We start from the raw sequence: 144,179 nt of genomic DNA, 5'->3' as shown, positions 1-144,179 counted from the left end.
GTCTCAGCACTCATAGGTAAATTTGAAAATGCCATGCTTGATTTAGGAGCTTCTATAAATGTCATGCCTTTGTCCATTTTTAAATCTCTGTCTCTTGGTCCTATGCAGCCTACGGGTGTGGTGAAACAGTTGGCAAATAGAAGTGTCGCCCACCCTACAGGTTTCATTGAGGATGTCTTAGTTCGGGTTGGTGAACTAATTTTTCCTGCTAATTTTTATGTGCTTGACATGGAGGAGGGATTCTCCCATGGTTCCGCCCCAATCATTTTAGGCAGACCATTTTTGAAAACAGCCCGAACTAAGATTGACGTGTATGCTGGTTCATTGTCCATGGAGTTTGGTGATAGTGTTGTCCATTTTAATATTCTTGATGCCATGAAACATCCATCTGAGGACCATTCTATTTTTCGTGCAGAGATACTTGATGATGTTGTTGATCAGTATGCTTCTGATTTTTATTCTTTGCATGATAAGAAACATTGTTTTCTATTTGATCTATATACTTCTCTTGCATGCACTGAATCTGATTATTTTTCTGAATCTGTTTCTGAGTTTGATTTTGAATCTGATTTCATATCTGATGATTTGGGTGCTGTACCTCTGGATATTAATTCTTTGGAGTCAGAATGCACTAACCATGTTTCAGGAAGTACACAAGAATCTGACTTGCAGGTTGAGGTACAGGCTGCGGAACCCCTTCTCCCTTCTTTGGTTCCTTCTGATGTTCAGCCAACACCCACACCAAAGTTAAAGCCTCTTCTAGAGAACCTCAAGTATGCTTACTTGGAGGATGATGAGAAGTTGCCAGTGATCATTTCCACCTCCCTTGATGCTGTTCAAGAGGAGAAATTGTTGCAGGTTCTGAAAAAGCATAAGAAAGCCATCGGTTGGACCCTAGCAGACATTCCTGGTATCAGTCCATCCACTTGCATGCACAAGATATTATTGGAGGATGGAGCTAAACCAGTGAGACAGCCCAAGAGGCGACTCAACCCTATCATTTTGGATGTAGTGAAGAAGGAGGTGACCAAGATTCTTCAAGCTGGGATCATCTATCCTATATCAGATAGTCAGTGGGTGAGTTCGGTCCAGGTGGTCCCCAAGAAGACAGGCCTCACTGTTGTGAAAAATGAGAGGGATGAGCTCATTCCCACTAGAGTGCAAAACAGTTGGAGGGTCTGTATCGACTATCGAAGGCTGAATCAAGCAACCAGGAAGAATCATTTCCCTCTGCCCTTTATTGATCAGATGCTTGAGCGTCTGGCAGGTAAATCTCATTACTATTTTCTTGATGGGTTCTCTGGTTATTTTCAGATTCATATTGCTCCTAAGGATCAGGAAAAGACCACATTCACCTGCCCTTTTGGTACTTTTGCCTATAGGAGGATGCCTTTTGGCCTATGCAATGCCCCTGGTACCTTCTAGCGGTGCATGCTTAGTATCTTTTATGACTTTCTTGAAAATTGCATAGAGGTGTTTATGGATGATTTTACTGTATATGGATCCTATTTTGACACATGCTTGGATAGTTTGGATAGAGTGCTTAATAGATGCATTGAAACTAATCTTGTTCTAAATTTTGAAAAATGTCATTTCATGGTTGAACAGGGTATAGTTTTAGAGCATATCATTTCTAGTCGGGGCATTGAGGTTGACCCTGCCAAGATATCTGTTATTTCACAGTTGCCTTACCCCTCTTGCGTGCGAGAGGTTCGATCTTTTCTTGGCCATGCAGGTTTCTACAGGCGCTTTGTCAAAGAATTCAACAAGAAGGCCCTTCTGCTATCCAATCTGCTGCAAAAAGATGTTGATTTTGTTTTTGATGACAGGTGTAAACAGGCTTTTGACTGCCTCAAGGAAGCACTCACCACCACTCCAATCATTCAGGCACCTGATTGGACAATCCCATTTGAGCTCATGTGTGATGCGTCCAATTATGCATTGGGAGCTGTCCTGGCACAGAGAGTTGACAAGTTGCCTCGAGTGATATATTATGCTTCCAGGACTTTGGACGTTGCCCAAGCGAACTACACTACCATAGAGAAAGAGCTTCTTGCCATTGTTTTTGCTCTTGATAAATTTAGATCTTATTTGCTTGGTTCTCGTGTTATTGTCTATACTGACCATGCAGCTCTGAAGTACCTGCTGAAAAAGGCTGAGTCAAAGCCCAGATTGATCAGGTGGATGCTCTGGCTGCAGGAGTTTGATTTGGACATCCGGGACAGGAGTGGAACTTAGAATTTAGTGGCAGACCATCTCAGCAGAATTGAAAGGGCTGAGGAGAGTGATGACGTCTTGCCCATCCAGGATAATTTTCCTGATAAAAATTTGTTGATTATTTCTTCTATTTCTGTTTCTACCACCCCTTGGTTTGCAAACATTGTTAATTTTTTAGTTGCTTCTGTTTTTCCTCCCTTAGCATCACGAGCTCAAACTGATAAAATTAAGAGTGATGCTAAGCATTATATTTGGGATGAACCCTATTTGTGGAAGTTGTGCAGTGACCAGGTGATTAGGAGATGCATACCAAATCATGAGATCGATTCGGTCCTGCAATTTTGTCACTCTTCCGCACCAGGTGGCCATCTAGGCATTCAGAGGACAGCTCGCAAGGTGCTTGACTGTGGTTTTTACTGGCCCACCATCTTCAACGATGCGTGGCAGATTTGTAGTACTTGTGAGCAGTGTCAGCGAGTAGGAGGATCCCTTACATGGAGACAGCAAATGCCTCAACAGCCCATGCTATTCTGTGAGGTGTTTGATGTCTGGGGTATTGATTTCATGGGTCCCTTTCCTGTTTCTTTTGGTTTTTCCTATATTCTTTTAGCTGTTGATTATGTTTCAAAATGGGTGGAAGCCAAACCCACCAGAACTAATGATGCTTGGGTTGTTGTGGATTTTGTTAGATCTCACCTATTCTGCAGGTTTGGAGTACCCAGAGCTATTGTTAGTGATCAGGACACCCATTTTTGTAACATATCTATGCAGGCCTTGCTCAAGAAGTATGGGGTAGCGCACAAAATTTCTACACCCTACCACCCCCAAACCAATGGGCAAGCTGAAATTTCAAACAGGGAGATCAAGAGAATCTTAGAAAAGATTGTCCAGCACAACAGAAAAGATTGGAGGATGCTCTTTGGGCGCATAGGACTGCTTACAAAGCACCCATAGGGATGTCTCCTTATCGGGTTGTCTTTGGCAAGGCATGTCATTTACCTGTTGAGATTGAGCACCGGGCCTACTGGGCTGTGAAGACCTGCAACTTCTCCATTGATCAGGCTGGTGAGGAAAGAAAGTTGCAACTGAGTGAGCTTGATGAGATCCGCCTTGAAGCCTATGAGAACTCTAAGTTCTACAAGGAGAAAACCAAGAAGTTCCATGATAGCTTGATAGCTAAGAAGGAGTTCGTGGTTGGCCAGCAAGTTCTCTTGTACAATTCTCGGCTCGGACTCATGGGTGGTAAGTTACGATCTAAGTGGATTGGACCTTTTGTTGTTACTAATGTTTATCCTTATGGTACAGTTGAGATCAAAAGTGAATCCACAGATAAGAGCTTTAAAGTTAATGGGCACCGTCTAAAGCCTTTCCTCAGCAATCCTTCCCTGTTGAATGCAGTGGTAGAGGAGATGTCTCTGCTTGACCCTGCTTCTCTCCTGCTGCCATGACTTAGGGAGTTTTCTTTCCCTCTCTCCTTCTTTACTTTTATTGCACATGTCCAATTCTGTTGATTGTTCTCATTGCTCTGATCTTCTGTTTGTGCCACATTGAGACAATGTGTGATTTAAGTATGGGGGGAACTGTTTTGGTTACATGGTTTTAGGGTTTATTTGTTATTTTAGGTTTTATGTTTAGGTGTTCTGTGCAGTTTTGCATGTTTCTCTTTGAGTTCTGGGTATTGATAGTTTGTAGGCACTTACTTCATTCTTGGATAGGAGTTTCTTGATACTATATGGTTTGAAATCCCTGTCTTTCTCTGCTTGGAAAGATGATTTTGAGGTTTGAGAGGTTGTTTTAATTGTGATAGATATACCATGTGTGAGGATTTGAGCCACCCTCTATTCTTTCTTGTGTGTTATGCCTCTTGATTGCTTGCACAGTTGCCTTGTCTTGACTCTGTTTGATACTTCTTGATTCACATGCATGTTTGGATATGATTAAGGCATTTTTGTTCTTATAAGCCTCTAGCCAAATAAGCTTACCCTGAATTAACTCCTCTGATAACCCCTGCTGAGCCTATTTCCCCTTCTTTGTTTGAAGCTCATTACAAGCCTTAAGCGAAAAACCATGATTACCTTAACCTTAGGGAGTTTTGGAGCTTTGGAATTGTTTTGGGAATAAGTTCTTGAATAAGTGTGGGGGTGTGTGTATGTTTCATTGGATGATGTATATTGGCTAGTTGATTCCTTATGCTGTACGTTTTACTTCTCTTCATATTATCTTATCTCATTTCAAATTTTCGTGTGTACTATTCACTATGTACTGTTCATATTAAAAAAAATAAAAAAAATCGAAATAAAAAAAATGAAAAAGAGAAGTTGTTTGAGGCAAGAGAAAGAGGATCGATTATCATAGAGGTCATTAGAGGTTTCTGGGTTTGTTTCTTGTGCGTATTCTTGGCTTATTCCCCATTGCTCCTCTGGTTCCTCTGGTTTGTAGTTACTTATCCCATATATTATCCTCTACCCTGTCCTTGGCCCCGTTACAACCCTAAAAAAGACCTTTTGATCCTTATGTGCATGTTTATTCGGTGTTCATTTTAGAGGCTTGCCAAGTCTATCTGTGCTTGTTTTTCATGAGTGCTCTGAGAGTATACAGTTGCCCAAAAACTTGAGAGATACAGTGATACAGTGCATCTTGTGAGGTTTTGTTGCTTTTGATTCACCTCTTGAGCTGATTGATTGTCTTGCCATGTTTTGAAATGCTTGGATGATTTCCATAAGTATTTGGTTTCTCTGACTCTTTGTGTGTTGGATGTTGCCTACTCCTTATCTTTTCCCAGGATTCATTGAGGATTGTGTAAATCTATTTGTTTTCTTGTGCGTATTCTTGTTTTTGTTTCTTCATGCTGTGTCACTCTCTTTGCTGTCTTTGGAATTGTTCCTTGCTTTGCTTTTTGATTTTGCCCAGGAGTGCAAAAGGCTAAGTGTGGGGCAATTTGATGAGTCATTATTTTCCCCTATTTTCTTACCTTTCTGTACTTATTTTAATCTCTGATTTGTGCTTAATTGTTAATATTCTGCACTGTTTTCTATTTGGGCTTTAATTAGACCGGTAATTCATATTTTAACTAATTTAAATTTTCTGAATCTAATTATTCCAAATTTCATTTTCAGGGCAGTTTAATAATTATCTGGGCTTGGAATTAATTTCTGGACTTCAAGTGGAGCTGCCACGTCATCTTCCACGTCATCTGCCATGTCATCGCTGCACCATTTTCCACCTCAGCATTTATTTTCAATTTTAACTCTATTTTAATGTAACTTGGGTCAGATTTGTATTGATGGGGGCCCAATTTCGTTTTAGGTCAACTGCACCTAGGGTAGGGCTGACTTGGCAGCCATTAAGGAGGAGGCTGATGTGACTACGTAGGGGGCTACCTCTCTTCCACCAAAGCTCATAGTTCTAGATGGTCCAAACAAGTCCATGTGTAAAAGTTTAAGGGTCTAGAGGTTGTGACTATATTCTTTGGCTTAAAAGATACTTTAACTTGTTTTCCCTTTTGGCATGCATCACATAGTTTATTTTTCTCAAATTTAATCTTTGGTAATCCTATTACTAAATCTTTTGAGATTAATTTATTTAAGTGTTCCATGTTTATGTGAGCTATTCTTTTATGCCATAACCATGATTCATCAGTTTTACTCATGAGGCATTGAGAATGATTAGAATTATTTTCTATTTTTATTTTATATACATTCTTAACTCTAAATCCAACTATCTTAACATTTTTATCATTTTTGTGTTCAATTAGACATTTTTGTGAGTCAAATGAAACAGAAAAACCTTTATCACAAAGTTAGCTAACACTTAATAAACTATGTTTAAGACCTTCCACAAGTAAGACATTTTCTATGGAGGTTGAGAAATTTGTACCAATTCTTCCAATACCAAGTATTTTTCCTCGGTTGTTGTCTCCATAGGTTACATGTCCACTTCTCTTAGGAGTGAGGTCAATGAATTTTGAAGCATCTCCTGTCATGTGCTTGGAACATCCACTATCAATGTACCAAGTTTGATTTTTGGAATCCTTCAAGACAAAGAAAGGGTTGATTTAGGTACCCAAGTTTTCTTTGGGTCCTTAATGTTAGTATTAACGGAAGAACCTTTAGGAATCCAAACTATATTCTTGAGATTGCTAAAATTCCTTCTAATATAGCAAGTTGGTGAATTATGACCTTTCTTACCACAATAAAAACATGTTGTGAATGGAAAACTAGCAGCTTGTGTGAGAATAAAGAAGTTTTTGTATTTCTTTTGTTGTTTTTGAGGATTATATCCTAATCCTTCCTTATCAAATACACATTTTTGTTTTCCTAATAATATATCTAAATTATTTCTTCCACTAGTAAATTTTGCAAGAGTGTTTCTTAGGTTACAAATTTCCTCTTTAAATCTATTGCATGTTGAACATAGATGATTTATTTTATTTGCTTCTAACTTATTTTTAATCTCTTGATTTTCTTCTTTAGAACTTATTATCCTAATTTCGGTTTTAAGATCATCTAATTCATTATTTAATTTGGAAATCTCTTTTTCCAAGTTTGAAATTGTTTTCTTATATGATGATACTAATTTTGCAAGTTTAAAAGATTCTTTATGCAAATCATTGAATGCATATTGAAGTTCATCAAATGAAATTGAGATATCATTGTTAGAAGATGTTCTCTTCTTCGCTTTCATAGTCTTTAGCCATTAGTCCCAAATTCACAACTTCATTGTCTGAATCACTTGTAGAGTCCATATCATTTTCTTCCCAAGTGATATATACTTTCTTGCTTTTCTTATCCTTGAAGTTTTTTGTTGTTTTACTTCTCCATCTTATTTTTGTAGATTGGACATTCTAATTTTAAGTGACCCGGTTGATTGCATTCATAGCATCTTGGAGTTGAAGAAGATTATTCTCCTTTCTTCTTTATGTTGAAGTTGAATTTTCTTTTATTTCCTTTAGTCCTTAGGAATTTGTTGAATCTTTTTACAAAGAGACTGAAATCTTCATCATCATCATCATCATCTTCCTCAATGTTGTCATCTTTTCCATTTTTTTCATAAGAGGATTAAGATGCTTTAAGTGCTATACCTTTCTTCTTTTTGTCACTATCTTTATTTTGACTTAGTCTCATCAATTCTATTTCATGCTCTTGAAGTTTTCCAAATAGAGATGCAAAAGAAATGGTTGTTAGATCTTTTGATTCAGAAATTGCAGTCACTTTCGGTTGTTATTCCCTACTCAAACATCTCAAAACTTTGTTAATAAGATCTTCATTAGGAAACACTTTTCCTAGAGATGCAAGATGATTAATTATATGTGCAAATCTCTTTTGCATGTCTTGTATGCTTTCATTTTGATTCATTCTAAATAATTCACATTCATGAGTGAGAGTGTTTCTCCTAGATCATTTAACATCATTAGTGCCTTCATGTGTTACTTTTAATGTATCCCACATTTCTTTTGCACTTGTACAATTTGAAATTCTAAAATATTCATCTATGCCTAATGCAGAAGTGATTATATTTTTGGCTTTCAAATTGTATTGAACTTTTCTTTTGTCATCATCACTCCATTGATCTTTGGGTAGATTTTTAATTTCATTTCCTACTACAATAGTGGGAATGAAAGGACCATTTTCAACATAATCCCATATGTTTAAATCTATGGCTTTTATAAAAATTTGCATCCTAGATTTCCAATAATGATACCCTTCACCATTGAATATTGGAGGTCTATTAATGGATTTTCCTTCGAAAAATAAAAAATTTGTTGAGGCCATTTCAATTCTTGAAGCTTTTCAGCCTTATACAAGAAACTTGCTCTTGATACCACTTGTTAGTCAAATAGCCTCGTATAACTTAAGAGGGGGGTGAATTAAGTTTTCCAAATTTTCCTCTTATAAAACTTTTCCGAATTACTTTCTTACAAATTCAATTCCTTAGATAAATTTATATGTAAAGAATGAATGATGATGCAAACTACTCTATCACAATTAATAACAAGTAATTAGGGAAAGAAGAATTACAAACTCAATTTTATACTGGTTCAACCAATCCTGCCTACGTCCAGTCCTCAAGTCTCCCACTTGAGATTTCCACTATTCTTGTAAACCTTACAAGACTTGAATCCTCCAACACCTTGTCGCAACCCAAAAATTTTGATCTTGCGACCTATGATTTAGACATCCTTTTAAAAGTCTCATTAATTAAGGAATGCCCGGACACCAGACTAATCCTTAATTAATGGTTTTGAAAATAGGTTCATGGAGTCACCACCAATATTTTACTCAAAACATTGGAAAAAGAAAAGGTTTTTAAAGATCCAATAATGGCCTTAATAACAAGAATTGGGTTCGGGGGTCGATTACGTGTAGGGAAGGTATTAAACACCCCTACAGCGCCCTCAATCGGCACCTTATGATGAAGTTAACATGATAAGAATTAATTAATTAAATATTAAATCCCCTTTATTGATATTTATTTACATATTGAAAAATTGAATTATACGACTAACCCTAAAATATCTACATGATTGTGTTTATTATAAATAAAAGATAGAGAATGTGCTTTATGGCAACCTTTCACACTACAATATGCCTCACAAATCTCAGAACGGCCCATTCCAAACTTTGGAACGGCTCGTTCTAACTTTGGAACAGTCCGTTCCGGGCCACTAAAAATAGTTAATTTGGGTTTTTGGGCCCTTTAATGTCCTATCTTGTTGTTTGTATGCCCCAGGACGAAATTGGGTGTCTACAGCTGCCCCTCTTTACTTATCCTTTGGAATAGCTGTGTTGCTTTTCCAAAGGCAAGTAAAGACATAGACATTTTGTCCGGGTCTTCTTCTCGTCTCTGTGTTGATGCTTCTGTGTTGCTTCCCTTGGACAGGTGTATTTGCTCTTATCCTCACCCTTTAGAGCAGTTGAGCATTGATTGCGTACTCTATTGGGTAACAAGGTTGACAAACTGTACACCTAATCTTCAGTCTTCGAGTAGAAGCTCCATTGTTTCTCTTGTGATAATGTGTCCCTTTATTTGTAGCTTCTTTAAGAGGGAGTATATTCTGAGCCCAGCCTCTCCAAGCTAGACTGATATTTAGGGCTTCAGCCGGCCCACAGGTGGGAGCTCGACGACAGTCCCGATTTTGACTTTGAAGAACTCGGCGGTACCCTCATTGTCATTCACTGATTTGGGAGGCTCGACGGCGGCTCTCAATCAAGTTGTGCTAATTTTTAAGGCTTCAGCAGACCTATGGTTGGAGCTCGACGGCAGTCCCGATTTTGACTTCGAGGAACTCGGTGGTACCCTCGTTATCGTTCACTGATTTGAGAGGCTTGACGGTGGCTCTCGATCAAGCTTGGCTGATTTTAAGGCTTCAACCGACCTACGGTGGGAACTCGGCGGTATCCCAGTTTCAACTTCGAGGAACTCGGCGGTACCCTCGTTGTCATTCATTGATTTGAGTGGCTCGATGGCGGCTCTTAATCAAGCTTGGTTGATTTTAAGGCTTCAACCAACCTACGATGGGATCTCGGCGGCATCCCGATTTCAACTTCGAGGAACTCGACGGTACCCTCGTTGTCATTCATTGATTTGAGCAGCTCGATGGCGGCTCTTAATCAATCTTGGTTGATTTTAAGGCTTCAAAAAACCTACGGTGGGAGCTCAGCGACATCCCGGTTTTGACTTCGAGGAACTCGGCAGTACCCTCGTTTCATTCATTGATTTGAGCAGCTCGATGGCGGCTCTTGATCAAGCTTGGCTGATTTTAAGGCTTCGATCGACCTACGGTGGGAGCTTGGTGGCAGTCCCAGTTTTGATTTTGAGGAACTCGGTGGTACCCTCATTGTCATTCATTGATTTGAGCAGCTCGATGGCGGCTCTCAACTTGGATGGTTGTTGATATCCTTTGAAGGAGGACCTTTGAAATCTTGGGTGGATACTTGATGGTGATTCCTTTTCGATTTGAGGTACTCGACGGTACCCTCGTTGTTGACTTGTGATGGAAAATGCCCCAAGGAGGATGGGCAAGATGTACTTGATGTGCCCTTGTGTTGATGGGCGATAGATGGGTGATAGGGATTCTGGTGTTTCCCCTGCCATGTGAGTATTGTGATGCCTCTCCAGGCGTCTGCTTGTGGTAGTTTTTTTTTTTTTTGAATTTTATATTTTTTTAGCTTCGGCTTTTTCATGTTTGAAGCTTGTATTTTTCTGCTATTTTTATTAATGCTTCGACTTTTTCAACATGTATGAAGCTTGCCTTTTTCTGTTTTATCTTTTGTTATCATCATTGGTGGAGGGATCCCATCCCATGATGATGTCATTTGCTTAATATTTATTGATGAGTATTATTTTGTAAGCCACTCCTGGCTTTGATAAGGAAACCATTCCTAGTCTTGACATTCTCTTGAATCATCCTTCATTCAATGGAGGAGTAGGGCGTGATGGCCTCTTCATGCTTGTGGATTTGATTATTCTTCCTCCTCCGATTCTATCCTGTCTTGCTGTTGACATGTCTTTTGTTTCTTGGTGGCTATATGAAACCACTTGTATGGAATGCCCTAGTTGGGGCTATGCTTTTTGACATGATCTTGACTTTAAGACACTGTCTAGTTGCTGATCTTTTTTACGAGTGCTTCGGCCTCTTGATTCCTTCGAAAAGGGATGGATAGACACACACAAAGAATGCAAGAATGCAAAAGAAAATGCAAAGCAGGAATGGATTGGATTTTTTTCAAATTCTTTTGAACTTATACCCTTTTGTGCACACTTGTGCCATATGCATGTTATGCAATGATGCTTATATACTAATGGTTACAATGAAAATTTATTTTTACTTTCAAGAAATTAATCTATGCGCATTGATCAATGACATGGAATGTTAGCCTTTAGCCTTGTCGAATCCAGTGTTGCTTCTTGAACCTAAGGTTTCTGCAGTTCAGCCCTCTCGCTTGTATCAGATATGATATGTTAGCCCTTGTAGACCCCTAAAATTGTCCGGGTCGAAAATAAAACTCGAAGACTCTCGAAGACTGAAGGAAGATCAGCCAGAAGGACTCCTGGAAGGCCCTAGGAGGGTTCTCTGTAGGTCTAGAGGTCTTAGAATAGCTTAAAATAAGGAAGTGGAGGGAATGAAGCCCAATACGGCCGTACTAAACTTAATACGGCCGTATTGAAGCTTCAATATGGCCGCAGTGAACTCAATACGGCGTATTGAAGTTTCTGAAACTTCAATACGGCCGTACTGAAATCAATACGGCCGTATTGAAGCTTCAATACAGCCGCAGTGAACTCAATACGGCCGTATTGAAATTTCTGAGCTTCAATACGGCCGTATTGAACTCAATACGGCCGTATTGAAGTTCAAAAATTTCAATACGGCCGTATTGATTCTGTAGCCCGTATTGGGCCTGTTCCCTATAAATATGACGTCAATTGGACGTCATTCCACACTTTTTCACATAGTTTTAACCCTCTCCTTGAGTATTCTGGGGTTTTTGAGCAGTGTTCTGCCCTAGAAATCACTCGGAGAGTTGGTCCGACGAAGTTCTTGAGCCCCGAGCCATTTTGCTTGAGGATCGAACCTAGTCGAAGGGAAATCCACCGGATTTCCATAGTCAAAATTTTATAGGAGGGAGCGAGCGGGCTTGTAGAGCGAGGGAACGCCAAAAAGCTTCCCAGTTTTACGAAATATATAAAAGCACGCTTCAAAGGTTTCTTCTTAAAGTCCTTCCTTTTACTGCTTTCTGTGTGCATATTTAAATTGTCATCATGTAGATAGTTAATTTATAATTGCTTAGAATAAATAGGGGTAATTTAGTAATTTTACATTGTTATTTATAAAATAATCTGTCATAGGGAACCCGAAAGGGGCGCTGTGGGGTGCTAACACCTTCCCCACGCGTAACCGACTCCCTTACCCAACTCTGGTTGTAATGGCCAAAGTTGATTTATAAAATCAATTGCCTTATCCCTTTTTCCAATGTTTTGAGTAAAACATTGGTGGCGACTCCACGAACCCTCCTTTTACGAAAACCACTAATCCATGGAGGGTCCCGCTTGGGATTAATATGGATTGGTGAGACATTTAATAAATAAATTGGATAAGATCGACAAGGTCTCAGTTTGAGAACAAGTCGTTCTAATAATCCAATACATTTTCAAAACTAAAATAAAAAGCGAGCTCGACCGTCTTCGCGACCGCCGAGGCCCGTTTGGGCCGGTGGCGACAGATGGCGACTCCACTGGGGAAGCCTCGAGAGTCAGTCCCATTTAGTGACAGATTATTTTTAACAAATAATAGTTAAAAATTACTTTATTACCCCTCACTTGTATGATAACATGATTTATTATATGGCTTTAAATAACTGTTGTATGTTTAAATTCCGCAATTGTTTGAAATACAAACTGTACACAAACCTTTGCACACAACAGTTCCCTCTATACCCGGGGGCATGAGTGATTAACCATAGGGAGTGGATGTTAGTACGGCTGGTTGTCGAATGGGTCTATAGGTGCCCGTAGACCGTTGTCGGAAAACATCACTCAAGGTGATAACCATGAACTTGAGTCCGACGGTGCGTTGGAGCTTTCCATCGACCTACGATGAGAGGAATTGGGTCCCTATAATGGGGGCACCTTGGGGGCCTTGGACTGGTGAGAACAGTTAGAACCTACCTTGAATATGCACTTTTCTGCAGGAGACCCCTACCTCGTGATTCGCTCGTGACTGTTCGTGGATGAGTGAATTGTTTGTGCATTGTTTATGTGAAATTGTTTGAGCATACATTGCATTTCTTTAAACATACAACATTCCTATTCTTTTAAAATAAAAATAAATAGGAATAAGAATCTTCCATTGCATGGTGTTAACATCTACCTTCATCACATTCATGTAGGTAGTTTCCCTTTTCACCCAAAAAATACAAAAAATATATATAAAATAAAAAATACCCAAAAAAAAGAAAAAAAAGGGTCATTCATCCAAACCAAGCAATATCATGCATCATCTTAGGGACATCCTAAAAACATGATAATGCTTAGTTGAATAAACACAATGCATGCATATTCATCGCCATCATCTCATATCATGCATTCTTATCAAAGATCATGGAGGGATCTAGGTTTGCATTTCATACATCCCTCCCAATAAATCATTAATAAACATTAATAAAAAGAAAGAAATAATCGATGCGTATGTTCAAGATGGATCGCACGCCATTTGTTATTTAAAGTGTAAGCCAACAACCGCGCCAAGCGAGCGCACATCAACTCCGTTGTTGGTAATCAAGATGAATAAAGGGGAAGGTCCGACACCGTTAAGGATCACAGTTCCAAGGCCTTTCCCTTACAAATCAAATAAGGCTGTGCCGTGGATATACGACATCCACTCTTCTGCCGACAGCGATATCTCCAACATCGCTGGACTTGGGGGCATGACTAGGAGTGGTAGGATCTACACTCCCGATGATTTTCATAACAAAGCCCCCAAGAATAAAGAAAAAGAAGAAAAGAAAACCGAGGAAAAAGAATCCGAGGAGGAGACAGACAAGCTGTTAAAATTTATCCGACAGAGCGAGTACTCCATCGTGGATCAACTTCATAGGACGCCAGCAAAGATTACGCTGTTGTCGTTGATCCTATGCTCCGAACCGCATCGGCAAGCTCTGTTGAAAGTCTTGAACGAGGCATACGTGTCGCACACTATCTCCCAAGACGAGTTTGAGGGGATTGTTAGTCACATCAAGGCTAATGATCACCTCACCTTCATCGATGAAGAAATCCCCGCCGAGGGATCAAACCATAACAAGCCCTTGCACATCTCTGTAAAGTGCAAGGAGTATCACATCGCGAAAGTCTTGGTAGATAATGGATCTTCCTTGAATGTGATGCCAAAAAGAACGCTCAAGCAATTGGCAATCAAGGGAGTCCAAATGCGCCCGAGCAACATGATCGTTCGAGCCTTCGATGGTTCTAAAAGAGAAGTGGTGGGAGAGATCAATCTTCCAATCCAAATTGGACCCACCATCTTCAACGTCGAATTTCAAGTGATGGACATTACTCCCGCATACAGCTGTCTCCTCGGCCGACCTTGGATTCATGATGCAAAAGCTATTCCTTCTACGCTTCACCAGAAAGTCAAATTCATTATGGGTGACAAGCTGGTGACTGTACAAGCTGAAGACAACATACTCATCAGCAAGCCATCCACCATACCTTATGTGGATGCAGTGGAGGAAGCTCTAGAAACCGCCTTCCAAGCATTGGAGATTGCCAATGTTGAAACGTTTCCCCGAGAAATGAAGAAGGTAGCTCATATGCTCACAAAGAACGGATACTTGCCAAGACAAGAATTAGGCAAGGATTCCCAAGGAATCCCGGAGCTACCCATTATCAAGGACAATCCGGGGAAACAAGGGTTAAGATACAACCCTAACAAAGATCAAAGGACGAAGAGGAACCAAGATCCTTCTCGACGTTCTTTAAGCCAGATCTTTAGGAAGGCCGGTTCACAATCGTCAAGGCCGGTTGTCGTCATCAAGTGTCCTTTTCCTTCTAATAGGGATGTGTAAATTCAGTGACTATTAGAGATCACTCCTCGGGGACAGCCCGACCCCCGAGCCTCGATAGGGCACATGTTTCCACTATGATTATAATAAAATCATTCTTCATTATTTCTTATTGCTTCTTTTCTTGCTTGCAATAAATCTCTAGACCACATTATTTAACCCTGTTTGAATAAACATAAGTGAGGTTAAAATCGTCTTAATAATCAATAAACCCGCATCATTTTTATGTGGAAATGTGCATGACAGCTTGGAGCACCTTTTCTTGGCCTCAATAAGTGCCATCATGGATAAAGAAATCCTAAAGATAATAAGCTCGGCAGGAAACCCAAAAAGGGGACTGCGCAAAAATAAGAGCAAAAGACCCGCTAGGAATCCCACAAAAGGGTGACCTAGGCAAAAGTTAGGGTTACAAAATGAAGACAAAAACCCGCTAGGAATCCCACGAAAAGGGTGACCTAGGCAAAAGTTAGGGTTACAAAATGAATACAAAAGCCCGCTAAGACATCACAAAAGGGTGTTTTAAGCAAAAGTAAGGGCCATCAAAAAGAAAAAGAACAAAATAAATCCATGATGGTACCATCAATTGAACAAGGGGCTCAAGAAAAGCTATCCAAGTTGTCAAAGCACAATCATTAATAACAAAGATGTGCTTAACTTCATAAAGTGTTTAATCGAACAAGCCTAAACACATAAGCCTACCTCGGCTAACCATTCTTACAAAAACCATTTTTGAAAAGTAAATCCCCTCTAAAACACAAACTTTTGAAAAATATACCCTTTCCTTCTTTTCTCTCTTGTCCCAACGATTTTTGAATAATCTAGTGGAAACATGGAGATATAGTGGTCAATAGGAGGGTTGACACATCTTCTAAAGAAAGGGAAGGATCATTTGGTTGATGACACCAAATCTCAAATATAATACGCATCATTCCTCGGTTACAGAAATCGGCAGCACACAGCCCGTCTAGAGGAATGGCAAAAATCCAAACAGAGAAACGCATCGGTTAATTCTTTTGAAAAGTGAATCAAATAGAATTAGGTGCATCATACTGCATACATGCATACAGATGATAGGTGTACTGGAAGATCACTTATTCTCTGTTTATTGAAAAAAACAAAAAAAATATATATATATATAAACTTCAGAAAAACAATACGCCCGTATCATGTTCAGTATGCCCATACCAAAATTAGGGTTATGAACAAATTTTCAATTCAATACGGGCATACTGAAATGAATAACGGCCGTATTGGCAATAACAGAAATCCTCCCTCACATCAATGACAAAATTCCTCCAAGAAGAAGAGGATAGGGGGAGCCATTCATTTTTTCCAAAAATAAAATAATTAAACTTGCATTTTGTGCATCGCGCACATTAATTGCACATTCAAAGACCTCGTCATGAGGCAATTGCATAAAATAGAAAAAAAATAGAAAAAATTGCTTGTGTATGACAGCAGCAAACAAAATGCAAAGATTCAGAAAATCAACAGCGTCATACAGAATAACTAAGCCTGGAGAGGCTTGCCGAAAGAATACTCTCAGAATAACTGAGCCTGGAGAGGCTTGCCGAAACAATACTCTCTCAAAATAACTGAGCCTGGAGAGGCTCGCCGAAATAATACTCTCTCAGAATAATTGAGCCTGGAGAGGCTTGCCGAAATAATACTCCTACAAAATAACTGAGCCTGGAGAGGCTTGCCGAAACAATACTCCCACAGAATAATTGAGCCTGGAGAGGCTTGTCGAAATAATACTCCTTCAGAATAATTGAGCCTGGAGAGGCTTGCCGAAATAATACTCCTACAAAATAACTGAGCCTGGAGAGGCTTGCCGAAATAATACTCTCACATAATAACTGAATTTAATTTCTGTACAGCAAAAGCCAAAAACATAAAAAAGGCAAAATACAGAAAAAGCCAAATCAGAAGAAAAGGCAAAATACAGAAAAAGCCGAAAATAAAAAAAGGCAAGGATATAGAAAATCCAACAAACAGTTTGTACAGAATAACTGAGCCTGGAGAGGCTTACCAAAATAATACTCCACATCCTCCACAGTATGCAGAATAATTGAGCCTGGAGAGGCTCGCAGAAATAATACTCCCCAGAGAAAAAGCTCCAATAGAAAATATTGGAAGGGAAAAATACTTCGAAGATGAACCTGTTCCCATGCAATTGTAAGAAATTCTTGACGGTATCGGGCTCTCGGACTCAAAATCCCCAGCGAGAGCTATCAAAGCAAAATCGACGCAATCCCCAATGGAAGTGCGATCATCCAAACAGTATATACAAGTCAAAGGACTTAACACTTCCTCAGTGGAAGATAGCTCTCCGACTCAAGGCGCTGAGCGAGGCTAAGCCTGTAGAGGCTTCCTAAATAATACTCTGGGATACATAAGATCCCTAAATCCCCAGTCGCCTACTCAAGAGGCACTCCTTCAAAAAGAGAAAAAATCAAAAAAGATCAATAACCATTCCCCAAGAGGAATCCGGCACTCAGCCGAACACTGAACATCAAGATAATTCGCCTACTCAGAGGCACTCTTTCAAAAAAGAGAAAAAATCGAAAAATCAATAACAATTCCTCAAGCGGAATTTGGCTTTTCAGCCAATCATTGAACGTCAAGCTGATACGCCTAACAGAAGAGGCCAATCACAACCAATGACAAAATCCCCTAGCGGATAACAGCCTACACAGAGGCAACAAAATCCAAAAATCAAAAAGAGTCACCCGAATAAGGATAACCGGGATACTCCACCAACGTCGAAAGGACGTCAGCCAATCATAAGGCACTGCTCATCTCAGAAAGAGCATCTTCGTGTCTACACCCCAAGGAAACAGAAATTCCTCAATGGGCACCAACTACTCAATGGAAAGTTGGGACACAAGAACCTATGAGTAACTGCACATCCCCTAGACGGATCCCTGCGTTATCCAGCCCTTAGTGGCACAAAAATCAAAAACAATCGTCGAAGCAGCATCGTGGACTGTGGAGACAAAATCAAATCCCCAGCGGATAACAGCCTACACAGAGGCAGTAAAAATCAGAAAATCAAAAAGAGATACCCGAATAAAGATAACCGGGATACTCCACCAACGTCAAAGGACGTCAGCCAAACATAAGGCATCGCTCAATTCAAGAAGAGCATCTGTGTCTACACCCCAAGGAAACAAAAATTCCTCAATGGGTACCAACAATGCAATGCAAGTTGGGACACAGGAACTTATGAATGACTGCACATCCCCTAGACGGATCCCTGCGTTATCCAGCCCTCAGCGGCACAAAATCAGAAAAACCGTCGAAGCAGCATCGTGGTCTGTGGAGACAAAATCATCTCAAAGCCTAAAAGGCAATACTCAGCTACCCAGTTGTCGAGAGCACCGAGGTATGCACAAGTCTGGAGAGACAGTACTCAGAGTCTGGAGAGACAGTACTCAGAGTCTGGAGAGACGATACTCAGAGTCTGGAGAGACAGTACTCAGAGTCTGGAGAGACAGTACTCAGAGTCTGGAGAGACAGTACTCAAAGTCTGGAGAGACAGTACTCAAAGTCTGGAGAGACGGTACTCAAACAAAGTCTGGAGAGACGGTACTCAAACAAAGTCTGGAGAGACGGTACTCAAACAAAGTCTGGAGAGACGGTACTCAAACAAAGTCTGGAGAGACAATACTCAAACAAAGTCTGGAGAGATGATACTCAAACAAAGTCTGGAGAGACGATACTCAAACAAAGTCTGGAGAGACGGTACTCAAACAAAGTCTGGAGAGACGATACTCAAACAAAGTCTGGAGAGACGATACTCAAACAAAGTCTGGAGAGACGATACTCAAACAAAGTCTGGAGAGACGATACTCAAACAAAGTCTGGAGAGACGGTACTCAGACAAAGTCTGGAGAGACAATACTCAAACAAAGTCTGGAGAGACAGTACTCAAGGTCTGGAGAGACAATACTCAAGGTCTGGAGAGACAATACTCAAGGTCTGGAGAGACAATACTCAGCCATCAGCGTCGTCAGAGGCACGTTGGTGTTAAACTCAGCTACCGAGGATGTCAGAAGCGCCGAGGTATGCACCCACCTGGAGAGGCTACTCAACAATTTTCCACCGGAAGACATTACAAGTCAGAAGGTCGGCACATCACCCGGACAATTGGGTCAACTCCTTTACTTGTCAGCCGGTACACCAAAAGGCCGTCCGACTAAGTAAAGGGGGGGCAGCTGTAGACCCCTAAAATTGTCCGGGTCGAAAATAAAACTCGAAGACTCTCGAAGACTGAAGGAAGATCAGCCAGAAGGACTCCTGGAAGGCCCTAGGAGGGTTCTCTGTAGGTCTAGAGGTCTTAGAATAGCTTAAAATAAGGAAGTGGAGGGAATGAAGCCCAATACGGCCGTACTAAACTTAATACGGCCGTATTGAAGCTTCAATATGGCCGCAGTGAACTCAATACGGCGTATTGAAGTTTCTGAAACTTCAATACGGCCGTACTGAAATCAATACGGCCGTATTGAAGCTTCAATACAGCCGCAGTGAACTCAATACGGCCGTATTGAAATTTCTGAGCTTCAATACGGCCGTATTGAACTCAATACGGCCGTATTGAAGTTCAAAAATTTCAATACGGCCGTATTGATTCTGTAGCCCGTATTGGGCCTGTTCCCTATAAATATGACGTCAATTGGACGTCATTCCACACTTTTTCACATAGTTTTAACCCTCTCCTTGAGTATTCTGGGGTTTTTGAGCAGTGTTCTGCCCTAGAAATCACTCGGAGAGTTGGTCCGACGAAGTTCTTGAGCCCCGAGCCATTTTGCTTGAGGATCGAACCTAGTCGAAGGGAAATCCACCGGATTTCCATAGTCAAAATTTTATAGGAGGGAGCGAGCGGGCTTGTAGAGCGAGGGAACGCCAAAAAGCTTCCCAGTTTTACGAAATATATAAAAGCACGCTTCAAAGGTTTCTTCTTAAAGTCCTTCCTTTTACTGCTTTCTGTGTGCATATTTAAACTGTCATCATGTAGATAGTTAATTTATAATTGCTTAGAATAAATAGGGGTAATTTAGTAATTTTACATTGTTATTTATAAAATAATCTGTCATAGGGAACCCGAAAGGGGCGCTGTGGGGTGCTAACACCTTCCCCACGCGTAACCGACTCCCTTACCCAACTCTGGTTGTAATGGCCAAAGTTGATTTATAAAATCAATTGCCTTATCCCTTTTTCCAATGTTTTGAGTAAAACATTGGTGGCGACTCCACGAACCCTCCTTTTACGAAAACCACTAATCCATGGAGGGTCCCGCTTGGGATTAATATGGATTGGTGAGACATTTAATAAATAAATTGGATAAGATCGACAAGGTCTCAGTTTGAGAACAAGTCGTTCTAATAATCCAATACATTTTCAAAACTAAAATAAAAAGCGAGCTCGACCGTCTTCGCGACCGCCGAGGCCCGTTTGGGCCGGTGGCGACAGCCCTTAGATCAGGTGTACCTAGAATCTGTTCTAGGACACCTCCATCTTCTCCTTGTGAGTGTTCACTGTGCATACTCCGTGTATCTCTCAAATTTATCTTAATTCCATATAGGTCAAGAGGAAAGAGAGGAAAAGGATATATACATATATATTTTTTGTAAAAGTTTTGGTAGAAAGATTTTTTTTTCAAAAATGGTTTATAGAAGAATGGTTGGCCGAGGTAGGCTAGTGGTTTAGGCTGATGAACAAGCACATTCAAAGTGAGGAAATCATTTTCCGCGTTAGCTTATTATTTCCTTCAAAGTTAAGTGATGACTTGGGATTGAATATTGATTAAATGATCTTCCCGAGCTGCCATTCAGTTTTCAACCCGGGATTCTGCTTTGTCCTAACTTTTGCCTAGGTTACCCTTTTTGTTTATGGGTCTCCTAGCGGACCTTGCCCTAATCTTTGTGTTGCCCTTTCAATGAGTTTCTTGTGGGGCTTTTGTCTTTGCAACATTTGTGATCATCTTTCATTCCTTCAATAAAGGGGGGTGCCCCTTGCACTGATCTCGCTTGGACTTTTATACACAAATCATGCCAAGTTTGATTAATCTTTATGTGTTCTTTTATTGCATATTAAGCCATTGTTTCTAATGACGTCCTTATTTCAAATGTACTTGTTCATTTAAGGTTTGTTGACGAGGCTTAGAGTAGATAAAAGGGAGAAGAGAAATGAAGTAGAAAAGTGTATGGCATTAAAATAGAATTTTCAATTTACACGTGCCCATTTAATGTAGCTCGAGGGCCCGAGCATGCCCCGAGTTCGTGATTCATACACAGAGAAGTAGAAGGAGGTTGCCCCTTAGAGAGGCCTAGGTCATCGGATTGTAGAGCTAGTCCTCCACTTGCTTGGATGTAGCACTTTAGAAGATCTTGTGTAGAGGGAGGTCCTTTGGATTCTTCTCTCATGAAGGTGTTGTCAACCCATATCTATAGCCTTTCCTAAGTAGGAATGGTTAGAAGCAATGATAGAGCTTTCCATGGAATCTTGCTTTTCAAGAAGAACATTCAAGCTGTCTCTCGATTTTCAGCTCGAATAAATTTTTTTTTTTACTAGAATGCCCTTTGCGGGTTTTCATTCTAGCAGCTTCTTGATAAGCAATGCTTCTCTCTTATTCAAATTATCTTTCAAGAAAGCTCTATTCACTTTGCCTTAGTGTTTGAGGGATTCGCCCTCCTCAGGTTCTCTTTACTAGCGTGCAACTCATTAGGAGTGTGGATCCATCCATTCCTAGTCATCTTTCCATTCCACTTGGATTTCACGGTTGCATGACGCAGCTTTATCTCCTTAGGGCAAGAGTTGGCGTCTTAATGATTGTGGAGTTCTTTACCCTCAACTCTTTATGCATGGCTTGCTTCCACTACTTCCAATTAACGCATATAGATTAATTTCCCTTTTTATTCTCATATATTCTTTTACAAGGAGGGATATGTTCTAAATAAATGTAATGCAAAATGTAGAGAAAGTTGAGAATAATAAATATCAATCTCATTGATTTATTTATTTGTGAATGCTCAAATAGATTTCGACAGTATTAAGCGAGAATCCATATTAGATTCTAAGAAGACTTACTTCAACAAACATATCAAAGCAAGGGCCCAACCATAGTATTTTTTTAAAAACTGATTTGGGCTTCTCTTTAGAGAAGATACTGTCGTATATTAGAGCATTCACTTTTCTTAACTTTCTATACGTACTGCAACCTAACCCTCCTTAGCTAATAAAATAAAATGAATGAAATTAATGAGCTAATCTAGAATGCATGTCATTTTTTGCCTAGTCTTTATCATGTTTCTATTATCTAAAGAGAAATGATGCATGGTAAAGGTGAGAATATTTTTTTTTTATAAATAAAACTATCTATATGATGTTAATGAAATGATGACCTAAGAATGTACAAAGGGGAATAAAAAAATTTTATTATTTTTTTTATTGTTTGCTTATTTTAAAATTCCAATCCATCTTATTAGAACAAAATAATACAAACAAATGCACACACATATGCTCAATCAACATGCACCCACGAATGATCATGATCAAATCCTTGGTCTGTGGTCCCTGTCAAGAAAAATGCGTTGCATAGGACCGTTCTAATCTCACTGGTCTTAAGGCCCCCAAGGTGCCCCCATTATAGGGACCCAATATCTCTGTCACCGTCACCTGGCAAACTTTAAGGTCTGTCGCAGTATTTCAGGCTAGAGTAACTGGTTATCACCTTGAGTGTGATTTCTGACAAGGCTCGCAGGCTCCAAGGCCAAACTTGGGTCGTTCGTACATCAACCACTCCCTATGTTTAATACTCTCATGCCCCCGGGTGTAGGGGGAACTATTGTGTGCAAAGGATTGTGTACAATTTTACTCAAACAGGTGCTGAATTTAAACAGGCAAACAGATATGAAAGCCAAATAAATAAAACAAACAAAATAAAGGGGAAAAATATTTAAATTATAATTTTTATTTCATTAACTTCATCAATTAAATGGGCCTGACCCTCTTTAAACGTCCCCAGTGGAGTCGCCATCTGTCGCAACCCAAAAATTTTCGATCTTGCGACCTATGATTTAGACATCCTTTTAAAAGTCTCATTAATTAAGGAATGCCCGGACACCAGACTAATCCTTAATTAATGGTTTTGAAAATAGGTGCATGGAGTCGCCATCAATATTTTACTCAAAACATTGGAAAAAGAAAAGGTTTTTAAAAATCCAATAATGGCCTTGATAACCAGAATTGGGTTCGGGGGTCAGTTACGTGTAGGGAAGGTATTAAACACCCCTACAGCGCCCTCAATTGGTACCCTATGATGAAGTTAACATGATAAAAATTAATTAATTAAATATTAAATCCCCTTTATTGATATTTATTTACATATTAAAAAATTGAATTATACGATTAACCCTAAAATATCTACATGATTGCGTTTATTATAAATAAAAGATAGAGATAAAGATGATAAATAAAAGATATAGAAGAAGATTGTTTGAAATACCTCTTGAACGAGCTCTATTGAATCTTCAAATATAGAGAAGGTGCTTTATGGCAACCTTTCACACTACAATATGCCTCACAAATCTCAAGAAATACAATAGGAGGGAAAGAGAGAGAAATTTCATGCTCTAAGGAGTCTTGGACGAAATTTTTGGGGTCCCGAGAACTGTGCCCGAGATTTCTATTTATAGGCATCAGATGTGGACTGAAACGGCCCGTTCTGGATTCGGAACGGCCCGTTCTGGATTCGAACGTTAAGTGTTAACTTTGCACCCTAGAATGGTCCGTTCTGAAATCAGAACTGCCCGTTCCGGCGTACAAATTAATACTAAATTTCCTTTCTAGAACGACTCGTTCCAAACTAGATTTGTTAGGCCTTTTTAACCTTTTGGAACGGCTTGTTCTGATTTAGGAACGACCCATTCCAGATCAAGGTTTTAAGGCCCTTTGATTGATTTGGAACGGCCCGTTCTGGTCTGGAACGGCCCGTTCCAACCTATAATTCTTAGGCATTTTAGGAGCCTAAGAACGGCCGGTTCCAATTCAAGAACGGCCCGTTCCAGACTTTGGAACGACCTGTTCTAATTTTGGAACAGCCCGTTCCGGGCCACGAAAAATAGTTAATTTGGGCTTTTGGGCCCTCTGATGTCCTATCTTGTTGTTTGTATGCCCTCGGACGAAATTGGGTGTCTACACACCTCGGAACTCCCTTTCCTTGTGTTGAGATTCAAAAACCAACAAGGAGAAAATCCCTTTCTCCTTCACAGATCCAATGATCAATTGGATATTACAGAATGACTCTCTTTGAAGAGTAGATATTACACTTTCAAAGAACTTGATGAACTATTTAGAGATTTTTGCAAATGTTTTGGCCAAGTATGTTTTGTAAATAGATTTTCACATTAGAGTTCGTAACCTTTTTTTGAAAAATTATAGGTATTTATAGATAATTGTTTCTTAGGTTATGTCTATTCATGAAGAGTTGTAACTCTCTATAGTTTTTCAGAAAAGAGGCTCTGGTAATCAATTACAAGACTTGGTAATTGATTACAACAGTTTAAGTTCAAAATGTTTGAAACGTTGTATCATTTAAATTCAAATTTTGAAGTTTCATCTTCTGGTAATCGATTACTATGATTGGTAATCGATTACCAGAGAACATTTTAACATTTGAACCTTGAACAAAGAAGTTTTCTTTCTCTGGTAATCGATTACATCAAGTGGTAATCGATTACCAGACAAATATCACCGAATTAGCTTATGAAAACTTAAGATATAGAAAAATTCTATTTTCTAGTTAAAAATATTTTTGTTTAATCTTTTGAATACTCTTTTTGCTTTCTTTTCAAACAACTTATTCTTATATTCAAAAAGATTAAGTTTAGGTTTTCTTGAAATCCTTATTTTAATGGCCAAGTGAAATTTGCAAATTCTAAAAGTTCATTTTACATACTAAGCTAAGCAATCAAGACTTATTTAGTTATTACTTGAGATCTTGTTTCTTGATCAACTTGCTTTAACTTGACCTTTATTTTCTTCAATGCTTTGACATCATCAAAACTTTGTGCATATTTTCTTTCACCTTGAGTTTTATCACCAATGATGCTCAAATAAAAAACTAAAATTTAAGTTGCATTATTTCATTTATTTTTATTTTTTAAAATTATTTCACGAGGTTTCTCATGTCTATCTTATATCGGATCTTCCTCATTCTCAAGTTGCTTCTTCTTCTAGTAAATAATTTTCTATAGATTTTTTTCCTTTTTAATCCAAAAAAACCCACCTGAGTTACCCGTAACCCAACTCACCCACCACCAGTCCAATTTGATACAGTTCACGGTCGATTATGGGCCATGTTTTTATTACATAATTTATTTCAAATTAATCTATTTTTGCCCAAACCTACCCGTAACCAATCACTGGCAACCCCTAAGTAAGAGTGATAATGAATATTATCCTAGACAAATGAACCTTCAAACATTATTATTATTATTATTATCATCATCATCATCATTATCATCATCATTATTATGATTATTATTATTATTATTATTATTATTATTATTATTATTATTATTATTATTGGATTAGGTCGGGTAACAGGTTGAAAACACAAAACCCGTTACTCAACCTGTACAGTGTTGAGTTATGATTGAATTGGGTTGAATCTGATCGAAACATTAAAAAAATTTGATTCGAACTCATTAGGTCAATTTGGATCAGTTGGGGTTCGCGAGTTACTTATACCCGCTTACACCCCTACTATAATGTATATGTTTAAAAAGTAAATAGTGTTCGATTGGAAGTGAATTTATTATGTATAATTGTTTTATTCTTCTTATTGTTTATATATATATATATATATATATATATATATATATATATATATATATATATATATATAGTTTAATCTTTAAAATAATTAATTAAAAAATATGATATTATTTGCATTAGAGATTTTACTTATTTTATAGATAAACTTCTACTACTTATTTGTCTAATTGTATAGAGTGTGATAATTTTGTGACATTACAATAATTTATAAATATGAGTGTCATTTGTGTCTAATGTAAAATTTTATATTATATTTATTCTTTCATATATATTTTTTATTTTATTATTTTATTTATTTAATATAAAAATATTTAATCAATACTTATTTCAAAAATAATTAGTAAAAGAAAACTTTCGTATACACATCATAAGTTCCTTATTATTTGTATCTAAAACTCATTAATTGTGTTCTTGTTGTTTAAGTTCATGAATGATCAAAATTACCATTTTTTTTAAATATTTTTCTTGAAAATGTAACGACCCGTCATGGTCGTCACACTACAGAACAACACTACACACTATTGGAATATATATATACTAAAATAGTATAATAAAATAATTACAACCCAAGTTGCTAATCAAGCAACCAACAACAACCGACTATATACAACAAAATATGCTACTATAAGGTAGCCTACAAAAAAAATCCAACTCCAGGCACCTCTTGTGGCCTCTAACAGCTATCTCCAGCCTATTCCTACCCTCCTCCCATACATAGTATGATCATCGCAGTCCAAACCACATGGAAACATGCAAGGGTAAGCTAGAGACAATAAACAACTTATAATAATTAAAAAATGCAACACACCAACTATATAATCATCTTCACATCCAACATAGAAGACAACAACACATATACTATACATCTTAACATCATTTCAACTTGATTCAACATATCACCACTGTATCAACACTTCAACGCAACTACTACACAAACCATTGGAATAGTTATCATATTCATCATAACAACAACCAACACATGTATTGGACACCTTTCAACAATACATGTTTAAAAGTAACTTACAATACAGGTAATCTAGCAACGCTAGCATCATCATCAACTTGTATACAAATAAGCAACTTACAACATAACAGCACTATCATCATCCTCAACAGGGTCAACATACAACACAATCACAGCTTAACAACACAACAACATATATATAACTCATATCAATCAACAAATCAACTCATCAACAACTTATGCGTCGTCACGCATTTCAACTCGGAGATCTCCTACAACATGGGTGAGCAGTTTAAGTGGCTAGGTCCTACTGAACCGACAACAAAGAACCTTTTTGGGCTTGCTAGGTAAACAGAAAATTTGGATGCCAATCCACAGCACAATAACGATTTCTCAGACTTTGCCACTAAAACAAGGAAGTATAGTACTATGTCAGGATAGAACAGCTGGGTTTAGGCCTACCATGACATTAGCTAGCTCAACTAAGCCATCTATGGGATTAGCCTACCGACTATCCTCCAAATACTACAACCTTCCGATACTCGGTTAGGGACTAAGTTCCCAACTTCGTACTTTACTCAAATTGGCCGCTTGTAATCGGTATAGATCGACCTTGTTAGTCAAGTAGCCTCGTGTAACTTAAGAGGGGGGGGTGAATTAAGTTATCTAATTTTTCTTCTCTTTATAAGTTTTTCTAACTTTTTTCTTATAAAAGCAATATCATAAACAAATTGTATGTAATGATGCAAAAACTTCACTACAAAATTAAAAGTATAGGGAAAGAGAATTGCAAACTTGATTTTATACAGGTTCGGCCAACCTTGCCTACATCCAGTCCTCAAGTCTCCCACTTGAGATTTTTCACTATGCTTAACCTTTACAAGACTCAAATTCACCAACACCTAGGAATTCCCTTTCCTCGTGTTGAGAATCACAGACCACCAAGGAGAACAACACTTTCTCCTTTACAAATCAATAGATGAGATGAATGAAATAGAACAACTCTCTTTAAAGAGTTGATTTTACACTTGTTGATCTAGTAGAACTCTTTAGATAATATTTGCAAATGATTTTGGCCAAGTGATTGTAAAGATAATTTTTCACAATTGAGTTCGTAACCTTTTTCTGAAAAATTATTGGTATTTATAGATGATTGTTTCATAGGTCATGACTTTTCATAAAGAGTTGTGTCTTTCTAAAATTTTTCAGAAAATAGGCTCTGGTACGATTACAAGACTTGGTAATCGATTACAACGGTTTAATTTCAAAATGATTGGAACGTTGTAAAGTTTAAATTCAAATTTTGAAATTTTTATCTTCTGGTAATCGATTACAGGGATGGGTAATCGATTACCAGAGCAAGTTTTAATAAAGCAAAATTTGAATATATGAGTGATGAGTCATTATTTTCCCTTACTTTCTTACCTTTCTGTACTTATTTTAATCTCTGATTTGTGCTTAATTGTTTATATTTTGTACTATTTTCTATTTGGGTTTTAATTGGACCGGTAATTCATATTTTAATTAATTTAAATTTTCTGAATCTAATTATTCCAAATTTCATTTTCAGGGAAATTTAATAATTATCTGGGCTTAGAATTAATTTCTGGACTTCAAGTAGAGCTGCCACGTCATCTGCCACGTCATCTGCCACGTCATCTGCCACGTCATCTGCCATGTCACTGCTGCACCATTTTCCACCTCAGCAGTCATTTTTATTTAGGCTATTTTATTGTTATTGGGTCAGACTTGTATTTTTTGGGGCCCAATCTCATTTTAGGTCATTTTTAGGTTTAGGTTAGGGCTGACTTGGCAGCCACTAGAGGAGGGGTCTGATGTGACTACGTGAACAGTAGCCTCCTTCATTATTCCTTCACGTTTTAATTTCTCTGTAGCTACAGTTCACGTTTTGGGCTTCCATTTCTGTTTATTTTACGTTTTGCTTCCCTTTGAACTTCTGAACTCCATTCCATTGTTATTAACGTTTTTGTTGCTCTCTGTTGGGTTATTTTTCGTTTTCTCTTCTCTGCCTTGCATTTTCGTTTTCTCTTCTCTGCCTTGTATTTTCGTTTTCTGTTTTCGTTTTAATATGGAAGGCTAAAAACCCATGGGTTGGCTTCTTGTTGTGGATTGTAATCTCTGTTTGAGGTTGGGTATTTTCATATGTCTCTGTTATGCTTTGTTCTTCTCCATTTAACCTCTGTGTCCATGCTTAATGGGTTGTGCTCCAAAGCCACAGTTGCTTAATCTGTGAAGAGGTTGATGTTGTATACGTTTGCTTAATTCGTGTAGGGAAATCTTGAGTTAATCTTCGCTTAGTTGGTTAACTCGGATGGAACAAGGATTAAGTGGTTAATAGAGTAATCTTTGAGAACCAAGGATAAAAGAGTTACAATCCGAACAAGGAGCCAATCTATTTTACTTGTTGTGTTATCTGTGTTTATTTTGCTATAAACTGAAAATCTGAACCAAAACCCCCCACTTGTGTGTTTAAGCCTTTAGCAGTAAAAGACGGTCCTTGGGAGACGACCTAGGAGTCACTTCCTAGCACTACATTTAATTGTATTTATTTGACCGGATACGGCTTCGATCAATGAGTTTCATCCTCTGGTAATCGATTACATGTAATGGTAATCGATTACATGTAATGGTAATCGATTACCAGACTCTTAAAACAATAATTACCTCATTTAAAACTTAATATAGAAAACTTCTATTTTCAAAACCTTATTTATATATAAAAAATTATATTTGGGTTTTCTTTAAAATTCTTTATTTTAAATGGCCAAGAATCTTATGCAATATTTCTAAGGATTTCTTTTTACATATTAAGCTAGGTTGACAAGACTTATCTAAAACCCTTTGAGATTTTTGTTTCTTGATCACCTTTCTTTAACTTGACCTCTTGTTTTCTACAACTTCTTTGGCATCATCAAAATCCTTTACATACGATCTTCCACATTCTCCCCCTTTTTGATGATGACAATATACTGTAGATGGAAAGAAACATAAAACAATGTATATCGATCACTCCCCCTTAGTCTCCCCCTTAATAAATCATTGTTTGATGTTAATTTTATTTTATAAAAAATTTTGAATTCAAATAGATAGTTGTAGTGATCAGATTAAATTGTTCAAATTAAAATATCCAATTTTTGATCAAGAATAAATTATCCCTTTTTCTTCTTTCCTTTCCTCTCCCCCTTTGGCAACATCAAAAGGAATGAGACAATATATATAAAAAAAATAGAATAAGAGAAACAAACACCAGTCAGAACAAAAGTAAAATATGTCCCAATAGCAAAATAGTCAGAGTCAAGCGAGCAGAATTACCCTAGAACATTACTAATCAAAAGTTCAGAAATTGACTAAAAATAACCCAAAACATAAGATAAGCTAAGAGAACAACTATCAGAAACAGAGTCAACTAGCTAGTCGGAAGGGCGGCGAAGAGATTGTACTTCCTCCTCAAGACGAGTCATGCGAGTGTCAAGAGAATCAAAACGTTCACCAACATAAAAACGGAGATCTCTAATTTCATTGAGAACATCCGAGAGAAATGCTGATGAAGGATCTTGAGGAGGTGGTGACGGAGTTCTATCATCAGTGTCAACTGCTTGAAAATCCCGCTTCCTGACCTAGGTGTTTTCCAGTGTTTTCTTGTACCCAAAAGAAGCAATTGAATTTGCCCCAATCTCAAAGACCCTTTTAACTGGAACCCATGTTTCATCTTTCAGAGGAACATTAAAATGTTCCAAAATAGTAGTTATAAAATGTGGGTATGGAAGAGAAGCATTAACCCGCAAGGCCTTTTTCATTCGACTCCTAATCAGATGAGCCCAGCTAAACTCCCAGCCAGTGATTAGAGCCCAAATCAAGATTAAGTCCCCCTCTGAAGCCTGTGCAAGGTTATTCGTGCAGGGAAGTAGTACCCGAACAATTATATAATGCATGATGCGATAATCAAATTTAATTGATCCAGCCAATAATCGTCCAGTCATGTCAGCATCATCCACACAAATCATACTTTGGGCATTGGGATGGGAATATTCTGGTTTCCATGTATCCGGAATTGTTCCCTCAAACAGAGTACCCTTATCTTTTAATTTTGAAAAATCACGGAACAGAGACTGATTTATCACTATTGGAATTTTTTTAACCTCGCTGTGAAGAACCCCATTCTTGATTTCCAAATTACTGTAAAAGACCCTGACTAATTCTGGATAAACAGGGTTCTTCATAGACATAAAATCCACCAACCCAGAATTTTTAAAAATCGTATAACACTCAAATGATTCACCCTCAAAAAAACAATACTGATATACTTGGGATCAACAATATTTCGCTCAGAAAATAACTGGTAGTACCTATCTCATTTTTCATCTGAGGAGAACAGAGCGAGAGCACGTCCAGTATATGGAATTGGATTCGTAGGAGCAGGGGCGTCGTCGGAGGGAGGCTGTTGATGGCGGCCGGCAGTGGTTGAACGTAAAGAACCCTTACGAAATTTTGATGATTCTGCCATTTGAGTGATTGTTTTGAAAAATACAATCGGTAGAATTGAAGAGAATTGAAAATGAGGAAGAAAGGAACAAACGGGAATCAATTTCGTTAAGAATTGAGGAAGATATGGAGATTTTAAGGTGTTAGGGCGCGGAGGTTTTTTTTGGGGGCTTTTCATGAGGAATAAGACGAAACTGCACGAATATAAGCACAGATGCGTCGTGTAATCGATTACATGTATATGGTAATCGATTACGCGTTTCCAGATTTGTGCATTTTCGCTACTGGTAATCGATTACACTCCATGGTAATCGATTACACTTACCCAGATAAGTGAAACATGCTCTGGTAATCGATTACACAAATTTGTAATCGATTACATGTGTGACAAAACAAGCAAATGCACTCTGGTAATCGATTACATGACCCTGGAAATCGATTACAATTGTTCAAATTCTCAAAAAAATTGATATATTCCCTCTGGTAATCGATTACCTGACCCTGTAATCGATTACAATTCTTAAAATTGTGTCTTTTTACTATAAAGTCAAAAAGTAATGTGAGAATAGTCTAGAATCCCCAATTCTTGTCTAATTGAAAAGAAGTTTTCTTTTGGTAAGGGCTTTGTGAATATATCAGCTAATTGATTCTTTGTTTCAACAAATTCTAGAACACAATCTCCTTTTTGAACATGATCCCTAAGAAAATGATGTCTTATCTCAATATTCTTTGTTCTAGAATGAAGAACTGGATTTTTAGAGAGATTGATAGCACTAGTATTATCACACTTAATTGGAATATGATCTAATGATAAACCATAATCAGATAGTTATTGTTTCATCCATAGTATTTGTGCACAACAACTTCCAGCAACAATATATTCTGCTTTAGCAGTAGATAAAGCAACACTATTTTGCTTTTTACTATGCCATGATACTAAAGTAGATCCAATAAAATGGCATGTTCCACTAGTACTCTTTCTATCAGTTTTACACCCAGCAAAATCAGAATCTGAGTAGCCTACTAGATTGAAAGGCATGTTTTTAGGATACCATAGACCTAGATTTGTGGTTCCTAACAGATATCTCATAATTCTTTTAACAGCACTCAAATGAGATTCTTTAGGGTTAAATTGGTATCTAGCACATAAACAAACACTGAACATAATATCAGGTCTACTTGCAGATAAATATAAGAGAGATCCAATCATACCTTTATATTTATTTATGTCTATGAATTTTCCCACTTCATCTTTGTCAAGGTAGCAAGTAGTGCTCATTGGTGTTGCCATTGATTTAGCATTCTCCATTCCAAATCTTTTGAGCAATTCTTTACAGTATTTGCTTTGATTAATAAAAATTCCATTTTTGGTTTGCCTTATTTGTAGTCCAAGAAAAAAATTTAGTTCTCCCATCATGGACATTTCAAATTCACTTTGCATATCATTTGAAAATTCCTTGCACAAGTAGTCATTAGTAGCTCAAAAAATAATATCATCAACATAGATTTGCACTAAAAAGATGTCATTCATTTTTCTTTTGATAAAGAGTGTAGTATCAATTTTTCCCCTTGTAAATTCTTTCTCCAAAAGAAATTTACTAAGTCTTTCATACCATGCCCTAGGAGCTTGTTTTAATCCATAAAGAGCCTTTTTCAATTTAAAGACATGGTTTGGAAATTCTGAGTTCTCAAAACCGGGGGGTTGTTCTACATAAACTTCTTCTTGAATAAAACCATTTAGAAAATCACTTTTAACATCCATTTGGTATAATTTGAAGTCCATTATTGATGCATAGGCAAGTAACATCCTAATGGCTTCTAGTCTTGCTACTGGTGCATATGTTTCTTCATAATATATACCTTCTTCTTGATTATAACCTTTAGCAACTAGTCTAGCTTTATTTCTTATGACTAAACCATGTTCATCAAGTTTGTTTCTAAAAATCCATTTTGTTCCTATAATGGGATGATTAGTGGGTCTATTTACCAAATCCCATACTTGATTTCTCTCAAATTGATTTAATTCTTCTTGCATAGCATTAATCCAATGTTCATCATTTAAAGCTTCATCAATATTTTTAACTTCTATTTCAGAAACAAAAGACATATTGTTGCATGCTTCTTTTAGAGAGTTTCTAGTAATTACCCCTTTTGTTATATCTCCAATGATATTTTCAAGAGGATGATTTCTTGAAATTCTCCACTCTCTTTGAGAATTGATGATTGTTTGACCTTCTTGGATTGTTGAATCCTCTTTTTCTTTATCTTTGTCATCCTTGTGAGTTTGCTCATTAATATGAGTATCTTCAAAGCTTTCTACAATTTCATCAATAACATCTCTTCTTGTACAAACAAGGTTAGTTTCATCAAATACAACATGTATTGATTCCTCAATAGTCATAGTTCTTTTGTTGTATATTCTAAATGATTTGCTATTTAGAGAGTATCCAAGAAATATCCCCTCATCAGATTTAGCATCAAATTTTCCTAAGTTATCTTTTCCATTATTAAGTACAAAACATTTGCATCCAAAAATATGAAGATGTGAAATATTAGGTTTTCTTCCATTGAATAACTCATAAGGAGTTTTCTTAAGAATAGGTCTAATCAAGGCTCTATTCATAGTATAGCATGCAGTGTTGACAGCTTCAGCCCAAAAATATTTGGGGAGTTTTGAATCATTAAGCATTGTTCTTGCTAATTCTTCTAATGATCTATTCTTTCTTTCTACTACTCCATTTTGTTATGGAGTTCTAGGTGCAGAAAAGTTATGTTCAATTCCATTTTCTTCACAAAATAAATCAAAATCTTTATTTTCAAACTCTTTTCCATGATCACTTCTAATGGAGACAATTTTAAGGTTTTTCTTATTTTGAATTAGTTTAGCAAATTTTCTAAAGACACCAAATGTATCACTTTTATTAGCAAGAAATAAGGTCCAAGTGTACCTAGAGAAATCATCCACTAAGACAAGACCATAGTAACTTCCACCAAAGCTCATAGTTCTAGAAGGTCCAAACAAGTCCCTATGCAAGAGTTCTAAGGGTCTTGTGGTTGTAACTATATTCTTTGGTTTAAAAGATACTTTTACTTGTTTCCCTTTTTGGAAAGCATCACATAATTTATTTTTCTCAAATTTAATTTTTGGTAATCCTATTACTAAATCTTTTGAGATTAATTTATTTAAGTGTTTCATGTTTATGTGAGCAATCCTTTTATGCCATAACCAAGATTCATCATTTTTACTCATAAGGCATTGAGAGTATTTTGGATTATTTTCTATTTTTATTTTATATACATTGTTAATTCTAAATCCCACTATCTTAACTTGTTTATCATTTTTGTGTTCAATTAGACATTTTTGTGAATCAAAGGATACTGAAAAACCTTTATCACAAAGTTGGCTAATACTTAATAGACTATGTTTAAGACCTTCTACAAGTAAAACATTTTCTATGGAGGTTGAGAAATTTGTACCAATTTTTCCAATGCCAAGTATTTTTCCTCTGTTGTTGTCTCCATAGGTTACATGTCCACTTCTCTTAGGAGTGAAGTCAATAAATTTTGAAGCATCTCCTGTCATGTGCTTGGAACATCCACTATCAATGTACCAAGTTTGGTTGCTGGAATCCTCTTCTTCGCTTTTGTAGTCATTGGCCATAAGTCCCAAATTTACAACTTCATTTTCAGAGTCACTTGTAGAATCTGTGTCATTTTCTTCCCAAGTGATATAGGTTTTCTTCCCCTTCTTTTCTTTGAAACTTTTCTTATTAGACTTTTCCATCTTTCTTTTATAGATTGGACATTCTAATATCAAATGTCCTGGTTGATTACATTCATAGCATTTTGGGGTTGAAGAAGAGTCTTCTCCTTTTCTTTTATTGTTGAAGTTGAATCTTTTTCGGTTTCCTTTGTTTCTAAGGAATTTGTTGAATCTCTTTATAAAGAGGCTGAAATCCTCATCATCCTCTAAACCATCTTCCTTCATATTTTCTTCTTTCTCACCTTCTTCTTGAATCGATGATGATGTTTTGAGTGCTATCCCTTTCTTTCTCTTATCACTTTCCTCATTTTGATTTAGTCTCATTAATTCCATTTCATGTTCTTGAAGTTTTCCGAACAATGAGGCAAGAGACATGGTTGTCAGATCTTTTGATTCAGCAATTGCAGTCACTTTCGGTTGTCATTCCCTACTCAAACATCTCAACACTTTGTTAATAAGATCTTCATTAGGAAACACTTTTCCTAGAGATGCAAGATGATTAACTATATGAGTAAATCTCTTTTGCATGTCTTGTATGCTTTCATTTTGATTCATTCTAAATAATTCATATTCATGAGTGAGAGTGTTTATCCTAGATCTTTTCACATCATTAGTACCTTCATGTGTTACTTCAAGTGTATCCCACATTTCTTTAGCACTTTTACAATTTGAAATTCTAAAATATTCATCAATTCCTAAAGCAGAAGTGATTATATTTTTGGCTTTTAAGTTATATTGAACCTTTCTTCTATCATCTTCACTCCATTGATCTTTGGGCAAAATTTTTATTTCATGACCTACTACAATAGTGGGAATGAAAGGACCAATTTCAATAGCATCCCATATGTTTAAGTCTATGGCTTCTATAAAAATTTGCATCCTAGATTTCCAATAATGATACCCTTCCCCATTGAATATAGGAGGTCTATTAATAGAGTTTCCTTCAGGAAATAACAAATTTGATGAGGCCATTTCAAATCTTGAAGCTTTTAAGCCTTATACAAGAAACCTGCTCTAATACCACTTTTTAGTCAAGTAGCCTCGTGTAACTTAAGAGGAGGGGTGAATTAAGTTATCTAATTTTTCTTCTCTTTATAAGTTTTTCTAACTTCTTTCTTATAAAAGCAATATCATAAACAAATTGTATGTAATGATGCAAAAACTTCACTACAAAATTAAAAGTATAGGGAAAGAGAATTGCAAATTTGATTTTATACTGGTTCGGCTAACCTTGCCTACATCCAGTCCTCAAGTCTCCCACTTGAGATTTTTCACTATGCTTGTAACCTTTACAAGACTCAAATTCTCCAACACCTAGGAATTCCCTTTCCTCGTGTTGAGAATCACAGACCACCAAGGAGAACAACACTTTCTCCTTTACAAATCAATAGATGAGATGAATGAAGTAGAACAACTCTCTTTAAAGAGTGGATTTTACACTTGTTGATCTAGTAGAACTCTTTAGATAATATTTGCAAATGATTTTGGCCAAGTGATTGTAAAGATAATTTTTCATAATTGAGTTCGTAACCTTTTTCTGAAAAATTATTGGTATTTATAGATGATTGTTTCATAGGTCATGACTTTTCATGAAGAGTTGTGTCTTTCTAAAATTTTTCAGAAAATAGGCTCTGGTAATCGATTACAAGACTTGGTAATCGATTACAACGGTTTAATTTCAAAATGATTGGAACGTTGTAAAGTTTAAATTCAAATTTTGAAATTTTTATCTTCTGGTAATCGATTACAGGGATGGGTAATCGATTACCAGAGCAAGTTTTAATAAAGAAAAATTTGAATATATGAGTTTCATCTTCTGGTAATCGATTACATGTAATGGTAATCGATTACCAGACTCTTAAAACAATAATTACCTCATTTAAAACTTAATATAGAAAACTTCTATTTTCAAAACCTTATTTATATATAAAAAATTATATTTGGGTTTTCTTTAAAATTCTTTATTTTAAATGGCCAAGAATCTTATGCAATATTTCTAAAGATTTCTTTTTACATATTAAGCTAGGTTGACAAGACTTATCTAAAATCCTTTGAGATTTTTGTTTCTTGATCACCTTTCTTTAACTTGACCTCTTGTTTTCTACAACTTCTTTCGCATCATCAAAATCCTTTACATACGATCTTCCACAGACCTGACCCTTATATCGTGGTTGCTTTGTAATCGGTATAGCTCAACCTTGCCCCTATACCGTGGTCGCTTTATAATCGGTATAACTCGACCTTGCCCCTATACCGTGATCGCTTTATACACATGTGCCTCGACCTTGCCCACACACGGGATCAACTAAGTCCTAGAGGAGAACAACACAACGTCCACTCGAAGGGACAACTTCCCAAGGAGGGTTTTCAACAAATTGGGCTCTCTGTGCACCACAACTTTCTCAATCCACACAATGGGATGAACAACTTTGAAAACATCTCCTCTAGTCCTAGTGATCAACAACTCATCATCACAACTTAATCAGCTTACAACTCAACAACACAGCTCAGCTCAACAACTTAAACAACATGATCAACTCAATAGCACAGCTCAGCTCAACATCTTAAACAGCATGATCAACTCAACAACACAACTCAGCTCAACAACTTAAACAACATGATCAACTCAACAACACAACTCAACTCAACAACTTAAATAGCATGATCAACTCAACAGCTTAACGGCTCAACTCAAAATCTACAACTCAATCATCATAAAATAATATCTTTCAACTACAACATACAACTTTATAGCAATATACAACTTTCCTCTAACAACTTAGCAACACAGTCTACTAATAACTTCTATATAAATCTCAACACATCTACACACTTCACATCATGCTTCTCACAACTCACAATATTATCATCATGCAATTCACAGCTTTCAACTAGATCATTTCATCCTATATCACAACATATAAATGGTCCACACATAACATATAACAACTTTAACAACATATCACATATTCAACACATTTCTATTTAGCACAATAACTCATTTAGCACCTATACACAACTACACAGCTCCACAACTCAACTACAACATGTATCTCATTTATCACAAAAACATCACCAAACAGCATCATTAATCAATATTATCAAAACACAACATTTTCATCACATAACATAACTCATACTACATGTTTACAACCCATCTATCATGCCAACTTACCCACCCAAACAACACCAATCAACCTAAGCACCTAAAACAACTTTCAACTTAACCAAATCACTTCTTATAAAATGGCAACCTTCATATAAAATATCATATCAGGAGTTATACTACTCCTACCATTATCATCCTTATCTCTTATGAAAGATAAGAAGATTTCCTACAACTCTCCTAAAGACACCAAGTCCTAATTCCTTCATCTACCTTGTTAAAAATTCTAAAAACCGCAACAACTATAACCAATGCTGGAAACTTGACCCCCCTACACTAAAATAGCCATATCTGGAGTTCTAGATCTCCTTTTTGGTGATTCCAGCGCCATTGGAAAGCTAACATCCAAGGCTACAACTTTCATGCAGACTTAAAGACCAACATACTCAAACCCGGTGCAAACTCAAACAGAGACTCACAAAGAGTCTCCACGCCTGGCGTGACTAGCCTCGCGCCCGGCGTGATTTGACACTGGTGACCTCAGATGAATGCACGCCTAGTGCCAAGAACGGCGCCTGGGGCATATTCAACCAGAAACCTCGAAAATTCCTTCAAAACCTGAAAATCAATAACTTCAACCACATGCAATCCACGAAATGCAACATATAGAATCCCTATAACTAAAAAACGAGTTCAGATTCAACATGCAACCAATCAATGCATCAAAATTGACAAAAACCCCATTTTTCCTAAAACCCTAAAAATGAGGAAATCACCCAATTCAACCACTTCTTCTCGAATTCCATACATTAATGGAGTTCATAAACTCCCATGCAACCAAACAACATACATTCTAGCTTCCCTTACCTGAAGATTGGCTCCAAACAACCAAGAATTTGGGAAGAAGAGAACGTTCCTCCGAGCTCAACTCCCAAGCTTTAATCCTTCAAAATCAAGCTTCCTAGCCTAGAGTTCTTCTCTCTAAAACTTCTCTCTAGTTTCTTTGAGAATGAACTTATGAAGTTCCTTTCTCAGAGAAACTCTTATATACTCTTCTCTCTCTAGAGTCAACTAAACTCAAAAATCTCCTCACTACGTTATAGAAAACATCATCGATCTCTAGCAAAAATTGTGGGGGGGGGGGGTGCAACTTGAACTTTAAATTGAAGAGCCAATTTTTGTTGTTTAAGTTTCTAAATGATCAAAATCAACACTTTTTTTTAATACGTAAGAGGAGGAGAGGGGATATTTTTCTAGAAAACATCAGCAATCTATAGCCGAAATTATGGAGCGTGCAACTTCAACTTTAAACTAAAGATCCAATCCCAAGAATCTAAAATAAAATTTATGATTAGTGAATTTGTTAAGAAGTTAGTTACATATATGGATGGCCCAATAAAGTATATGGATTAAAGGGATGAAGATGATACTCATAAGAAAGATAGAGAACATATTGATAATGAAGAAACATATTGTATTGATTGGAAAAAAAATTAAATTCTCTCCTTTTTCTAATTGCAATTTTGTCTCTTTTATTTTAAAATAAAAATATTTACTTTTGTATTTTTAAAATTATAAACTTTTAGTTATATCATTTATTTGATATTTGTGAGTAATTAAATTTTAATATTTTTCGATGACCTGCAATCATTCAAGCAACATGATATATAAAAATAAAAATTGAAAAATAATATACAAAACATTTTCATTTCTATCTATTTAAAATATTTATTTTATTAATAAATTTTATTTTCATGTTTATTTTTAAATTTTTAAATGTCATATTACTAAATGTTACATCAGATAAATATGTATAAATGTTAAAACTCGACGATTAATAGATGTTAATTTGATGGGAGAACCAAAATTTTCATATTTTTAAATTATGAATTAACAAAAATAAAGAGAGAAAAAAATATAATTTAACCTTAAAAAAAATGATAAAATGAATTTCAAATAATCTTATTTATAGATTTTATTGGACTAAATTTCATATATGTAATTACTTAACAAACTAACTCATCATATACTAATATTTATGAAAATCTTAAATTAGCTTTTTTCAAACTAGAAGTGAAAATCTAAACAAGGATTTGAATTGACACTTTAGTAAATTCACCTAAACAATCATAATGATTATGGGAAAAATCATTGTCCAATTAACCACACTTGGATCAACCTATCTGCCACTACAATAAAATGAAACATCAAACATGTTCTCCCAAGGGGGTTTGTGGCAGATGAGCATCAAAAATAGTACGCAACATAGAAGAGAAATTATTATTAGTTCAAGAGTATATTAATAACTTATTTAGAATAATTTTTTAAAAAATTAACTAAATTTTTTATATATTTATTTTTAGTAGAAAAGCTTCAAAATTATTTCAAGTTTGTGTCGTTCTTAGCGTTCATGGTCTTTAATCATAACATGACCTATATTTAATTTTTTTTTTAATTTATAAGAAGATAATAATACTTAATTATTGTCATATAAAAATTAAACAAGATTCGCTTTTTTAATGTTATATTTAAATTAAATAATATGCTCACCGCATAAATTAAGGTTTGAGTATAATATCGTCCTATATATAAGGAAAAAGTTAGAGGCAGTTAAGAACTTGCTTTCAATAATTTGTGAAGTTATAAAATATGTAAATATTATTCTTGAAAAAAAAAATGAAAAAACATAGGTAAAGTCTAAGTTCGAATATTGATTATGCAAGTCTGTAAAAATTCGGAAAGAAAACTCAGTCATTTATAATATAATATATACATATACATACATATATATACATATATATATATATATATATATATATATATATAATTTCTGCTATTTAGTGTATGTTTGATTTTATATTTATGATTCTCTTTTGAATAAAATTTACAAAAAAATTAATAAAAGTAATTAATTATTATATCTATTAATTTAGATTTATCCAAAATTAATATGAATGAAACATATATTTGGCTTCATCAAGCAATAAGCTACAAATAATAGAATAATATTTTTCTTCCATTTGATGAGAAAATACAAATGACTTGATCGGACACTTTTAGTCAACTATCGAATACGAGGTCGAGAATTCGTGGTCTTAGAAAGAAAAGAATCTTGTGGAAGAAAATATTAGAAGAGTTACTTAACTTGAAGCTTCATTCAAAATTGTACTGTAGATGAGTCCATGTTAGCTTATAAACCCCACACTAGTAGCTCTTGTGCACTTATTCCCTCCCTCCTCTTTCTTGGGGAAGAAGAAGAAGAAGAAGCAGAGTTTTCTCTCACTCTGTTACATTACATTGCAGTGTAAATCTGTATGAAAACTAGAATGCTCAAATGCCTCTCCTTCAAATCATCCACCTCATCCTCCACAGTCCAAAACCCCTCCCAAGGTAACTAACAAACTATCTCAAAAACATCCCTTTTTATTTGCTCATTCATGCATTTACTAACGAAACGCACCGTTTCGCAGATGAAACACCCAGCATCTCTGGCGAGTACCACCTCGCCGTGCACACCACATCCTACACGGAGATCCGCTCGAGCGTGGAGGCCCAAGCCCACCACCTGAAGCCCACGCGCGAGCGCGTCCACGAGGCCCTCCCATCGACCCCCACGGGCCTCACGCGCCTCCTCTCGACCTTCTTCGACCACACCGAAACCGCCTCCGACCTCTGCCTCCAGCTCCGCGGCTCCCTCCTCCGCGCGCGTGACCTCCACGCGCCCCTCCACACCCTCCTCCAAACCCTAGACCACACCCACCCCACCCCACGCGACTGCGACCGCGCCCTCCAACTCTTCCACCCCTTCCAAACCCTCCAAAACCCTATCCCCGATTCCAACACCTTCTCCGCCGTCCGCGCCTCCCTCTCCGCCCTCAAAACCCTCCTCCACCGCCGCGCCGCCGCCTCCCTCTCCCGCCTCCGCCTCTTCCGCCGCGCCCTCCGCGGCTCCGCAATCTGCCTCGTCGCCGTCGCCGTCGCCGTCATTGCCGCCACCGTCGCAGCCACCGTGCACGCCGCCGTCACGCTAGCTGCCGCCGCCGGTGCTGCTGCTGCGCCGGTTTGTGGCTCTGAGAGGAGAGAACTTGCGAGGCTGAGGCAGCTTGATGCTGCTACGAAATGCGCTTTTGTGTTGAGCAATGACCTCGCCACCATCGACGCCCTGGTGGCGCGGCTTCGCGCCACCGTGGAGGGGAATAGGGTTCTGGTGAGGCTTGGGTTGGAGAGGGAGAATGAGAGGTACCTTGTGCAGGAAGTAATCAAGCAGCTCTGGAAGAGTCACCAGGGGCTTTTGCGCCAGATTGAGGAACTTGAGGAGCATATATTCCTATGCTTTTATAACATTAACAAGGCTAGACTCTTGGTTCTTCAAGAGATATGCAGTGACTCCGATTTGTAGTTATTGTTTCTAACCGATTCATCCAGGTTTTGAATTGTGTTGTTGTGGCCAGTGCTAGGGTTTTAAATTGGCTCGCGCTTGCAATTTTGTTTTCATCTTTGATATCGTCAGAAATTGCAGATAGATGTCGCTGATGCGACTACAATTAGTGTAAATTATGCTGACATCTAGTGAGGTTTGTTGGAATTGTATGCGCACACACTTTTTTTTTAGTTGCTTGAAAAACATTACACTAATATTTCTCAGACACTCCATAAACCTTGCTTAATTGTTTAAAAAGCATTACCTTGTCTTTCCTTATAAAGGAGATTGTTGTAAACATTAGAAAAGTGGAGAATATACTTACAATTTCATGAAATCTCAAGATTGTTGGTATAATTTACTCTTACAATTATGATTGTGATGACTCAATGCAAGTGCTTCAGCATTGAAGCTGCCTTTTTAAAACTTTGGTTTGCCATGGGATTGTTACTGCTATTTGAAACCTTGGCAGTATGGTGTGATTTGATTGTGCCACACTTAGTCCAGGGTTTTAATCTTTACAAATTACAACTGATAATCTTATTTGGTATAGAATCACTGGTAGTTCATGATGTGTGCTACCTGTTTAGACTAGCCAGCTGACTCATTGTTAAAGATATATGTGTTTGGCCAATTTTTGGACATGTTGTCTTGTATTAACAGTTCAATTCATTCATCATATTAGAAAGCACCTTGCTACCTACTGGTCGTTTACTTGCCATGAAATTTTGAAAATTTATTTGTTCAGTTGTTGATGTCTGAGAAAGAAATTAGGGCTCTATTATATGATTAATGTTTGCTGGTCTAATCATTAATTATTGTGGAAACAAGATGTACTTCCTAATGTCAATGTAGACATGTGATGTTATCATTTGTTATTTATTTGTACTGCTCAAGATTTATGTTTAGTTTGGTAGCTTTTGAGTTCCTCTGAATGATTATAGTCATGATATTATATATTATATAATTCTCTTTTGTTTTCTCATTTCAGAGTTTGTTCTGTACTATGATCTTTTGCCATGCATAGATTCCAGGTATTATGCAATTTAAAATATTGCTAGATTCTAACCTAGACTGTTATTTAACAATTAAAATTTGATGTGCCTCCTATAATAAGGGTCATCTTGTACCAATACTGTTTTGAATATCCAAATCAAACATTTTAATATTAAAAAACAAGTTAATCACCTATACACTGTCAGTGTAAAGTTTTTTACACTGGCAACCAATCAGATTTGTTAATAAGATTTGTTAATAGTACCTTTTTTATTTTAATTTAATTAAATGAGCAAATGACATGGCATTATTAATAGATCTGGTTGGTTGTCAGTATAAAAAAAATTTACACTGACAGTGTATAGGTGATTAACTCTTAAAAAAATTGACATCACAATTCACAGGTGAGCAGGCATACTTGGTTTACTATATTTTTTAAATGGATAAATAGATTTATTTTACTAGCAATTAGACATTTTCCAAATCTTTTTGGCTAAAATAGTATTTTGGTCCTTCATTTTTATTTTAGATTCCAGTTTGATCCCTTAAAGTTTAAGTCTTTGTTTGGTGGGGTTGATTTAATAGGGAGGGAGATGAATTATAGTGGATTTGAAAAAAAACACTTGTATTTAGTGGAGAGTATTTCACGAGAATTGTGAGGAATTAGAAGTGGGATCCCACATTATTTTTTATACCCTCTTCATTGAGGGGATTCTTGGGGAGCTTGAGAGATATGTAAAATTACAAGTAAAAAAATAATAATTCAAACTATATTATAAAGAGATGGTAAAATAATAATTCTAAATGTCAATTTCATCCTATTTTTCATCTAATTTCACTATCAAATTACAAATTTCACACTATTCCACTCTATTTCCTATCAAATCAATTCTTACTTATTTTTTCCATTCTCATCTATTTCTCTCTAACTCAAACAAGACATAAAAGGTTTCATTTTGCTTTCTTAAAGTGTCTTCAATAGTCAAATTGGTCTTTCAGTCAATTGTTAAGATTTTTGTTCTGAGACTATTAATTTTGACCGATGTGACATTCTCACAACTTGGAATGAGTAACTAAAGTGATCAAACTGGTCTGATTCATTGAAAGAACCAGTTTGGTTTAACATAGATACTTTAAGGGATCAAAGGGAAGCATTTAAACTCGACCAAATTGAAACCAAAAATAAAAATAAGGGGCTAAAAGATGATCCTTTTTTAAGCTTATCTGCAGATATTATTAAGAAATGCAACCGTGAGATCTTGGAATGGTAGCTGTTGGGTGTTGATCTCGGCTGTAAAACTGACTGTGAGCTGCTGAGCAATGGATGAACAGTGCAAAACATAAATCTTGGTTACCTAGATTCAACATCTGATGAGACCATTGGGGATGTAAGGTAAATCCTATTGCTCCACTGATAATGTAAATAAATTATTCTAATGACAATAGTGAATGAAATTGGCCAAGAATTTTAAATGTGTTTACTAAAGGTTTTACAAACATGCAATGATTAAAAATAATAAAGAATGAGACTGGCACATATGAAATTATGGGACATGATTATTGACAATTATTCCAAAGCACCATTAAGGAGCGATGTTTCCCTGTCTTGCCTTAAGGATAACCTCTTCAGTGGTGGTGCCTATTATCTCGTTTGCCCGTTTCAGTCCAACGCACTGATACCGGCCAATGATATCCTGAATACCAAGGAAAGCTTCTAGTCAACTAAAAATTATTGGTTTTCAGAGCAACATGGATTAGGTATCAACAATAAAAGTTATCTCCAATTAGTTGTATCAGCATCTCTGCTAATTTAGTTTGTAAAATTAGTTCAGTTGTTTGATGCATTTTTATAAAGTGATTTGATTTGATTTTTTGAACTAACTGATTTATTTATGAATATAAAATAGATAATTGTATTAAATCGATTTAATTTTAAAAAACTGGATCCATATTTTTTAATAATTGAATCAATCTACTTTATTAGAAATGGTTTAATTAATCGATCAGCTTTTATAAAATGGATTTATTTGATTTAATTTGGTTTTTTTTAAAATCTGATTCATGAATACTAAAAGGTTTAAAGTTGATAAGCTAATATTGTAAATTAGTTCAATACCATCATTTAATCACAATTTACACAGTTGATAATTTTGTTGATTTTTATAATAATAATAATAATAATCTTAAAATTCATATAAATTACTAATTTTGGACTATGTAAAATTTTTTACGGTAATAATGCATCATTATTAGATCGTATCCTAAAATCTATAGAATTGACATAACTAATGCATCAGAGGAGATACAATGACTCGTCCAATCGGGAAAAAAAGGACTTAAAAATGATATTGAGAAAAGTTACTACTACTTTTCCTAACGCTCCTTGTGATCCATTTATATTAGGTTAAATTCCTGAAGGTCTTAATTTCTATTTAGTGGATCCCATTTCCAAAATTCACTTAAGTTTTAACAAATAGAAGAATGCATTGAAAAGATAAGGTTAAAAAAATGTGTTGCCAGCAATTCTTCAAATCAACAGTATTCCTTAATGCTTTAGAATCAAAACTTACCCAACATAGTAATAACATATAAATATATATTAAATAAGTAATAGAAGTGTTGAATTATTATATATACTTCACCAAAGACAATTAGTTTAGAAGGGAATCTCACCTTGGTGACAATTCCCAACTTCTCTAATTTCTGAACTGCATCATCCACGTCAAAATTGCAGCTTTCCCCAAACTCTTCTCTTAGTAGCTCCTCACACCATTGATCGAGTTCCTGAATCACATTACCATACATTGCTTAGTGCATGTTTGGGAATACATTTGAAACAACGTAAACCACATTTCCCACTTTCCAAAGAAAAAATTAAGAAGCAAGGGAAGAGTTGTTTTAGATTTAACGTGCGTTTATTGGAGTTGAACACCAAATCAAACACACTATTATATGAATAAGTAGATGTGACAAAAACTCTTGTTTACCTAACCATAAATTAGAATTGCAAAATTACAAAGAAAACAAGATTGCTCAATTGATATTGATGTACATACTTGTCTATTAGCTTTTCCCTGCTCCATCAGAATAAAAAATGATAGTATTACCTCTTTAACCTGCACATTAAGAATTTAATATTAGTGTGACTTTTAGATGTTGTGCTGGTGCATATCTATACAGCAAAGTCTCCAAAAACTAAAAACGGGTAGCAGCTGATATTACAACAATATCCTTTGTAGTACAATTACAATAGATCATTGCATACGAATAACATAAAAATTAATTGTTTATTCATGTACGTGTTCGATTACATTTTGGGCATATACAAATACTATTCAACTATAATTCATTTATAAAGTTCTCAATTAATTGTATAATAGGGAGCGTCTGAGAAGTAGCAACCAATATAGTTATGCTAACAAGCCAAAAAAACTGCTGTAAATCAAAGTGTCTTACACGTGTGAATAAATTTTTGTTGAATTAATTTCAGGAAGAGCCACCCATTACATTGAAAGCTTATTCAATGCACATAAAGCTTACAAAATTTCAAAATAATCCATTATTATTTTGTACTCCAATATGATATTTTAAAACTAAAATGATACATACGTTCCAATCAAAATATAAACCATCTAATCAAATACTATGGTATGATTCACTGGTTGGAATATCAAGCATTCAAACCCTACATCTTTTGTTAGGGTCAATTGATCCTAAACCTACGTCTGTTACTTTTCATTTTTTAGTACATTAATATATGTCTGTAATTTATTTTCACAGTATTTTTTTTTCTGAATAACAAACCTTTTTGAACTTTTGAATGTATAACACATTTTTTTTGAAGTTTTTGTCTTTCGAAGTACAAACCTTTATATGGTTACAACTGAAAATATTTTAGAAAAAAAAACACTCTTGTAACGGGCGTGCCTAAGGATGAGTGCACACTTCATGTTCTACTAGTAATAGATATGGCATGCTTAAGCCGGTTTAATGCCATTGCCAAGGTTCTAACTTTGCTAAGTTCGAATCCTGTTGGCTGTTGTAGTCATGGTAATTTTGAATTTTTGATTGATCAATAAAAAAAATTGCCATTTGGCAAGATCATATAAGCTCTGAAAAATTTTACCCAGTTATGGTTATTTATAGTGACATACTGAAAATTTCCAGTTTATTACATTAGATTCCGCTAGCCCTATTGTTTTCATACAATGGCAAAACAAGTTAACAAAATTTATCACTACTAATTTATTGGAAATAATTATAAAGAAATGACACATCAAAGTAACACTTACTTCCTGTTGAATGACATCATCACATAAATGGAGAAGTGTACCCTTTCCACTGTCCAGTTGTTTGTCATACATTGACTGTGTAATCAAATTTTGGTATTGGACCAAGTTTTGTTGGAACCTATGGCAAGTTAAAAATTAGTAACCACATTGAATAAATTGATTCATCAGATGCAGACATACACAAACGTGTGGAATGTTTAACCATAATCCATACCTGTTAGGGACAGATTCGATTGATACTAGGTGTCAAACTTAGTAAAATATATATAAAATTTGGTAGACATGATCATTGGCATAATATAACATGATTCAAATGTTTGATCAATAAAATTTAACGTCTATAAAAAAGTCATTTTTATCAATTTTGACAACTGATATGACCAAGAATCCAAGTTCCAAAAATAGATGATCTGGCTAAGATTTCAATATTATAAAGAGGATCAAATTGTAAAGTTAAGGCAATGCAGGTGAAAATCACAAACTGATAAATGAAAAGCATATATTTCCAAGGAGAGGAAGAATAAGTTAACAAACATGCTTACGTGAAGTATGTCTTAGTAATATATCCAATTACAGTGGAAAGAACGGCACCAATGATATGCAAATCAGCTGTATTAACATCAAGAGAACTAGCTACAGCTACCTGTGAAGAAAAACATATTAAATGCATTAGAACAAGATGGAAAATAACAAGAACACTATGGTAGAAAAACTCAACTTGTGATTAAAAAACTAACCAGCCCAACTATAGCAGATCCAAGAAACTTGACCCAATCCATTGGAGTCAATCCAGGATTTTTCTTTTCTGGCTGTCAGGTAAAAAGTTGTAACCAGGTCATCACTTATGGTCATTGGGGGAAAAGGCTATTTAGGTAATAAAAAAGCCATTGGAATGTTGCTGAAATGTTTCATAAATGAGGTAACTCACAAGAACTATTTCCATATCAGCCATGGGAATGTTCTTGAAATGCTTCACAAAAATTCCTCTTTCTTTTGTTTTCGAATTGTAACTAGCCGGCCTGAAGAAACAACTTCCAACTTGGACTTCAATATAATACAAGCGTTACTTACATGAACCAAAACCCTCTGAAGTTAACTCAAATTCCTTATATTTCATGCATAAACTTGTATGAGATTTTTCGGAGCAGCCTTTTTTCTTTAGAAGATAAACAAACATGTCTATCAGTCTTTTATTAAATAAAAGAAATTTGTGCCGACAAACTAGCATGCAAGTAGAGATCAGAGATAAAATGGAGCACTACCTGTACACAACAATTATCCTATCAAATGTAGGTTCTTGGATTGTGTTCTTGTTCAGCAAACTACCAAATCTGGAATCAGCAACACTTCAATAAGTGACAAGATATTCAAACATTCAAGATTTATTCAGTTTACATGCATGAGCTAAGCAGTTTTGGTGAGATAAAACAGCATGCATTTCTCGGACAAATAAGCAGTTGGATTCCTAGATGGAAGCTCTAATAAATAAGAAATATTTTCTGTCTCTTTGTAAAAATCTATATTCAAACTTCCCACGGGAGGACTACTATTTTGCGAATGTTCATTATTAAAATTTCTCAAGGCCATTCTGCTGTAATTGTGATTATTCCAGAGTGATTAACCTTTATTTCATATTAAGAAAATGGTGATAATTTAAATCATTGATTAAATGGAAACTGCTAGCATTCAGAATGTATCAAAGTGAGTGATTAAAGAAGATGCATCCATAAGCATATAAGGAATAACGTTATGAAAATGAAGTATCAAGAGTCCTAATCCAGAAAAAAATATATATCAACAACAGCAGTTGAAGCTACAACACCACACACACACTGATTCAGCAAGACCTCAATGGCAGTTTTTCAAGACGTATCCGTTCATATATATCATCCTGATAATCTTCTGACTCCGAGGTAAATTCATCGTCCTTCTTGGGATCCTTCCTATCGCGCCTTTTTGGCCTTCTTGATAAAAACTTTTCCAACCTGCAGCACCATGAGTTGAAGTTTTTATGCAGAAGAGCCTAAGAAATGTTAAGACAAGCAATGGGCAGCGGAAGCATAAAACATAAAAAACCATACAAACCATGAAACAGAGAAGAGGAAAGGTTAGGGAACAGAGCAATTTCGTATTTGCTGAACAACCATACTATTCTGTTTGTTTTTCATTCATATATAAGGCAAATACATGAAAAATGACAGCCATACATAGAGCCCATAAATGCTGTCAGTAAAACACATGTTCCCATCATCATTAAGTGTGTAGATTTGCCTAAAATCAGAAACCTAACAAGATATTATCTACTGCACTAAGTAAACATAATTACTGCAGAACTTTACCCACTAATACAAGCAACCATAATTAATTATAGCAGTAAAAACTAAATGAAAAGTTTTACTGCATTAACACTCCTCCTTAAAACTTTTCTTAAGGACTCCCAACTTGCTTCTTAGCTCATTAAACTTAGCACTTGGAAGGGCCTTAGTGAGTATGTCTGCCAATTGCTCCTCGGACCTGCAATACATCAACTGAACATCTCCATTCTTCTCAGCTTCCCTTATAGCATGAAATTTGACATTGATATGCTTGGTTCTTCCATGTTGAATTGGATTTTTAGCAATTGAAATGGCTGACTTGTTATCACACCATAGCACAGTAGGTTCCATTTGCACATGACTCAAATCTGTCAAGACTTTCCTGACCCATATAGCTTGATTTGAGGCTGCTGCTGCAGCTACATATTCAGCCTCGGCAGAGGATTGAGCAACCACATCTTGCTTCTTAGAGTTCCATGAAAATACTCCACTACCAAGTGAAAAAACATATCCTGTTGTGCTCTTAGAGTCATCAATAGATCCAGCCCAATCACTATCAACAAAACCTTCAACCTTTCCATCACTTTTGCTATACCAAATGCCAAAGTCAGCAGTACCTTTCAAGTATCTCAACACTCTTTTGCCTACACCAAAGTGTGTTAAACTTGGTGAATGCATGAACCTTGAAAGTAAACTACTGCAGAACATCAAATCTGGTCTAGTTGCAGTCAAATAAAGAAGACTACCAACCAAACTTCTATATTGAGTCACATCTGCCTTTGCATCACCATCAGACTTGGAGAGCTTTTCGTTGACAGCAAGTGGAGTTGAAACAGGATTACAATTCTCCAGTTTGAATTTTTTCAGCAAGTCATTTGCATACTTTTTCTGTGAAAGAAAAATTTCATCATCAAACTGATGCACTTCCATCCCCAAAAAATACCCCATCATTCCAAGATCTGTCATTTCAAAAAACTGCAACATGCTGTTTTTAAATTCTTCAATTTCATCAACATCATCACCTGTAATCAACAAATCATCAACATACAGAGAAACCACAATTTTCTTTCCATTGCCACAATCTTTCACATAAAGAGTAGGCTCATTTTGGCTCCTCCTGAAATCATTTTGCAGAAAATGAGAATCAATTCTGCTGTACCAAGCTCTTGGAGCTTGTTTCAGCCCATACAAGGCTTTATGAAGCCTATAAACTTTTTCTTCATGACCTGCAACAATAAAACTATTAGGTTGTTCAACATATATTTCTTCTTGCAATACTCCATTTAAAAAAGCAGATTTAACATCCAAGTGAAAGATTTTCCATCCATATTGAGCCGCTAATGCAACAATTAATCTAATTGTTTCATGCCTAGCAACCGGCGCAAATGTATCACCATAATCAACACCAGCCATTTGAGAATACCCCTTCACAACAAGCCTTGCTTTGTGCTTGTGGATGGAACCATCCGGATTTAATTTTGTTCTATAAACCCATTTGACGCCAATCACATGTTTGTCCTTGGGCTTTGAAGTAAGTTCCCAAGTGCCATTTTTGTTAATCATGGCCAGCTCCTCCTTCATTTCATCTTTCCATTCTTCATGCATTGAAGCCTCTTCAAAACAAGAAGGCTCACTTACAACAAAATTGCATTTTTCATAAATTTCAGCCAAAGATTTGGATTTTAGCACAGGAGAATCAGATTCAGCAATCTGACTTTTATTCTCATTTGCAGCTTGCTCCTGGTCAAAATTGGTTGTCAACTGTTCTGTTTTTGTGCTCCTTTGAACTTCATTATTTTCCCAATTCCAGTATGCATTCTCATCAATTTGAATATCCCTGCTGATCACAATCTGTTTTGACCTCATATTGTACACCCGGTAACCTTTGGAGTTTGCAGCATAGCCTAAGAAAATCCCCATTTCAGCTTTGTCATCTAATTTGGATCTTTTTGCTGCTGCAACATGAGTATAACAAATAGATCCAAAAATCTTCAGGTGTTTGGCAGTGGGCTTCACTCCATTCCAAGCTTCAATTGGTGTTTTCTCTTGAACAGCTCTTGTTGGCAGCCTATTCAAAAGATACACGGCTGTATAAACAGCTTCAGCCCAAAAACATTTTGGCAATTTCTTTTCAGCAATTAAACATCTTGCCATCTCCATAACTGTTCTATTTTTTCTCTCAGAAACTCCATTTTGTTCAGGAGTATAACTTACTGTCAATTGATGAACAATGCCCATATCTTCACAAAATGCATTAAACTCATTAGATGTATACTCCTTCCCATTGTCGGATCTCAACATTTTAATTTTGCAGCCACTTTGAGACTCCACCATGGCTCTAAACTTTTTAAAGACATCAAAAGTTTGAGCTTTGCTTGATAAAAAATACACCCATGTCATTCTTGTCAAATCATCAATAAACAGAAGAAAATATTTGCTTTGGCTAAGAGAAGGAACACTCATTGGACCACACAAATCAGTGTGAATAAGCTCCAATTTTTCCTTTGCTCGTGTGACATTTGTTGATGAAAAAGACTTTCTATGCATTTTTCCCAATTGACAAGCATCACATAAATCATCAATAATACCCATCATAGGCATGTCTCTCACCATATCATGAGTTTGCAAAAATTTCAAAGCACCCATATTAAAGTGACCATATCTTTTGTGCCATAAAACAGAATCATCATGTTTGGAAACAAGAGCTGATTCATTCACTTGATTCAAACTGATTGGAAAGCTATTATCACACATTTCAACCTTAATAACTTCAGAATCATTTGAATCCAATATGATACAACCATTGTTTTTAAATGAAAGAGAATATCCTCTCTTCATTAGTTGAGCAACACTTAGCAAATTCTGATCCAAATCAGGAATAAATAAAACATCATGAATAAATTTAGGACCTTTGCTAGTGTGAACAGAAACTGTACCTCTTCCTTCAGCTTGTACAATATCTCCATTTCCAAGCTTAACTTTGGTTTGGACAGCCCTATCCAAAGTAGTAAAAAGACTTGAGTCCCTCGCCATGTGGTTTGTGCACCCACTATCAACATACCATACATCATTTGAACCTGAACTACTTGTTTGAGCAGCCATAAACAAGTGTTCTTCATCTTGGAGTTGCTGATCGGTGAAGTTAACTTGATGTGCATGTTGTGGTTGAGATTGGTTCTGCCTGGATCTGCAGTACCTTTCTCTACGTCCCCACTTCTTGCAAATGTTACATTGGATTTGAGGCTTCCCCTTATACCAACAATCTTTTGACAAGTGATTTGTTCTTTTGCATGTAGAACAAGGAGGAAAATGATTGTTTGCTGCAGATTCACTACTCCCATCCATCTTCGTTTTCCCCTTTTGGTCACCAACTGCTTTATAATTTTGCTTCTTTTGATTTTTCTGACCAGCTTGCTTTCCCTTGTGTCTTGCTTGAAATGCACCTTCAGTTACATCATCCATTCTCATGGAGAATCTTTGCTCATGAGCTTGCAATTTACTGACCATTTCGGAAATGGTTAGTTTCTTAAGATCACATGACTCTTCAATGGCAGCAACTTTGGCTTCAAATTTTACGGGTAGACTGATCAACATTTTTTCGACTACCTTGTGGTCATGGACCACCTCTCCATACAATCTCATTTGGTTCACCAAGTGAGACAGCTTTGAAGTGTACTCCTTGACTGATTCACTTTCCTTCATTTTCAGCATTTCAAACTCTCTTTTAAGAGTCAATAGTTTGATGGATCTCACCCGTTCATCACCGGCATACCTTTCGTTCAACTCGTCCCATATTTGTTTTGTTGTTTCCAAATGCATAATGCTTGTAAAAACATCATCTGTCAAAGCTGAATGTAAACATGAGACAGCTTTTTCCTTCTTCAAAGTCTCCTCCTCATGTTGCTTCATTTGAGCTATTGTAGGATTAGCCCTCAATGGTGGAACTTCCTTATCTTGATCTACATACTCCCATAAGCCAAAAGACTTCAAACATGATCTCATTTTGACAATCCATATGTGATAGTTTTCCCCAGAAAATTGAGGAACAGCAAATACACCATTATTCCCCGAAGCCATTTTATCACTCACTCACAAGTGTTTAATCTCTCCTCTCAATTTTTTTCAGACCCACAGCCTATAAGAACAATGCTCTCGATACCACTGTTAAGACAAGCAATGGGCAGCGGAAGCATAAAACATAAAAAACCATACAAACCATAAAACAGAGAAGAGGAAAGGTTAGGGAACAGAGCAATTTCGTATTTGCTGAACAACCATACTATTCTGTTTGTTTTTCATTCATATATAAGGCAAATACATGAAAAATGACAGCCATACATAGAGCCCATAAATGCTGTCAGTAAAACACATGTTCCCATCATTAAGTGTGTAGATTTGCCTAAAATCAGAAACCTAACAAGATATTATCTACTGCACTAAGTAAACATAATTACTGCAGAACTTTACCCACTAATACAAGCAACCATAATTAATTATAGCAGTAAAAACTAAATGAAAAGTTTTACTGCATTAACAAGAAACATGCCATGGTAAATTTTTTTTATTAAGGCCTTTCACTGCGAAGACAGGGATGATGATATTGAATATATCATTCAAACATTCTAGATTTTGTATTTTATTAAGGCCTTTCATAGTGAATTCTTCATTAACAACAATTAATAAAAATTCAATTCCCAGTGGGAGTGTTCCTTACCTGGTTATTCTTAATATATATGACCAAAAACGTGCTATGAGCATGTCCACTTTCTCCATGATAAAGAAATCGGTCGTTTTATCAATTCCAATGCCACGCCGAAAAATAATATACTAAAATAACAGGATATGTTAGCTTGCCATTTTACAAATATGTTAAAATCTAGTATAAAAAAATAACAACAATAATTCTGGTAGTTGTTTCTACCTATGCAGGTCCTCATGCTTGTTTCGGTTAATTAAAAGTTCTGATGTAACAAAATAAAAATGCAGAAGTCTCTAGTGTGTGCATGCATGTGTTTGGTGTGAGTGTGTGAGAGAGAGGGGGGAGGAAGGACTAAAGGTCTGTTTGATAAATTTCTCCAAATGCACTTTTAGGAGAGTAAAATAGGAAGAAAAAATGAAACAAACTTATCCATAGGGTAATATTAGCTTATGCATAATATATTTTGTAGAAGCTCTTTTTTATTAACTTTTCCAAATCTTTATTTTTAACTCAAGTATAAACTAGTTTTAGCTTATGATCAAGCTTATTTTGATTTTATTTTTCGTGTGTAGAAATACTTATGGAGAAGCTTAATCAAACAGAATCTAAAGAGGGATCAACTGCAGTTCAGCATCAAACAAGTAAATATGTAATAAAAGCCAAATGAGTTGATAACATTGAGTGCATATTCATCAATATCATGAATTTGTTTCTCTAAACAAGAACTTTCTAACACAGAAAAATAATGAACACCGTGGCTCCAAAAGTTCCTTGGTGAATAAGTACCCCTAGTACTAAGATTTAAGCCATACCTTATCTTTGAAATCTGGAAGGTTATCTTGCGGATGTGCTTCAAAATACTTCTTCAAAAGAGTCTTGTCAAGCTACATTCAGCAAAACACATAGATCAGCTCTATTCATATTATGCCTCTATATTATGAGTTACAATAGAAGACAGAAGCATTGTTTCAAACCTTAGATTCATTGACTGTAATGGGGAGATTTAGAAGATACTGTCCAGAAAGTGCAATGTCAATCTCTTCTTGAGTTGCAATCTTGAAGTTGCTTTTTTTCATGACCTGCATAAAGAATCAAAGAATCTTCAGATAGAATTAGAAACAGAAAAAAAAAAAAAAGATATTTAAAATTTAATAGTGATACTTTTGATTTTTAAGATCATGATGGGTAAACTTCTTTGGAAGCACTTGAAGAAAAATAGGAAGGAAAAATAAAATAAGTTTCTTCATAAGTTGAAACTTTCTCATGTATAAGCTAATTTGTAGAAATTCTCTTCTATTAACTTCCTCAAAAAACCTTATTTTTATCTCATGCATAAGCACATTTTAGTATATCAAGAAACTTATTTCAATTTTCCTACCTATTTTTCTCTTCTAAAAATATTTTTGGAGAAGTTTATTTAAATATGTTGGTATTCCAAATCTTATTCACCATATGCATCTGGGCTACAAAACATAGACACTTCTAAGTAGAGGCAGTGTCGTGTCATATACATATACATATCCATGTTGAATGTTGCATGGACACTTCATATTTTTCTAATTGTATTTTCATACTTTTAGTTTTTTAAATTTTTATACCAATACTGATTAGAATACCACAATTATTTGATTTTTTTTCTTGTATTTTATCATGTTTAATATGTTTATAAATGACTTATGCTCATATTCTCGTGTATCCTATCATATGTGTAACCCGTAATGTATCTATGCTTCCTAGTGTGCCACTGCCTCAACCTTTACTCTTTTCATGCCTTCAGTGTTTAATCCACTAGCTAAAGCTTTTAACCAATTTACTTAAGTCACATAAAAGAGTAGCCTATAAACCTTTTCATTACAATAACAGAACACTGAAACTCAATCCAACCATAGTCACAATCCTTACACTTCCTCACCCTTCAATTCTTGGACAAGGCTAAATTATTACTATATTAGTCTTCTATTTAAAGGCAGGGCTTCCAATTGACTGTCATAGCATGATGTAGAGAATAAAGGTGTAAATCTATTGATATCACACTTTATATACAACAATCATTGTGAAGATAAAGTATATGGTTTGAGTTAATTTCTCTATTAAAACCATTAAGGGTTAAAATCTATAATAAATAAATGAAATTTTCCGAGATAGCTGTAGACAACAGAAATTTATGAAGTATACAAAATACCTCGAAAAGGTAAACCAAGAAATTCTGTTCAAGTTGATCAATTTCTTCAGGAGGTAACTTCTGTTGTTCCAACTTCTGAGCCCCGGATACAGGATCAAAGAGAGAATATAGTTGCTTTAGGCACAAAAAAAGGGGGGAAATCAGTCTCCAACCACATCATTAGTTATCTGTTATCTGATTAGATACAAGTTAGAAGTTTTCTTAAAAGCTTCTCTATTAGGAAAAGACTCTTTCTTTTCGGTAGAGAAGCTTTAAAAAGAACTTCTAAATTTATATCTGAACAGACTAAAAATGGTGAAGAAAAGAATACCATCATATCCTCAAACTGTAGAAGGTACCAAGCTCGAATTGTATACTCTATTCTCTTGCAGAGCTTCAAAAACTCAACTCGATCAGCACTATGTTCTGCACATAGCACCCAAATGACTCAAGTCTACAAAGAGAATAGCAGCTTTGGAAGGAGGGTGGGGAGAAACCTGTTTCTATATTATTTCATCTAAATCAAAACTGGAAAAATTTATCACCATAACTGCACCAAATAATTTTATTAGATTGCATTGACTGTGTAAATATTTATACTGTTATCCAATCATGGATTGTTATGTTTGGTAACTTTTAGAATATATTCAATCAGACATCAAATCTGTTTAAATAAAGTAATAAAATATTCTAGAGTTTCTCTATTAAAGAAAAACACTTTATTTTCCTCTGAGAAATTCTTAAACTCTTCTAAACTTAAATTCAAACATGTTCATTGTCATGTATGATATGGTTGTTGACTTCAACCATAACTGCGTTAAAAGTAATATCTCCCATCATTTTTTTTTATTAGTTGACACTTGATTGGGTAAAAACCTTTTACTTGAGTTTTTTTTTTACTAAGAATATTCCCATCAATAGTCGTAAACTAATTCCTTTCGAGGAATAGAGATTACTTAAGAATTTTATCTTTGTTAACAAAAAAATTTCTACCCATATAGCACCCGACAACATAATTAAAAAAAACTCAGCCATGTAGGTGTTAACCTTGTTTGTTTAACCTTTTTCTACTGGCAGTACATAGAGATTAAAAACAAAATTATACTTGGGGTTATTTCCATTTAGTTGAGGGTAAGAGTGTATCATGATTCAAACTTAAACTCAATTAATAATTAAATTATATGCAGAGCATGGTTTTCATTTGCAGTTAACAACTGTAATTGCAGCAGCAATCCTATTTCAAAATACAATTAGTGCTTCAATATCGTGATTTAGGAGGTCTTTGCAGTCATATTACAATACAACTGCAACAACAGCCTCATAAACTTATAAATTTTCTCTTAATTTCTATAATCAAAACACAACTGCATCAACTATAACAACCGCACTTTAAAATTGCAAACTGATATAGTGATCATATAATCATATATATCTTCTTATAATCTTAAGTAATTTTGGAAGCAGTCTATAATTGCAATTTAAAATGACGGTGCAAAACATGTAATAGAATAGAAAATGAACCTGTTTCAAGTAACAACTAAAATTACAACCTCGCAATATAAACTATTCTTAGTAGTATCATAAAGTTAGGAGAGCCTCGACTGAGCTTACAGTGGCACCAAGAAAAATTATTAGCATTTAAACCTTTCAAAAAAGAATAATGTTATTGACATAATGTAAATGAAGGTAACTCATCAAAGTTAACACTAACAATAACACTCGGTAACCAATAAGAGAGAGTAAAAAAATGAATTTAGTAGTAACAATTAATTATACCAGTTTTGTGATAAACTAAAAACAAATGCTATTATCGCACTTTCTATATCCTACCTTTTTTCTAAGTGGATTTTCTAATATTTATAAAATTTTATAAAAATTATGAAACAAACCCATATAATTACAGATCAAACGTGTTATTAGCATTTAAGAATCAATTAATGATACCCAAGTTATATATTGTCATTTAAGAGTGGGGCCATCAACACACTGATAAGGTATAATCAAATAGTGATTTCTAATAAAATTCGTAAATAATATAGTTTATAGGACCAATTCAAACATAAGAATACTAAAATTTTAAGTTTTAGATAAAATGTGAAAAAGTCTCTCAAAGTTTGTTTTAGATCTCACCCACCATTTAATGGGAGAGTGTAATTAGAGTGTTTCATAAATGGTTTTTTTTTTATTTTTTATAAATTAGTACAAATTATCTACTAATTTTACTAGTGTTTCCGTCAAAAGTCTAATAAATCATTTTTAATAGAAACTCATTCCTTAACTACATTTTTTTATCTACGATATTTTATTTAATGAAATGAAGTCTAATTTCACGTTGATAAAATATGTTAACAATCCAAAATAGCAACATTAATGATTACGAAAGTGCAATCAAGAAAGAGTAGATAGCAACGAATTCGCAGGTACAAAATGGTATAGCACGTGTGCATGAGAGAAACAAAAGAGGTTCAGAAACATACTAATAAGGTTGGCCAATGTCATGATGAGCCTCGGCTTCAAAACTGGAATCACCGATTCGCGTTCTATCCGAATCACTTCCTTCTTATGATGACCCTTTTCTTCCAAATCCAATTGTGCCATTTTTCTTCAACCCACCAAACTAGTCTCAAAGATTGAACTATAAACCCAAGAAACCGTAATTTATATAGACGCAATACTTCGAAGGGATAGATGAAAGGTGTAACAAAGTGTTTCTTGGCAACACATTATGGAATTAGATTCATGCTTCGCAAACTAGGCATAAGATGCTTGCAACAACCACTCAAACCAAAAAAAAAAAAAAAGATAAAGTATAAAACTGTAGTGGGCCTATGAAATAAATTAAAGTAAAAATAAAACTGAGTTCTTCTTTAGGTGATGAAACATGAAACTACCACTAGCGTGTTGGTCGGTCACATAACGAACTACAAAATGCAATGTTCGGTTTCTTCGGAAGGGGAATTCACGTGCATGGTCAGAAAGTGAGGGTAAAGTTACGTGTGAAATTGATTTATTCAAACTTTCTTCTATTCTCAAAATAGATTGATTCATGTTTCATGGTAATTTATTTTTAATTTAAGTGTTCATTGAGTGAAAAATACAATAGAGACAGAACGTTATCTCAAGTGAAAAGGTGGAAAGAAAAAAGTACACGTGTTTGCTTCTCATTGAATTTCTCTCTAATTCGATAAATTGTTGAGTGAAAAAAATATCACAGATTTGACGTGTCTTGATAAACTCTGGATAGCTGATCTAAGAATCGTAAATTACTTTTTTTTTTTTTTGTGGGGGAGGGTAATAACTTTCAATAGAAATTTTATATTTTTCTAACTTTTGAATTTAATGAATTTGTCCTTTTTTATTACATAACTTTCAATATAAATTCTGTATATTTTTAAATGTATAGTGATTTTGCACATTTTGGATTATAATTAAAAATGGTTTAACTTCTTTAAGTGAAGAAGTGTACTCTACAAGATAAACGTAACTATAATTATTATTCATGAAAAAATATGCAAAACTAAAAAAAAATTACAAATTTATTAAAATATAAACTATTAATTAGAAAAATAGTAGTTATAATTAGACTTTACTTTTTAAATACATCATATTCACTATTCAACTGTGAAAGAAAGTATCATGCGTGAGAGGAGCAAAGAAAATGAAAGTTCTCGTAAAAATATTATAAATTTGCGTTAAAAATTATAGATTTATATTCATTTGTTAGAAAATTAACTAAAGCAGTACAAATTCATTAAAAAAATTATAAGGTTGTTATTATATGTTATAGACTCTTAATCTCATATGACAACATTATTTTAAAGAAAAACACATAAAAGGGAAAAGAAACACAATTGTTTTAACAAAGTTGTGAAGAAAAAGACTACCCTTTTTAGTGACCCCTTCTTTTGTTACGAAAGTTAAATACCATTCACACAATCGCTATCCGTTTTATCAGTGTGACAAGAGGAGTCCGGTCATCTTCAAGCAAACAAAAGAAATGGATTTCTTTGGCAGACGAAAAATTAGGTTCACTATTTTATATTGTTTCACATATTTCTTACATGCACCAAATACAACGTTTTCATTAAAAATTGGGAATCAGCATATGATTGTTTACCCTTCTAAAACTAAAACCTTTTTCTAATCACCCAACATTTTACAAATTCTCTCATTCAACATTAGAATCCGTTATTAGCTACTAGACAAATTTTTCTTTCTAACACGATTTTAAGATTGTCTAATTCATTTAATTTATAGTTTAAATTTGTTGTTAAGATCGATTTAACTATTGCACACATAGTAATGATTTTCCTTATTAGCGTAATGACCTACACAACAAATAAAATGCACATCAAATGTTACAACAAAAGACATATCTTATACTCCCAAAATAAAAGTTTTCTCCAGCTTGTTATAAATCCATACTGAAAAATAGAGATAAAATTTTGGTATAAATTTTCGTATGTCTCATTATTTAATATTTTACTCACTTTTATGGGTACAAAAACCAACCCAATTAAATTAAGAGATAAAAATTAAGAACCCCGTCCCTTGATAAATCCCCAGATAGCATAAGTTGAATATTAAATTTCCTCAAATTGTATAAACATTCCATTGTGCATGACTTTACAAATCAACCTTCCATTTAACCTTGTCTCAAGGACTAATCGGACGGTTTTACTCGAGGTAATTACACTTCTCCCCTAAAATTAACAATAATTTTACTTAAACTACCGGATTTGAAAATCACAGCCGATTATTACCTTGCACCTCCTTCCGTTATTTTTAAAAATACATGTACAACAAAATCAAAAAAATTGCTCAATTCTTTTTTAATATAATAGGTATCGATATGGAAAAATAATATACAGTAAAAAATAGTACTTTTTTGGTCTCATGGTTCTTGTCTGTAACGACCAGACACTGAGATCCACTCATCGGAAGATTGACTATTCAAATATGTATTTGGACCTAAAATCTAATAGTTAATGAACTACCAACACTAATGGCAATGAAGCCCTCGCCTTTCGTAAACCAAAAAAGAATAGTCATTCTGATTAGGCTTCGGAGTTCTATTGGCTCTATAAACCCATCTATACTCATCTCTCCTAGTTATCATACAAGGTTATGTTATGCACATGTACTATAGAACCTTATTTGGCTGCTGCTACTGACAACCATACCCAACGAGAAAACCATTTTACCATTTGAATATTGTGACCAAAACTAAGAAAAGTACCCAAAGTAAAGATAACTCAAAAAGAGGCAACAGCCAACAGCATTTCTTACCTTCCAAAATTATTAAAGAATATCTCTCTAGCAGCAAAGGAAAAAAAAAATAATAAATAAGAATAAAATATGTAACTTGCCTAATAACCTGAAATTCTTGAAACTTATCTTAACCACTTGGTTTCTTTCTTGCGCATCTAATATCTAGATATGTACATGGTGTTGAGTTGGCCTCGGTATAGGTATGTACAAAACCTATCTCATCTCAGGGTATGTATACCCCAGCTTCTGTGGATCTTGCTTATGTCAAAATACTATCACATGACAAATATGCATTTCTTCTCAATGTCTTGCCATCAAGCTTAACTCTAATTTTGGTGTAAAACATTCATTACCGGTTCCATGACCTTAAGTATGGCTTTCCCAATTGATCATGTAATGAGGAATTCTGATGTATCCATGCCATATCCTCAGGCACCAGACCACTAGGTGCTTCACGTCCGGTGAAGTAGTCTAATGGATGAGAAGCTGGAGGTGCAACAGCGTTCACCCTTGGTGTACCTGCATCTACTAATCCATAAGTTCTGGGTGCAAGAAACTGGTCAGTATTTCTAACTGAATCATAAGCGCTACCTGAATGTAACTGGTTACACTCTGACAGAATACTAAATAAACTCTGATCAGAGTTTGCTCCAGTGCCAAGACTTTGACTCGGAATACTACCACCATCTGTTCCATTCCAGCCACCACGAACTTGATCAGCAGGGAACCAATTATGACCAATAAAATCTCCAGTATTCAAGTGAGATTGAGATGGTCCTGCTATGCGAGTATTATTAGTAGCCCAATCAGTCATATTTACTGCAGCCAGTGGATCTTGCCTGGAGATTAATGGATCTTGTCTGGGGATTAATGGATCTTGTCTGGGGATTAATGGATCTTGCCTGGAGATTAATGGATCTTGCCTGGGGATTAAGTACCTTCCTCCATTTGAAAAAATATTATCTGACATGGTTTCTGGCATGTAAACCTCTGTAGCTCTCCTTTGCCCCTGGTCCAATGTCAGTGACGTTTGCAAGGGCTCCTTAAAATGACTGGAAAATTGGCCATTCCCCATCATAACACTGTTTGAAGTCTGGAAACCCAACTCAGCTCCTTTCTGTTCATGATGATAAGGTAACATCCCCTCTCCTTTGTATAGAGATTGGAGTAAGACACTTCGATCCTGGCTTTGGTAAGAACTGAAGGTCCCATCACCCAATTGCCTGCCTAACAACTCTTTGCCTGTCTCTTCTCGATGCAAATCAGCTTCAAGATCAATCATACGGGTTGGCTGCTCTTCACTAACTTGAGGATTAGCCAGTGATAACCCACTGGCAGTGTACTCGTGAGTCACAGCTGAATCATAGTATGAATGTGGCATTCCAACTCCTTGCCAGACATCACCCCCAGAAGTGAAAGGCGCTCCTTCATCAATAGAAACATCCCGAGTGATCATATTCCTCGAATACTCATCTTTTTTTGGCGAAGTATTATTTGATTTTGATAAAAGAAGATTCTTTTCTGAATCCACGCTCATTTGGTTGAACTCATCATCACCACTAACATAAGAATTGTGCAGGGACTGGTTCTTGGGGGACCCAGAACTAGAATCCTCATCATCTTTCAACTCAGACTGATCATTCAGACTCCCATCCTTCACCTGATTGTTAAGCTCATCATCCAAGTTCACATTATCCTCACCCTGATCCTGAAGCTCACTTGATGAGCTAACATTATCCTCATCCTGATCCTGAAGCTCACTTCCTGAGCTCATGTTATCCTCATTCTGATCCTTCAGCTCACCCCCTGAGCTGATGTCCTCATCCTGATCCTGAAGTTCACTCCCCGAGTTCACATCATCCTGATCCTGAAGTTCACTCCTTGAGTTCACATCATCCTCTTCCTGAAGAAAAAATTATAATTGGACATATTTTAAGTAACAGGGCTATTGTGGAAAAAAAAAACCAGGAGCAACTGAGAAAGCATCTTCTAGGAATTTGAGAAACTGACACTAGATATGCAACTCAATTCTAGGAAATTATAGAAGACATTAATAATGAAACGCCACTTCAAACCTCTATGAATGGATTTGATTTGTCCTTCATCTCTGCCACCAAAGAATTTCTCACAGCAAGTCTCTGTATCTGTCTCTCTGTCCAATTTACATATGCTGCAGGGAGGTCTTTGTTTACCAATTGCAACCTATGCAAATAAAATATATTCTAGTGAGAAATGATGACGAAAATTTAAAAATGTAATGTGTTCAATGATGACATATTGGCATAAAATGACAGCACAGTAAAAATATCTCACTAACCAACGCTCCTGCAACTTCTTCTGTTCTTCTTTGACAAATATATTATATGGTTGCACATGAATTGTTTCAAGGTTACCCAAAACACGGTTAAGGGACCTAGATTGGATGCTTTTACCAGACTGCTTCATATTCTTAACAAGTTCATGCTGCTGCCTACTAATCTGAAATGCATCAAGGTATCAGTTAGCAAATGCCCTAACAAAATATGAACATTTTCGTGGTAAAGATGAAAAATTTAGCTAGGTTTCCTCGCATTGAAGGAAAAATATCTTTAAAAATACTAGTCTTATGTTGTTATTAAATTCATATAGCTGTATTATATAGAATTAGCAAAATCACACTAATAGCTCTAACAACAAGAAAGTTAAAAGGAAACTAAGAACGTAGCGGTTTGACTTCAAAGGCACAAATAAGTCAGCTAAAGTCTAAATATTAGAAGTTTCAATGATAATAGTTAGTTTCACATAATTTAAAAACCACTATTGTCACTCTAATTATTGACACTAAAGAGATGTTTCTCTGCCAATTCAGTATTGCTCAGAAATAATTTTTTTTTAAAAAAAGGGAGAACCTAACCTTGATACATGACATGTATTTGTCACTATCACTAGAATGAATGTTACGCTTGGGCAGTTTGTCTCCTGTCTTGGGCTTTTCTCCCACACTAAGCACATTGTCCAAAGAATCCATCAAATTTCTGGATTTACCTTTGACAATGCCTTTTTCAAGCAGCCTGCCAAACATTATTTCATAAACAGTATATTAAGCATTAAAAAATTGATGGTAGATTTAAAATGAGAAATAAAGAAAGATTAAAACATGATTATAAATACAGCAGGAACTATAAATCAAAAGAATGCCATATAAGACATAATTAAAAGGAAATAAATACAAAACCAGAGAAAGAAATTTTCCCCTAAACAACCCATTTTCATATTACAGTTGCTTGTGACATACACTAACTTATGTGATCAAAAGAAAACAGGGACCTAAATTTCAATCCAAGCAGTTGCATGGATAATGAATTACATTGTATATCACTATACACTGGAAATATTTACTAATAATTTATTTTTGTAATTTTCTATAAAATCTAGGGTGATTTTCTAAAGTGACCTTAAGTACAAAGTGAGAGGATTTATTCAATATTATCATTCATTCATTAGTCCAATAAACATCATAGAAGAAGCAAAACTGGACTAGGAAATCTAGTATTGTTGCTTGATGTTCCAAAATAACACTATCTAGTCCCCAGATTTCAAGGCAGGAAGGCATGGAAATGGGTTTTGTTATCCAAAATGTCCTTTTTGCATTAAATTCCCTCAAACTGTAAGTCCAAAAATTGAAGTCTTGGGTACACAGATTAAGATTGATCCAGTATAAGATTTCCAGGAATTGTTCATGGTTATTTTGTTTATCCCTATCTAATGAGATAAGGCTTGGATGTTGTCTTTGTTTAAACTGCAGAGACGTAAGAACCTACATATAACTGACAAAAAATAAAAGGAGAAAAACTCCTCACTTCTCATAAAGAAGAGGATGTCAATGACAAAACAATAGTAATAACAACAACCATGAGCTAAAACTGGTTAATGGTGATGATATTGAACTAGTAGTTATAAACATAGCAGTAAGCTCTAAAATGAAAGAGTTCTCATCTGTTTGGATGGCATTAGTAAACAATTTTAAAATGCAGAAAATTTATTCTCTAGGAAGTTCACCGATTCAAGCTGAAGTTATATTAATCCTATTATGCAATGTTGACCCATGTACAGATATCTTATATTTCTATATCACAGTTTTACTGGAAAGATCTTCTACACTGTTTAAGAGATTGAAAATAGAAACATTGATAAACCAAAATCACTACAATCATAAAGCATTTAAAATGCACAAAGTTAGTAGTTCATTTTTGACAGATATTGCTGAGTTAAGAGATCCTGTCAGTACTAAATGTTGCTGATTACAAATATATAAGTTACCTTCTTTGAATTTTATCATCTTTTCTCAGAGGGGAAAATTGGTTGTCACTACTACATGCTTTTTCCTCTGCATCCCAGGAGCATGACTCAGATGTCCCTGTAACATTTTCATCATGATCATAAACTCTAGATTCAACCACTTTTGAGGGCATTCTTTGCTTTGACCTGCATAATTCAACAACTTTATGACATTAATATTTTCTAGTAGAAAATCCAAAACAGGTGCAGAACCTCATAAAATCCAATTCAAGTAATCAACTTTGAGTACCCAACAAAAGATCACGTGTAGCTTGCATTGCTATAACAGAAGTACTTGCACATCAACAAAAACTACAACTATTTGATATCAGTAGCACTCATCATAATCACTATCTAAAAAGGATACATCTAGAGACGTGAATCAATATTAAATGCAAGATGGTATTTTAATAAGTCAACCATAGTCCATTAGGCATCCAAAAAAAAATGTCCAATTTGTTTTACCAACAGTTATCAAAGATTTCATATTAAGTACCAAATAAAAATTTATATCAAAATTGAAACAAAATAATGTAGTGATGCTTAAATAATTCTAAACAATATACCAGTAGACATATAAAACCGATATATGCATATTAACAGACTCATCATCTATTGATGAAGACAGTAGTCAAGCAAAAAATATGAAGGGAAAGTCCCATTTGATCAGATACATCACAGAAAAGATTATCAGGACTTCACCATTTCAGATTTGAAGCAATATCACATGACACCTCAAACTATTAAAAAAAAGTCATATGAAGGATAATATCAATATGATATGCATTCCAGTAGGTATCATTTAATAAAAGAAACTATGGAATATGTCCTGTCCCAATTTTGAATGTGGTCAGAGGTGTAGTGTATGTAGATTGCAATACACAGAAAGTGACAACCTCCATATCTTTTGCACAATCTCCTTTTCAGGATCTTTACAGCTTTGCCACTTGTTCTTCAACTTAGATAGAAATCCTATCATACTGCAAAATAGAAGAATGAGAATACCGCATTAAATACTGTACAAAAAGGATACATGTTGAGGATATACAATGCTTACTCATTGTGATAATTATGTATGTATGAGTAGTATTCTTTCTTCTCAGACTTAAGACGTCGTTCTCGGTCAACAATCGTATCTGGATGAAGATCACCTAAACAAAGTGAAGCACCCCTGCAAATATATATTTTAATACATTTGTGACTCTGAAAAGGAGAAGATTTTCATGAATTATTAGCAAACTAGACAGATACCATTCAATGTCTTAATGATATTTTGCTCACAAAATAGGGAAACAAAAGGACCTTGCTGAGATAGCAATATTAAATTGCCATAAAAAGTATTGGTAAATGATCACTACCCAGATGAGCATATAGATGGTTGTCAAATTAACATAAACTAAAAAAAACGTATGCATAGGAACTATGAAGAACAAAACAGAATTTCAACCAAACAAATTCCCTTCCAAGTTACAAAATTGATAATATTTTGTCTGCAGGAAAAGGAAGACCATATAAAATTGGTCAATATGCCATAAGATACGATAAAACCTTGATTGAATTTCAAAGTATGCACCAAATAGAATTTATAGCTGAAATATGCAATTGGTATTGCTGCTAAACTCAATGCGAAGGCCAATAGAGAAACCAATTACACAAAGTCAAATCAATAACTAATCCATTCATTCCTAGAAATCTGAAAATTAGGATTGTCACATGTAGCGTGTACTTAAGAGCAGGAAATGGGATAGATAAACTGCAAAATACAGCCGAGTGAGCAGATAATGCATCTAAAGAGAAAAATACAAGGAAAGATATCTTGCCATTTTAAGAAGGGGTTTCCAAAGCTATAGTTAATCCCAGCAAGTAATTCTTCCACAACTTGATGTGGCTCAGAGCCACTAGGGAGAAAATTCATTAGAAGGTTTCTCTCGTTTTCTGAAAGATGTGTCTTCCAAACCTGCCAATTGCCAAAAGTTTTATAGAAGATGATTTAGACATAATTCCTAGACAAAATAAAATCTATTTTCAACTGCTAACAATAGAAACATAACACATCGAGATACATACCTCATATGAAAGGACTTCACTTAAATTATCCAAGTCAAAAATTTCTTGAGGCACTGTAATCACGTCTGCCAAGACTTTGTGATCATTAGAAACAACATTGATAAATGGTTTCATTTGTCTCCGACTGATGCCGATCTGTTCACGCTTAGCAACAACCCTTTTCTGATTACCATCCCACTCAACAGAGATGTGAGATCTCATGTTTAAATCATTTTGAACTAATCCCAAATTCTTTCTTTTGATCCTGTGCTGCTCTCTAGAACCATAACCAACAACGTTTGCACCATTTACGCGTTTTCTCCTCTGATCAGCAGCCATGGACACGAGAATAATTCTTCAAAAAAACACTATACCAATATATAGCATAATGCCACCTTGTTGACTTCTAACGAATATCTTTCATCCATAAGTGGCCTGCCAAGCACCATTGGAAAACAATGTCAATTATATCATAACATTCAATGTCCATGGATCCAGAGATGTTAAACATTATTTCCTCTACGCAAGGTGTTAAACTGCTTCACTTAAAGGTTCAAAGAAGACAGCCCTAAAAAAAAAATTTTGAGCATTTTTAGTATGTAACATGGCCATTCTGTTCTTACCTCTATTCCATAAGAACAAGTGTTGCTATGCCTGGAAGGAATGAAATTTTTGATTCCATGCTTCAACTTCATAGAGTCAGAAATTTCCATTCCAGTCTAGAGAGGTAAATGGCCATATTTTGTTGGCTATTACAAACTAATGCTTGTTTTAGTGCCTGTTCAGTTTAAAATTTGGTTAAATTGATTTCAAATCATTAGAGATGATCAAGAAGTTTGTCTAATTTAACTTGAATTACATATTTACATTGGAATGTGTGCTTTTCATTGGAAAGTGCAAAAGAATAGTTTTCTAACATCAAAACAAACAGAGCCATAATTACACATTAATGGCAATTCTCTGCTGGCTAGAACAAACTAGTGTTTGTTTTATATCATGACCCCTTATTAATTTTCATTTAGTCATAATTATGATTCAATTCTATATAGATTTTCAGTACCAAACATAAAAGCATAATTAAAAATACAAATATTCCATTCTGAGCACACATAGCAATAGAATAGGAATGGTCATTCCACTCCCATTCTAATTATGCAAAAACCAATTCCATAACAAAACAACCAGGAAACTTAAAAATTCAGATAATAACATACAGCAGGAGAAGAGGTTATTCATAAAAAAAATGTCTCTCATAAGCATGCCAATTGACTCTACTACAATAAAACTATAAGTTCATACACTTGTTCATAGTTGTATGGAGATTGTATTATAATTTGTGCATGTCTAGATGAGATTATTTTAGAAAAATAATCACTTCCATTTTTTTCAGCTTCCTGAAAGAGATTTTGAAGAAAAGCACTTATTTCCCATTAAAAAAGTGTTTTCCATTTCAACTGCTAACTAGGATGAATTTCCCATGAACAGATATTTACAAGGGATTTTCACAGGATTTCTAGTCTCCACAACACCAAGTAATGAATGCACATTGCCATTTAGAATCTGGAATATCGATAAAGCTGCTATCATGTGTATAATAATAATTCCAAATTCCAATATATGAAGTCCTCTCGAAATCAAGAAAGTGGAAAGATGATATCAGATAACAGTAAACCACAACAAATCCACAAAACCTGTAGCGCATCTCTGACTAGTTCAATCAAAGTGGTGACAAAAGCAAGCTTTTCCAAGTTTAACCACAGATAACATGCTCAAGTATCATGAGTCATAACAGAAGAAAAAACTACAATACGGTTTTCAAATACTTTCAACAACACAAGTCTAAATGATAAAATCTAAACTGCCAACAGAAAAAAAAAAAAAAAAAAAAAATCCACGCATACTCATTTAAGAAAAAAGACTGCATATCTATTGTTCAAAGAAGAATCAAGCAACAATTAAATAAATAAGCCTTTCACAAAAAATGTTAGTTTTCACAGGTTTCCATAAGACTAAATTATAAAAACTACAATACTGTTTCCAATTATTTTCAACAACTCAGAAGTCTAAATGATAAAAACCAAACTACCAACAAAAAACAAAAAAAATTCCACGCATACTCATGAGAAAAGAATAAAAGACTGCATATCTATTGCTCAAGGGAGAATCAAGCAAAACTTAAATAAACATTCCTTTTACAAAAGATTTTACTTTTCACAGGTTTCCACAAGACCCACTCTTGCAGAGCGCAAGTATAAGCATCTTCATAAAAAACAACAACCGAGTAATTTAATTTCAACAGAATTACAATCCACAATGCAACTCAAAACTCAAAACAGCGCCATTCAAACATTAAAATCGCAAAAATAAGTAAGCCCCAGAGCTGCACAGTCACAACACCGAGAAGAACAAAAAAATCAAAAACCAAAACAACTAAAAAGTTTACTCTAAAATTCGACAATAATAGAAACAAGCAAATCACCGAATTCTACATCGAATTTCAAAAACCACATCGAAATCGCATTCAAGTTGCCTCCTTTCGAATCCGAAGCAGAAAACCCTAAAAAAAAACCTCAAAAAAATTACCAGCAAAAAAAACTCTTGGCGCCGGTTCCAGCGACACTGGAAGCAGAACCCGAAGCTGCGCAATCAATTAAAGTTAATAAAGAAAAAATTAGAACAAATATGGATAGAGCGATAGGAATTGGCGATAACCTAAGAGCGAGGGCAAAGAGAGAGAAAGAAAGACGAAGAGGTATATAGAGAGAGAGAGTGTGTGTGTGATAGAAGGTTTCGTATTATTAAGAGAGAGCATCGACACACACCACAATTGGCAGAGAGAGAGAGAAAGAGGATCAGACGACTGTGGTTTCCTCTTCAAACCGTTATTTTCCGCATCGAATCCTTATTCAGCTTCGCGCGTGTCTCGGCTCGGCTTAGCGGCTCGCACACGTGTGAGCGATGAAAGATGAAGATGCGGTTTGTGTTCGGATGGGGTGTGTCAACGACAGAGGGCGTGTGTTTTTTTCTACTTTCTTTTTTATTTTACTTTACTTTATTTATTATTTATTATATTTATTATTTGTATTTATTTGTTTGCATGGGTGGATTTAATTCCACAATTCTATTGGGTGTTGGGAACAATCATTAAAATTATAAATTTATGGGAAGTTGACTTTGATGTCAACGGAACCAAATCTAGGATGGTAGGTGTAGATATGTTGAAATAATTATTTTTTTTTATGTTTTGGGATAGCTGAGCTCACGCTGTATTTTGGGTCTTTCGGTGGTGCATAGATTAAGTTTTTGGGTAAAGTGTTTGTGATTTTAATGGGGAAATAAGTGAGGAAATATTTTTAATATAGTTTAGTTATTATAGGATGATGTTACCGAGTAATTTTTTTTTGTGAAAATTTGAATTAGTCTTTCGGTGAAGTAAAATTAATAATTTTTATAATTGATAAGTAAATTTAATATTTTTTTTATTTATGAGAATCAAATTTAATATAAAAATTTTAGAACACCTGTATATCTTATCGAAGTAACTAAGCTAGATCTGTTGATAAGTAGATTTTAATATTTTAATTTGATATATTAATTAATTAATGATTGAAATATTTAAAAAAATTGTGGCAAATTAATATCGTTATAGTCTTGAAATTAGGGTTGTATTTGTCATTTACTTATGTTTGTTTTAATATTTTTTTATGAGCTAAAAAAATTATTTAACTTTAATAGTAGTGTTTGGTAATCAAGTTTTTTTATGAAAAAAATAAGTTATGCATTGGTAAAAAAAAATCATTTAACTTTAATAGCACTGTTTGGTAATCTAAAATAAATTATGATGAGTTTTATAACAAATAAGTAAAATAAATTATATTAATAGTGATCTTAATTGGTTAATAGCAAAGTCATACATATGGTTAGTAAAGTCATCAAGGCAAGGATCTTAGGCCCCCAAATCCACTTATACATAAAGTGGGTGCCATAATTTAAATTTAGTTTTATGTAATATGACAAATTCATCTAATAGAGTTATTTTTCTTTTTTTTTATGTTTTACAAAGTATTTATTCATTATTAGCTTTGTCTACCAAACAATGGAAACTTTTGTAAGATAATATATATAAATTTTCTATAAAATCTTTATCTCAAACTCGATGAAAAAATATAATTGAAAGTGTTAAAGAAATAAAATTTCAAACAAAAATATAAGAGATATTTTAATTTAATTATTAAAATATTGTGAAGATCCAAAAATAAAAGGTGAAGCTATGTGTTTAGCAATTTATAAAATTAAAAATTTTAAATTTTTTTTAGGGATGAATATTTGGTATGATATTTTATTTGTTATTAATTCAGTTAATAAAGTTCTACAATCTAAAAACATGGATATAGAAGTTGTTATAAATCATTTAAGAGGTCTTATTTCTTATTTTAAAAACTATACAGAAAGTAGTTTTGGATTAGCTTTGAAATCCACAACAAAATTAGTTATTGAAATAGATATATAACATAAGTTTCATGAAAAACGTAAAATCCATTAAAAACAAATCATTTTGATGAAAATGTTAGTGATGAAATCACATATTCCAACGGAAGATTCTTTTCGTATTGAATATTATATATATATATATATATAGTAAATCAATCTATTACTACTATCGAGACTCCATTTGAACAATTTTTACAAAATAAAATCATTTTTGAGTTTTAATTTGAATTCAAAAAATTAAAAACTTTAAGTGAAGATGAGTTAAAGAAATATTTATTAATCTTGACTTTTTTAAAAGATTTGGTAAGCATTCTAATAGTGATGGTCTTTAGAATTAAAAGTATTGCGAGAAGTTTTAGAATATTATTAACAATACCAATAACGGTTGTTACTATTGTAAGGAGTTTTCAAAATTAAAATTACTTATATCTTATTTAAGATCAACAATGTTACAAGATAAATTAAATAGATTAGTCATCTTATCTATTAAGAGTGAAATATTAAAATTACTTGATTATAAAACATTGATAAATGATTTTGCTACTCAAAAAGTTAAAAAAAATAGTATAAAAATTAATAATTAATAATTTTATCTACAAATTTTATCTTTAGACCTTAAATTTTCTAGACACAGCCTAGGTTAATAGTATGAAATTATTTTACATTATCAGTGTATTATTATTAAATTATTTATTTGTTAGCTTGTTTGAAGCTAGATATTGATATAGGTAAGATTTTGAATATACATATCAGTATTTATTTGTTAGCTTGTTTGAAGCTAGATATTGATATAGGTAAGATTTTGAATATACATATCAGTCTTATTCGATAAAATTAAAGTAGTTTTTTTTTTAAGTCCAATCTAATCTATTATATTAGTCTATTTAAAAATATATTTTAAATAAAAACTTCAATTAAACTTCATTTTATATATTTAATTTGTATGATAAAAAAATAGTTTACTTCATTATTATTAAAAATTTTATTTTAAAAGAAAAAAAATTAACGTGAAAAGGACAAATCATGCATACACACGTACACTAAGGTACACTCACACAAGGCTGTGATGAAAAAGGGTAATCTTATCCAAAAAAAAAAAATACTTTCTAAATAGTCTTAAAATTAAGGTTATATTTGTTATCTCATTTTTGCTTGTTTTAATATTTTTTTATTAGATGAAACGGTTATTTAACTTTATTAGTAGTGTCTGGTAATCAAGTTCTTTTTATGAAAAAAAAAAAAATAAGTTATGCATTGATAAAAAAATCATTTAACTCTAATAATAGTGTTTGATAATCTAAAATAAGTTATGGTGAGTTTTATAACAAATAAGTAAAATAAGTCATACTAATAGTGATCTTGATTGATTAATGTGACACTCATTCTACCCCCAACAAACAACATAAATATTTGCAAAATTTCAATTAAAACTGCAGGTAAAATAGGTTCAAATGAAACTGCCTCTAACATTCAACCAATTTGAAACGAAGTTATAAAGTATAGACTTTACAATAGTTTATAAATTGAAAAGAAAAGGTATATTCAAATAATATATAAACTTCTAATCTAATTTCATTGTCCCGATGTCACACTATCAGAGCAACCCATAACTTCAACTTTCGGCACCTTGAGTGCCACCCACATCAAGATCATCATTACCTAAAATAACCACAAAACATACGAGTGAGGAAAACATGCGTTCATGAGTGAGATACAATAAAGAATTCCCACCCAAAACAATGTCAACCCACATATAATCAATAATAATATTCAATCACAACTTTATTATCAATTTTCAAATCCATCCACTACTATCGTCATCACCACATTGCAATACAGCTATGCACTATGCTCAAGTTCACACCAATGCTTATGTAATGCAACCTCCTGAGAAACATTGACTCAGAGTGCTGCACAATGGGTGAACTTTATCAATCTCTTCAAGCACCGCCACACATTGTTACACTATTAATCACCACATAGGCCAATGTATAAAATATATCATGCATTCCCTTTTAATCACCACACAATGCATTATTTCCTATTAATCACCACGCAATGCATTCCCTATTAATCACCATACAGGCCGGGGTCAATATATATATCTCATGCATTCCCTGTTAATCACCACACAAGCCAAGTTAATGCATATGCACATGCCCCAATGCTCATGCTAATGCTACCAAACTCATTCCTCATCTTCATTCATGCTAAAGCACAATTATTAAGTAATTTGCATACAACCACATTTATACACCACTCATCCAAATACAAACCATTCATACTCAAATATACTCAGCCAAATACACATCATTTATATTTATTCATCCAATAGTCATTACTGGACATCATACAATTCACAACCATCATCAAAATCTATCAATATAATACCATATTTCACAATCACACATCAAACTCACAATCATATCATAAGTATTATAAAGCATCACTAAGAAATCATAATATGAGTTATACACATCCTTTTTGAGTGATTCCAATGTTATTCGAAAGATAACATCCAAGGATACAACTTTTGTGAAGAAAACAAAGCCTAAAAATGTTGTTAAGGTCACCTCGCATGGTTGACAACACAAAACTTAATATTTTGTGCACAAGAAAGAAATTGAACTTATAACTCACATAACTCAATCAATTATTAACATTTTTACACGATTCTAGAGTCTAAATTATAGCCCCAAGTGTCTACTTTCTAGTCCAACAAATGGAAATTGATTTGGTTAATCACACAAAAATATATTACAAAAATACTAAGGTACATCTATAAGTAAAATATATTAATTACTCATTAATTCATATAATTAAGGGTGTTCATCAATCTACAAGAACCCTAACTTACAAAGCACATCCCAATAATTCAAGATCAAGCATACAATCATTCTTTTACTAATTCAATTGGTCAAAACACGTATTTTTACATAGAAATACAACATACATTATCAATTTTATAACACCCCAATTTTCATAGATTATACGAAGGCTCAAAGCCCAATAAGGGTGATTTAGTAGCCCAGAACAGGTCGTTCCCAAACTGGAATGGGTCGTTCCAAATTACTAAAAAGAGCTATTTTTGGTAGCCTAGAACGGGCCGTTCCCAAACTAGAATGGGTCGTTCCAAACTACTAAAAAGGCTTATAACCATAGTTGGGAACAGGTCGTTCTGGTTTAAGAACGGGCCGTTCTAAACATGGTCGTTATGGGTTAAAATGCAACCCTAGAATGGGCCGTTCTGGTTTAAGAATGGGCCGTTTTGGATGTAAATTTTTCACATGAAAAATGAGTCCACAACGGGCCATTCTGGATTCGAAACGGGTCGTTCCGGCCACTCTTGATGTCTATAAATAGCACGCTCTGGTACTCCCAAAAACACATTTTTACTTCTGAATTCTTTTCTTCTACACTAAGACCAAGGGGAACCCAGAGGAGGAGACCAACTAGATCCTGCTTTAGTTTCAGCTACTACTTATCGAGGTATGGGGGAAAAGGGATTATTTGTGTGCAAAGTTACATGAGGGGATTGGGTAGAGGAGGAATTCCGTAGGATTATGGGTAATTTTATAATTATTTCTATTTGAGGAATTGATGATTCCATTAGATTTTACATGTATTGAGGATTAGGAATATGTAAATAATTTATAAAAATGATGATCTAGGAGAGATAATGAAATTGTAGAAAAGTGCGTGTGAGTTAGGTTTTGAAAAAATTGGGGGTTTTACTATTTGAGTTAAGATCCTATTAAATTGGTGATTCAATCAGGTTTTATCTTGACTTATAAATGTTGTTGTTACATTATTTGGTAAAATTGATGATCTAGATGTGGATTCATGGTGAATTGCTTGAGGGGTATGTGAACCACTATTTTGTGTGGACTTATCTATTTTGTGTATGTGATGTGGAATTGAGTTATGGAATGTGGTGTGATGTCTTGGCACAAATGTATACATTATATCTACCGTTTTAGTATAGAATTGATAACATGATGTGGCGAATGGTATATTATGACTTAATTGTTCAATTAATTATGATGTGAGTATGTTGACATGAAATGAGATGTTGTGTGGAATGTGAATGTGATATGATTGTGGTTCCTCACACTTATGTCAGGGGTGGCACGACCTTGGGCAAGAGATGCTACAGGGGTGGCGTGACCTTGGCATAGTGTGGGATGTGTGAGGTAATTAACACTTATGTCAGAGGTGGCACGACCTTGTGCAAGAGATGCTATAGGGGTGGCGTGACCTTGGCATAATGGTAGTTGCAAGATTTGTGATGATTATGAATGAAATGTGATTATGGTTCCTCACACTTATGTCAGGGGTGGCACGACCTTGGGCAAGAGATGCTATAGGGGTGGCGTGACTTTGGCATAGTGTGGGATGTGTGAGGTAATTAACACTTATGTCAAGGGTGGCACGACCTTGGGCAAGAGATGCTACGGGGGTGGTGTGACCTTGGCATAATGTTAATTGCAAGATTTGTGATGATTATGAATGAAATGTGATTGTGGCTCCTCACACTTATGTCAGGGGTGGCACGACCTTGGGCAAGAGATGCTACAAGGGTGGCGTGACCTTGGCATAGTGTGGGATGAGGTAATTAACACTTATGTCAGAGGTGGCACGACCTTAGGCAAGAGATGCTACAAGGGTGGCCTGACCTTGACATAGTGTTAATTGTAAAATTTGTGATGATTATGAATGAAATGTAATTATGGTTCCTCACACTTATAACAGGGATGGCACGACCTTGGGCAAGAGATGCTACAAGGGTGGTGTGACCTTGACATAGTGTTAATTGTAATATTTATGTGTGACAATTAGTATTTATGTTGGTGTGGCACGACCTTGGGCACGAGATGCTACAGGGGTGGCGTGAGCTTAACATAGTACATATTATATGATGTGATGGATTGGTGTGATTATGAATTGTGATGTGAAGATGATGCATGATTGATATAATTAGGATATATAGAAATGGTTGTGAATATTTCATTAAGTAATGAGTTGTGATGAGATTATGTTGTGGATTTTTCTTGTATACTTTACATATAAATGTTTTCTTTTCTCACCTTACAATTTGTGGATGTTTTAGGTGAGGAAGATCCGTCTTTGAGTGGCATCTAGAATGCTAATAGTTGAATTGTGGGTATGCTCTGATATTGTGACATTAAGGCAAAGGATTTCTAGGACACAGATTTTTATATGTAGTTGAAGTTGTACTTATTTTTTAAAAACAATTTGTAAACTCTTATGTTTTATTTTTCAATTTTTATTTTCAATTATTTTGGATATTGAAGAACATTTATGAATGTTTTTATGTGAACCCTTTTACCAATGTTGAAAAATTTATTTCCTTAATTTATTTACATTATTACAATATATGTGTTGGGGTAGTAAGGGTGTCACAAATTTCATGAGCTCACATCTCATTTAACAAAATCCAAATTCCTAATGAAACCTAACACATAAAGACATTCCAAGGGACTCAATTATCGATTAGAACCTCAATTTTAACAATAATACAAGAATCATGATTATAAATTAATACAAAACCTAATTAAATCGCCAATTGCAACATCATAATAGAAATTGAGAGATCTTAAGAACTTAGGAATTTCTCCCACTACCCATTCTTTCTTGCAATCCCGCACATGAATCACTCATTCCATCCCCGTACCTTTTTGTGCCAATAGGAACAATTTGATGTAATTTGAGATGGTTCTAAACACTTCTCTTCAGAGCTACTTCATTCTCTTCATTTTCTCTCATAATCCTTCAGAATGCAAAATAAGGCAAATGTGGTTAACTCTACTTGACCCCTTTCTTAAAATTCACTAGACCGAGTCAACCCGACCCGTTCCTCTTTTCCCATTAAAATAAATAAATAATATAAATAATTTCCCACCTATAAAAATATAAATAATTCAGACTAAAATATAAAAATATAATAATATATATAATAATATTATTATTTTAGAAAACAGGGTGTTATAGTTAACAACATAAAATTATTTTACATTGTTAGTCCATTATTATTAAATTCTTTTTTATTAACTTGTTTGTAGCTAGAGATTGAAATATGTGACTAAGCTTATTAGATGGAATTAGATCCTGAGTTCTTCACAAAAGTTGTAGAAAATCCTTTTATATTTTATATGAGATAAATATGAGCTTGATTGAATTAGTGAAACTCCAATTATGTTGTGTTATGTGGGGGTTGTCGTTGTGTGCTAATTGTTGATTACATGTTAAAAATGATATGTGCTAATTCCTTTATAACATATGGTAATATGATGTCCCAAGTTATTATATGATGAATTTTTTATATGGATGATTATGGACAACATTCTTATTTCTTATAGTTCATTAAGAGTACAATTGTCTCTAAAAAGTGGAAACCAAATAAGTGAATATCACTTTTATATATAGTTATAAATTATAGATGATTGAATGGAAAGTTAAATATTTGAATACATTTTTTTTCTATTTTGTCCTTAAGAGATATGATGGTGGGAAATATATATATATATATATATATATATATATATATATATATATATATATATATATAATATAGAGGTATAAATATCTTTAAAAAATGTGAAACCAAAGGGAGGTGTCCTTTATATATAGTATTTATACCTTTTCTAGACCATATGAGAAGGTAAAGAGATACTTTGTGTCTCTAATAAAAAATAAAAACAAAACACATCAGTAATTATATTTTTGTGATTATGAGTTACATTATTATTTCTTATAGTTAATTTAGAGTACAATTCTCTATAAAAATTGAAACCCAGATTAGTGAATATCTCCTTTATATATGATTAAGTTATAGATTATAAATGATAGAGTGAATAATTAATTTTTGAATACATTTTTTTTTTCTATTTTACCTTTAAGAGATATAATGGTGGAAAAAAATATTAATATATAACAAAGATGTATAAATGTCTAAACAAATGTGGAAACCAAAGAGTGATATCCCCTTTATATATAACTTTATATATAATTATATATTATATATAATATTACACCTTTTCTATACCATACTAGTAGGACAAAAAGTACTTCGAGCATCTCTTAAAAAAAATGCAAAACAAATCAGTAATTGAATTTTCTTTGTGATTACGGGTGACATTCTTATTTCTTATAGTTGATTAAGAGTATAATTGTCTATAAAAGGTGGAAGCCTAATAAGTGAATATCCCTTTTATATATAGCTAGGGTAGTTGAGGCATTTTGTGCCTCTATGTGTTTTATTAAAATAGAAGATAAAATGTAAAATAACTAAAATAAAAGATAAATAACTAAAAGTATAAAGATAAAATGCTAAGATGAAAAAGTAATCGCTTACCATTAGAGACGAAGAATTGTTGTTGGTTTACGATGATAGGTATCCAAGAGTGAAAACTAAAATTTAAGTTAATGTCACTTTTGGAGTTATATGAAGTTATCAGAAAAACACATAGAAGGGGGGTTGAATATGTGTGTGTATGTGAATAAAGGAGTTTTAAAAACTTTTCGCAATAAGGCTCTCTTTCGTCCAGTAAAAATATTATTAGTAAATGCTTGAACTGAAACAACCCAAGATTGGTTTATCGAAATCATTTTACGTCTGGGAGTTTCATCGTCTGCTAAGAGAAAAATTACTACTTAACCGAAAACCATTCTTTTGGGAACAAGTATGATTTTCGTCTGAAGATAGTTTTAACAGACGGTAAGCTTTAGACGAAGTTTCCAATATATTAAATCAATCAAATAAAGTGTGCATATATTAAAGTGTAGAGCAAGTATTTTATACTAGTTCACTCAAACTGAGTTACGTCTAGTCTCCTTCAAATGAAGGGTTCCACTAAATAAACAATTAAGTACAAGTGTTGTTTGTTCAGCCTCTTCAGGCTTGTAGTGAGTATTATAGACCATCCAGGTCACAACCACTCCTGGTCCCAAGTATTCTCAACCACTTCTGGCTCGTCAGCTTCACTCGCAGACGCTAGTATTCTTAAACCACTTCTGGTTGCCCGAGTATTCTCAACCACTCCTGGTTCGTCAACTTCACTTACTAATGCTAGTATTTTTTTCTCAACCTGTTCTGGCTATTAGTGAGTATTATTGACCAACTCCTGGCCTGCCAGCTTCACTCACTAGTGCTAGTATTCTTTAATCAGCCACTTCTAGCTCCCAGTGAGTATTCTCGACTAACTCCTGGCCCGTTGACTTCACTCATCAACGCTAGTATTCTTTACTTAGCTACTTCTGCCTCGTAGTGAGTATTCTTTGACAAGCTTCTCCAGGCTTTACAATTATTCTTTCCCTAGCCTCTTCAGGCTTTATAAATATCAATTGGGCAAGTTTGGTTTGAGTGTTTGGGTTACTCTCATAGAGAGGATACATAGGTTTCTACACTCTCTAAGATATGCAACCATAGTATTTACAACGATTGAGTGTTTGGTTTACTCTCATGGAGAGGATACATAAGTTGCTACACTCACTAAGGTTTTGTTCCTAAGATGTACATGTTTGGAACACCTTAGTTTACAAAGATGAGTACATTATGGTACATTTGACTCAAATGCTTTATCTCTGGTTTCGTTGTTTCGTGGGCTTGATATCACTTGTTAATAATGCAAGGCCAATGATCAGCCAGAAAAGCCAACCTTCCAAGGTTGGAGACAATGATATATATATATATATTATCTTGTAGAATCTGCCCGTTGCAAGTGTCCGTTGAAGCACATATAGTCATTCATGACTAGTTTAATCTTCTCATTGAATGTTTGAGTTCTTGCATTAAATGTTGCTTCTTGTGATAGACCTTGCATGAAGTCTTCTTTGCCTTGGTATCAGCAGTGTCTAAATTTAGTAGGGACCTAGAAACCTTTTTGTCCTTTTTCTGGTCACATAGTTGTAGAGTGTTGTCCTTTTTAGAAAAAGTAATGTACTTTTTCTAACACATGCATGCTTTTGCTTTTGCGTGCTTTTCTTCTTCTTTGTTCTTTTTGATCATGGATTTACGTTGAGAGCTTTTATATGATCATAGACGATGCCTGAGTTGTCCTTGTAGACATGATTCTTTAAATGTTTTCATGGTTTTCTTTCTTCTATTCTTTGTCTCATGCTTCATCTGATTTCTTATGTTGCACTAGAGGTTGTCCTGACACACCCTCTTTCAATATTGGACTTATAGTTGTCTGGTGCACATATGGTACTTTGTTTATTCAATTAGCTTGATTTGTTTGGTTCTCATGATGTGTTTTGCCTTAACTGTTCATTTAACAAAGTTGACCATCTAGTTTCATCTGATGTTCGACACAGCTTTTCTTGCTCCAAGTTTGGTCTTGTTTTGGCTTTCCTTCTAATACTTCGATTTCTCAACTTGTAGTACGCCTCATCTAGTGTTTGTTAAATGTTTTTCTGTCTGTGATCAGACCTGATCTTGATGCTTGAGTAACCATCATCTAATTCTCTTGTTTAGTTTTTCTAGGCTTCGTAGATCTTGCATTTAATGCATTTGATCTTGCATTAAATGTTTGCTTGCCGAATTTGCGTTTCACAAAGTCTTTTGAACCATTTATTTGCTTCTATGTCTGGCATCAATCAAGGCCTATGCATCTTTGTACTTTCCTGGAATTGTAGCTACAAAGGCGTTGTTCTTTGCTAACTAGTAGGTGTACTTGCTCTGACACATGCAGCTTTGACTCGTGGATAAGCGCTAATCTATTTTTCTCTTTTCTCTTCTTTTATTTTGATGACTTCATGCATTCTTCTGAGAGTGTGGATGCTAAGTAGTTCTTCTTGTTGTGACTTCAGATACAATCCAGCATTCTTGGTTTTTGTTTGTGTACTTGAGTCTCCGTCTGGTTAGCTCTGAGTTAGTTTTGTCCATCGTCCATGGTCTTGTATCATCTTAGGCTTCTTTATTTTCCTTCTTGTGCTGGGCTTGATTTCGTTTGATCTCCTCATCTAACGTCTTGTTAGCTTTTGCCCTTCATCTTGGTTGCTCGTGCTCTGTTCTTTATTTGTGTTGTGTCTGTGTTTGTGGGCGTCTTCGTCTGATGTATTTCCTTATTTTGATCATCCTTTATCCGGTGCTTAGCCCATATCTCTTGGTACAGTTGTAGATGGTGATACATGTATATTCTTTATTCTTCAGCTTGCCTATACTTATGTCTTTATCTAAAACACTAACTTCTGGCTCGTCAGCTTCACTCGTCGACGCTAGTATTCTTAAACCACTTCTGGTTGCCCGAGTATTCTCAACCACTCCTGGTTCGTCAAATTCACTTACTAACGCTAGTATTCTTTGCTCAGCCACTTCTAACTCTCAGTGAGTATTATCGACCAACTCCTGGCCTGCCAGCTTCACTCACTAGCGCTAATATTCTTTAATCAGCCACTTCTGGCTCCTAGTGAGTATTCTCGACCAACTCTTGACCCGTTGACTTCACTCATCAACGCTAGTATTCTTTACTCAGCCACTTCTGGCTCGTAATGAGTATTCTTTGACAAGCTTCTCTAGGCTTTACAAGTATTTTTTCCCTAGCCTCTTTAGGCTTTACAAATATCAATTGGGCAAGTTTGGTTTGAATGTTTGGGTTACTCTCATAGAGAGGATACATAGGTTTCTACACTGTCTAAGGTATGCAACCTTAGTCTTTACAACGATTGAGTGTTTGGTTTACTTTCATGGAGAGGATACATAAGTTGCTACACTCATTAAGGTTTTGTTCCTAAGATGTACATGTCTGGAACACCTTAGTTTACAAAGATGAGTACACTATGGTACATTTGACTCAAATGCTTTATCTCTGGTTTCGTTATTTCGTGGGCTTGATATCACTTGTTAATAATGCAAGGCCAATGGTCAGCTAGAAAAGCCAACCTTCCAAGGTTGGAGACAGTGATATATATATATATATATATATATATATATATATATTATCTTGTAGAATCTGCCCCTTGCAAGTGTCCGTTGAAGCACATATAGTCGTTCATGACTAGTTCAATCTTCTCATTTAATACTTGAGTTGTTGCATTAAATGTTGCTTCCTGTGATAGACCTTGTCTGAAGTCTTCTTTGCCTTGGTAGCAACAGTGTCTAAATTTAGCAGGGACCTAGGAACCTTTTTGTCCTTTTTCTGGTCACATAGCTGTAGAGTGTTGTCCTTTTCAGAAAAAGTAATGTACTTTTTCCGATACATGCATGCTTTTGCTTTTGTGTGCTTTTCTTCTTCTTTGTTCTTTTTGATCATGCGGTCACGTTGAGAGCTTTTATATGATCGTAGACGATGCCTGAGTTGTCCTTGTAGACATGATTCTTTAAATGCTTTCATGTCTGTCTTTCTTCTATTCTTTGTCTCATGCTTCGTCTGATTTCTTATGTTGCACTAGAGGTTGTCCTGACACACCCTCTTTCGATATTGGACTTATAGTCGTCTGGTGCACATGTGGTACTTTGTCTATTCAATGAGCTTGATTTGTCTGGTTCTCATAATGTGCTTTGCCTTAACTGTTCTTTTAACAAAGTTGACCATCTGGTTTCATCTGATGTTCGACACAACTTTTCTTGTTCCAAGTTTGGTCTTGTTTTGGCTTTCCTTCTGATACTTCGATATCTAAACTTGTAGTACGCCTCATCTAGTATTTGTTGAATGTTCTTCTGTTTATGATCAGACCTGATCTTGATGCTTGAGTAGCTATCATCTGATTCTCTTGTTTAGTTTTTCCAAGCTTCGTAGATCTTGCATTTAATGCATTTGATCTTGCATTAAATTTTTGCTTGTCGAATCTGCGTTTCACGAAGCCTTTTGTACCAATTATTTGCTTCTATGTCTGGCATCAATCATGGGCTAGGCATCTCTGTACTTTCCTGCCATTGTAGCTACAGAGGCGTTGTTCTTTGCTAACTGGTAGGTGTACTTGCTCTTACACATGCAACTTTGACTCGTGGATAAGCGCTGATCTATATTTCTCTTTTCTTTTCTTTTATGTTGATGACTTCATGCATTCTTTTGAGAGTGTAGATGCTAATTAGTTCTTCTTGTTGTGACTTTAGATGCAATCCAACATTCTTGATTTTCGTCTGTGTACTTGAGTCTCCGTCTGGTCAGGTCTGAGTTAGTTTTGTCCATTGTCCATGGTCTTGTATCATCTGAGACATCTTTATTTTCCTTCTTGTGCTGGGCTCGATTTCGTTTGATCTCCTCATCTGACATCTTGTTAGATTTTGCCCTTCATCTTGGTTGCTCGTGCTCTGTTCTTTATTTGCGTTGTATCTATGTTTGTGGGCGTCTTCGTCTAATGTATTTCCTTCTTTTGATCAGCCTTTATCCGGTGCTTAGCCCATATCTCTTGGTACAGGTGTAGACGGTGATACATGTATATTCTTTATTCTTCAGCTTGCTTGCACTTATGTCTTTATCTGAAACACTAACATATTTGTTAGAGATAACAATATGCATTATATTTGTCTCATTCAAAACCTTATTGGGAATTGTGTCGTCTAACTTAACAAAATAAATAAAGTAATCAAAAGAGATAACTATGATATTAAGAGATAAATTTAGTTATTAAAAAGTGGAAACCAAAGCATTATATCCCTTTTATTTATTGTTATAGATTATAAATGATAGAGTGGATAATTATTTTTTTTGTATACATATTTTTTTCTACATTATCCTTAAGAGGTATGATGGTGGGAAAAATATTAATATATAATAAAGAAGTATAAATGTCTAAAAAAATTTGAAAACTAAATGGAGGTACCTCCTTTATATATAGTAATTATACTTTTTCTAGACCATACTAGAAGGAAAAAAGGAACTTCGTTCGACTATTGAAAAATAAAATAAAATGAAAAGCAAATCAAATTGGTAGTTAAATTTTCTTTGTAATCGAAAGTTACATTCTTTTTCTTATTTCTTATGAAGTTAGATGAAAAACACATAGAAGAGAGGGTTGAATATGTGTGTATGTGAACAAAGGAATTTTACAATAGTTTTCGCAAGGGTCTCCTTCTTCGTCCAATAAAAATATTACTTTGAATGCTTAATTGCAACTGTGCAGGATTGGTTCAACAAAAGATCTTTGCGTCTGAGAGTTTATCATCTGCACAGGGAAAATGTTTCTTAAATGAAAACCGTTCTTTAAGATAATAAATTAAACAAATGTGGTTTTCGTCTGAAGATAGTTGTAATGAATGATAAGCATTGGACAAAGTTTTCAATGTGTTAAATCAACTAATAAGGTGCATTTGAAACAAAGAAAAAATAATGCAAGTATTTTTATACTGGTTCGCTTAGACTGAGCTACGTCCAGTGTCCTTCAATTAAAGGGTTCCACTAGATATTCAATAAAGTACAAGTATTCTTTGTTCAGCCTCTTCAGGCTCGCAGTGAGTATTCTCGACCACTCTTGGTCCCGAATATTCTCAACCACTCTTGGTTCCTCAACTTCACTCATCGACGCTAGTATTCTTAAACCACTTCTGGTTCCCTGAGTATTATCAACCGCTCCTGGTTTGTCAACTTCACTCGTCTACGCTAGTATTCTTAAACCACTTATGGTTCCTTGAGTATTATCAACCATTCCTGGTTCGTCAACTTCACTCGTCGACGCTAGTATTCTTTGTCCAGCCACTTTTGGCTCTTAGTGAGTATTGTCGACCACCTCCTGGCCCGCCAACTTCACTCGTCAGCGCTAGTATTCTTTGTTCAGCCACTTCTGGCTCTTAGTGAGTATTGTCGACTACCTCCTGGCCCACCAACTTCACTTGTTAGTGCTAGTATTCTTTATTCAGCCACTTCTGGCTCTCAGTGAGTATTGTCGACCACCTCCTGGCCCGCCAACTTCACTCGTCAGTGCTAGTATTCTTTGTTCAGCCACTTCTAGCTCTTAGTGAGTATTCTTTGACAAGTCTCTCCAGGCTTTACAAGTATTCTTTCCCTAGCCTCTTCAGACTTTACAAATGTATGATAGATGACTTTGGTTTGAGTGTTTGGTTTACTCTCATAGAGAGGATACATATGTTTGTATACTCACTAAGGTGTTCAACCTTAGTTTTACAAGGATTGAGTGTGTGGTTTACTCTCACAGAGAGGATACAAAGATGACTACACTCACTAAGGTTCATGTTCCTAAGTTACACTTAGAACTCCTTAGTCTATAGAGATACATACACTATGGCACATTTGACTCTACATGCTCTATCTTTGGTTTCTTTTCTTCATGGACTTGATATCACTCTTCGCTCATCTTCGCCAAAGCCAACCTTACAAGGTTTGAAGTCGTGATATATATATATATATATATATATATATATATATATATAGTCTTGTAAAATTTGCCAGTTACAAGTATTCGTTGAAGCGGATGTAGTCGTTCATGACTAGTTTGATCTTTCATTTAATGCACAAGATCTTTGTATTAAATGTTACTTCCTGTTTATAGACATTGCGTGAAGTCTTCTACATTTGTTAGCAACTGTGTCTGACTCTAACTGAGACCTAGGAACTTTTTGTTCTTTTTCGGTTGCGTAGCTGTAGAGCATTGTCTTTATCTGAAAAAGTAATGTACTTTTTTTGACACATGCATGCTTATACTTTTGTGTGCTTTTCTTCTTCTTTGTCTTTTCTTTTAATCACGCGATCATGTTAAGAGCTTCCGTTTGATCGTAGATGATGTCTGAGTTGTCCCTTGAGACTTAATTCTTTAAATGCTTTCGTGGTAGTCTTCTTCTACGTCTAATATTCCATATGCATCTCAAGTCTTGATCTTCGTCTAAGTATTTTTCCTTAATGCTTTGACTTTTTATGGTCTGGTCAATATTGTGAATGGACATACTTTGTTTCCGTCTAGAATACTTTTTAGTCTATGTTGTCCTTCGTTTGATATGTTGTTGACTTTCTTTTGCTCTTTGACCAATCTTCGTTTGTGTCTTTATGTTGCGCTTTAGGTTGTCCTTAACATACCTTAGTTTGTTATTTGATTCATTATAGTCTGGCGCACATGTTGTATTCCATCCATTATTTGATTTGCTTTGTCTGATACTCGTGGTTTGCTTTGCTTTGACTTATGGATTCGCGCTCGTCTATTTTTCTTCTTTCTTTACACCATATTGATGACTTCGTGTGTTCTTCTTATGAGTGAAGGCGATATATGATATTTCTCATTGTAAATAGTAGATTTCAGACGCTTTTCAATATTCTTCGACTGCGTTTGGAATTTGAGTCTCCGTCTAAGAGATAGACTTTGACTTTTCATTGCGTCAGATCAGTTGTGTAGATGGAAGACTTTTAATTTTATCTGGAATGTTTCTTCGTCTTAGATTATCCATTGTTTGATGCTGTGACCTTCATTTAGTTGACCATTAAGCTCCAACTTTGTCTCGTTCTTGACTTAGCCTTGTTTGATGCTTGTTTTGGCCTTTCGTCTGATGCTTCAAGATTTTGACTTGTAGTGCGTTAAGATTCATCTGACATGTACGAACTTCATCTGGTGCTTAACCCACTTTTGTCTTGTTCTTGATTTGGCCTTGTTTGATACTTGTGTTGGCCTTTCATCTGACTTGGATCATGCTTTGTCTTTATGTTTGATCAATTTTCTTCTTGTGTTAGGCTTGACCAAATAAGTGAATATCCCTTTATATATAGTTATAAATTATAGATGATAGAATGAACAGTTAATTTTTTGAATATATATATATATATATATATTCTATTTTACTCTTAAGAGATATGATTATGAAAAAAATATTAATATTTAATAAAGAGATATAAATACTAGAAACTAAAGAGGAGTATCTCTTTTATATTTACTAGTGGAGTCAAACCACTCCATGTCTCTATATTTATTTAAAAATTTTAAAATAAAAATTAAGATTAAGTAATAATAGTGATTAAAAATTTGAAGTAGTTAACTTATTTGAGTGATTACACAGATGATTAATTTTAATATTATTTTTTATTATTTAAAGACTTAAGGATTTTATTGTTTAAAGACTTAAGGGTAAAATTGTCTAAATAGTGTGGAGACTAAAAAATAGTTATAAATTCATGTACCCCTTCCTTTATATATAAGTATAACTTATAGTAGTATAGATTATTTATGTAACTTTCAAAGTACTTTTTCTCTATAATCTTTCTTTTTTGTTTAGCTTTTACTCACTTTCTTCTCTATTTTTTGTAATTTTTATTTTCAAACCTCTAACCCTCTAAATCTCTAATTACCTACTAATTCTTGTGAAGTATATATATATATATATATATATATATATTGTTTTGCCCCATTTTACTTTTATAATTACCTCCATTTTACTTTTTGAACACATTCTCGAGCACTCTAATTATTAACAAGTAACTTATATTCAATTTTAACTATTTATTATATTTATTTTATTTTTATTTTTAAACAAAATATACAGATGCATCCGATTTATTTAAAAAGCATACATTAAATTAACTTTCATTTTTATTTCTATACACATTATTAAGTGTACCTGTCTGAGGGTACACTCGTAATCTTCTGGTGGGTAGAGGGCCGAACGAGAGCTTCAGGTGGATGCGAAGGCTCACGCGAACTCGCATTGGCAGAATCTGTCCCACTATCCCCAATGGAACCAGCTTGGGAAACCCTATCCTCTACCTCTATCTCAAAATCAGCCATCAAAACGTACCTTAAAAGGAGGACGCTCTTGGTTGGTAACTAGCACACAAGCTTGGTCTCTACGTCAGCTCGGAGCAAATGCACGCTACAATTAAGTAAACACACCAAGAATTGGTCCCCACCACCCCTATTTATAATGTTCTCAATGGACGAACCATAACCGTCGCACCCCTACGAACCTTGGATTAGTTTGATCCAACGACTCATAAGCCACAACTTTTCAAATCCCCCATCATTAATGTCCAACGGTTACAACCCTTCACGTTCCCACGTTTATTACTCAACGATTATAACCCTTCACGTTCCCAAGTTTATTACTCAACGGTTATAACCCTCCACGTTCCCACGATTAATACTTAACGGTTACAATTCCACAATCTAACCCAACCGCCACAACTGCAAAGTCATTCCTACCCTTGGCGTCGTTTCACTCCTTAAGGCTGGGGGGCTTGTGTACCGGAAGGGTCCTATCGGCCACGTGGATTGGCCACGTGGACCGGAACGTCATGTCCAATCACACATTGATGCAGCTCAGACACCATCTCGGCTCGGATACCGTTATCGGCTCGATCATAGGCCGAAAGGTCCTCTCGGCCGACTCTATCGGCTCGGCCAAGGACCAACAGAATACTTATAATGATAATCATGGTTAACAAGGGACAACACGTAATTAGAACATAACCAGTCGATTAACATCGTATTACCTAATTTGGTAAGTGTTAGAAAAGACCCACCATGCTCAAGCCCATGACAGGTACTATAAATAAGTCACACGAAACGAGGTATGTCACTGTTCATTTTATTACCCTAGAGAATCGTGCTTGTCCTGACTTGAACGTCAGAGTGCCTTTTGCCGGTACCTCCCCCTATGAAGCATCCACCTGAAGCTCTCGTTCGGCCCTTTACCCACTAGAAGATTACAAGTATACCCTCAGACAGGTACATTAAGATTTATATAATATTATAATTAATTAAAAGATAAAACTTAAATACAATTTTGTAGTTTGCATGAGTGTATTTTTTAATCAGAATTAGAGATCTATCTCAATAATGTGCACTTGCACTCAATGCTTCTTTAATATAAATTTACACATTACGAAAATAAGTATCCAATTCTAACCGAAAACAGTACTAATTACACTTAAAAAATTATATTTAAGTTTTATTCTTAATTAAATTAATATAACCGAGTCTCTAATTTAACTAAATAACCTAACAAATTTTGAAACAGAATAATTTAGATCAATTCCTATTAATGTCTTGTTAGTGTTAAATTTTAACTCATCACACGCTACAGTCTCACTCTTAGATCAGTAGTTGATAGTCCATGAATATGTTTATAAAAAATAATAATAAATAAATAAGAGAGTGTAAAGACTAAAGTATACTAAACTACTAGGTTAGTCTCGTAGTTGGGTAAAAAAGAGTTTGAATAGTTAAAAACATAAAGACCTAGATTCAATGTTCATCACGAGACTAAAGTATACTCGCACATAAATCAAGCGTTTCACCCTTCACACTCACGCGCTTCTTCCTTCCGAGGCCAGCATATCCACAAATGTGCGATCATCATCAATTCTGAACACACGCAAACGTGGCACCATTTTGGCTTCGGTTTCACCACACTACCATCCAACGCACCCCACCACACCACACCACATGCTCCCTCAGCAAACATCCACCGTCTCTTCCAACCCAATCAAATCCCACCCGTTAAACCCCTAACCAATTCCTCAATGGGCCCTCATCATCGTATCTTCTAAACCCACCCCACCCCAAACTCACCTTCGCAACCACAATGGCAGTGACCAAGCCATTGCTACCCTCTCTCTGTTCCCTCCCGAAACTCGGACCCAGAGGCCTCACACTCCAGCCGCTACTGAAGCCCAAGAAACATGTGGCTCGTGTGTCACTGCACGACCCTTTGGTTTGGTCTTCGGATGTTGGTGAGTACATCATCCACCAACAACGCCAAAACCCCTATCACCTCGTGTTGCTCGCAGAGACTGCGGGTTACTCTTTGGCTAGTTATTACACTTCTCTTGGTCTCTTTGTTATATCTGTGCCTGGACTTTGGTCTCTCATTAAACGTTCTGTCAAATCTAAGGTAATTTAATTTACATCTTCGTTTCTTGCTAAAACACCCTTTGTGAATAAACCATCAATTTACTCGGTGAATTAGTCCTAGATTGGTAAAATGATGAGAAATGCTTTATGGGCACCTTATATGCTAGTTGATATCCAGAAAGATAAAAGAAAAAGTAAAAAAATATATAGATATAACGTGATAGTAAGAGGATTGAGAGAAATGATAAGTGTTGGTGGAGTGTTTATGATTAATGAGTGCCCAAATATTATTGTTCGAAAATTGTATAGGTAATTATTCTCCAGGGATTGAATTCATCGATTTATTTTATGATAAATCTTTACTAAAGTTCTAAGAACCAATTTGGTGAATGTTTTGATACTTAGAGGATTACTCGTTATGTTTTCTAATATTTAAATAATTGCTTGTTTAATTTTCTTATTTTAGTGACTATTTACTGTTTAGGGGAGAGTAGTACCTTAAGGATGAAATTGATAGAAAGTATGTTGTTAGAGTATTTTGATAGTGGCACTCATTTTTGTTTTTCTTATTGTTGGGTTTTTTCTGTTGCTTTGACTGTTCTGGTGCGGTTTGGTGGTTGGGGAAATAGATTGTGCAGAAGACATTTATAGGTGAAGGTGAAAAGAAGGCACCGAATCAGGTTGCTGGGGAGATTCTGTCTTTCTTCACTCGTAACAACTTTGCAGTGACTGACAGAGGAGAGACAATCACGTATGTTGCTGTCTCATTCTTGTTTTGTGATTGTTCTTGCTTGCGCTAGATTTTTTCTTGGCACCTTTCTTTCCATCCATAGTTAGGAAGCAAAATGTATCGTTTAACCGTTCATGAAAAGAAGAGGGGGAAATTGGACAACTTCATTTGGAAATTGCAGTCATTTTATCAAAGCTTCTCACATGAATTATGAGTATGCTTATCGGTGTTATTTTTAAGTGAAGCCTCAAATTTGTCTTGGGGAAACTTAAGCATCCATGTTAGTTTATAATAATAGGATGAGAGTTCAATTGTACAATAAAAAATTCACATTAAAAAATCATTTTAGAGTTGACTTTTAGGATTTTCATTTATTATTGTAAAAGTCGAGAAACTTAAAACGATTAGCGATTGGATGGTTATACTGATGGAACATTCTAATTAAATTCAAAGTATTAGTCATTTAAGTGACAGATACATTAGTAGTCGAAAAAAGAAACCGACATTTGTGGTACATAGGAACTATGGTGAATTTTTTGCATTTTTAAGGACCATGGGTTTTGTTATCAAATTTCTTGAAGACATTTGTAGATACAAATTTTCTTTCTTTCCTTCTTTTTTCTGAGATTTCACTGCATTTCTTTTATATAATCTGAATACTCGGTCGGGGTACAATACCCATGTCTTCCTTACAAATGCTTTCTTGTGAACAAGCTGAAATGTTTAAACCCTCTTCCCCGTTTATTTTTTTCATCACTAATTTAGTTGAAACTAGTAGCTATTTTCCCTTGCAGGTTTGAAGGAATGATGGTTCCAAGCAGGGGTCAAGCGGCACTATTAACTTTTTGCACTTGCATTAGCTTGGCAAGCGTAGCCCTTGTGCTTACCATAACCGTACCAGATGTTGGCAACAACTGGTTTTGGATCACCATCTTAAGTCCATTGGCGTAAGTGATGACACTGAAAACTTACCCTTTATTTTCCTTATTAATATGGTTATTGGGTTGTGTTTTATTCAGAAGCACACTTCTATTTGAGAAAAAAAAAAAAATCTTTATAAGTTAAACTTTCTCTTATTAGCTTCTCTAAAATATAATTTTTAACTTGTATATGAATTAATTTTAGCTTATAGAGAAATTTAATTTCCTTTTTTTTTCCTCACAAGTAATTTGGAAAAATTTATCTAAACAAATCATTATTATTATTGTATTGCTATTTTGATACTCATACATGGGGGATTAACGCAGAGGCGTTTATTACTGGACTCGAGCATCCAGAAAGGAGCAAATTAAAGTGAAAATGATAGTTGCAGATGATGGAACCTTAACAGAGATCATTGTCCAAGGTGATGATCAACAGGTCGAGCAAATGAGGAAGGATCTCAAGTTCAGTGAAAAAGGCATGGTGTATGTTAAAGGCGTCTTTGAAAGATAACCTTTTATGTTAAAGGAAGGAATGAGCATCATGCTGTAGAATCATAATGCTAAAGAATATTGAGAATTTTTTTTACGTTGTATGAGAAAAGCTAATAACCAAAATTATATAAAGAATAGACAAATTTATTGTGTCTGAAAACCCTTGTAACCAAACATATATTAGAAGAAAAATCAATTTCCATCCCACGACGAAATCCCTTTCCTGTTTTCAAAGGAGGATCCAAATTTCTTGCAGCTAGATTTTTCATGCAATCATTGAAATGAATCATTAGATGAAGATGGAACTGTTTATATTTTATCTCAACAAATTAAACTTAACACATTCAAAATCTAAGCCATCCAATCAACATTTCTATTTGCTAACTGCATAAATGTGTAAAACTAAAAATTCCAACTACACAGATTCTGTTCCCCGTTGAAGGAACCAGGTTACTTATGGCAGCTCCAAGCAAATTTGAAAATGTTATACATGATGCAAAATTCAATGTTCCTCAAGTCATCACAATTATGCTAAGCAAAAACCAGACGATTATTGATATAAGTCTCGCCAAAAGGTATCAGTTACAATTTCCAAGTTACATAAACCACTTGCTAAACATACCCAGCAAGAACCTGAAGTAAAAGACGTCCAAAAAGGCACATTGTAACATTATCCAAATAAATTATAAAAAAAAAATTGTAAACTCATCCCGCTATTATGCAGAACCATCAATTTCAACCAATCATCAACTTGTTTTCCTCCAAGAAGGTATAGGTAGGAACCTCTAGATTGTATGGTGCTGGCCCCTTCCTAATTCTTCCAGAAATATCATAATGTGAGCCATGGCATGGGCAAAACCATCCACCAAAGTCACCAGCATTTGGCAATGGAATGCAACCCAAATGTGTGCAAACTCCAATCACAATGAGCCATTCTGGGTCCTTCACTCTATCTGCATCCTGTTGGGGATCACGAAGAGATCCAACATCAACACTGTTTGCCAGCTTGATATCATCCTCAGTTCGGCGCCTTATGAACACCGGCTTTCCACGCCACTTAACAGTCACTGTAGTGCCGGGCTCAATGCTGGAGAGATCAACCTCAAGTGAGGCCAGAGCAAGAACATCCTTACTGGCAGACATGCTAAGCACAAACTTGAGGACAAGGAGACGGACCAGAGAGGCATAAATGAACCTTCCACCGGTAAGGACAAAGTAGGCAAATGCCCTCTTGTTTGGATCACCTGGGGGAAATCGTTCATGGTTGTGCTCATCATAAACAATCTTAGAGGTAGGGTTCTTAACAGCAGTAACAGTTGCTGGAATCTCAGGAATAATGCTGTTTTCTTTTGAGTGGATTAGTGATTCAGTAGCAAAGCCTAGACAATATCAAGTTACATCAATTACTAGAGATCCTTTAGTTGAAACTTGAAAGAAAAAATTACAGCATCAGTTACTGGAAATTATGGAAATGCCTCAACCTAATTGCAGAATCCATTTTCCAAAATAAAGTAGTACTAGCAAGACACTAACATATTTTTTTAATAGATTCTCTACTACCGGTTAAAATTTAATGAAAACTACAAATTCGTGAGTGAAACTCATTAAATAAGTAGTAAGACCTACAACATTGCATGATTTCCAATAAATTTCGGGAAAATAATAAAGAGGAAAAAATTTAGGTGCAATTTTTTATGTACTTTTGGTGTTACTTAAAAAATGGAGATTCACCTTGGTATTCAACACTGACTTCAAATGTTGACCTTTAATATGAGTTGACAAGGTGAAACTTTAATTTTAATTAGAAAAAAATTCCATTTTTTATTAGAGAATAGTACCATAAACACTTATAAAATTTCCCTCGGCGTGTTTGAAAGAGTGTTAAAGATTGATATTACTATCATTTCTCTTTTCCAAAGATTGGGCATAGGCACAGTAAAAAGCTACAAAACTAAGCAATATGCAACTTCTATCTCGTACAATTTTACATTTATAGTATATATACTACACACAAATTGGTCCATCAGAGTAGAGGGGGCTCACAAATGAATAACATAATTATTCAACAAATAAATGAGTACTACCATTCGATCCACGAGTTTGTAGGACGTTATCATAATAGTTCATGCATTCAAAAAATAGCAAATAAATCCACCACTTTCACTATTGCCTCAAACTTCTATAACTTTGTCATTTTAGTCATCGACATGCAAACTAATTGTCATTATAGTCCCAAACTTTTACAATTTACTATCGTCTAGACCACAAGAGGGACCACAATGACTAACGAAATGAATAGTGAAGAATTTATTTGCTGTGCCTTTAATGTCAGAGGCTAATTAGACACCGTCTTAGAGGACCAAATTGATAACTTTTTCATTTTTTGGGTAACCACCAGAAGCAGTGACTAATCTCTAGTAGAAATTGTGAACACACATGTTCCGGTTTGCCTAAAAAAGTCCCACATCGCTTAAGAGTCGAGGCAAAGGGTAGTTTATAAACACCCTTCTTCCTTAACTCACCAAGGCGCCTTTTAAAGGACAAAACCGTGACGGCCCAACGAGTGCCAAAGCGACAATACCTTGGATGTGGTGACTCTAACGATGACAGCGGACTTACGGTAAGAACATTTGGCGCTAGAAGGAGGGCCTAGGCCACTTTTATCCCTTAACATCGACTGGGGGGCTTGTTCCGGTATGCCTAAAAAAAGTCCCACATCGCTTAGGAGTCGAGGCTAAGGATAGTTTATAAACACCCATCCTCCTTAACCCACCTAACGATGACAGCAGACTTACGGTAGGAACAACACACAAGTTAGTTATTTCCCGATCAATATAGCCTACTCCATATCCAAGTTCAGGATTCAAACCTGAACAACTTGATTATTGGACCCAAATTGATCCCTTACTCACAAATAAACTGTTTCTCCATTGATACCCACTAGAGACTGCTTATGATAGTTGCAGAAAAAGATACCACAACCACACATTCAACAGTCACATACACACCACTAATATTAACCCCATTAAATATGTTTACCCTTCATCCAACCAATCAAAAATAATTACATGAATGATGTAAAAAATAAGTAATTTTAGGTCACAGGGCAATACATAGCATAACAAAAAACCAAATTTCACAACCCCAGTCCATAACATAACCGATCAACACATTCAGCAATGAAACTAACAATAACTCAATTAAAAATAATAGGAATTCCGAAAGGAAAAGGGAGGGGCAAAATGGTAAAAGCGTAACCTCTGAAAGGGAGAAGGAAGGTGTTTGGTTCGGAGCAAGGAGCGGATCTGCGGCCACGAACGACGTCGTTTGAAGAGAGGCATGCCGAAGCGGCGTGGTTGGCGCGGCACGGCGAGGAGGAGAGAGAGGAAAGCCTCCTAGCTGCAACCCTCAACATGGTGCGGTGTTTCTTTCTTCCTCTTTTTTTTTGTGTTTATTATTTTATTATTTATTGCAGAAAAATGGAAGTGAGATGCGCGTTCGAGAGAGAGAGAGAGAAGCGCTTTGAATTCGGAGGGATTGGAGTGTATGAATCGGAATCCAAACGTGGCTCTTCCAAATAAGAGGGAAAAGAAAAGTTACTAGATGCCACCGCCTCTGATTTCTATTCACCCCCACCGGTCAAGTCATCAACGTCGGCTTCTCATTTGTGTCTCTAATTTGGACAGCTGGCCACTCAAATGGGCCTGTTACTCTGTTTCGTTTTTCTGGGCCTAAAACTCAAATGCCTCGCACATAAACCACGTGAATTAGATGGTGCCTTTTTGTAATTCAATGGTCCCTTATTTTTTTAGCTATTATTTTTGAATTTTGTTTAATTATATTGGATGACTCTATTTCTTTTTTCTTTTTGGCCTAATTACCCTCCGAATTGTTATATTTATAAGTTTTATCTTTTTATTTTTATAGTTGAAATATTCTATTTTAGTCTTAAGTAAACTATTTTTTCTCTCTTTAATCTCTATTGTTTAATTTTATAGAGATTATAAAGTAAGTTTAGGAAGGTATATTGACTAAAAGGGAAAAAAAATGATATATAGGAACTAAAATGTGAGATTTTTAATTGTAAATACTAAAAATTAAAGCTTATGAAATTATAAGAACTAAAAGGTTAATAAAATGTATTTTTTATTTACAGTTTTAATTCTTGTTTGGAATTGGAAGTGTTTAATATATTTTAGAATTAAAATTGTGGGAGAGTTTTAATTTTTTTAAAAAGTTTACTTTATGAATGAATTAAACACTATTTTTGAAATTATCTTTCTTTACTTACAAGAATTGAATATAGTATTAGGATGTTTACAATTAGGGATGGAAAATATATCCGTACCCGCGGGTAATACCCGAACCCGTCCTGACTTTGACGGGGAATACCCGGTTTGACCGGGTACGGGTACGGGTACGGGTAAAACCCGATATATTAAATCGGGTATGGGTACGGGTACGGATATGTACTTACCCGCCCCGTACCCGTACCCGTACCTGTACCCGTCCCCGTTCCCATTTTTAATTTAATACTCACTTTTAATTTAATTATATTAAAGAATTTTAGTATTTTTTTATGTGTGATTATTTATTATAATATAAGATAGAGAAATAACCTAATTATAATTATAATATAATTAAAAAAAGTAATTTAAAAATATTATATTTAAAAAAAAAAAAAGAAAAAAATAAAAAATTTGACGGGTACGGGTACGGGTACGGGTATACCCGATACCCGACGGGGACGAGAATGGGGATGAAAATTACATACCCGACGGGTACGGGTACGGGGACGGGGATGAGTTTGGCTCGCGGGGACGGGGACGGGTATCATGAAACCCGACCCGCCCCGCCCCGTTGCCATCCCTATTTACAATAACTCATGTTTACTAGGGTTTGTCCTATAATAAAGAAGACATAAAACAAAATTTAAGAGACTTTTATATTGAACATAAGAGTTATATGTTGATTTTTTTTACCAGTATGTGTGGTCTTTCTTACTTTACAAAAATCTAATAACACATAATTTTTAGTTAATGAGTCTAAAGCTTGAACTTTAGAAATCTTATCATTGGACCGACTCTAACGTACATATTAAATCAATTGAACTACACCTCTTTAGTTATTCTTGACATAGTTTATAAATCACTAAGGTAATTTTAAAATAAAGAAATGTTATACACACCTCCATTTTTTAATAGATATGTCCACATTTTCTTTTTTTTTTCTTCAAAAATTTATTTAAATACCCTTTTAATATATTTCTTTTTAAAATAAATTTTATTTTTCAAAAACTATCTTCTTCATTCATCCCTCTTTCTCCACTTTTTTTTATGCTATTGATGACATCATGTCCAAGGGGTCAATTCAAAATGAGCAAAGAGAAGTGAGCTAGACTTGAAATAAGAAAGTTCAAACTCTTATTAAACTTTGGGTCACTTTTAGTAATCTACTATTTCATCTTTGTATATATTTTCCCTTTTAAATATTTTATTAATTTTGACCTTGTATTTTTGGATCAAATAGTATAGGAATTTATTTCTTAGTAATTTTCTTTTTAGGGGTGTAATTAACAATTTAGGATAGTGTAACTAGTATTTGGCTATGTGCTTATTGGACTTGTTTGACCCATGAAAGAGGGGTGTGAAGGTCCAAGAGTGGACAAAATTTATGTCCCCACATCTCTCCCATGAGACAACACAAACCCATCAAGTCACATGTTCCCTACACTAGTCATACTTTTTGCATCTTGCCATGTGGCATGCTCTTATTAACTCTCACTACAACAAATGTGCTAAATAATGGAGGTTGTTTTTGCGTTTAGTGGAGGTTTTTACCCTCCGCAAAATAAATTGCAGAGGTTTTCAAAAACTTTCGCAGTTACATTCGCCACAAGCAATTTGCGGGGGTTTTAAAAAACCTCTGGTATCGATAGTATTTTGCGGAGGTTTTTTTGTGGAGGTTTTAAACCTACACTAACTGTGGAGGTTTTCTAAAGGAGGTTTTCTAAAGGAGGTTTTCTATATACAAGGGTGTATCACACATACTATATCATAATGACAATCACTAAAAAAAAATCAATTCCAAACAATTATTTTAATATTCCAAACTTATGTATAGTTATTACTTTGATCATGTATGTTTACTTATAGACCTAACTTAAGATAAAGAGTATTAAGAACTAGCCAAAATGAAGAAAATTAGACAATGATGTTAATGAAGAGATGTGGCTCAATATTGTTGGTTAACTATAAAATCTACCTACAAAACTAAATATTAGCTTACTAATCACCCCTACCAATTACAAAATATATTTCCTTAATAATATGAATAAATTAATTAACTATAGACATATGTCAAACAGTTTTAAGAGAACATTGTGTATTACATTAACAAGTTTTAGGGATACCTCACATATACATAATGCACATTAATTACTTACATGTGTGAAATAACTAGCTAATTCTTCAGGGATCCTTCCTTCCTTCATTATCATGTAGGCCTTAAAAGCTGATTCTAAATTGTTGTACTTCTCTTGCCATTGGTTTGAAGATGGAAAGGCAACACCAGATGAAGAAGAGCTCAAGCTAGAAACTCGAAGTCTTGTATTCCTGAATGTATTAGAAGAAACAACTCCCAATCCCATGCATCGCACTCTCCCAGAGTGCTCTGACCCTAACACTCTACCAACAACATCAAGAGGAGAAACTTCAGATTCATCAACTATGCTTTGAGTCAATCCTACTTCAATTTGTTCCTGTAGACATGTAACAAAATCAAATATAAAAGTTTTAAGATTAGGCACAATACTTGAAAATAATGTTTCTAAAAAAAACATACCGCTATAGTCTTTGCTTCTTCATTTACAAATGATCCATCTTTCCTTTTATGAGTTTCAATATATAATTGTCCACGACTTGGCACCTTCCCAGTTTCTAACAACTAAGATAAATAAAGAGTAAGTAAACATTGAACTTCTTTAAATAGTAAAAGTTAACATTTAGTGTCATTACCAACTCATTTCTTCTTCTAGGATTAGCTTTGGATCCAACAATGTGTGGAATAACTTGCTTGCTTCGAATTTCTTTTTTTCTCCTACAAAGTTCCTATAAGCAAAGCAATTTGAAGGTTAGAAATTGTAATAATAATCATATAATTAGCTATAAAAAACAATTTAATAATTAAAACAATCTAATTGTACCAATGTTGATGGTTTTTGACGATAATGAACAAAACGAGCCCATTGATCTTTATCTATGTCTATCGGCACATTTCTTATGATTTCATCTCTTGTTTTGGATGGATCATTGAATTCATTCCATAAGCTTTGCCTATTAGCAACCCATTTTCTTCCCATAATCAATTTGCAATACCATTTTGCACTAGCTTCATTAATCTTAAAATAAAACCAAGGCTTAAAAAAAACAAATTTGTCAATATCATATGCAAAATAATAGAGATATATATGAAAAATAGTAAAGATAGGAAAATATAAGCAATGTAGTTATACAAAATTATATATAACTAATTAACATACCTTTAAAATTGTTTCAAAGCAATCATCAAAATAAGTTTTAGGTACTCCTGAAGGTCCAGACCACCTATCATAATCTATAGGAAATAACTTGCAATCAGATGCCAGTGTTCCAAGAAATCCTGAAAGCAAGGCTTGTGCTTCACCAATTTCTTGGCCTTGGTCATCAAAATTCACAATGATGCATAACTCCCTAGGTAAGCTATTGACTCCTCTAATTTTCACCTTAATCTTCTTGATCGTTTCTTCAGAGTCTTTAACAATAAAAGAATTTCTTAATAAGAAATTGTAATATACTTCATATGATGATAATTACAAAAAAAAATACAATACTTATATACCTATTGCCTCAATAGTCCAACATTGTGTAGACTCATGTCCAACATGAAGTCTTGTTGTTTCATCTTCTTGTGGAACTTCAGAAGTTGATACAGGAGAAAGAGGGACATTAACAGTTGGGACTTCAGGAGCTTGTGAGGAATCACTAGGTAGGGAAGAAATTTCAGGATTCATTGCTGGAACATAATGTGTTGGAGCTTGTGTTAGAGGTGTATCACATTGTGGTTGAGGTGCTGATTTTTGTGGATTTCTAAAACGCTTCACTTTTGGCATGACTACATATTCATGACAACAATATTATGAGAAGAATAAATAAAGAACAGTAAAATTAAACATGACATACTATGTAAATTAAAACAAGATTAAAATAATTAATAAATGAAATAATAATAACATTTATAAGTCAAATTATTACCTTTAAAGAAGTGCAACAGTAAATAATAATATTTAGACAAGTGTGAACTTCTTACTATTTTAGGAGTCAAACTTTAGTCAACTATAAAAATGTAATGCAGGTTGTAAACACATAAAAATAAAGATTACAATATTTAATCAAAACAAGAGAGACATCAAGATATACTATATAAATACTAGATACTAGATATCGAGGATTATATATGATTTCTTTTAATTAAAACCTTGTAATTTTGGATGAGGTGACACTAATTTAAAAATTGATTAGACATGTCATAAGTCTATTTTGACAACGAGATCATACCAGTTCAGCAATTGAATTAGTTTAATTATGTCACTTACTTAAAACATTATGAACATGTTCAAATAAAAATTAGAAGCATTTTTTAGAGTTTTTCTACAGAAAATAAATAATTTTTCTATAAGAAAACTCTTTTAAGAACTTCTAAATTTGTATACAAATAGATTCTATGTCCAAATCCCAAGAACACAAAGTACCTTTGAACTTCCAGTAAATGAAACTAGGGGAATGCAAGTGTCTTTTGCTATTGCCCGACCAATTTCAGCACCTCCATAGAAAGAGGTAAATATTGCACCAGCTAAATTGTTCCTCTAAAGAACTTCAGCTACAAGCTTTAAAAACAAATAAGGAAAGTTAGTATTATATAAGAGATGTTAATATAATTTTTTAATAATTAAAGAAGTTAGTGTGAGATATAAAAACTAGAACTTATGTTAAATCTCAGGAAATTTTAAGGATTGTCAATGTCATTTATTCTAATTTTTCCATCGAGCGAAAAAATTTCTAAGAAAAAATTGAGTAAAAAATACTGAAATAAAGAAAAATATATAGTATTATATATATTTTTACTATTTATCTAGTTAAGCAAAAAAAAATTATGAAAAGAAAAAATAATTCTGAATATAATTACAAGTTGTGTATAATTAAAAATTGTTAGGTGAAGAAAAATTGAAATAGAAAAAAATATTAAAGTAATAAAATTATGTATTTAATCATTAAAAAGAAAAACTAGAGGAAAGCAAATATAAATAAATTATATAAAAAAAATAATAATACGGGCTTGTGGGTTTGTTGGTTTTATTTTGGGTGGTGTTAATTAATGTGATTGTGTTATGAGCTACTATGTTTGAAAGTAATGAAAGTAGGAAGAAAAAAATAAGGAAAAAAGAAAAACACTTATTACGGTATTTTTTTTTTGTTTGATTAAAAAAAGTGAAAAAAAACAAAAGAAGAAAAAAGTTGATTCTCGTACTTGTTTCATGGGTGGAATTATGATATTGATGGATTAGATTATCCACGGGCAGCTTTAAGGGATTTGAAAAGGGAAGAATGAGTCAAAAGCATTGGCCATGTATTCAAACGTTAAACAAACACCAATATATGAATAGTGATTTAACGCTCCAAATAAATAAAATATCACTGCAAATGAAGTTTGGAAAGATGAAGCTAACCTTGTTGAATTGCACGCACAGTAAATACAAAGCAGAGGAAGAGCGTCCAAGGCAGAAAGAATCAAAATGATGCAAACGGGATTTAGGGTTCACTTTGGAGGCACCAGAATCATCACAGGATTTAGGATACATTAAGGAGCCATGTACTAATAAAGAGGGTTTAGGGGTTTCTTTTTCTGATTCTTTTAAGAGGGAAATGAAAAGATTTTTTTTTATCTTTTGAGAGGGAAGTACTTGTAGAGTCACATACTAATTTCCTTTTGTTTTAACTTTTAGAGAAAAAATATTTAAGTGGGAAAATATTTTTTAATTAGAGGAGGTTATAAATCTCTATAAATTAAAATAATATTTTAATTAGAGGAGGTTATAAACCTCTACAAATTAAACAAAAAATGGCAGATTTTAATAATTTAAGGAGGGTTTTAAAACCTTCGCAAAATAACCTCCACTATTTATCATTTTTTTTTGTAGTGTCTTCTAGATCTAGGATGTTGACATCTAATCATACCTTATGCACCTTATTATGTGGCATGCTCTTATTAACTCTATTTGATCTATGATAGTGGTATTTAAGAGGGAAATTCAAATTCAAAATGTAATAGAGTTAGTTGTTTCGAGAATAAGTTAACCTAATCTTGGTTACACTTAACCATGGTTAGCTTAACTTACACCATAAGCTATCAAACTTTATAAATATATTCTTCCTCGATGAAATTCATCACTTTTGAGTATAATGTATTGTGTACTATCCGTACCGCTATGTCGAGCTCGAGCTTGGCATCACAGCGCGGAGTGACCTCGGACACGCGCTAGGCGACATCGGCTCGCTATCCAATTAGGTCATAAACTGATCTCGGGCCCAAGGCCCAACAAAATCCTAATCCACACAAAGGTACGTGCATTACTTATACGAGACTCATACTCCCACAAACACTAACTTTGGTATCGGAGTCTCTTTTGCAGGTACCACCCCCATTTTGGAGCATCAACGTACCTGTGAAGGAGGCTCACCGATCTTACCCAGTGGATCATCCCTACCTCGGATTCCTGGTAAGAACATTTGGCGCCCACTATGGGGCCGATCAAGACAGCTCTTATCGGCCATGCTTATGGTTTTCACCAGAAGCCATAGCAGACGTGCAATAGACGACCTAGATCACACCACTAACATGGATAACGAAGCAGCATTGAGACGACTGATCGAGCAGGTCGAGCAGATGCGGCAGCAACACGTCGCAGATCTACAAAGTATGCGTGCCAAGCACAAAACTGACCTAGCCATGATGCGTACCGCTAATGAGGTTGACCTAGCGGTGCTACACGCCGAGAGCGAGCGTATTCGCGCTCAACACCCTCGACGTCCCTCTGATCAACCCCCTCAACAAAGCAACCTGCATGAGGAGGAAGGGCACTCGGTTTCTCAACTGCCAATAGTGGCTAGGGCACCAACCCCCAGGCCTGCCACACATCGGTCTCACATACCGACCAACAGGTCGACACATGACGTAAGCAACGCTCCTGCCCACGTCACGGGAAATCAGGCAACCTTCCGCCGTCATCCTTTTGTGGACGGCATCATGGAAACATCTCTCCCTTTCGGGTGGAAGCCTCTCCACATCGACCGTTACGATGGCACCACGGATCCAGACGAGCACATCGATCTGTATACCACACAGGTAAATCTTTACACTAATGAAGATGTTATCCTGTGTAAGGTTTTTTCGACCTCGCTCAAAGGGGTCACGCTCAACTGGTACACCCAGCTACCTGCCGAGTCAATTGACAGCTTCGGCACCCTGGTCAGACGGTTCACAACACAGTATGCGACGAGCCGACCTCATCACATAACATCATTTGCCCTGGCCAGTCTTAGACAGAGTGACGACAAGCCACTCCAGACGTTCATGGAATGATTCGCTGCCATCTCGGTAAAGATCCGAAATCTGAATCCCGAGGTCGCACTGCACTTCATGCTCATGGTGTTGAAGTCAGGACCTTTCGTCAATAGCCTTTACCGACGACCTCCTCCCGACATGGACGAGCTCCAAGCTCGTGCTGTTGGTTACATCCAGATGGAGAAGCATGCCGAGTTCTGCAAGGCAATTCGCGACAAACCACAAGGAAAACAAGACCAAAGTCATGCCACGAACATTTAAAGTTGGCGACCTTGTTTGGCGATTACAGGGAGAAGCAAGAACAGACCCCTCCAAAGGAAAATTTGGAACTTGGAATCCCACCCACCTCAGATTTTATTTCTCTTAACTTGTAAATTCAGGTGATGTACCCTTTTTTCCTCCTCAGCCTTTTTTCCCACTAAAGAAAAGGGTTTTTGGCCAAGGAAGGTTTTAACGAGGCACACCTCAGAAATAAATCAACAAAGAAACTTCATTCCCATACATTTTCGGTATTGGCACATTAACCATGAAGACTTGCCAAGGTCGAGTTCAAACCTTGATGTTAAAGTCGGGTTCGAACCCTGAGATCACATTTTCTTAACCAAGGTCGAGTTTGAACCTTGATATGCCAAGGTCGAGTCCGAACCTTAAGATCACATTTTCTTAACCAAGGTCGAGTTCGAACCTTGATATGTCGAGGTCGAGTCCGAACCTTGAGATCACATTTTCTTAACCAAGGTCGAGTTCGAACCTTGATATGCCGAGGTCGAGTCCGAACCTTGAGATCACATTTTCTTAACCAAGGTCGAGTTCACCACACTCTTCTATGGAAGGGATAAGAGAATTGGATGCACTCAAAGAGGTTTAGGGACTTTTGGAAGAGAGAAATCTGAACTCAACTCAGAAAATGCAATCTCTAATTCAGCAAAAGTGTTTTACAATGAAGGAAAAACGAAAATATAGGAGTAGGAAGCTTGGAGAGTAAGCTAGTCTTAACCATGGTTCATTAGGAACCATGGTAAGGTCTAGCTAATCACTCATGGTCTAGAGGCTTGGAGTGCAAGCTACTCACTTGCTTGGTAAGCAAGCTAAGGAGAAGCTTGTGCTTCAAGCTTCCAAGCTTGAGAAGAACCAAGCAATTTGGCCAAGTGTGAACACAAGTGTGAACACAAGTGTGAACACATCTAGGTGGGCGGCCTTTTGGACTTATTTTACTCCAATCACGTTTGAAAATGGTTAATTTGGTTTAGTTAGGTTCATTCAATGTGAATGGAACCTAGCTAAATCAAATCTATGAAAAATTAGGAGTAAAATGAGTCCAATATGTAAATTTTAGCCTAGGACCACCTTTGGCTAAATTGCTAGGAGCACTCTCTAGCTTATTAAGGACACTCTCTATTTTGCTAATGTCACTCCTACTAGAAAAACTAAGAAAAGAATGTATTTCTAGGTTAGGTTAAATGGAGTCAAAATGTCCAAGTAACCTACCCTAGAAACAATATACAATAGCTACTAAAAAGGAAATAAAGTGCCTCACAAATACAAAAGCAAAAATACACCTATACAAGTATCTACTATATACAAGGTACAAGAAATCAAACTATACAATGTATTTACAATAGAGACTATGAGACTAACAAGAGGAATCATACTCAATACTCATATTGAGCATAGGTCTAAGAAGCACCTCCTCTCTAGAAGCCTCCTCTAGCCTCCTAACCATGGACCTAGTTAAAGGCCCAATGGTCTTCAAGTGTGAGCATCCTTGGGTCACCCTTCACCCTTCTTGGTCTTACCTCTTCCAAAGGGATCCTTGGGGATTAGATTTCCATCACCCAATATCTCTGTCGCCGTCACCTGGCAAACTCTAAGGTCTGTCGCAATATTTCGGGCTAGAGTAACCGGTTATCACCTTGAGTGTGATTTCCTACAAGGCTCGCAAGCTCCAAGGCCAAACTTGGGACGGTCGTACGTCAACCACTCCCTATGTTTAATACCCTCATGCCCCCAAGTGTAGGGGGAATTGTTGTGTGCAAAGGTTTGTGTGCAATTTATTTCAAACATATGCAGAATTTAAACAAGCAAACAGATATTAAAGCCAAACAAATAAAGCAAACAAAGTAAAGGGGAAAATATTTAAATTAATATTTTTATTTTATTAACTTCATCAATTAAATGGGCCCGACCCTCTTTAAACGTCCCCAGTGGAGTCGCCATCTGTCGCAACCCGAAAATTTCCGATCTTGCAACCTATGCTTTAGACATCCTTTTAAAAATCTCATCAATTAAGGAATGCCCGGACACCAGACTAATCCTTAATTAATGGTTTTGAAAATAGGTTCTTGGAGTCGCCACCAATGTTTTACTCAAAACATTGGAAAAAAAGGTTTTTTTTTTAAATTCAATAATGGCCTTGATAACCAGAATTGGGTTCGGGGGTCGGTTACGTGTAGGGAAGGTATTAAGCACCCCTACAACTCCCTCAATCGGTACCCTATGATGAAGTTAATGTGATAAGAAATAATAAATTAAATATTAGATCCCCTTTATTATAACTATTTACATTCTTGAAATTTAAATAATACAATTAACCCTAAAATGTCTACATGATTATTTTTATTATAACAACAATTATTATAGATAAGAAAATAAAAAAAGAGACAAAGAAATTAACTGAAATACCTCTTGAATGAGCTCTATTGGATCTTCAAAATAGGGAGATTTTAGGTGCTTTGTGGCAACCTTTCGCACTACAATTGCCTCACAACACTCAAGAAATACAATAGTAGAGAGAGAGAGAAAAAAAGAGAAATTTCGAGCTCTAAGGAGTGTTGGACGAAATTTTTGGAGTCCTTAGAACTGTGGCCGAGATTTCTATTTATAGGCATCAGATGTGGGCCGGAATGGCCCGTTCTGGATTTGGAACGACCCGTTCTAGATTCGGAATGGCCCGTTCCGAATCCAAACGTTATGTATTATTTTGTACCCTAGAACGGCCCGTTCTGAAATCAGAACGGCCCGTTCCGAGGAACCAGAATGACCCGTTCTGATTTCAAAATGGCCCGTTCCGGGGTACAAATTTTAGGCCATTTGATTGGTTTGGAACGGCCCGTTCTGGTCTAGAACGGCCCGTTCCAACCTATAATATTTAGGCCCTTTTAGAAACCTCGGAACGGCCCGTTCCAATTCGAGAACGGGTCATTCCGGACTTGGGAATGGCTCGTTCTGATTTTGGAACGGCCCGTTCCGGGCCACTAAAAATAGTTGATTTGAGCTTTTGGGCCCTCTGATCTCCTATCTTGTTGTTTGTATGCCTCCCGGACGAAATTTGGTGTCTACAATGCTAAAAATATGAACTCTAGGTAACTTTGAGGGAGAGAACAAAGCTGGAGAAATTTTTAGAAATTCTCATATATGTCAAAGTGCATACAAGAGTGAAGGAAGAAGACTTATATAGGCTCGGTTTGAATGCAAATGGTGCCTGTAGACCCCTAAAATTGTCCGGGTCGGAAATAAAGCTTGAAGACTCTCGAAGACTGAAGGAAGATCAGCCAGAAGGACTCCTGGAAGGCCCTAGGAGGGTTCTCTGTAGGTCTAGAGGTCTTAGAATAGCTCAAAATAAGGAAGTGGAGGGAATGAAGCCCAATACGGCCGTACTGAACTTAATACGGCCGTATTGAAGCTTCAATACGGCCGCAGTGAACTCAATACGGCGTATTGAAGTTTCTGAAACTTCAATACGGCCGTACTGAAATCAATACGGCCGTATTGAAGCTTCAATACAGCCGTATTGAACTCAATACGGCCGTATTGAAATTTCTGAATTTCAATACGGCCGTATTGAACTCAATACGGCCGTATTGAAGTTCAAAAATTTCAATACGGCCGTATTGCTCCTGTAGGCCGTATTGCGCCTATTCCCTATAAATATGACGTCAATTGGACGTCATTCCACACTTTTTTAGATAGTTTTAACCCTCTCCTTGAGTATTCTGGGGTTTTTGAGCAGTGTTCTGCCCTAGAAATCACTCGGAGAGTTGATCCGACAAAGTTCTTGAGCCCCGAGCCATTTTGCTTGAGGATCGAACCTAGTCGAAGGGAAATCCTCCGGATTTCCATAGTTAAAAGTTTTTAGGAAGGAGCGAGCGAGCTTGTAGAGCGAGGGAACGCCAAAAAGCTTCCCAGTTTTACTCAATATATAAAAGCACGCTTCAAGAGGTTTCTTCTTAAATCCTTCCTTTTACTGCTTTCTGTGTGCATATTTAAACTGTCATCATGTAGATAGTTAATTTATAATTGTTTAGAATAAATAGGGGTAATTTAGTAATTTTACGCTGCTATTTTAGAAAATAATCTGTCATAGGGAACCCGAAAGGGGCGCTGTGGGGTGCTAACACCTTCCCCACGCGTAACCGACTCCCTTACCCAACTCTGGTTGTAATGGCCAAAGTTGATTTATAAAATCAATTGCCTTATCCCTTTTTCCAATGTTTTGAGTAAAACATTGGTGGCGACTCCACGAACCCTCCTTTTACGAAAACCACTAATCCATGGAGGGTCCCGCTTGGGATTAATATGGATTGGTAAGACGTTTTAATAAATAAATTGGATAGGATCGACAAGGTCTCAGTTTGAGAACAAGTCGTTCTAATAATCCAATACATTTTCAAAACTAAAATAAAAGCGAGTCCAACCATCCTTCGCGAATGCCGAAAGCCCGTTTCGGGCCGGTGGCGACAGATGGCGACTCCACTGGGGAAGCTTTGAGAGTCAGTCCCATTTAGTGACAGATTGTTTTTAACAAATAATAGTAAAAATTACTTCATTACCCCTTGCTTGTATGATAACATGCTTTATATATTTGGCTTTAAATAACTGTTGTTTGTTTAAATTTCCGCAATTGTTTGAAATAAATTGCACACAAACCTTTGCACACAACAGTTCCCTCTATACCCGGGGGCATGAGTGGTAATCCATAGGGAGTGGATGTTAGTACGGCCGGTTGAATGGGTCTATAGGAGCCTACGAGACCGTTGTCGGAAAAACATCACTCAAGGTGATAACCATGAACTTGAGTCCGACAGTGCGTTGGAACTTTCCATCGACTTACGACGAGAGGAATTGGGTCCCTATAATGGGGGCACCTTGGGGGCCTTTGACCAAGTGAGAACAGTTAGATCCTCCTTGAATATGCACTTTTCTGCAGGAGACCCCTACCTCGTGATTCGTTCGTGACTGTTCGTGGATGAGTGAATTGTTTGTGTAAATGCTTATGTGCAATTGTTTGTGCATTAATAAATAACCTCGTAATAAGGTCTAAGAATAAATCCCCATGCATGAAAATGTCATGACATGAGAGGAAAAACCAATGTGTGAAAATATAAAAGTAAGGGGCATGTGCATCATTACCAATAAGAGACCATGCATCCTCATAAAAACATACATTTTAGGGTCACCAATACCTCTTGACATGAGTGAAAGAGACCCATGACTATAGAGATTCTCCGTTGGGGAGAGATCATAGATAAAGAAGGGTGGTAAACTTCCGTCTTAAAAAGGCAGCGCCTTAAAGATGGAGGTTTATCAAGCTCATGTTAAAGAGTGTATTCATTCCATAAAATAAACTAACTAAACATTCATTTTAGAAAGTGGCTGGTCATCTCTCTGTCCTTACGCGCGCACAGAGAATCAAGAAAATGGAAGCATTGGAGGAGCAAAACAAGAAGCTCATAACCGAGCTTTCACAGCTTAAAGAGCAAATGGCGCAAATGATGGAACTCATGCGTCACCACAACGTCCATGGATCTCATCACAGTGAACATGGGTCCCATCATGAGGGAGAGGAGGAAGAGCATGAAAAAGATCCTCCACACACTGTACCCCTTGGGGCTGGAATCATGATTAAAGAGCCCGAGGTTTCAAAAGAACAATTCCACGCCCTAGAAGATCGGTTGAGGGCTATGGAGGGGCATGATTTTGACATCAAAGATGCCGCTGACATGTGCTTAGTGAGGGACATCCAATTCCCTCCTAAATTTAAAGTGCCGGATTTCCCAAAGTACGTGGGATCGACTTGCCCCAAAAGTCATCTCACCATGTACTGTCGCAAGATGGCTGCATATGCCACAAATGAAAAGCTCTTGATCCACTGCTTTCAAGAGAGCTTAGCTGAAACTGCACTCAATTGGTATATGCAGCTGGATGGAAATCAAGTGTGCACGTGGAGGCAGTTGGCCGACGCCTTTCTCAAGCGCTATAAATACAACATCGACCTAACACCCGATAGGTCTGATCTTCAAGCCTTGAGTAAAAAGAATGATGAATCCTTCAAGGCGTACGCCCAACGTTGGAGGGAGTTGGCGGCACAGATAGAGCCCCCGCTGTCGGATAAGGAGACGGTGTCCTTATTCATCAACTCGTTGACTGGTCCCTATTACGATAAAATGATAGGGAACACAACGACACTCTTCTCGGACATCATCACCATTGGAGAAAGGGTGGAACAAGGACTTAAAAGTGGGAAGCTGGCTAAGCCTTCCCAACCATATGAAGCTAAGAAGGCCTTCGGGAAGAAGAAAGAAGGAGGAGTCAACGCTGTAACCATTTCTCCATCTTCTTCCACTTCGAAGTCAGGCAAATCGCAATACAACTCTGTGAAGAAGTTTGACAAACTTCCGACCACTTATAGCGATCTCCTGCCGAAGCTAGTAGAAGCCCAACTTCTAGCCTATATTCCACCAAGAAAGATCGACCCACCTTACCCCGATTGGTACAAGCCTCAAGACAAATGTCTATACCATTCGGGAGCACCAGGGCATTCAACAGAGAACTGTCTAGCTCTCAAACACAAGGTCCAAGGCCTTATTGATGCTGGGTGGGTCACTTTCGATTCGACAGCGCCCGATGTGAGCAAGAATCCTCTACCAAAGCAGGAGTAGAGTATGGCAAGCCACGATAGGGCCCCTCCACATTTTTCTTTTTGGGACTCATGATCAGTACCCGAGATCATGAGGACCTTTTTCATGTAAATAAGGGTTTTGTACAGTTTTACATACATATATCAATAAAAAGGCATTTTTCACATATTATTCTCTCATTTCGTTCTTTTCTCTCTCTCTCATTAACATTAATAATTCTAAACCTAAACAGAACCAATAAAATAATTATGTCTGTAATTGTTCGCTCTGACCGGGATCCAAAAGCCGAGGATGAATGGGTTGAGTCGGACAGTGATGAGGAGACCATCTCTCCGGATCTGCAAAGACTGCTAGATCAAGAAGCTCGTCTACTCCAACCGTATCAAGAAGAATTGGAGACCGTAAATTTGGGGCAGGGTCAAGAAATACAAGAGGTCAACATTGGGACCCATATCAGTGATGAAATAAAGACTAATGTTTCCACTATGATTATAATAAAATCATTCTTCATTGCTTCTTTTCTTGCTTATAATAAAATTCTAAACCACATTATTTTTAACCCTGTTTGAATAAACATGAATGAGGTTAAAATCATCTTAATAATAATAAGCCCACATCATTTTTATGTGGAGGTGTGTGTGACAACTTGGAGCACCTTCCCTTGGCCTTGACAAGTGCCATCATGGGTAAAAAGAAACCTTTCAAAATAAAAGAAGCTCGGCAGGAAACTCAAAAAAGGGGACTGCGCAAAAATAAGAGCAAAAGACCCGCTAGGAATCCCACGAAAGGGTGACCTAGGCAAAAGTTAGGGTTACAAAAAATAAACAAAAATAAAGGTCCGCTAAAACGCCACAAAAGGGTGTTTTAGGCAAAAATAAGGACAATCAAAAAACAAAATAAATCCATGATGGTACCATGAACCGAATTCAAAAAGAAAGGTTCAAGGGAAGTTATCTAAGTTGTCAAATCACAACGTCAATAAACAAAGATTTTCTTAACTTCATAAGTGTTTAATCAAACAAGCCTAAACACATAAGCCTACCTTGGCCAAACATTCTTACAAAAACCATTTTTGAAAAATAAATCCCTTCTAAAACACAAACTTCAAAACAAAAATATCTTTCCCTTCTTTTCTCTCTTGTCCCAAAAGATTTTAGAATAATCTAGTGGAAGCATGGAGAAATAAATCATCACTGATAATGGATCCAATCTAAATAACAAGATGGTGGAAGAACTGTGCCAAGAGTTCAAGATCCAACACCACAACTCTTCCCCATACCGACCAAAAATGAATGGGGCAGTCGAGGCAGCCAATAAGAATATCAAGAAGATAGTACAAAAGATGGTTGTCTCATTCAAAGACTGGCATGAGATGCTACCCTTCGCTCTCCATGGTTATAGGACTTCAGCACGTACATCCACAGGAGCTACTCCATTTTCCCTTGTTTATGGAATGGAGGCAGTTCTGCCTGTTGAAGTCGAAATACCTTCTCTGAGAGTAATCATGGAAGCAAAACTTTCCGAGGTAGAATGGGTTCAAAGCCGGTATGACCAGTTGAACCTCATTGAAGAGAAACGGCTGAACGCCATATGCCATGGTCAAGCCTATCAGAGGAAGATCAAAAAGGCTTTTGACAAGAAAGTCCACCCTCGAGTCTACCATGAGGGAGAGTTGGCAATGAAGAAATTACTACCAACTCAAAAGGACAAAATCGGAAAGTGGGCCCTAAATCACGAAGGACCGTACATGGTAAAACGAGCTTTCTCAGGAGGAGCATTGATCCTCACAAACATGGATGGAAAAGAACTTCGATACTTAGTCAACACTGACGTGGTAAAGAAGTACTATGCTTGAAGACGTTGCTTGCATAGGCCCGCTAGGATGAAAACCCAAAAAGGGCGTCCTAGGCAAAAGTTAGGGTAAAATAAAAAGCCCGCCAGTACAAGGGTACTAGGCAAAACAACGGCAAAATCATCCCCGCTAGGATACGTCCTAGGCAAAAGTTAGGGGCAAAAGAATAAGATGTAAAAGCAAAGCAAGCAACGATCGCTTGAATCGAAAACCGAAAGGCGATTCAAGTGATTATCTTCTAGAAGCAAGCATCTTGCAGCATCTACACTCCTGGCTCAGGCCGAAGCAATTAGGGGAACGTAAAGAGCAACAATTACAGATATAATTGTTAAGCCCAATGTATATAGCCTACCCTGGACAGCCATTCTTCGGAAATTCCTTCTGTACATCTTTCTGTAAAAACATTTGTGAATATTAATAAAATATCCATTCATTTCTTTTCTCTCTTGACCATGTGATTATGCCTTTAAATTGGTATTTCTAAAAATTGTATGAGATTCCTTAATAATCGGTCAATAAAGAAAATTGGAGGGGTTCCTGTAAAATCCATAATCTCCTGCATAAAAGGCTCACAAAAATCCTCCCTCGCGTCTATGACAGAAACTCCTCCAAAAAAGAAGAGGATAGGGAGAGTCATTCACTTTTCTAAATAAAAGAACAAAAATAAAAACTTGCATCGCGTGCATCACACACATTAGTTGCACATTCAAAGACCTTATCATGAGGCAATTACATAAAATAGAAAAATAGAAAATTGCTTGTGTATGACAGCAGCAAGCAAAATACAAAGATTCAGAAAATCAACAGCATCATACAGAATAACTGAGCCTGGAGAGGCTTGCCGAAAGAATACTCTCAGAATAATTGAGCCTGGAGAGGCTTGTCGAAATAATACTCCTTCAGAATAATTGAGCCTGGAGAGGCTTGCCGAAATAATACTTCTGCAAAATAACTGAGCCTGGAGAGGCTTGCCGAAATAATACTCTCTCATAATAACTGAATTTAATTTCTTTAGCACTTTTAATTTCTGTACAGCAAAAGCCAAAAACATAAAAAAGGCAAAATACAGAAAAAGCCAAATCAGAAGAAAAGGCAAAATACAGAAAAAGCCGAAAATGAAAAAAGGCAAGGATATAGAAAATCCAACAAACAGTTTGAACCGAATAACTAAGCCTGGAGAGGCTTACCAAAATAATACTCCACATCCTCCACAGTATGCAGAATAACTGAGCCTGGAGAGGCTCGCAGAAATAATACTCCCCAGAGAAACCTCAACTCAAGCTCACGGGCCAAATTTCCCAGCGAGAGCTATCAAAGCAAGATCGTCAAAATCCCCAATGGAAGTACGATCTCCCAAGCAGAATATCCAAGTCAAAGGACTTAAACTTCCTCAGTGAAGATAGCTCTCCAGCTCAAGCGTTGAGTAAGGCTAAGCCTGCAGAGGCTTCCTAAATAATACTCTGGGATACATAAGATCCCTAAATCCCCAGTCGCCTACTCAGAGGCACCCCTTCAAGAAAAATCACAAAAAGATCAATAACCATTCCCCAAGAGGAATCCGGCACTCAGCCGAACACTGAACATCAAGATAATTCGCCTACTCAGAGGCACTCTTCCAAAAAAGGAAAAAAATATATCAATAAATATTCCCCAAACGGAATGTGGCATCCAGCCAAGCACCAAACATCAAGATCATTTGCCTAACAGAAGAGGCCAGTCAAGAAATGAATGACAAAATCCCCAGCGGATAAACAGCCTACACAGAGGCTACAAAAATCAGAAAATCCAAAAGAGATACCCGAATAAGGACAACCGGGATACTCCACCCACGTCAAAAGGACGTCAGCCAAACATAAGGCATCGCTCAACTCAGAGAGAGAGCATCTGTGTCTACACCCCAAGGAGTCAAAAATTCCCCATGGGTACCAACAATGCAATGCAAGTTGGGGCACAAGAACCTATGAATGACTGCACATCCCCTAGACGGATCCCTGCGTTATCCAGCCCTCAGCGGCACAAAATCAGAAAAACCGTCGAAGCAGCATCGTGGACTGTGGAGACAAAAATCATATCAAATCATTGCCGAAGTGATCAGAAGACACGGAAGCAGGCCTGGAGAGGCAATACTCAACTGCTGAATGTTAAGAGGCAGGACCTGGAGAGGGTAAACTCAACTGCTGAATGTTAAGAGGCAGGACCTGGAGAGGGTAAACTCACACTGCTGAATGTTAAGAGGCAGGACCTGGAGAGGGTAAACTCACACTGCTGAATGTTAAGAGGCAGGACCTGGAGAGGGTAAACTCAACTGCTGAATGTTAAGAGGCAGGACCTGGAGAGGGTAAACTCACACTGCTGAATGTTAAGAGGCAGGACCTGGAGAGGGTAAACTCACACTGCTGAATGTTAAGAGGCAGGACCTGGAGAGGGTAAACTCACACTGCTGAATGTTAAGAGGCAGGACCTGGAGAGGGTAAACTCACGCTGCTGAATGTTAAGAGGCAGGACCTGGAGAGGGTAAACTCACACTGCTGAATGTTAAGAGGCAGGACCTGGAGAGGGTAAACTCACACTGCTGAATGTTAAGAGGCAGGACCTGGAGAGGGTAAACTCACACTGCTGAATGTTAAGAGGCAGGACCTGGAGAGGGTAAACTCACACTGCTGAATGTTAAGAGGCAGGACCTGAAGAGGGTAAACTTAGCTACCGAGGTTGTCAGGAGCGCCGAGGTATGCAACAACCTGGAGAGGTTACTCAACAATTTTCCACCGGAAGACGCTACAAGTCAGAAGGTCGGCGCATCACCCGGACAATTGGGTCAACTCCTTTACTTGTCAGCCGGTACACCAAAAGACCATTTGACTAAGTAAAGGGGGGGCAGCTGTAGACCCCTAAAATTGTCCGGGTCGGAAATAAAGCTTGAAGACTCTCGAAGACTGAAGGAAGATCAGCCAGAAGGACTCCTGGAAGGCCCTAGGAGGGTTCTCTGTAGGTCTAGAGGTCTTAGAATAGCTCAAAATAAGGAAGTGGAGGGAATGAAGCCCAATACGGCCGTACTGAACTTAATACGGCCGTATTGAAGCTTCAATACGGCCGCAGTGAACTCAATACGGCGTATTGAAGTTTCTGAAACTTCAATACGGCCGTACTGAAATCAATACGGCCGTATTGAAGCTTCAATACAGCCGTATTGAACTCAATACGGCCGTATTGAAATTTCTGAATTTCAATACGGCCGTATTGAACTCAATACGGCCGTATTGAAGTTCAAAAATTTCAATACGGCCGTATTGCTCCTGTAGGCCGTATTGCGCCTATTCCCTATAAATATGACGTCAATTGGACGTCATTCCACACTTTTTTAGATAGTTTTAACCCTCTCCTTGAGTATTCTGGGGTTTTTGAGCAGTGTTCTGCCCTAGAAATCACTCGGAGAGTTGATCCGACAAAGTTCTTGAGCCCCGAGCCATTTTGCTTGAGGATCGAACCTAGTCGAAGGGAAATCCTCCGGATTTCCATAGTTAAAAGTTTTTAGGAAGGAGCGAGCGAGCTTGTAGAGCGAGGGAACGCCAAAAAGCTTCCCAGTTTTACTCAATATATAAAAGCACGCTTCAAGAGGTTTCTTCTTAAATCCTTCCTTTTACTGCTTTCTGTGTGCATATTTAAACTGTCATCATGTAGATAGTTAATTTATAATTGTTTAGAATAAATAGGGGTAATTTAGTAATTTTACGCTGTTATTTTAGAAAATAATCTGTCATAGGGAACCCGAAAGGGGCGCTGTGGGGTGCTAACACCTTCCCCACGCGTAACCGACTCCCTTACCCAACTCTGGTTGTAATGGCCAAAGTTGATTTATAAAATCAATTGCCTTATCCCTTTTTCCAATGTTTTGAGTAAAACATTGGTGGCGACTCCACGAACCCTCCTTTTACGAAAACCACTAATCCATGGAGGGTCCCGCTTGGGATTAATATGGATTGGTAAGACGTTTTAATAAATAAATTGGATAGGATCGACAAGGTCTCAGTTTGAGAACAAGTCGTTCTAATAATCCAATACATTTTCAAAACTAAAATAAAAGCGAGTCCAACCATCCTTCGCGAATGCCGAAAGCCCGTTTCGGGCCGGTGGCGACAGTGCCAAGGATCAAGCATCACATTTGGCGCCTAGATTTGAATTCAAATTCAAATTTGAATTCAAATCTCCACTCGACATATGCTTAGCCATGAACCTAGGTGCTCCAATGCATCTAAATGTAATTTAGTAAGCATTTAGGGTTTATTTGAAGCTGCACATGTTCAGCCACTAGTGGTGAAAAACATGTGGCTCAAATGCAACTTAAATGCCTTCCAAATTAAATCTAGTTTAGTCTAATTAGCCTATTTAAGTAATCCTTCCATATTCCTATTCTAATGGCTTAAATACAATGGCCAATCAAATACAATGGAAAGGAAAAATTACAAGGATTAAAATGAGTCCAATATTGGGTACCAAAAGCCCAAAAACCCATGGAGCCCAAAACTAGGCCCAATAAGCCTAAAGCCCAAAAAGTCATATACTAAGGTCCATAATACAAGACCAAACCAAATGAAATCCTACACTACTCATCATGCAATAAAAAGGTGGTCACCCATGCAAAGCCCAAGTGAAGAGTACCCTAGGCCCACCAGGCCCATTGGGTCCACTAAGCTTTGAAGCAGTCAAATCTTCAAGTAGTCTTCTGGCCATAGCTCTAGTGGTTGGTCCCTTGGTCCATACTCTTCCATCATCCCCTCCCTCTTGAGAAGGATTTGTCCTCGAATCTAAGGAGTCATCCTCATCATCACTAGCTCCTACAAAAGGTTTTAAATCACTAACATTAAAATTAGGGCTAACACCATAATCAGAGGGTAAATCAAGCCTATAAGCATTATCATTGATATGTTGTAGGAGTTTAAAGGGTCCATCTCCTCGGGGACTAAGTTTTGACTTTCTTTGTTGAGGAAAACATGTTTTCTAAGATGAAGCCAAACCCAATCACCTTCCTTGAAGATCATGTTTCTTTTGCCTTTATTACTAGCTTTGGCATATCTCTCATTTTGTTGTTGTATATGAGATTTAATCCTTTCATGTAGTTTTTTTACAAAATCAGCCCTTGAAGCCTCTTCCTTATGTATAAAATGATTAACATTAGGGTGGGGTATCAAGTCTATAGGAGTCAAAGGGTTAAATCCATAAACAACCTGAAAAGGAGAAATATTGGTAGTTTTATGGACTACCCTGTTGTAGGCAAACTCAATGTGTGGTAAATACTCATCCCAAGATTTGTGATTACCCTTCAAGACAACTCTAAGCATAGTAGATAGAGACCTATTGACTACTTCAATTTGACCATCATTTTGAGGATGGAAAGTAGTAGAAAAAAGGAGTTTAGTTCCTAGTCTTGACCACAAGACACACCAAAAATGGCTTAGGAACTTAATATCTCTATCAGACACTATGGACTTAGGGAGTCCATGAAGCTTAACCACATCTCTAAATAAGAGTCTAGCAATGTTGCTTGCATCATCCATATTGTGGCATGGAATAAAATGGGTCATTTTGCTAAAGCGGTCCACTACCACAAAAATATAATCCATTCCCCTTTTGGGTTCTAGGCATAACTTTAGACTTAGCTTGTAAACAAGCCACACATCTAAGGCAATGCCTTTGGACATCCTTTCGCATATGGGGCCAAAAGAATTTTTCTTTAAGCAAATTGAGAGTTTTATCAACCCCAAAATGTTCCATAAGCCCACCTTCATAACTTTCTTTAATCAATAGTTTCCTCATGGATCCTTGGGGTATGCATAGTTTTACCTCTTTATATAAGTACTCCTCAACCATGTAAAAACCATTGAAGGCTTTTTGTTGACAATTTGAATAAATACTACCAAAATCTAGATCTTTCTCATACATTTCCCTAATATTATTGAATCCAAGGATTTGAGTTCCCAAAGACATAAGTAAAGTATGTCTTCGTGATAAAGCATCAGCTACAACATTAGCTTTATCTTTCTTGAATTTAATAATATATGGGAATTGTTCAAGAAATTCTAACCATTTGGCATGTCTTTTATTTAACTTACCTTGGCCTCTTAAATACTTTAGTGACTCATGGTCACTATGTATCACAAACTCCTTGGACACTAGATAGTGTTCCCAAGTTTGTAAGGCCCTAACCAAAGCATACAACTCTTTATCATAGGTAGGGTAATTGAGGGAGGCACCTTTTAGTTTTTCACTAAAATATGCAATGGGGTGTCCTCCTTGCAATAACACAGCCCCTATACTAATTCCAAATGCATCACATTCTAGCTCAAAAGTCTTTTCAGAATTGGGTAAAGCTAGTATGGGTGCATTTGTGAGTTGGTCTTTCAAAAGTTGAAAAGCTTATTCATGTTTATTTCCCTAATCAAAAGGTACATCTTTTTTGACAAGTTCATTCAAGGGTGAAGCAATGGTAGAGAAGTTAGGCACAAATCTTCTATAAAAACTTGCAAGCCCATGAAAACTCCTAACTTCACTAACATTCCTTGGTGTTGGCCACTCTTGAATGGCCTTAATTTTCTCGGGGTCAACTCGAACCCCTTCTTTACTAACAATGAATCCTAGGAAAACCACATGGTCCACACAAAAAGTACACTTTTCAGCATTAGCAAACAAGTGATTTTGCCTAAGAATCATCAAAACTTCCCTAAGATGTCCTAAATGATCATCTTGAGACCTACTATAGATTAAGATATCATCAAAATAAGCCACTATAAATTTCCCTATACACTCTCTCAAGACATGATTCATAAGCCTCATGAATGTACTTGGTGCATTAGTTAAGCCAAAAGGCATAAATAACCATTCATATAATCCAAACTTAGTCTTAAAAGCAGTTTTCCACTCATCACCCTCTTTGATTCTTATTTGGTGATAACCACTTTTAAGATCTATTTTGGAAAATATATTAGCACCATGCAATTCATCAAGCATATCATCAAGTCTAGGGATTGGGTGTCTGTACTTGATTGTTATGTTTTTAATAGCCCTATAGTCACAACACATTCTCCATTTTCCATCTTTCTTAGGGACTAACAACACAGGTACAACACAGGGACTCAAACTCTTTTGTACCCAACCCTTATCCAATAACTCTTGAACTTGGTTCTCTATTTCCTTGGTTTCTTGTGGATTTGTCCTATAAGTAAGCCTATTTGGTAGGCTTGCTCCAAGCACAAAATCAATTTTATGTTTTATACTCCTAAAAGGTGGAAGGCCCTTTGGACCCTCACTAGAGAATACATCATCAAATTCTTTTAATAATTGTGTGATTCCGAGTGGTAGAGAACTAGGTTCAAGGTTTAAATTATTGCATTTAAGCACACTTCTACAAAGAAGAATATAAGAAGTTTTTTCAATAAGGAATGCTTGTTTAAAAATTTCTTCTTGTTGAAGTCCTTCTAAAGGAGAAATGTTTTCTTCCTTCTTCTTTATAGACTTATGCTTCTCTTTTTTTTTTCTTTTTTTTTTGCAACTTTTTCTCTTCTTCTCTTTTCAATTTCATTTGTACTTGATCTTTTCTGACCTTGGAAAAAGATAAAGGATGAAGTACAAATTTCTTTTCTTTGTGAGTGAAAGTTATTTCATTAGTGAGACCATTATGCATAGTTCTTTTGTCAAATTTCCAAGGTCTCCCTAATAAAATACGGCAAGCCTCCATAAGAACTATGTCACAAACCACTTGGTCTTCATAGTTACCTATGGAAAACTTTACTTTCACTTGTTTATCCACAATGATGTCCCCATCTTCATTTAGCCAATGAAGTTGATAAGGTTTTGGATGGGGAATTGGTGTTAGGTTTAGCTTCTCAACCAACCTAGTGCTACAACAATTGCAACACGAACCACTATCCACAATTAGAGAACAAGCTTTGTCTAGAATTTTGCACCTTGTGTGAAAAATGTTCTCTCTTTGTGAAGCATGTGATTCACTAGGTTGACTTCCTAGAAGCCTCATAATCATCAAAAGTTGACCATCATAAGGATAAACATTTTCAACTTGATGGTCTTCATCACTAGATTCACTATCACTTGTAGTAGTTGAACTAGATTCATCATGACTACCATAAATGTCTTGGCCCCTAAAAATCATGATTTTCTTGTTGGGACATTGAGAAGCGATGTGACCTCTCCCAAGACATTTAAAGCATTTAATGTCACTATATTTGCTACTAGAAGTGATAACATTTTTACCTTTTTCTTTTTCTTTTTCCTTTTATTTTTCTTGACCCTTGACAAAATTCTTGGAGGAGTCATATTTGGAAATTTGATCCTCCCTCTTGTAGTCTTTCTTAACATAAAAAGTAGAGTGAGTTTTATCTTTCTTGAAAGAATTTTTTCTTAAGTGTTGTTGTTCCACCCTTATACAAAGTTGGACCAAATCATCAAGGTCCCTATAAGGGAGTAACTCCACTCTATCTCTTATGTCAAAATTTAGACCACTCAAAAATATAGCAATGGTCAATCTTTCTTCCTCCCTTATACCAACCCTTATTAAATATAACTCCATTTTTTGTCTATACTCTTCCACACTCATTTTCTTTTGTTGGAGTCTTTGGAGCTTATCCATAAGCTCCCTACTATAATGAGAAGGTATGTGCTTTTTTCTCATAGCACTCCTCAAATCATTTCAATATTCTATGGGTGGGTCATTATGGAGTCGCCTTTCCCTAACCAAGGCTGTCCACCAATACATAGCTTGTCCTTGGAAAGCTAAGGTGGCAATGAGAACCTTTCTTTCTTCCCCTACTTGGTGACAAGTGAAGATTTTCTCCACTTTCATTTCCCAATCCAAGCAAGCATCCACATCCTTTTTTCCATGGAAGGAAGGGAGATCAATTCGTGATTCCCTAACCTTTGGCTCTCTAATGATTCTCCTAGGAGTAGGTTGGTAATATTCATCTAGATTTAAACTTCCTACTTCCTCTTGGCTTGCGGAGCTATGGGAACTTTTATGACTTTTCTTTTTTTTGTTTTAGTTTTTCTAAAAGTTTTACCTCTTGTTGCTTAACCTTTTGTACCTCTTTTTCAAGCAAAGCAAGTTGTACTTCTCCTTCAATTCTTTCTTTTTCTTTGGCAAGTACCTCTTGCTTCCTCCAAATTTTTAGTGATTTTAACTACTTTGAGAATGTTTACTCATGGTTAAGATTCAAGAAGATTTTGGTATGCAATGCAAAAAGAAAATGTTTTTCTTTTGGGAATTTTCTAGGAACAAGACTAACACTTGGAGGTCTAAGTATACAAATTGCACTATCAAGGGAGGTGAGCTACTAAGAGCCACTTAATAACCAAGCTTTTTCAAGTGGAAATTACTAAACCCCCTTATGTTAATCTCAATTCCACAAAACTTTTCACATAAAATCTTTAATGCTTTATGATTTTCAAATATTTTCTTGAATTCAATCTAAACGTGAATAATTAAAATTCTACAAAAGCTAGTCAAAATTACAAGTAAAACAACAAGAAATTAAAACAAGAACAAGGAGTAAAGATTAACAAACTAGTCGGTTTTCCCTAAGTGGAAGCTTGAAATCATATGAAATTTCCAAGCCACTTCCACTAGATCTACACGTGAGCAAGCTATAAGGTTGTATATATACCTGACCAGCTTCTTAATACTCCCTCCAAGCTATTACAATTTGATTGGAAACAAAGAAAATGAAAGAAAATTAAACTAGCCTAAAACAGAATTTAGAGACAGAAATAGAGACAACTTTAGAGACGATTTGGTGACTAATTTTCCAGCAACAATTTGTAAGCCTAATCCGTCCCTATTCTTGAGATATTTATTCCTTCTTATAACCTGCACAATAAACACAATAATTCCATAAAATAGGCTGCTCACAATGATAGAAGGAATGGTCACTCATGTGATTGGATATTTAGAAGTCTAGGTTACAAATTTGGTCAAATTTTCAAGTGCATTGGTCTTAGACTTAGCAACCCTTCTTTTCTAGTCTTGTTGAGTCAATGTTTGGACTTCTTGCAAGAGTTTGATGTTACTTCCAGCACTGGAAATTTTGAAAGAAAACTTTGACAAGCAACAAAAGCACAATTAGCAAGCTTATACCAAAAAGAGTAGTAAATGTGTAATGACAAGACTCAAAGAAAGCCAACAATATAAAACTAAAAATTAAGACTCTCAAGAAAGTCTAGCACTCAAAAGGAATGTCTTAGAAAGGCACTAGAATGGATTAAGAAAACCAAAATAAATTTAGAAGAAGTCACAAGGTGAAAATAGTAGTTGCTTGATTCAAACAAGAATTGTTGATTTATGGTTTTTGCTAGTCTTTTGTTCTTCTCGGCTTTTCAATTCTTTGGTATTTTTATTTAATACTTGATTCTTGCAACTTGGAATTAAAAATCCAGAGAAGTAGCTTGCCTTTTACAACGACAAATGATGCAACAAGATTAAGTACAACCGGATCACAAAAATTTGTCAAGCAACTTTAAGTAAAAAACTCAAAAGTCTAGTGAACTAGTTAATGCTTTGGTTCTATTTTCTTTTGGTCTTGTTTTGTTTTTCTTTTATAAATCAAATTGAGATCAACTTCCTCTGTTTGTTCTCTGTTTCCAGCACTCAAATTTTCCCAAAAATTTGTTGAGATTAACCAAAGTAATTCACTAGATCAATGAGTTTTACTTTCAATCAAGAATTTTAGCGACACTTATAGAAGCAACCTAAAATTGAAAACTCATCAAGACATCATGGAAACCTAACTCTAAAGAATTCACCAATGATCTAATAGTGAATATGAACTCAAATTTGCAAAAGAAAAAGCACTCAAACAAAGGCACATATGGTGAAAAAAGTCTCGGCCAAAGACTAATAATGACTCAAAAATTTCAGCACAAGATCACAAGCACATCTTGAATGTTTATGAAAAAATAAGAACTACACATGACCTAAGACAAACTTTGGATTCAAAAATTCAAAAGAAACACATGCATTTGAATTAATATGACCGAACCAAACAACAAAAAATAAAGAAGACTCAAATCAAACAAGATTTAGCACAAGTTGATTCCTATACTCAAGGTGATTGCGGATTGAAGTGAAAAGCAATCAAACCTTTGGATCTATCAAGAATTTTTTTCAAAAAGTTTAGATCCACAAAGTAAACTCAAAGTGTGACAAATTTAAACACAAAATTCCATAATCAAATCGGTAGAAAAGAGACACTTAACTCAAGGAAGATAACCTTGCTCTTGATACCAAAAAAGATGGAGTTGGCAAGTGAAATGGAAGGTGTTGCTTCCTTTTCCTACTCAAAGCACACGGATCTTCCTCCTTGATCATGAATTCTGGATGGAAGGATGACTTAAAGACAAGAAGAAGATGATTCCCTAAGCTAAGATGGAAGTATCCTAGCAAGGAATTCAAAAGAGTGCCCATGATCAAGCCTAGAAACTAAGGTTCCTAAGGCTAAAACTATGAACTCTAAGTGACTTTGAGGGAGAGAACAAAGATGAAGAAATTTTTAGAAATTCTCATATATGTCAAAGTGCATACAAGAGTGAAGGAAGAAGACTTATATAGGCTCGGTTTGAATGCAAATGGCGCCAAGGATCAAGCATCACATTTGGTGCCTATATTTGAATTCAAATTCAAATTTGAATTCAAATCTCCACTCCACATGTGCTTAGCCATGAACCTAGGTGCTCCAATGCATCTAAATGTAATTTAGGAAGAATTTAGGGTTGATTTGAAGCTGCACATGTTCAGCCACTAGTGGTGAAAAACATGTGACTCAAATGCAACTTAAATGCCTTTCAAATTAAATCTAGTTTAGCCTAATTAGCCTATTTAAGTAATCCTTCCATATTCCTATTCTAATGGCCTAAATACAATGGACAATCAAATACAATGTAAAGGAAAAATTACAAGGATTAAAATGAGCCCAATATTAGGTACCAAAAGCCCAAAAACCCATGGAGCCCAAAACTAGGCCCAATAAGCCTAAAGCCCAAAAAGTCATATACTAAGGTCCATAACACAAGACCAAACCAAATGAAACCCTACACTACTCATCATGCAATAAAAAGGTGGTCACCCATGCAAAGCCCAACTGAAGAGTACCCTAGGCCCACCAAGCCCATTGGGCCCACTAAGCTCTAAAGCAGTTAAATCTTCAAGTAGTCTTCTGGCCATAGCTCTAGTGGTTGGACCCTTGGTCTATGCTCTTCAAAGTAAGTAAATTAGGAAAGAGTGTGGATGAAGGGGACTCCACTAAGGCCTTTGTGATCAAGGAGAGTTATTTTATTCCCAAACAAGCCTTGAAAAGAACTCTCTTTATTCATAAAAGTCTTGACTCTTATCCTAATACTGCCACTAATCTTAAAGTTGAAAATGAGGAACAAAATAAATTTCAAGCAAAGAATTTTCAACTTCGAGATATAGTGAAGAAGGAGTCGACTATTTCTAGTTTTACTCCTTATACTACTTCCTTGGAGGTGCACAAGGGAGGAAGTAATTATGTGGTCTTAATAAAGCACCCAATTTTTGGTTTACATTGTTTGATGGATACAACTTTTAATAATCTATATTCTATGATTGTTCTTATGGGAATATCTTACTCTTTTGAACTTAATATGATTCCTTCCCTACAAGACAAATCTAGCTTATATGATTATCAATATCCAATAAACAATCAAATCCAAAATTGTTTAGGACATTTTCTAGTAATCTTTTCTTTATATTCTACGAAAATCCTAGGTTACCATTTAGGGTACTTTAGGCAAGATGTTGTAGCTTTCAAGAATCATTCTTTTCATTGTCTTAACCATAGTGTCATTACATTTTTAGGATTTCATTCTAGGTTATACTTAGAAGAGGATCCTATTTCTACTTTTAGGGAGTCTAATTTTGATAGTTTATTTTTCTTTCTTAGGCTAGATAGGAGGACTCCTCTTAGGATCCATAATCCATTTTCTTATCATGAAAATTTTACCTCTTATACTTGGCATGTTGTGTATGTAGGTGACAATTCTTATTCCATACATCCTCGAGATTTGAGGACAAATCCTTTTCAAGAGGGAGGGGATGATGGAATCATGCTTAGGAAGGCAAGAGGTGACAACCTAAAAGATCCAAGAGGAGTGGGCTAGGCATGGAGGTTTGGGCCAGTCAAGGCCCAATGGGCGTGATGGGCTTGGAAGGCCCAAGTCAAGCTTCTCATGGGCCTATCTTGATATGATCATTTTTCTTATGTTTTATTAGTATAGTTTCCATATATTTTTGGTCTTGTATTTTGACCACTAGACTAGGATTTGTGGACTTTTATTTCATTGACCATTGTATTTAGGTCATTAGTTTAGGATTTAAGGAGGATTATTAGTTTAAGTGAATTAGGCAAAACTAGGTTTAATTTAGTATGCATTTAAGTTGCATTTTGAGTCACATGGATGGCGCCACCTTGGCTGAACATGTGTGACTCAAATTCAACCCTAAATGCACACTAAATCAAACCTAAATACACTAGCACTAATTGGAACCGGTCATGTACATGTGTGTTGAGATTTGAATTCAAATTCAAAATTTGAATTCAAATCTTGGCGCCACATGTGAAACCTCCACATTGGCGCCAAGTGTCCCCTAATTCCGGATGCATATAAGCTTCCATCCTTCACACTTTGTACTCACTTTTGAACTTATGAAATTTGAGAGCATTTTCTGCCAAATTTCCCTCAAGAGTCACCGAGAGAGAGCCATCACTTTTTAGGAACCCTAGCTAGGTTTTCCTACCTTTTGAAGTGAGCTTTCCTTTGTTCCTTAAGCTTGGATGCTTCCATCCATAGTTTAGGTAACCTAGTCCGAAAAACTTCCCTCCATTCAAGAGTTCATACACTCGGATTTCAAGCTCCATTGAAGAGGTCCTAGCATTGGTGAAGCTAAGGAGTAGTTCATCATTCACTTCTCCTTCCTTTGCCATCAATTTTGGTATCAAGAGCAAGGTTCTTCTTGGAGATAAGTGTTCTTAATTTTTTTGGTCCGTTTGTTTTGGTGTTTGTGTTGTCCTTGTTTTTCTCTATTGTGAGTTTCTTTCGGATCTATTAATTTTTGAAAACATTCTATCCATAGATCCATTGGTTGATTGTATTTTGAATTTCTTTCCACAATCAATATGTTTAGGACCTATTTGCTTGTGCGTTTTTTTGTATTTGTTTGAGTCTCTCATTTCCTAAGCATGTGTTCGTGATTGGACTTCATTACATTGCATTAGATTTTGTTTTTGAATCCTTGTTTTGTCTTAGCAAGTTATGTGTAGTTCTTATATGTTTTCAATTCCTAGAATAGCTTGTTTAACCTAATTTTCTTTTGTGTTGTGTTTGTCTACTATTGGTCTCGGTTTGCTTATAATCTTTGTACCTACCTATATGTGATTTTGTTTTACCTATTTGAGTTCATAATTTTCTATTAGTTCTAGCAGATTTCTTAGTGTTAGGTTTCCATTGTGTACTTAAGTTTTCAAATCACTTTCCATAAAAAAATTCTTGAAACAACTTTGTGTAACTTGAAATTTTTAAGTGAATCATCTTACTTCTAGTGCACTATTTGTTTTGGATTCAAATTTTAAAAGTTTTTGTGGCTGGAAAACAGAGAAATACAGAGCATTAGCATTCAAAATAGTTATAAAAAAAAAAGAACAAAAGAATCCAACCTAAAACCTAAAACTAGTGCACTAGTTAATCCATTTGCACTTGAAATTTTTCAATCTAGTAGTCTCGGTTTCTATACTTTGGAATTGTGAAAATTTTGAAAACAAAAGGCAAGTGTCTTCTCTGGAATATACATTTGAATTCAGAAAAAGAAAAGAATTAAAAAAAAAAAAAAAAAATATATATATATATATATATATATATATATATATATATATATATATATATATATAAAAGAAAGAACAAGTAAAAGCCGAGAAGAACAATTTAAGGAAAATACACTTGATTCCACAAATTTCCTTGGACTACTAGTTTGTTTCTACTTGCTCAATTACTTCAAAAATTTCTTTGCTTTGTTAATCTACTCTAGTGCCTATCTAGGAACCTTCCTAATTGAGTTCTATCCTTCTTTGGACTCTTATTTTTCAGCTTTCAATTTTTGACTATCTTTGAGTCTTGTCTTAAACACTTTTTCTTCAATTTTTGGTATAAGCTTGTTAAACTGTGCTTTTGTTGCTTGTCTTGTTTTCTTTGATTAAAAATTATGTGCTGGAAGTGGCCTCAAATCCTTGCTTAAGGACCAAACATTGACTCAACAAAAAGTAGGAAAAGAATTGGACACAAAAGACTTTCAAATTTGACCTAATTTATGACAAATTTTTCCTAAACCTACCTTCACAAGAGTGATCATTCCATTAACCTTGTGAGCAGCCTACATTCATCACTTTGTTTTTTTCTTTGTGCAGGGTCCAGGAGCAACCAAAATCAAGGATTAGTGGCGGATTGGAACACTTAAACAAGTGTTGAAAAATTTGGACAGCAAATCCGTCACTAATTGGTCACTAAAGCCGCCACAAATTGTTTCTAGTGTAGTTTAAATTTTTGCAATTTCTTTTGTATTTTAAATCAATTTGTAAAGCTTGGAGGGAGTATTAAGAAGCTGGTCAGGTATATCTAAACCTTGGTAGCTCACTCACGTGTAGTACTAGTGGAAGTGGCTTGGAAATTTCATATGTTTCAAGCTTCCACTTAGGGAAAAATGACTAGTTGCTTAACCTTGCTTCCTTTGAGTTGTTTGAACTTTAATTGTTTTGTTTTACTGTCCTAATTCAACTAGCATTGTGTAGAATTTACCTGTTCAAGTTTAGATAGTTTAAAAAACAATTGTGAAAAGCATACTACATAAAAATCTTTGTGAAAATTTTTGTGGAATTGAAAATACCACAAGGGAGTTTAGTGATTTCCACTTGAAAAGGCTTGGTTATTAAGTGGCTCTTAGTAGCTCACCTCCCTTGATAGTGCAATTTGTACACTTAGACTTCCAAGTGCTATTTTTGTTCCTAGAAAAGACCAAAAATATTTTATCTCTTTTGCATAGCATTTAAACTTCTTATTGCTTAATCATGAGTCATATTTCTCAAAGTGATAGTGACATTGAATCTCCTAAAAGTTTTAATTAAGGAGGTTGAAGCACTAAAACTATGGAGACAACAAGAGGTACTTCAAAAAGAAAGAGAAAAGATTGAAAGAGAAGTACAACTTATTGCTCTTGAGGAAGAGATAAACAAAATTAAGCAACAAGAAGAAAAACTTTTGGAAAAACTTAAAAAGAGAAAAAGTCAAAAGAGTTCCACTAAGAGTTCCAATGGCTCCACAAGCCAAGAGGATAGGGGTAGTATGAATGTAGATGAATATTATCAACCCATACCTAGAAGAGTCATTAAGGAACCAAAGGTTAGGGAATCAAGAGTCGATCTCCCTTCCTTTCATGGAAAAGAAGATGTGGATGCCTACTTAGATTGGGAAATGAAAGTGGAGAAAATCTTCACTTGTCATCAAGTAGGTGAGGAAAGAAAAGTTCCCTTAGCCACCTTAGCTTTGCAAGGACAAGCTATGTATTTGTGGACAGCCTTGGAAAAAGGAGACTTCATAATGACCCTCCTATTGCCTATTGGAATGAATTGAGGAGTGCTATGAGAAGAAGGCACATTCCTTCTTATTATAGTAGGAAACTTATGGATAAGCTCCAAAGACTCCAACAAAAGAATATGAGTGTGGAGGAGTATAGACAAAAGATGGAGTTATATCTCATGAGGGCTGGAATAAGGGAGGAAGAAAGATTAAAAATTGCAAGATTCTTGAGTGGTCTCAACTTTGATATAAGAGATAGAGTTGAATCACTCCCTTATAGGGACCTTGATGACTTGGTCCAACTTTGTATAAGGGTTGAGCAACAATTTCTTAGAAAATCTTTTAAAAATACCAACTCTAAATCTTATAACAAGGAAGAACACAAGAGGGAGGGAAGTTCATTTAAAAATTTTGCTAAAGAAAACCCCTCTAAAACTCAAGAACTTGACAAAGATGTAGAAAAAACAAAGGTCACCTCACACACTAGTTCGAAGACGAGTGAGATCAAATGTTTTAAGTGTCTAGGAAGAGGCCACATTGCCTCTCAATGCCCCACCAAAAAGACCATGATCTTAAGGGGTAAAGACATTTATAGTGAAGAGTCTTCATCATCTTCCTCTTCTAGTGAGAGTGAAGATCAAACTAGTGACCATGAAATAGAAAAGCTATATCCTGTTGATGGTGATCTTCTTTTGGTCAAAAGGCTTCTTGGAAGTCAACCTTGTCCCACTTCACTATCACAAAGGGAGAACATCTTTCACACAAGATGTTTAGTTTCTAAAAGAACTTGTTCTCTCATTGTTGATAGTGGATCATGCTCTAATTGTTGTAGTACAAGGTTGGTTAACAAGTTAGCCCTTACCACTATTCCTCACCCTCAACCTTATAAACTTCATTGGCTCAATGAAGGTGAGGAATTGGAGGTAAATCAACAAGTGAAGGTCAAGTTTTCTATAGGGAATTATAAAGATAAAGTTTTATGTGATGTGATCCCTATGGAAGCTTGTCATATTTTGCTAGGAAGGCCATGGCAATTTGATAAACATACTATACATGATGGCCTTACTAAAAAAATATCCTTCACTCATAAAAATAAAGAAATTTTTTTTAATCCTTTAACACCACCCCAAGTGTTTGAAGATCAAAAACAAATGAAAAGAAAAAGAAATAAAGAAAGAAAAGAAAGTAAATTAGGAAAGAGTGTGGATGAAGGGGACTCCACTAAGGCCTTTGTGACCAAGGAGAGTTATTTTATTACCAAACAAGCCTTGAAAAGAACTCTCTTTATTCATAAAAGTCTTGACTCTTATCCTAATTCTGCCACTAATATTAAAGTTGAAAATGAGGAACAAAATAAATTTCGAGCAAAGAATTTTCAACTTCGAGATATAGTGAAGAAGGAGTCGACTATTTCTAGTTTTACTCCTTATACTACTTCCTTGGAGGTGCACAAGGGAGGAAGTATTTCTGTGGTCTTAATAAAGCACCTAATTTTTGGTTTACATTGTTTGATGGATACAACTTTTAATAATCTATATTCTATGATTTTTCTTGTGGGAAGATCTTACTCTTTTGAACTTAATATGATTCCTTCCCTACAAGACAAATCTAGCTTATATGATTATCAATATCCAATAAAAAACCAAATCAAAAATTGTTTAGGACATTTTCTAGTAATCTTTTCTTTATATTCTAGGAAAAGCCTAGGTTACCATTTAGGGTACTTTAGGCAAGATGTTGTAGTTTTCAAGAATCATTCTTTTCATTGTCTTAACCATAGTGTCATTACATTTTTAGGATTTCATTCTAGGTTATACTTAGAAGAGGATCCTATTTCTACTTTTAGGGAGTCTAATTTTGATAGTTTATTTTTCTTTCTTAGGCTAGTAGGAGGACTCCTCTTAGGATCCATAATCCATTTTCTTATCATGAAAATTTTACCTCATATACTTGGCATGTTGTGTTTGTAGGTGATAATTCTTATTCCATACATCCTCGAGATTTGAGGACAAATCCTTTTCAAGAGGGAGGGGATGATGGAATCATGCTTAGGAAGGCAAGAGGTGACAACCTAAAAGATCCAAGAGGAGTGGGCTAGGCATGGAGGTTTGGGCCAGTCAAGGCCGAATGGACCCGATGGGCTTGGAAGGCCCAAGTCAAGCTTCTCATGGGCCTATCTTGATATGATCATTTTTCTTATGTTTTATTAGTATAGTTTCCATATATTTTTGGTCTTGTATTTTGACCACTAGACTAGGTTTTGTGGACTTTGGGCTTGTAATTGGGCTTTATGAGCTTTTGGGCTTTTGATACCCAATATTAGGCTCATTTTCTTTCTTGTAATTTTTCCTATTCATTGTATTTCATTGACCATTGTAGTTAGGTCATTAGTTTAGGATTTAAGGAGGATTATTAGTTTAAGTGAATTAGGCAAAACTAGGTTTAATTTAGTATGCATTTAAGTTGCATTTTGAGTCACATGGATGGCGCCACCTTGGCTGAACATGTGTGACTCAAATTCAACCCTAAATGCACACTAAATCAAACCTAAATACACTAGCACTAATTGGAACCGGTCATGTACATGTGTGTTGAGATTTGAATTCAAATTCAAAATTTGAATTCAAATCTTAGCGCCACATGTGAAACCTCCACATTGGCGCCAAGTGTCCCCTAATTCCGGATGCATATAAGCTTCCTTCCTTCACACTTTGTACTCACTTTTGAACTTATGAAATTTGAGAGCATTTTCTGCCAAATTTCCCTCAAGAGTCACCGAGAGAGAGCCATCACTTTTTAGGAACCCTAGCTAGGTTTTCCTACCTTTTGAAGTGAGCTTTCCTTTGTTCCTTAAGCTTGGATGCTTCCATCCATAGTTTAGGTAACCTAGTCCAAAAAAATTCCCTCCATTCAAGTGTTCATACACTCGGATTTCAAGCTCCGTTGAAGAGGTCCTAGCATTGGTGAAGCTAAGGAGTAGTTCATCATTCACTTTTCCTTCCTTTGCCATCAATGGGGGTGAGGAAAAATAAGCTATGGAAGAATGGTAATTTAAATAAATGGGAAATATTTTTTCAATTTTTTTGTTGGTGTAAAATAACATTATTATATATACATGTAGCCAATCTAATAGAGGTAGAGCTTTGGGGCAATGTTTTTTAAAATAAATATTCAACAATTTATCAATTTTATGTAAACTTTTTAGTTGTTATGCCTACAATAAATCAAATATCAATTCATTTTTCTTGTGGATATCAATTTCACAAGAATTGCATATTTTTGTCCAAATCGTTAATTCATTCCATTGATTAATTAATTGGAACTCGCACACAACTGGGTTTCATGACATGTTTTCTGCTCACTCAAAATTTATATTTTTCTATAACAAATTGCAACAATCATTTGAGTTAATATTTTTCTTTTTTTTATCAAGTTTTTGTACTATTTTATGTACCTATGGAGGAAAACAACTGAGATTATATATTGAAACAGATCGATGGAGTATGTGCTGAGATTCATGGAATAGTGAATCAACTCAGACTTGGAGTATGAGAGTTTTGATGATAACAAAGGCGTTGAAGATGACCAAGGACACAAACCAGTCAAGAAAGGAAGATATGAATATCATGATGTGTAATAGGAATAGCTTATGAGTTGTATTGTTTTGATTAGCTTGTTTTGCATGTGTATGCTTTGTGCATGAGTTAATTTTAATCTAAATTGACTGAGAGTGAGTATGATGATGATTTAAAATACTTGGAAAGTTTTTTTGAAGTATAAAATTGAGATTTTCAGAGCTAACTCAAAATAATCGATTTTCATTAAGTGTAATCGATTATTCCAACAACAGGTGAAAAGAGCCTTGCTGTAATAATTGATTATCTGAGAAATAATTGATTATTCTAGGAAACACTCTCTGGAATAATTGATTATCTTGCAAAATAATCGATTATTCTGTTCTTGAGTGGTTTTCAGAAAACATGAAGAACAAAATAATCGATTATCCTTTAAAATAATCAATTATCTGGCTCTGAATTTTTTATAAATAGCTTTTACACTTTGAAAATTCAGAACAGAGAATGAATTGAGAATCAAAAAGAGAAAAACCATATTGTTAAGTCTTTGTGACCTTCTTGGAGTGTTTTCCTTGTGAAACCAAGAAGCAAAACATTTTGGAATGCTTTGAAAGAGATCATCATCATCATTACATTCTTGGGAGAGAAAGATTAAGATTTGCTTTTGGAATTCACAGTCTGATTTGTTCAGCTTCCAGGTGAATTCGTTCCATTAATTCTTTGTGAAAAGTGTAAGGGAAATCTTGAGTAGGTGTCTCAAGTGGTAAGGATTTCTTGTAGTGGGTTTCTACAAGAAGTGCTTTCTTGGGGGCAAGAAAGTGGTTATCTTGAATGTAGGAGTATATGCATGTGTTTGTATGCTTGTAAACCTTCTTCATTGAGATAGTGGAAAAAATCTTGACCAGGTTATGATTGAGGACTGGATGTAGGTCACATGTGGAGTGGTTGAACCAGGATAAAAGACGTGGATTCTTCTCTCTCACTCTTATCTTTTACATTGAGCAAAATCTTGGTTGAGTGTTAAAGTGGATAATCTTGATTAATATGTTTGTATGCACAACATTGCCTTAAACTGAATCAAAGTGTTGCATATTAAGTGTTCTTAACATTGAACTTTATCAAGATTAATCAAGAAAGCATATAGGACTCATTCCCATTAGCAAGTCTTTCAAGGAACTTCTTTGAGAATTCATATTAGAAAAGTTTAAGTTGAAATAAAGATCCTTAGAACTCTGAAAAAAATTTAAGTGTCATAGAATCCAATTCACCCCCTCCCTCTTGGATTGAGCCATTCTTTTCTAACAATTGGTATCAGAGCAAGGTTCTTGAGTGTTAATCAAGATTTCAAAAATGGCCAACAACAACCTACCCTATGGTGAGGGTGTGTCTATTCATAGACCTCCTATTTTCAATGGTGAAAACTATGTCTGTTGGAAAATTAGGATGAGAATTTTCATTGAAGCAATTGATATTGTTATGTGGGATGCAATAGAAAATGGACCTTATATCCCTATGACCAAAGATGGTGATGGAAGGAGAGAAAAACATTGGAGTGAGTGGAGTGATGATGAGAAAAAGAGAGCTCAATATGACTATAGAGCAAAGAACATTATTACATCTGCATTGTCTATCGATGAGTTTTTTAGAATTTTTCAATGCAAATCTGCTAAAGAAATGTGGGACACTTTACAAGTTACTCATGAAAGAACAAGTGATGTAAAAAGATCTAGAAAGCATACTCTCATAAGATAATATGAATTGCTAAGAATGAATCACAGTGAATCAATTTCTGATTTTCAAAAAAGGTTTACACACTTGATAAATCACCTTGTTGAACTTGGCAGGAAATTTGAAGAAGAAGAACTAAATTTGAAAGTGCTACAATGCTTGGATAGATCCTGGAAAGCAAAGGTTACTGCAATAGAAGAATCAAAGGACTTAACTTCATTGACCCTTGCAACTCTGTTTGGAAAGCTAAGGTAGCATGAGAAAAAGCTACACATTTTTTAGCAAAATCAACAGCAAGACAAAAGGGGTAAAAGAGTGTCTTTAAGAGCCTTGAAATCAATCAAAGGCAAAGAAATATGTGAAGACTCAAGCTTCGAAGATTCCGATTCAGAGAACTTCAACTTGCTGGTGAAGAAGTTCAGAAAATTCCTTAGAATGAAGAGGAATTCCCCCTACAAGTTCAACAAGAAGGCCAACAAGAAAGAGGAAGAAAGCACATCCTCTTACAATTGTTTTGAGTGTGGAAAACTAGGCCACATAAAAGCTAAATGCCCCAACCTTCTAAAGAAGCAACAAGAGGAAAAGAAAGGGAAGAAAAATTACAAAGGAAAAAGAGCCTACATTGCTTGGGAAGACAATGACTCAAGCACAACAAGTGATGAATTTGAATTTGAGGAAAACAACTTATGTTTGATGGCTAGAGCTGATCAAGACACAATAGTAAGTGATTCTGATCTTGAATCTAATCCGGATTATGATCAACTTTAAGAACCTTTCATTCAAATTCATAAAGAGGCTGTGAAGTTAGATGCCTTAAATTCAAAGCTTAAAAACAAGTTGTCATGGTATGAAAATTCTTTAATTAGAACTGAACAAGAGCTTGAAAATTTAAAAAATGAAAATGAAAATCTTCAAACAATTTTCAACTTCAATGAAGCTCATTGTGAAACCTCCCCTTCTTCAAAAGTTGATTGTGAAAATTGCAAGGTTTTGGAAAAGGAAAATGATGATTTGAAAAAATCTCTTGCAAAGTTCACAAATGGAAATGCAAATTTGAATATCATTTTGGAAAAGTAAAGACATATTTTTGATAGAAGTAGACTTGGTTTTAATCAAATCATAAACATGCCATTAAAATCAAAGAAAAGAGTTTTTAATAGGAACCAATCTTTCAGAAAATCTAAAGGCAATTTCATAAAACAAACTACTTGCTTTTATTGTTGTAAGAAAGGACATACAATAAGAAATTGCTATTCTAAGAAATATGGTGTTCCAAATGGAGAAATGATTTGGATTAAAAAGAGCCAAAGACTGAGAACTAACCATCAAGGACCCTTCACATGGGTACCTAAATCAATTTTCTGATTTTGTTGTAGGAATGCTTGAGAGCCAACAGCTAATTATGGTATCTTGATAGTGGCTGCTCAAGGCATATGACTGGAGATCCTTCAAAATTCTCAAGTCTGAAATTAAAGAATGAAGGATTTGTTACTTATGGTGACAACAACAAAGGGAAGATTCTTGGTCATGGAAACATTGGTAACTCTTCCTCCTCAACATTGATTGAAAATGTATTGCTTGTTGAAGGGCTGAAACATAACTTGCTTAGTATAAGCCAACTTAGTGACAAAGGATTTAAAATTGAATTTGATAACACTTGTTGTTTAATATGTGATAAATTGACAAAAGAAATTTTCATTGGAAAAAGAATTGGCAACATTTAAATGCTAGATTTAGAACAGTCAATTACAATTTCTAACACCAAGTGTTTAATAACCAAAGAAGACAATATTTGGCTTTGGCATAGAAGAGTTGCACATATACACATGGATCACTTAAACAAACTTAGTAGAAAGGAGTTAGTGATTGGATTACCTAAACTCAAATTTAACAAGGACAAACTATGTGATGCTTGTCAAAAGGGCAAGCAAGTAAAGGCTAGCTTTAAAAGTAAAAATCAGATTTCAACTTCTAGACCTTTACAATTAATTCACATGGATTTGTTTGGTCCTTCAAGAACCATGAATCTAGGATGGAATTACTATGGGCTAGTTATAGTAGATGACTATTCAAGATTCACTTGGGTTATGTTTCTTGCAAATAAAAGTAAAGCTTTCAATGCTTTTATGAAATTTGCTAAGCTTGTTCAAAATGAGAAAAACACAAATATCACCTCAATTAGAAGTGATCATGGAGGTGAATTCCAAAACATTTTATTCCAAAAATTCTGTGAGGAGCATGGCATTAATCATAATTTTTTAGCACCTAGGACACCTCAACAAGATGGGATTGTGGAAAGGAAAAATAGGTCTCTTGAGGAATTAGCTAGAGTAGACCCCTAAAATTGTCCGGGTTAGAAATAAGACTCGAAGACTCTCGAAGACCGAAGGAAAGTCAGCCGAAAGGACTCCTGGAAGACCCTGGAAGACCCTAGGATGATTCTTCATAGGTTTAGAAGTCTTAGAGTAGCTTAAAATAAGGATGTGGGAGGATTGGAGCTCAATACGGCCTCCTAGAAGTTCAGTACGGCTGTACTGAACAATTTGAACTACAATACGGCCGTACTGAAACCAATACGGCCGTACTGAAGTTTTTGAACTTCAGTACGGCCGTACTGAATTCAATACGGCCGTACTGTAGTTCAAAACTTCAGTACGGGCCGTATTGATGTCAGAGGCCGTACTGCGCCTCACTCCTATATATAGGATGTCATTTGGACGTCATTCCAGACATTTGGACACTTTTTCCATACTTTTGGACCCTCTTGCTGAGTATTCTGGGGTTTTTGAGCAGTGTTCTGCCCTAGAAGTCTCTCCGAGAGCCGATCCGACAAAGTTCTTGAGTTCTGAGCATTTAGCTTAAGAATTCGAACTAGTCGAAGGGAAATCTTTTTGATTTCCATAGTAAAAATTAATCTTTAGGGAAGGAGCGAGCAAGCGTGTAGTGGGAAGGAGCGCCAAAAAGCCTCCTAATTTCTGTTTAAATATATAAAAGCACGCTTCAAAGGTTTCTTTTCCAAATCCCTTCTTTTACCGCTTTCTGATTGTTGCATTGCATATTTAGAATTTTCATCATGTAAATATTCCGCTTATAATTGTTTCTAATAAATAGGGGTAATTTAGTAATTTTACACTGTTATTTATGAAATAATTCGTCATAGGGAACCCGAAAGGGGCGTTGTGGGGTGCTAACACCTTCCCCGCACGTAACCGACTCCCTTACCCAACTCTGGTTGTAATGGCCAAGGTTGATTTGCGAAAATCAATTGCCTTATCCCTTTTTCCAATGTTTTGAGTAAAACATTGGTGGCGACTCCAAGAACCCTTCTTTTTGCGAAAACCACTAATCCATAGAGGGTCCCGCTTGGGATTAACATGGATTGGTGAATCATTTAATAAAATTGTTAGTTCGATGAGGTCTCAGTTTGAGAATAAGTCGTTCTAACAATCCATCATTTTTCAAAACTTAAAAAAAGTCCAACCATCGTCACGAATGCCAACGTCCGTTTCGGCGGGTGGCGACAGATGGCGACTCCACTGGGGATTTCTCGAGAGTCAGTCCCATTTAGTGATGGATTGTTTTTAAAATAAAAGTTTAAAATTACTTCATTACCCCTCACTTGTATGATAACATGTTTTATCTATTTGGCTTTAATAACTGTTGTATGTTTAAATTTTTGCAATTGTTTGAAATAAAAACTGCACACAAACCTTTGCACACAACAGTTCCCTCTATACCCGGGGGCATGAGTGGAAAGCCATAGGGAGTGGATGTTAGTACGGCTGGTTGTCGAATGGGTCTATAGGTGCCCGTAGACCGTTGTCGGAAAGCATCACTCAAGGTGATAACCATGAACTCAAGTCCGACAGTGCGTTGGAACTTTCCATCGACTTACGACGAGAGGAATTGGGTCCCTATAATGGGGGCACCTTGGGGGCCTCAGACCAGTGAGAACAGTTAGAACCTCCTTGAATATGCACTTTTCTGCAGGATACCCCTACCTCGTGATTCGCTCGTGACTGTTCGTGGATGAGTGAATTGTTTGTGCATTGTTTATGTGACATTGTTTGAGCATACATTGCATTCTTTAAACATACAACATTCCCTTTTAAAATAAGAATAAATAGGAATAAGAATCTTCCATTACATGGTGTTAACATCTACCTTCATCACATTCATATAGGTAGTTTCCATTTTCACCAAAAAAAAAAAAAAAACAAAAAACAAAATACCCAAAAAAAGAAAAAAAGGGTTATTTATCCAAACCAAGCAATATCATGCATCATCTTAGGAGCATCCTGAAAACATGATAATGCTTAGTTGAATAAACACAATGCATGCATATTCAACGTCATCATCTCATATCATGCATTCTTATCAAAGATCATGGAGGGATCTAGGTTTGCATTTCATACATCCCTCCTAGTAATTCATTAATAAACATTAATAAAAAGAAAGGATTAATCGATGCGTATGTTCAGAATGGATCGCACGCCATTTGTTATTAAGTATAAGCCAACAACCGCGCCAAGCGAACGCACATCAACTCCGTTGTTGGTAATCAAGACGAATAAAGGGGAAGGTCCGACACCGTTAAGGATCACTGCTCCAAGACCTTTTCCCTAAGAATCGAATAAAGCTGTGCCATGGATATACGACATCCATTCTTCTGCCGACAGCGATATCTCTAACATCGCTGGACTTGGGGGCATGACTAGGAGTGGCAGGATCTACACTCCCGAAGATCTTCATGACAAAGCTCCCAAGAATAAAGGAAAAGAAAAAGAAAAAGAAAAAACCGAGGAAAATAAAGAATCCGAGGAGGAGACTAACGAGATGTTAAAATATATCCGACAGAGCGAGTACTCCATCATGGATCAACTTCATAGGACGCCAGCAAAAATTACTCTGTTGTCGTTGATCCTATGCTCCGAACTGCATCGGCAAGCTCTGTTGAAAGTCTTGAACGAGGCATACGTGTCGCACACTATCTCCCAAGACAAGTTTGAGGGGATTGTTAGTCACATCACGGCTAGTGATCACCTCTCTTTCACTGATGAAGAGATCCCCGCTGAGGGACCGAATCACAACAAGCCCTTGCACATCTCTGTAAAGTGCAAGGAGTATCACATCGCTAAAGTCTTGGTGGATAACGGATCTTCCTTGAATGTGATGCCAAAAAGAACGTTCGATCAAATGGCAATCAAGGGAGTCCAAATGCGCCCGAGCAACATGATCGTCCGAGCTTTCGACGGTTCTAAAAGAGAAGTGGTGGGAGAAGTCGATCTTCCAATCCAAATTGGACCCACCATCTTCAACATCGAATTTCAAGTGATGGACATTACTCCCGCATACAGCTGTCTCCTCGGCCGACCTTGGATTCATGATGCGAAAGTTGTTCCCTCTACGCTCCACCAGAAAGTCAAATTCATAGTGGATGACAAGCTGGTGACCGTACAAGCTGAAGATGACATACTCATCAGCAAGCCATCTGCCATACCTTATGTGGATGCAGTAGAGGAAGCTCTAGAAACCGCCTTCCAAGCATTGGAGATTTCCAACGTTGAAACATTTCCCCGAGAAATGAAAAAGGTAGCCTCCATGCTCACCAAGAACGGATACTTGCCAGGACAAGGACTTGGCAAGGATTCCCAAGGAATTCCCGAGCTACCCGTTATCAAGGATAATCCGGGGAAACAAGGGTTAGGATACAACCCTAATAAAGATCAAAGGACGAAGAGGAACCAAGATCCTTCTCGACGTTCTTTAAGCCAGATCTTTAGGAAGGCCGGTTCACAAGCGTCAAGGCCGGTCGTCGTCATCAAGTGTTCTTCTCCTTTCGATAGGGATGTATAGACCTGATGACTATTAGAGATTACTCCTCGGGGACAGCCCGACCCCCGAGCCTCGATAGGGCACATGTTTCCACTATGATTATAATAAAATCATTCTTTATTATTTCTTATTGCTTCTTTTCTTGCTTGCAATAAATCTCTAGACCACATTATTTTACCCTGTTTGAATAAGCCTGAATGAGGTTAAAATTGTCTTAATAACAATAAACCCGCATCATTTTTATGTGGAAGTGTGCGTGACAACTTGGAGCACCTTTCCTTGGCCTCGACAAGTGCCATCATGGATAAAAAAGGAATCCTTTAAAGAACAAAAATCATAAAAACAAAAAAGCTCGGCAGGAAACCCAAAAAGGGGGCTGCACAAAAATAAGAGCAAAAGACCCGCTAGGAATCCCACGAAAGGGTGACCTAGGCAAAAGTTAGGGTTGCAAAAATAAACAAAAACAAAGGTCCGCTGAGACGCCACAAAAGGGTGTTTTAGGCAAAAATAAGGACAATCAAAAAAGCAAAAGAAATCCATGATGGTACCATGAGCCGAATTCAAAAAGAAAGGTTCAAGGAAAATTATCTAAGTTGTCGAATCACAACGTCAAGACTTTCTTAACTTCATAAGTGTTTAATCAAACAAGCCTAAACACATGAGCCTACCTTGGCCAGCCATTCTTACAAAAACCATTTTCAAAATAATAATAATCCCCTCTAAAACACAAACTTTTGAACAAAAAGAATATCTTTCCTTTCTTTTCTCTTGTCCCAAACGATTTTAGAATAATCTAGTGGAAACATGGAGATATAGTGGTCAATAGGAGGGTTGACATGTCTTCTAAAGGAAGGGAAGGATCACTTGGTTGATGACACCAATCTCGATATAACACGCATCATTCCTCGGTTACAGAAATCGGCAGCGCACAGCCCGTCTAGAGGAATGGCAAAATCCAAGCAAAGAAACGCATCGGTTAATTCTTTTGAAAAATAAATCGAATAGAATTAGGTGCATCATACCGCATACATGCATACAGATGATAGGTGTACTGGAAGATCACTTATTCTCTGTTTATTAAAAAAACAAACAAAAAAACAAAAAAACAAAAAAACAAAAAAAACAAAAAAACAAAAAATATAAACTTCAGAAAAAACAATGCGCCCGTACCATGTTCAGTACACCCGTACTGAAATTAGGGTTATGAACAAGTTTTCAACTCAATACGGGCGTACTGAAATGAATACGGCAGCATTGGCCATAACGTCCACACCAATACGGGCATATTGAATTCAATACGACCCGTATTGGCCCATTCTTTTGAACATCCACAACATCTTCATTCCTCTGCATACTTTATCTGTGAGTGTGTTTGAGATCCTTCTGTACAGAAAAAGCCAAAATCAACAAAAAAAGGCAAAAATACAGAAAAAGCCGAAATCAACAAAAAAGGCAAAAATACAGAAAAAGCCGAAATCAACAAAAAAGGCAAAAATTCAGAAAATCAACCGCATCATACAGAATAACTGAGCCTGGAGAGGCTTCCCGAAATAATACTCCCTCATCATACAGAATAACTGAGCCTGGAGAGGCTTGCCGAAATAATACTCCCTCATCATACATGTCGCCACCGGCCCAAACGGGCCTCGGCGGTCGCGAAGACGGTCGAGCTCGCTTTTATTTTAGTTTTGAAAATGTATTGGATTATTAGAACGACTTGTTCTCAAACTGAGACCTTTGTCGATCTTATCCAATTTATTTATTAAATGTCTCACCAATCCATGTTAATCCCAAGCGGGACCCTCCATGGATTAGTGGTTTTCGTAGTAAAAGGAAGGGTTCGTGGAGTCGCCACCAATGTTTTACTCAAAACATTGGAAAAAGGGATAAGGCAATTGATTTTATAAATCAACTTCGGCCATTACAACCAGAGTTGGGTAAGGGAGTCGGTTACGCGTGGGGAAGGTGTTAGCACCCCACAACGCCCCTTTCGGGTTCCCTATGACAGATTATTTCTAAAAATAATAGTACAAAATTACTAAATTACCCCTATTTATTCTAAGCAATTATAAATTAATTATCTACATGATGACAGTTAAATATGTACACACAGAAAGC

The 144,179-nt window shown here is 35.7% G+C and overlaps 5 protein-coding genes across 17 annotated transcripts; 2 read left to right on the top strand and 3 right to left on the bottom strand.

The window, feature by feature from the left end:
* Positions 1-41,063: 41,063 nt before the first annotated feature.
* Positions 41,064-44,857, top strand: LOC109812092 (UPF0496 protein At3g19330). Of its 7 annotated transcripts, none has more exons than XM_083062024.1 (4): positions 41,064-41,345; positions 41,426-42,353; positions 43,367-43,409; positions 44,602-44,857. In XM_083062024.1, coding segments are annotated over exons 1-3 (1,005 nt in total). In that variant the 5' UTR covers positions 41,064-41,269; the 3' UTR covers positions 43,368-43,409; positions 44,602-44,857. The 7 variants fall into 7 exon arrangements, 2 of the variants coding, with proteins under 2 accessions (XP_082918150.1, XP_082918146.1); XM_083062020.1 differs by having other exon boundaries at positions 44,591-44,857; XR_014428462.1 differs by having other exon boundaries at positions 41,066-41,345; positions 41,426-42,380.
* On the bottom strand, positions 44,822-59,873 carry LOC109812081 (uncharacterized). The gene is made up of 16 exons (XM_083062016.1): positions 59,730-59,873; positions 59,316-59,473; positions 57,170-57,264; positions 56,860-56,973; positions 55,652-55,756; positions 55,490-55,561; positions 54,693-54,805; positions 49,511-49,648; positions 48,926-48,994; positions 48,592-48,682; positions 48,401-48,472; positions 48,206-48,306; positions 47,664-47,781; positions 46,428-46,487; positions 46,045-46,155; positions 44,822-45,065 (listed from the first exon to the last, which is right to left on the bottom strand). The coding sequence occupies exons 2-16, from the start codon at positions 59,434-59,436 to the stop codon at positions 44,955-44,957; spliced, it is 1,491 nt and encodes a 496-aa protein (XP_082918142.1). The 5' UTR covers positions 59,437-59,473; positions 59,730-59,873; the 3' UTR covers positions 44,822-44,954.
* A 2,216-nt stretch (positions 59,874-62,089) lies between these two features.
* LOC109812084 (nuclear factor kappa-B-binding protein) lies at positions 62,090-71,309 on the bottom strand. 7 transcript variants are annotated; one of them, XM_020375951.3, is made up of 12 exons: positions 71,185-71,309; positions 71,056-71,110; positions 69,096-69,250; positions 68,494-68,907; positions 68,247-68,383; positions 67,484-67,597; positions 67,323-67,406; positions 66,409-66,573; positions 65,003-65,159; positions 64,427-64,587; positions 64,185-64,311; positions 62,090-64,012 (listed from the first exon to the last, which is right to left on the bottom strand). In XM_020375951.3, the coding sequence occupies exons 4-12, from the start codon at positions 68,809-68,811 to the stop codon at positions 62,459-62,461; spliced, it is 2,817 nt and encodes a 938-aa protein (XP_020231540.2). In that variant the 5' UTR covers positions 68,812-68,907; positions 69,096-69,250; positions 71,056-71,110; positions 71,185-71,309; the 3' UTR covers positions 62,090-62,458. The 7 variants fall into 7 exon arrangements, with proteins under 7 accessions (XP_020231540.2, XP_020231541.2, XP_082918112.1 ...); XM_020375952.3 differs by lacking the exon at positions 69,096-69,250; XM_083061986.1 differs by having other exon boundaries at positions 71,056-71,273.
* A 19,958-nt stretch (positions 71,310-91,267) lies between these two features.
* On the top strand, positions 91,268-94,065 carry CCB1 (cofactor assembly of complex C). Its single transcript, XM_029274132.2, has 4 exons — positions 91,268-91,753; positions 92,343-92,464; positions 93,238-93,390; positions 93,691-94,065. The coding sequence occupies exons 1-4, from the start codon at positions 91,445-91,447 to the stop codon at positions 93,875-93,877; spliced, it is 771 nt and encodes a 256-aa protein (XP_029129965.1). The 5' UTR covers positions 91,268-91,444; the 3' UTR covers positions 93,878-94,065.
* A 319-nt stretch (positions 94,066-94,384) lies between these two features.
* On the bottom strand, positions 94,385-97,492 carry LOC109812055 (cytochrome b-c1 complex subunit Rieske-4, mitochondrial). The gene is made up of 2 exons (XM_020375923.2): positions 97,117-97,492; positions 94,385-95,237 (listed from the first exon to the last, which is right to left on the bottom strand). Exons 1-2 carry the CDS (start codon positions 97,271-97,273, stop codon positions 94,594-94,596), a joined length of 801 nt encoding a protein of 266 aa, XP_020231512.1. The 5' UTR covers positions 97,274-97,492; the 3' UTR covers positions 94,385-94,593.
* Between the last annotated feature and the right edge of the window lie 46,687 nt (positions 97,493-144,179).

This window comes from Cajanus cajan, chromosome 1 (assembly GCF_000230855.2).
Source record: "Cajanus cajan strain Asha chromosome 1, NIPB_CcT2T_4, whole genome shotgun sequence".
NCBI classification, from domain to species: domain Eukaryota; kingdom Viridiplantae; phylum Streptophyta; class Magnoliopsida; order Fabales; family Fabaceae; genus Cajanus; species Cajanus cajan.
Note: the sequence above shows the minus strand (reverse complement) of the source record. Positions and strands in the feature narration are given on the sequence as shown.

What these genes read in the sequence shown, in the direction of transcription:
- LOC109812092 (XM_083062024.1), top strand. Translation starts at nt 41,270, where the DNA reads ATGAAAACTAGAATGCTCAAATGCCTCTCCTTCAAATCATCCACCTCA. An exon ending in AGTCCAAAACCCCTCCCAAG is followed by an intron (nt 41,346 to 41,425) that starts GTAACTAACAAA and finishes ACCGTTTCGCAG; the next exon opens with ATGAAACACCCAGCATCTCT.
- LOC109812081 (XM_083062016.1), bottom strand. Translation starts at nt 59,436, where the DNA reads ATGGCACAATTGGATTTGGAAGAAAAGGGTCATCATAAGAAGGAAGTG. An exon ending in CTGATATGGAAATAGTTCTT is followed by an intron (nt 48,473 to 48,591) that starts GTGAGTTACCTC and finishes TTTACCTGACAG; the next exon opens with CCAGAAAAGAAAAATCCTGG. An exon ending in ATGATGTCATTCAACAGGAA is followed by an intron (nt 46,488 to 47,663) that starts GTAAGTGTTACT and finishes CTTAATGTGCAG; the next exon opens with GTTAAAGAGGTAATACTATC.
- LOC109812084 (XM_020375951.3), bottom strand. Translation starts at nt 68,811, where the DNA reads ATGGCTGCTGATCAGAGGAGAAAACGCGTAAATGGTGCAAACGTTGTT. An exon ending in ATTGTGCAAAAGATATGGAG is followed by an intron (nt 66,574 to 67,322) that starts GTTGTCACTTTC and finishes TGAATTATGCAG; the next exon opens with GTCAAAGCAAAGAATGCCCT. An exon ending in AATACATGTCATGTATCAAG is followed by an intron (nt 64,588 to 65,002) that starts GTTAGGTTCTCC and finishes GATGCATTTCAG; the next exon opens with ATTAGTAGGCAGCAGCATGA.
- CCB1 (XM_029274132.2), top strand. Translation starts at nt 91,445, where the DNA reads ATGGCAGTGACCAAGCCATTGCTACCCTCTCTCTGTTCCCTCCCGAAA. An exon ending in AACGTTCTGTCAAATCTAAG is followed by an intron (nt 91,754 to 92,342) that starts GTAATTTAATTT and finishes TTGGGGAAATAG; the next exon opens with ATTGTGCAGAAGACATTTAT. An exon ending in ACCATCTTAAGTCCATTGGC is followed by an intron (nt 93,391 to 93,690) that starts GTAAGTGATGAC and finishes GGATTAACGCAG; the next exon opens with AGGCGTTTATTACTGGACTC.
- LOC109812055 (XM_020375923.2), bottom strand. Translation starts at nt 97,273, where the DNA reads ATGTTGAGGGTTGCAGCTAGGAGGCTTTCCTCTCTCTCCTCCTCGCCG. An exon ending in CTTCCTTCTCCCTTTCAGAG is followed by an intron (nt 95,238 to 97,116) that starts GTTACGCTTTTA and finishes GATATTGTCTAG; the next exon opens with GCTTTGCTACTGAATCACTA.